General features: G+C 45.7%; 4 protein-coding genes and 2 long non-coding RNA genes across 9 annotated transcripts; 4 read left to right on the plus strand and 2 right to left on the minus strand.

Moving 5' to 3' along the window:
- Window positions 1–3,872: 3,872 nt before the first annotated feature.
- On the minus strand, window positions 3,873–69,402 carry CCNI (cyclin I). 3 transcript variants are annotated; one of them, XM_083458946.1, is made up of 8 exons: window positions 69,235–69,402; window positions 60,546–68,800; window positions 30,066–30,222; window positions 14,187–14,321; window positions 10,881–10,955; window positions 8,748–8,888; window positions 7,013–7,243; window positions 3,873–5,624 (listed from the first exon to the last, which is right to left on the minus strand). In XM_083458946.1, the coding sequence occupies exons 3-8, from the start codon at window positions 30,177–30,179 to the stop codon at window positions 5,181–5,183; spliced, it is 1,140 nt and encodes a 379-aa protein (XP_083315072.1). In that variant the 5' UTR covers window positions 30,180–30,222; window positions 60,546–68,800; window positions 69,235–69,402; the 3' UTR covers window positions 3,873–5,180. The 3 variants fall into 3 exon arrangements, with proteins under 3 accessions (XP_083315072.1, XP_083315073.1, XP_083315074.1); XM_083458947.1 differs by lacking the exons at window positions 60,546–68,800; window positions 69,235–69,402 and adding an exon at window positions 38,625–38,739; XM_083458948.1 differs by lacking the exons at window positions 30,066–30,222; window positions 69,235–69,402 and having other exon boundaries at window positions 60,546–61,124.
- On the plus strand, window positions 4,738–8,023 carry LOC310686072. The gene is made up of 3 exons (XR_014515704.1): window positions 4,738–5,728; window positions 6,325–6,396; window positions 6,756–8,023. It is a non-coding gene; the product is annotated as an uncharacterized lncRNA (long non-coding RNA).
- A 6,174-nt stretch (window positions 69,403–75,576) lies between the features above and the next one.
- LOC310686010 lies at window positions 75,577–82,839 on the minus strand. The gene is made up of 2 exons (XR_014515635.1): window positions 78,844–82,839; window positions 75,577–78,159 (listed from the first exon to the last, which is right to left on the minus strand). It is a non-coding gene; the product is annotated as an uncharacterized lncRNA (long non-coding RNA).
- A 44-nt stretch (window positions 82,840–82,883) lies between these two features.
- On the plus strand, window positions 82,884–93,655 carry CCNG2 (cyclin G2). 2 transcript variants are annotated; one of them, XM_083458965.1, is made up of 8 exons: window positions 82,884–83,318; window positions 86,671–86,799; window positions 87,751–87,888; window positions 88,456–88,706; window positions 89,326–89,404; window positions 89,849–89,947; window positions 90,695–90,900; window positions 92,160–93,655. In XM_083458965.1, exons 2-8 carry the CDS (start codon window positions 86,671–86,673, stop codon window positions 92,287–92,289), a joined length of 1,032 nt encoding a protein of 343 aa, XP_083315091.1. In that variant the 5' UTR covers window positions 82,884–83,318; the 3' UTR covers window positions 92,290–93,655. The 2 variants fall into 2 exon arrangements, with proteins under 2 accessions (XP_083315091.1, XP_083315092.1); XM_083458966.1 differs by lacking the exon at window positions 82,884–83,318 and adding an exon at window positions 85,606–85,797.
- A 3,565-nt stretch (window positions 93,656–97,220) lies between these two features.
- PIGM (phosphatidylinositol glycan anchor biosynthesis class M) lies at window positions 97,221–103,167 on the plus strand. Its single transcript, XM_083458888.1, has 2 exons — window positions 97,221–97,325; window positions 101,664–103,167. Exon 2 carries the CDS (start codon window positions 101,795–101,797, stop codon window positions 103,076–103,078), a length of 1,284 nt encoding a protein of 427 aa, XP_083315014.1. The 5' UTR covers window positions 97,221–97,325; window positions 101,664–101,794; the 3' UTR covers window positions 103,079–103,167.
- A 24,862-nt stretch (window positions 103,168–128,029) lies between these two features.
- LOC310685992 (C-X-C motif chemokine 10-like) lies at window positions 128,030–134,226 on the plus strand. The gene is made up of 4 exons (XM_083459151.1): window positions 128,030–128,253; window positions 129,817–129,940; window positions 131,498–131,580; window positions 132,357–134,226. Exons 1-4 carry the CDS (start codon window positions 128,190–128,192, stop codon window positions 132,398–132,400), a joined length of 315 nt encoding a protein of 104 aa, XP_083315277.1. The 5' UTR covers window positions 128,030–128,189; the 3' UTR covers window positions 132,401–134,226.
- The last annotated feature ends 6,491 nt before the right edge of the window (window positions 134,227–140,717 follow it).

The raw sequence follows: 140,717 nt of genomic DNA on the forward strand, positions 1-140,717 counted from the left end.
TTACTCGGTGTGAATTATTCCTGACCTGCCCCTGACAATAACTTTGCGAGATTGTATGTGTAGCCTGTGAACCCATCTTCCAGCTCAGGCCAAGGAACCCAGCCTTGTCATTCCAGGCATCGCCGTTTGTTCCACACCCCAACCCCAAATCTCTCGCTTCCTTATCTATACCATCATTCCAAAATCAGATCCCAGACACAGCCATCTCAACCGCCCCTCATTAAAGAAAGCAATCGGCCACCCAAGCTGCAAGGGGCTTGGCAAAAGTGTCTTGGGATTGCAAAAGCGATCGCCGCATTGACCTATCCAAGCAAAATTGCTATCTAAACAGCTCACTGCTCCTCCGACTGTTTTGGACCAGAGCACGCCATCAGGGATGTGGCCAAGAGAGGCTGGAGGAGCACCAGATTGTCAAAAGTTGATCTGAACCAGCACTTCAACATTTACCAGCATTAAACAAGCCTTCTGGGAAGTCGTACGCCAGCTATGAAAGCAATTGCTTCTTCCCATCCTTTGGTATCCAGAGGTACACAAATTGATAATCTCTCAGCTGAAAAACAGCCTAAGAAGGCTTTGAACAAATACACATTTCTTCCAAAGATTCTGTGATAGCAGATTTAAAAATCTACTACCTGCAACTATGCTGAATCTTAAACTACTGGCTATAACTCCCATCTTCTGCTAGTGATGAGGTAGGAGGAGTTTGTGAATGAATTGAGACACCCCAGAACTTTTCCCCAACATGGGGCTTGAACCCACAACCCTAAGGTGAAGGATCGCATGCTCTACCAACTGAGCTAACCCAGCAGAATTGACACATTCTCTCTCCCCCACCCTCCTTTTTACAAAGCTAAATTTATTTCTCTGCCTGAAATAATTAGGAAGGCAAGAGTGACTGAGGCCGAATTGCAGTAATTAAAATGAATGTATTGCCTAGAATGTTATTTTTGTTCCAGACCTTGCAGATTATTGATAAGATGGAATGTTTTAAGAGGTGGCACAAAGATATCTCGAAATTTGTCTGGCAGGGCAAAAAGCCCCGAATTAAATTTAAAATATTGACAGATGCTAAAGAAAGAGGGGGTTTTGCCCTGCCGGACCTAAAATTGTACTATGAGGCAGCAGCTTTTTGCTGGCTCAAAGAATGGATGCTCCTCGAGAACACGGACATCTTGGATCTGGAAGGTTTCAATAACGCTTTTGGTTGGCATGCATATCTTTGGTATGATAAAGTCAACAGTGCCTTTAAAAATCACATTGTCAGAAAAGCATTGTTTAATGTTTGGATAAGATATAAAGATCTATTGGAAAACAAAACCCCTAGATGGGTGTCACCAGTGGAGGCTAAAGCAGTGAAGAAACTCAATATGGAGGTCGGATGGCCGAAGTATTGGGAAATTTTAGAACAGGATGGAGATAAGTTCAAACTACAAAGTCAGGAGAAATTGAAGCATAAAGTAGAAAATTGGTTCCAATATCGTCAAATAATGGAATTTTTTAAACAGGACAGGAAAGTCGGTTTCCAGGTGAAAAAATCAAAATTAGAAACCGAACTGTTAGAACCCAATACTAAGAATTTATCTAGAATGTATAACTTGTTGTTGAAATGGAACACACAGGATGAAACAGTTAAATCGGCTATGATTAAGTGGGCTCAGGATGTTGGACATAACATCATGTCAGCTGACTGGGAATGGTTATGGAACACCGGTATAAAATTTACGGCATGTAATGCCTTAAAGGAAAACATTATGAAAATGGTATACAGGTGGTACATGACCCCAGTCAAGCTGGCAAAAATCTATCATTTGCCCGATAACAAATGTTGGAAGTGTAAAGAGACTGAAGGTACCTTTTATCACCTTTGGTGGACATGCCCGAAGATTAAGGCCTTCTGGGAAATGATCTATAATGAAATGAAAAAGGTACTTAAATGTACCTTTTCTAAAAAACCAGAGGCCTTTCTCTTGGGCATTGTCGGCCAATTGGTGACAAAGAAAGATAGAGCTTTTTTCATGTATGCCACAACAGCAGCAAGAATACTCATCGCAAAGTATTGGAAGACACAAGATTTACCCACTTTGGAAGAATGGCAGATGAAAGTGATGGACTATATGACACTGGCCGAGATGACAGGCAGAATCCGTGACCAACGAAAAGAGACGGTGGAAGAAGAATGGAGAAAATTCAAAAGTTATCTTAAGGACTACTATAAACTTAATGAATGCTAAAATGCCGTGGTTTCCAGAAACAAAGGGGTACAGGGATATAAGGTCAGATTATAAAAGAGGACTAAGATGATAGAGATTGGAAAGTAACAATTGGGAGTTGCTAGTTGAACTATGGACATTGGGATGCAGAGAGGGGGGGTATGGGGAAGTCCAAGAAAAGAGGTTTATGAAAATATGTTTGAAACTATACGTGTATGTTTGTCATTTTTAGTGTCTGTCTGTTTTTCTTAAAAATGTTGTAAAACCAATAAAAAAAATTTTTTTTTTAAAAAAAAAAAGAGTGACTGAGGCCACAGGAGGGAGCTAGAGACTACATTCAAAGCACCAGGGCCTGGGAGCGCATAGTTGGCAGTTTTAAGTTAAGGTTACCAGACATCCCCGTTTCCCGGGGGCAGTCCCCAGATTTGAAATTTGGAAATACTTTGTCACTTGTACAACTTGTATACAGTGAGATTACACGAGCACCCCCCACTCAGCTCTCTTAGTCTCAATTCCCCTCATTTACTGATGCACACCCACCAAACCCGAAAGTCAGTTGCCCTGTTGTTATCTTTTCACTCAGCAGCCTAACAGCCCACAGATAGAAGCTATTCTTTACCCTGTTGGTGCGACTAATCATGCTTCTATATCTTCTGCCTGAGGGCAGGAGATTAAGAAAGTGCCGGCCAGGGTGTGAATCATCCCTGAGAATTCTCCTCACTCTCCTGAGGCAATGTTTTTCCACTATTTCATCCAGCGGATTCACGGGACAGCCCATAATATCTTGTGCTGTATTCACCACCCTCTGTAGGCACTTCCTATCAGATGATGTCAAACCAGCGTACCACACCATGATGCAGTATGAAAGGACACTTTCTATTGTGGACCAGTAGAAGGAGATCATCAAATATCTGATCCCTTATTTACGAGGCTGCTGATCCCTTATTTTAAATCCGAACGTTGACAGCTATGCTCCAGTGAAAGTATCTCAGTGCTTCTCATTGTTTTGTGCCATAAACGATGCTGCTGATTAGCAAATCAGCGAAGATCTCTACCAGTGATCATTGTGAGCTACAGCATCATCTGGTGCACCAAGCAGCTCCTTCTGCTGCTCGTTAAGAGGTAGGAAATTAAAGAACAATAAAGCACAGACTCGGGCTTGCCAATCAGAAGGTTGGCGGTTCGAATCCCCTTGACAGGGTGAGCTCCCATTGCTCGGTCCCTGCTCCTGCCAACCTAGCAGTTCAAAAGCACGTCAAAGTGCAAGTAGATAAATAGGTACCGCTCCAGCAGGAGGGTAAATGGCGTTTCCGTGCGCTGCTGTGGTTCGCCAGAAGCGGCTTAGTCATGCTGGCCACATGACCCGGAAGCTGTACGCCGGCTCCCTCAGCCAATAAAGCGAGATGAGCACCGCAACCCCAGAGTCGTCCACGACTGGACCTAATGGTCAGGGGTCCCTTTACCTTTTAAAGCACAGAGAAACTTTGCGCTAAGAGGAGGACAAAAGCCCATGTTCTGTAGCAGGACCATTTCTTTCCGTCAGTGGCCTTGGTAGAGAACGAGGACTTGAATTTGAATTCTGATAAGCAGACAGGTGCTGCGTTGAGGACTCATTCATTCCGTCCCAACCTGTGTTGAAAACAAACGCAAGACTCGCAAAACTGAAGGACAACATGTTTTGTTTTTTTATTGCTACCAGAAGACGTTCCCCAGTATGACCGCTGAACGCAATACCTTCCAAGGGGGCTGTAAAGGGAGCTTTAAAATCGAGATCCTTACGAGAAGCTCAAGTACACTCTTTAGAGGTTTTCTTTGCTTCTCCTTCAAGGCTGAAAAGTTACATTAACATAAAAGTTGGGGAGGTGGGAGAGTGTGGGGGGGGGAGAACTCTGTGCTGATCATTTTACATATTACAAGTGAAAACTCACAATTACTAAACTGCCCCAGCGCAGACAAACAGCAGTGCCAACATCACCAAAGGTTTTTTTCCTCCCCGTTAAATTACATTTTGCATTTGATGCATTATTTCAGTCAACTTGTGTATGTATACATGTGTGCGCTTGTGTAAAAGCCCATTGAAGTGTTTGCTTTGGTCAATCTAATGGCAGCCAGAAAGATTGCTTCCGCTCTTGTGTAAAATTTAAGATGCTCATTCATCTGCCTGCGAATTGAACTATCCAAAGCAAAATACAACTGTCCAAACGCAATCTCCCATTGCGAAGATCTGGGTTTAAATTTTATTTAATGCAGGACAGTTCACAAGCACCCTTTCCTCCCCCTCCCCCTTTTCTCCACCCCCCGATTTTAAATGCAGACCTAATTTTAGATATCACATTTAAAACACCAAAGTGCTAAATGACAAAAAAACCAAGAGAGACGGATGAGGAGGAGTTTCCTGTCTTGTTTGCGGAGGGGGGATAAAAAGGCTGCCCAAGTAAAAGTGCAAAAATACAGGAAGTCACACACAAGACATCCAGAAAGCTAAAAAAAGAGGATTAGGTGAAGAGGGCGCTCTCAGAATGAAACTAACTCAGAACGAGAGGCTGCAAAGCTAGAACTTTGGAAAGGATTTTTTTGCACACTGCGTGTGAAACCTCCAACACAGTGGATGGAATTACAACACACAAAACAGCAGATTTAATAAAACAGTGGAATGGAGGACGCTAGAAAGAAACAATTTTCTGCTACTTTTTTTGTTTGCTTTTTGGGTCATTTTTAAAAGGTTTTTTTATACTTTTTGTGGTTGGTTTTTTTTTTTTAAGTACTTAAATCATAGTTGAACTATAATTAGCCACACAAGGACAGGAGAGGGTGGGGAGAGGGTGGAATCTTATTTTAAAGGATAACTTAAGCTCCCTTCTGCTTCGGCCCTGAAAGGTACGGCCTTCGCTCCTGTCAGTGCGGTAGCCGTATTGCTGCCCGAAGTACCCCCTTTCCGCCAGAGGCTGCGCCGTGCAGATGCGCAGCTAGCTACATAACGGAAACAGGCTGCAAGGGAGGGCAGGGCGACGCGGACGCCGCTTGCCGCGACGCGTCGGCCCCGCAGGCGGAGGCGGCCTTGCCCTCCAGGGCTGCTACGGCCTCGGGAGCATTCTCCTCGTTGTACAGGCGCTTGATCCCGTCGTAGAAGTCATCCACCTCCATCTCCTCCACTTTGCGCTTGGCCGTCGCCTGCTTGCACCTGCCGGGGGCTGGTCGCCGCCGCCGAGAGAGCGCAGCGGAGGTCTTGACTGGCACTTCTGGCTTGTCCTTGAAGCCTGGGTGGAATCGGAAGCCCGGTCCGGCGTGGCAGGTCACCAGGTTGTGCTTGAGGGGGCTGTAGACGTAGACCGAGTTGGGCGGCGGAGACGGCTGCAAGCTGGAAAGGTGCTGTGCTACAAGCTCCCGGCAGTGGATGAGCTGGGAGCTGTCCATCTGGATTCAGAGAGGAGAGGAAGAAGCAGAGAGAAGAGTCATCCACTTGCCAGCTCATATCGGGGAATCGAGCCGCTGCACAGCTGGCTTTGCAGGGTCCGCCAGCCAATGCGCCAAAAGCTTTCATCTCCAACCACTCACAAGTTCCGAAAAGCTCTGCTCCTGCGCATGCAAACAGCCGAGCTGTATTCCTGTGCAGTTATTCATGTGTGATGCGCACAGGCTGTGCCCAACAGTTCACGGCCTAGGACCCTTGTACCTACGGGACCGCCTCTCCCGGTATGCCCCACGGAGGACCTTAAGGTCCATAACTAGTAACACCCTAAAGGTCCCGGGCCCTGAGGAAGTCAGATTAGCCTCAACCAGGGCCAGGGCCTTCTCAACACTGGCTCCGGCCTGGTGGAATGCTCTGTTATTGATTGCCAAAAATTGGAAAAGCAGCAGAGTCCCAACTAAAACAGACTGCTTATCTAAAATGATGGAATACTTCCATATTGCCGAACTAACAGGGAGGATAAGAGGAGATACGGTACAAAATGTGAATAAGGAGTGGGCTATCTTTAAGGAATATATCAAAATTTATGTGGAAAAAGTAGAATTTCTGACTGATATTGAGTGAATCCAGAAAATGATTAGAGTGAAAGGAGAGTAAAGTTAAGATAGAAGAGATGAAAGAAGTAATGAAATGTCTTTAAGCTAGTTGGAAAAATAAAGTAGCGTAACAAGAACGGCTGGAAGTCAAATCACATGAAGGTGTCCGTGAGGGGTAAAGGTAAAGGGACCCCTGACCATTAGGTCCAGTCGTGGACGACTCTGGGGTTGCGGCGCTCATCTCGCTTTATTGGCCAAGGGAGCTTCTGAGGTACAGCTTCTGGGTCATGTGGCCAGCATGAGCCGCTTCTGGCGAACCAGAGCAGCGCACAGAAACGCCGTTTACCTTCCCGCCGGAGTGGTACCTATTTATCTACTTGCACTTTGACGTGCTTTCGAACTGCTAGGTTGGCAGGAGCAAGGACCGAACAACGGGAGCTCACCCCATCGCAGGGATTCAAACTGCCGACCTTCTGATCGGCAAGTCCTAGGCTCTGTGGTTTAACCCACAGCGCCACCCGCGTCCCCCATGTGTGGTAGGTATGTAGATATGTACAGTATAGGTAGGTATTATATAGAGTAATGTAGGTATGTTTTATGTTATGAATATAAGCTAGTGTGTTATGTACGTGTATTGTGTAATTGTGTAAATGTATATGTTTTATATGTCAATAAAATTTATTTAATAAGAAAGAAAGAAAGAAAGAAAGAAAGAAAGAAAGAAAGAAAGAAAAGGCAAGGCTTGTCATTCTCAACGAGGCCTCAGGGCTCTTGCTCCCTCATTGTGCCAGGCCTACCTGTGCCTTCTGGAGCAGCTCGATGATGAGGGCGAGCCAGTCAGGGATGAGTTTCTCCACTTCCAGGCTGACGATGGCCAAGGCCAGCATGGACCCCTTGAACTGGAGCAGCTGGTAGCAGGCCAGGCAGTGGAGCAGCTGCTTGGTGAGAAGAGCCACATGCTGAGACGGGTTCATCTTGGGCAAGGTGGTCAGCAGTTGAGGCCGGGTGGATAAGGCCACCGCGTGGAACTTGGGAGAGAAAGGGCAGCATAACTAAGACGGCTTAAGGAACGGCTACCCTGAGGGCACCAATTCAGCTTAAAACCAATTCTGCCGGAGGGAAGGCAGTTTGGGGAAGGCAGTGCCAGTTCCCTGCTAGAGATTACTAGCGCCAACACATAAAAATGGCCAACATACCTGAAGGAGCGTCTCCACCCCCATCGTTCTGCCCGGACACTGAGGTCCAGCTCCGAGGGCCTTCTGGTGGTTCCCTCCCTGCGAGAAGCCAAGTTATAGGGAACCAGGCAGAGGGCCTTCTCGGTAGTGGCGCCCTCCCACCAGATGTCAAAGAGAACAACTACCAGACTTTTAGAAGACACCTGAAGGCAGCCCTGTTTAGGGAAGCTTTTAATGTTTAATAGGTTATTGTATTTTAATATTCTGTTGGAAGCTGCCCAGAGTGGCTGGGGAAACCCAGCCAGATAGGCGGGGTATAAATTTATTATTATTATTATTATTATTATTATTATTATTATTATTATTATTATTATAAACCTGCAAGCAGGATTTGAGCACAACAGCAAAGATAGCCGCTTCCTCCACCAATTTGTCTAATGCTGTTTTAAAGCCACACAAACACACAAACACACACACACACACACACCGGTAACTCGCAGGGCTCAGAGGCTGGGGTTAAACAGCTTTGAAACCAATTTGAAGGGTATCATTCTGGAATTCCAGATTTAGAACACCCTCAGTGTTCATCCAGTGACCAAGATCTCACCACCTTTCTAGGTATAGGGCCCCAGACAGGTAAGTCCAGTCAAAAGTGACTATGGGGTTGTGGCGCTCATCTCACTTCAGGCTGAGGGAGCTGGTGTTTGTCCACAGACAGCTTTCCGGGTCATGTGGCCAGCATGAGTAAACTGCTTCTGGCGCAACGGGACACCGTAACGGAAACCAGAGCGCACAAAAACGCCATTTACCTTCCCGCCACAGCAGTACCTATTTATCTACTTGCGCCAGTGTCCTTTAAAACTGCTAGGTTGGCAGGAGCTGGGACAGAGCAACGGGAGCTCACCCCATCACAGGGATTCGAACCGCCGACCTTCTGATCGGCAAGCCCAAGAGGCTCAGTGGTTTAGACCACAGTGCCACCTGCGTCGGATGTCAGCAAATCTTCCCAGACAAACCTTCATTTTCTCACCCAGCTTTCAAAGCCTTCAGAATTAGAAAGCCTTTGAAAATGACAGCGAATTCTGTGACGCATTTGCACATGGTGGCACTGTGGGAAACACACAGAGATGGCCCCCGACTACTGATGCAATTCAAGTTTTAATTCTGATTCGCTCCATCCCAAAGGCTTGTCTTGGAAACAACAACACTTGAAAGAGTGGCCCGGCATGAAGGAATATACCTCCCCAGTTCTTGCACGCTGGATAGAGTTGTCCCTTTTTCCACCCAACACCCCCGAAAGCTTCCCATTCTTTTCTCTTTCCCCCCACCGCAAAAGGCCTTTGATTGCTGTGCTTACAATATGGAGGAAGTCCAGGGGTGTGGCTATGTGCAAATCCCAGTTCAACTTGTCCAGAATGATCTTCTCCATCCTGCGAATCTCCGCTGGGGAACAGCCACAAAAGCTGTCCCTGGCCAACGTCTTCAGTACCGGAACCCTCTGCAAAAGTCAGAGCAGAAAGAAAACAGTTGCTATGAGGCAGGCTGAAGCCGAAGGTCCAAACCTGTGCTCAGTCAAGAAGCACACCTGGTGATCTGGGAAGAGCAATCATCACCCAATTGTTGCAGGGATTGCTGGAGGACGATGATTTCGGTTTATGTCCCACTCTTTTAAAGATCCCAGGGCAGTGTACAATATTAAGAACACACTTTGCAGAGCGTAAAAACAGAAACGCAGTAAAAAGCATACTAATGGGCATGATGGATTTTTTGGGAGCGGGCCGACCCGACTGGAAGAATTCACAACCAGAAAGAAGAAGAGACACAAGAGGATTGGAAGAAATTTAAAGAATATTTAGCTAAATACTGCAATATAAGATGATTAGAAAACTCTTGAAGTAATAAATAGGCTTAGGGGTAGACTAAGAATGTGTGTTAGTAAATATTAAGGATTAGAATATGAATAAAGGAGAAGAGCTTAGTAAATGTTAGGAGTCAATATTATTAGAAATATGAATTTGGAGAACTGAAATTCAGTTAGAGGGGATGCGAGGAAGTCAGTTATTAATGTTATGAGAATTAGATATCTGAAGAAATAATTCTTTTTTGTGTTTAGTTTACTGTACTGTAAAGTGTTTTTTTCTTTGTTGTGTGTTTTGTAATGTCTTTTTTTGTCATAAATGTGGAAAACCAATAAGATGTTTGGGGGGGGGGAGCAAAGCCCCAGCTTTAACAGGCCATAGATTATTTAATAGCGAAAGGCCTGGGTAAAGAGGAATGTTTTTGCCTAAAGATATGTAATGATGTCTCCAGGTGAGCATCTCTGAGAGAAGCATTCCGCAAGTGGGGAGCTATCGCAGAAAAGGCCCGTTCCCCTCAAACCCTTTTGCTGGCAGGCATTCCGTTTTCCTGGTAGTCGGTAGAGCACGAGGCTCTTTAATCTCAAGGTCAAGGGTTCAAGTCCCACACTGAGCGAAATATTCCTGCATTTCAGGGGGCTGGACGCTTCCGAGCACAATTCAAAGTGCCGGTGCTGAGCTTTAAAGCCCTAAACAGCCTCGGCCCAGTAGACCAGAAGGAGCATCTCCACCTCCATCGTTCTACCGAGGGCCTTCTGGCAGTTCCCTCACTGTGAGAAGCCAAGTTACAGGGAATGAGGCACAGGCTCTGCGGAATGCCCTCCCATCAGATGTCAAAGAAATAAACAACTATCTGACTTTTAGAAGACATCTGAAGGCAGCTCTGTTTAGGAAAGTTTTTAATGTTTGATGTTTTATTGTGCTTTTAATCTTTGTTGGAAGCTGCCCAGAGTGGCGGGGGAGACCCAGCCAGATGGGCAGGGTACAAATAAATAATAAATTATTATTATTATTATTATTATTATTATTATTATTATTATTATTATTATTACTACTACTATTATTATTATTATTATTACTATTATTATTATTTTCTGTTGGGAGCCAGTAAGTAAATAAGTAAGTAAATAAATTATTATTATTATTATTATTATTATTATTATTATTATTATTAATGCCTCTCATGGTCCCTTCCAACTCTACAATTCTATTATTTTTGCCCTAAGACTATTGTTACTAGGTGTTGGAAGAAAGAAAGATGCACTCGTGTGTGTGATTTTGTGTGTGTGTGTGTGATTGTGTGTGTGTGTGTGTGTGTGTGTGTGTCTTTTATCAAATTCAGGAGGAAGGGGAGCACAAGAAATAACGGGTGCTTCAACCTTTATCTGCCAGGTGGCTCAGGGTGCCAACCCCACACAGCCCCACGGGGCGCAGGCAGCAGAGGCACCTGCCACCCCATCCTTATACCCACAGGGTGCCCACAACAATCAAAGCCACAGCGTTCTCACTACTGCTTTGGCAAGGCAGCCCTGACCGCAAGCCTGTCACGACAGCTTTCCGAAGCGGGTGGTGCAATGAAAAACGCGGCGGCTCTGGCCCCCCCTGCCCCCCCCCCCAAGGGGGAAAGCACTTACCTCATCTTCCTCAATGGTCTTGGCAGCGAGGAAGAAGCAGCTGATTGCAATACAGTTCAAGTACTTTGGACGGGCCTAGGAGAGAGAGGAGAGGAAGAGCTAAGGAGCGGTGTCTCCAGAGGGCCAGCTGGCAAGAGCAGCAGGGGCAGAGGCTGTGGTTCAATGGCAGGATGCCTGCCTGGCAAACAGAAGGCGCCCGGTTCAATGCCCAGCAGCATCCCTGCCTGGAACTGAGGAGCAGCTTGCCACTCTGTGCCAAGAATACTGAGCTAATGGTCTGACTCGGTATAAGGGAGCTTGCTGACCACGAGGCTAGCTGTGTTAGAGGAGATTGAGAGGAGATATGTTAGCCACCTTCAAATATCTCAAGGGATATGAGATGGAAGATGGAGGAAGCTTGTTCTCTCCTGCTCCGGAACGCAGGTCCAGTTCTAGGTGCCACAATCTAAGAAGGATGTTGACAAGCTAGAACATGTGCAGAGGAAAGCAACCAAAGGTCTGGGGAACCAAGCCTTATGAGGAATGGAAAAGAGGAGACTGAGATAGGATAACCATCTTCAAATATCTAAAGGGTTGTCAAATAGAAGATGGCGCAAGCTTGTTTTCTCCTGCTCTAGAGGGCAGGTCCAGTTCTAGGCGCCACAATCTAAGAAGGATATTGACAAGCTAGAACATGTGTAGAGGAGGGTGACCAAGATGATCAAAGGTCTGGGAACCAAGCCTAATAATAGTAAGAAGAATAAATTTTTATTTATACCTCACCCTCCCCGGTCAGAGCCGGGCTCAGGGCAGCTAACACCAGTAAAATTACAATAAAAAAATAATGGGGGAAACAATTTAAAATACACGTTAAAAATACCATTTAAAATGCAGCCTCGTTTTAATAATAGCCCATAGATCAAAACCCTAAGGGGAGGGAAACGTAAGGGTCAGACTGAGTCCAAACCAAAGGCCAGGCGGAACAGCTCTGTCTTGCAGGCCCTGCGGAAAGATGTCAAGTCCTGCAGGGCCCTAGTCTCTTGTGACAGAGCGTTCCACCAAGTCGGGGCCAGTACTGAAAAGGCCACGGCCCTAGTTGAGACCAATCTAACCACCGTGTGACTTGGGACCTCCAAAATGTTGTCATTTGTGGACCTTAAAGTCCTCTGTGGGGGCCCCGTAGGTACGCGGGTCCTAGGCGGTCCCGTAGGTACGTGGGTCCTAGGCCACATAGGGCTTTAAAGGTCAAAACCAGCACCTTAAACCTGACCCTGTAACTCCATCGGAAGCCAGTGCAGTTGGTAAAGGAACAGTTGAGGGAGCTGGGTATGTTTAGCCTGGAAAAGAGGAGACCGAGAGGAGATAGGATAGCCATCTTCAAATATCTCAAGGGCTGTCACATGGAAGACGGAACAAGCTTGTTTTCTCCCGCTCCCAAGGGCCGGTCCAGTTCTAGGTGCCACAATCTAAGAAGGATATTGACAAGGTAGAACATGTGCAGAGAAGGGCGACCAAAATGATCAAGGGTCTGGGAACCAAGCCTTATGAGGAACGGTTGAGGGAGCTGGGCAGGTTTAGCCTGGAGAAGAGGAGACTGAGATGAGATATGAGAGCCATCTTCAAATATCTCAAGGAAATATCTCAAGGGCTGCCCCATGGAAGATGGGGCAAGCCTGTTTCCTCCTACTCTGGAGGGTAGGACTCAAACCAATGGCTTCAAGTTACAAGAAAGGAGATTTCGACTAAACACCAGTAAGAGCTGTTGGACAGTGGAACGGACTCCCTTGGGAGGTGGCAGACACTCCTTCCTTGGATGTTTTTAAGCAGAGGTTGGGTGGCGGCCTGTCGTGGATGCTTCAACTGAGATCCCTGCATTATAAGCGGTTGGATTAGATTATCCTTGGGGTCCCAGCCAAATCTACAATTCTATGTTCCTAATTAGGACAGATGTTGCCCACTGCAGGTCTAATTCTGTGATAGCTGATAATCATAGAATCATAGAATAGACCACAAGGGCCATCGAGTCCAACCACCTGCCAAGCAGGAAACACCATCAGAGCACTCCTGACATATGGTTGTCAAGCCTCTGCTTAAAGACCTCCAAAGTAGGAGACTCCACCACACTCCTTGGCAGCAAATTCCACTGTCGAACAGCTCTTACTGTCAGGAAGTTCTTCCTAATGTTTAGGTGGAATCTTCTTTCTTGTAGTTTGGCTCCATTGCTCCGTGTCCGCTTCTCTGGAGCAGCAGAAAACAACCTTTCTCCCTCCTCTATGTGACATCCTTTTATATATTTGAACATGGCTATCATATCACCCCTTAACCTCCTCTTCTCCAGGCTAAACATGCCCAGCTCCCTTAGCCGTTCCTCATAAGGCATCGTTTCCAGGCCTTTGACCATTTTGGTTGCCCTCCTCTGGACACGTTCCAGTTTGTCAGTGTCCTTCTTGAATTGTGGTGCCCAGAACTGGACACAGTACTCCAGGTGAGGTCTGACCAGAACAGAATACAGTGGCACTATTACTTCCCTTGATCTAGATGCTATACTCCTAGTGATGAGGCCCAGAATTGCATTGGCTTTTTAGCTGCCGCGTCACACTGTTGGCTCATGTCAAGTTTGTGGTCAACCAAGACTCCTAGATCCTTTTCACATGTACTGCTCTCAAGCCAGGTGTCACCCATCTTGTATTTGTGCCTCTCATTTTTTTTGCCCAAGTGCAATACTTTACATTTCTCCCTGTTAAAATTCATCTTGTTTGTTTTGGCCCAGTTCTCTAATCTGTCAAGGTCGTTTTGAAGTGTGATCCTGTCCTCTGGGGTGTTAGCCACCCCTCCCAGTTTGGTGTCATCTGCAAATTTGACAATAATGTTTATTGGTTTTATGTTGCAGACATAAAAAAGGCCTGATTGCTAAAGGCTTGAAATAAAACAAACTTCTTCCTTCCACTGGTTCTCAACCTTGGGTCCCCAGATGTTTCTGACCTACAACTCCCATGATCCCTAGCTCACAGGACAAGTGGTCAGGGATGATGGGAGTTGTAGGCCAAAAACATCTGGGGACCCAAGGCTGAGAAAGGCTGCTTTACACCCAAGCTGGTTTTTATTTTTATTTTTATTTTTTGCTTCAACTTGCCCACAAAGGAGACAGGGCTGAGGGCACGGAGATCAAGGATTTGATCTTTGAGCAGAAGGAAAACAGCTGCATGAAAAGATCTCACAGGGGCCAAGTCCGGGAGATGGAAGAAGGAAAAAACAAAATTGCTTTTTGAAAACGGCCGGGTTAGGTTGAACAGATCGTTCCCAAGATCCCGATGGTCAAATATTTACCTTCACGGCAGCTAAAAACCTGTCCAAGAGACTGACAGCCAGGGCCAATGTTTCTGGGTAAAGGTGGAACTGGAATTTGAGTTTGACCATCCACTGAACCACTTCGTCCCGCTGGGTTGGAGAAATGCCCGCATCCTGTGGAGAGCAAAGAGGGGGGAAGACAGCACAAAACACCCATGAGAACATCAAAAAGCTCCCAGCACATGTACAAAGAAGGTGGAAAAAACCCCATCATAACAGAATATGAAGGCTGCCCAAGAGGCCACTTCAGACATTACAGAACTCCAGCACAGAATGGAAAAAACAGCAAACCATTCATGCAGAGATTCTCACAAGACTTTCAGGTGTTGTCTATTATATCCCTGGAAGGTTAAGGGTTTGAAACTGGACAGGGCCACAAATTGTGGAGGGTGACAGAGCTGAACTCCACTGCACTTCAAGTGCTGCTTTTACAAGTCAAAATACTGATGCCTGGCTCTTTCAAACACCGCTTGGGGGGGGGAGAGTTATGCTCCTGCCCAATTCACCCTTCAAAATCAAGGGGCTTAAATTGCTTTGGAAGGGAGTTCTCAATGGCACCAGCTCACCTATGGAAGCTCCCTGCTCCAGCGGAATCTGATCTTCTCCCCACTGCAGCAATGTTTAAGAGGAGGCCCAAGACCTTTTCATTTGCCCAGGAAATATTATTTTCTGGGTACAGTTTGATTGCTAGTAGGTTCTTATTGCACTTTTTGTGACTTTTGTCTTAAATCTTGCATGGCCCTTTTGTTTATTCTGGTCATTAGTCACCCATGTGGTCCAAATTGGAGGGGGGGGTATAAAAGTTTGATAGAAATAAAGAAGAAAGGAAATAATAATAAGAAGAATAAGAATAAGAATAATAAGAATGCTCTTTCACAGTATTTGGTTAGAGCGTCCCCGAAATCAAAACGCCATTTATTCATTTCATTTCAAAAGATTTACAGCCCACTAAGTCGTGAAACTCTCTAAGCAGTGTGCTTTAATAAAATTATCTATAAGACACAGTTAAAAAGCTCGTTTTAAAGAAACAAGTCTATGTAAGATAATTATCAGTGAAACACGGAAAAAATCAGCAAGCCTTTTGAAACTAAGAAAGATAACGAAATTATGTATCTGGGTAGGCCTGCTGACACTTGTTTTCATGTTAAGTTCATTAAAGACAAGAGATGTGCAATCTTGAGAAAATGCATTTACAGGTTTTTTGGTAAAAAAAAGAAACAGTGCTCCCATGAAAACCCGCAGAGGGACAGAGCAGCCAGCCAGCTTTCCCATAAATCTCATCTGACGGCAAGGCCGTGACCTCCTGGCTTGCATTAATTTCGGTCCAAAACCTTCCATTATTGCTATTTATCTGGGGTAACCGGAGGAGCTTCCCTTCTGAGCCAGGATTGAGAAAAGATCTGGCTGCGTCAACAGAAGAAAGGAGGAGAAAACGAGAGTTTGGATCAGCTTCGGGTGTCCCAAAGGAACTGCAGTTAAGCAGCAGGTAATTTATATGGCTGGGCTTTTCTTTGAAAGAACAACCGCTATTGCTACGAAAGTAATTCCTTGGCACATGCCTCGAGGACTCCTTGTCCCAGAGTGCGATGTCCTTTGGAGAGATTCCCAATTCCGCAGCCACCTCTGAGACAGCTCAGGTTTCCACCTCCATTACAACGGACCCCAAACCTGATGCACCAGTTATATCCTTCTTTAGCTGGTTTCTAAAATACCTTCCAGGGATGCGGGTGGCGCTGTGGGTTAAAGCACAGAGCCTAGGGCTTGCCGATCAGAAGGTCGGCAGTTCGGATCCCCATGACGGAGTGAGCTCCCATTGCTCGGTCCCTGCTCCTGCCAACCTAGCAGTTCGAAAGCACACCAGTGCAAGTAGATAAATAGGTACCACTCCAGCGGGAAGGTAAACGGTGTTTCCGTGCGCTGCTCTGGTTCGCCAAAGCGGCTTAGTCATGTTGGCCACATGACCCGGAAGCTGTACGCCGGCTCCCTTAGCCAATAAAGCGAGATGAGCTCTGCAACCCCAGAGTTGTCTGCGACTGGACCTAGTGGTCAGGGGTCCCTTTACCTTTAAAACACCTTCCTGACTTGCAAAAGGGGAACCTGCCACTGTAACTGCACGGCTGCTTGGCCCTGAAATTATTATTATGCCTTAGCTGTACGACTGTGATATTACCCACAACAGCCACCACTCGTAAACCCTGCTGTGAGTCACCGTGTTATGACTTGCCTTAAACACGTCACTACCTCAACCGTCCATTTAGGATAAAGGTAAAGGGACCCCTGACCATTAGGTGCCGTCGTGGACGACTCTGGGGTTGCGACGCTCATCTCGCTTTACTGGCCGAGGAGCCGGCGTACAGCTTCCGGGTCATGTGGCCAGAATGACTAAGCCGTTTCTGGCGAACCAGAGCAGCGCACAGAAAATCTGTTTACCTTCCCGCCACAGCGGTACCTATTTATCTACTTGCACTTTGACGTGCTTTCAAACTGCTAGGTTGGCAGGAGCAGGGACCGAGCAATGGGAACTCACCCCGTGACAGGGATTCGAACTGCCGACCTTCTGATCGGCAAGTCCTAGGCTCTGTGATTTAACCCACAGAGCCACCCGCGTCCCCCATTTAGGATAGGTGGGTATTTATTTGATTGTTTAATTTCTTAAATCTTTATACCCGCCCTTTGTACGAAGATCACAGGGCGGTTCACAATAGAGAAATGCAAAATGTAAACACCTAATGGTGTATGATGAAGGCGCCAGGAGGGCCTCCCTGGGGAGGGCATTCCACAAACAGGGTGCCACCACAGAAAAGGCCCTTTCTCGTGTAGCCGCCCTCTGGACTTCACATAGAAGCAGCACACGAAAAAGGATCTGTCCTGCCTGAATTCTTGACTTGGAAGGACAGACTAGGTGCTTCGGGAGAAATTCTCCTCTAGCTGAAGAACCACCGAAACGTTTCACTGGAAAGTTACAGCCAGGGCAGAGGGTTTGCGACGACGCGGGGAGTGGAAAATTTGAGTCCTTTACACCGTTTACACCCACACTTCCTGAAATTACACAGCGCTGCGGAAGGAGCAGAGTTTCAAGCCCATGAATGCAAGTTGTTCCCACTGTGAACATGGTCCTGTTTCTGTTTGTGCCCAGAGACTTGGCCTTCTGGAATATTTGCATTCAGCTGCCTGGCATCTGTGGAAAAGTCCTGCCCCCTCAGGTGGTTTCTAAGGAACCTGCAGAGCCAGAGTGTTAGCTGGAGCGGCCAGATGAGTGTCAAATATGCTTTACTTAACTGTCTGTGACCAAGAGATCTTGGTAGGACCAGAGAAGGAAATGCTTGAGAAGGAAGCAGCAGCCACTGTAGGGGCTGCACGGTTTTAGGGAGCAGGATTCGGCACTACAGTGGTACCTCAGGTTACATATGCTTCAGGTTACAGACTCCGCTAACCCAGAAATAGTGCTTCAGGTTAAGAACTTTGCTTCAGGATGAGAACAGAAATCGTGCTCCAGCAGCGCAGCGGCAGCAGGAGGCCCCATTAGCTAAAGTGGTGCTTCAGGTTAAGAACAGTTTCAGGTTAAGTACGGACTTCCGGAACGAATTAAGTACTTAACCTGAGGTACCACTGTATGCATCTAATGCACTACAATGCTAATTTAAAACACCCCGGGTTTCTCCCCCAAAGAACCCTGGGAGCTGTAGTTTGCTACGGGTGCTGAGAGTTGTTAGAAAACCCCCTATTTCCCCTCACAAAACTACAGTTCCCAGGACTGTGGAAGACTACGCCAATATACGATTCACTTCTACATGCACAAAGATTGAAAGACACGGCATTATCCCTATGGAAGAACGGCTGATAAAATTACTGGTCTTGGCTGAGATGGCTAAGCTGACATGTCCAATTAGACAGAAATCATTTGTTTAGGTTTGGAAATTCCTTACGGACTTTTTGTGTGAAAGGGAAAAAAGGACTTGTAATATCTGGATTTGAAGACTGAAAAAAATACTGGTTTATAGAAGACAGAATGGCTGGATCTTAAAGAAGGAGTAGAATATGTAGCTGCAGAGAGTCCTTTAATTTTACTGTTTCTTTAGTTTTTTCTTTCTTTCTTTTCTCTGGCTTTCTCCTTCCTCAGATTTCTCCTTTTCTTGTATTTTCTTCCTTCTGACTTTGTTCCTTTTTTAAGATTAAGTAGCTGTTTTATATCCGTATGTTATAAAAAAAGATGCTTTGTAATGGGTATGTATTTCTGTACATCTTTGAATTAAGTCTCAATACATAAACATCATAATAAAAAGAACAATTCCCAGGGTGGTTTTAACAATCCAGAGTTGCACAAGTGGAAGTTTTCTGCCCCAGCAGAACAGCGGTGCTGGATACGACACAGAGCTCTGTGGATTCTGGTACTGACTGCTTTCAGCCAGGGACTGTGACCTAAACAGGGTGTGCTGCACTGTCCTTAGCTCATGAATGGAGGCGAGGAAATGAACAATTAAAGAACACAGCATGTCACTCCTGCAAAGCAACCTCCAAGTCAGTTTAAAGCCTGGTCCACAGTAAGAGCTTAGGACAGAGTGTAATGTCAACTGAATACCCCCCGCAAACCATGAGATAATGTTAAGAGAATCGCATGGTTTGTGCTAGTGAACAATGGTCAGCACGCCCTGTCCTTAGAAGTACAGTCATACCTCAGGTTACAGACGCTTCAGGTTGAGTTTTTTCAGGTTACGGACCGCCGAAACCCAGAAGTACCGGAACAGGTTACTTCTGGGTTTCGGCAGTCGTGCATGCGCAGAAATGCTAAATCGCGCTTTGCTAGCAAATAGCAACCCATGCGTGAGCAGACGTGGGTTGCGAACGTGCATCCCGCACGGATCACGTTTGCAACCCGTGCGTCCACTGTACTGTTTTTTGGACCAGACACCATCCACGTAAACAAGTAGGCAGGTTTCACGAAAGTCAACATTTAAGATACCAGTGTTGGTTCGGTCACACGTTTGGGGAGATCTCCTGCCTGGTCAGAGGAAGGGATAAATGAGCTAGGATAGGAAGGGGAAATCGTTCCCTTTCAACATGGGATAGGTTAACCTGCAAAGGACCCCTGGACGGTTAAGTCCAGTCAAAAGCGACTATGGGGTTGCGGCGCTCATCTCGCTTTTCAGGGTGAGGGGGCCGGCGTTTGTCCACAGACAGCTTTCCGGATTCATGCGGCCAGCATGACTAGATCGCTTCTGGCACAATGGGACACCGTGATGGAAACCAGAGCACACAGATACGCTGTTTACCTTCCCGTCGCAGTGGTACCTCTTTATCTACTTGCCCTGGCGTGCTTTCGAACTGCTAGGTTGGCAGGAGCTGGGGCAGAGCAACGGGAGCTCACTCTGTCGCGGGGATTCGAACAGCCAACCTTCCGATCGGCAAGCCCAAGAGGCTCAGTGGTTAAGACCACAGCACCACCCGCTGCACCCAGGCATCAGCTACACCTGAGCAGGTCTAGTGGGGAGGAAGAAGGAACCTCAAGGAAGTTGCGAGAGTTAGCATGGCAGGCTTAGTCCCGACGTCTCTGCTTTCAGCTGTACCATCCACACAGATCCTCGGGGAAACGGCTTGTAGTTCAGTGGTAGAGTCTTTGTTTTGCAAGCAAAAGGTTCCAGATTTGATCCCTGGCATCTCCAGTTGGGACGTGGGACAATTCCTGCCTGGGACCCAGGAGACCTCAATGCATCCTGTATCTCCTTATCTGAACTTTTCGATGTGTAGGCTAAAATAACTGATCCTTTCAACATGGCAAACACCATAGGAACCTGATGCCTGGAACATGGCCCCCTAGAATATCATCGCAAACCCAAATGACACGGAGGGTTGCGTCTGACTAAGTCACACTCAAGAGCAAGCCCACTGAAAACAAGTTAGTCAAGTCCATTTATTACAAATGGGTCTACTCGGAGCAGGACTCGCAATGTCAGCAGGGAGGAGGAGGAGCACAGGTTGAAGAAGGCATTGGATGTGGATCACAGGAGTATTACACGCATCAGCTGTGTACCTATTATTAACTGATGTGCTGCCCAATGGCCAAGATGGCGTCCATTTACAAGTATAAAACCAATTACGAAAAATGCACACCCACCCACACGCAGCCTAACTAAAATGCACAATAACCCCCCCCCATCCAAACATTAAAATAAACCGCCAGAATTAAGATGTGCAATTAAACAAGCCCTATCCTGTCTCTCTCGCTCACACACACCCAAAAGAAATGCAGATAATGGTTAAATTTTGTTTTTTGGAGATGGGTCCATAGGAGCATTTAAAAAAACAACAACGCCTAATCATACATATATGCTCTTAGAAAACATCCTACATAATTACAGTAAGGCAAAAGAAGTTTAAGGTTGAATACTGTCCCGAAACTTGTTATTCCAGAATGTCACAAACAGACTTTGTTTCTCTGGAAGTTTGCCTGCTTTTCGTTATATGTTTCTTTAATAGCACCTGTTTTTATACCTGTCTCTCTTTTATAGCATATTAATTCGGGCAGTTGTGATATTCCAAAAAGTATTAAAGCATTCAGAGGCTGTAGGAGGACTGCTACCCCACTCCACCCATTAGCAAGTACCGTACTTTTCCGTCTATAAGACGCCCCCTATTTTGGGGGGCTCAAATTTAAGAAAATGGAGGGAGATGGCACAGAGTTGTTGAGCTTTTTGGGGGGGGGCACCCACCGTTGTTAAGAAAATTTGGGCAGTGGGGGTGCCGAACTGAATATCACTCACCCAACAGGCAAATGCTAATAATCGCAAGCGACGCAAGCCTAATTGCCGAAGCAGCAGCCAATCAAAAGCAGCCCTTGCAGCAGACACCATTCACCCACCCAATCGCTAGATCCTGCAACCAATTGTCCGTCCGTCCCCCCTCTGCACCACCCATGTATAAGACGACACTCCTCCCCATTTTTTCCTTTATTTTGTAGTAAAAAAAAAATCCTTGTATAATGCGCAGAAAAGTATGGTATACAGATCTTGGCAGAAAAGCAAGTGAACATCTGTAATTGAATTCCATAAGTAGAACCCAGTGCTGGCTCCCATCATCATGAGCATGTTGGAAAATGCCCTGATCGTGCCCCTGCAGCCCCCAAACTCCAAGCATCCTCCGGTATGCGCAGCTCTGGAAAAGGCTTCTCCCTTCTTCTCCAGTGCGCTTCAGCAACAGATATCAAATGATATATGCACACTAATCTTCTAGCACAGGGGTCAGCAACCCGCGGCTCCGGAGCCGCATGTGGCTCTTTTACACCTTTGCCGTGGCTCCGGGGCGGATACTAGTGAGGGGAGGAGGCGCATTGTGCGCCCTGACACTCCCCACTGTGGCGGGCGCTGTACTGGCTGTGACGCCGCATGGGGGCGGTGCATGCGTTAGTCACGCACCGTCCCGACGTCACCTTCCCACCCTCTGTCAGATCGCGGCTCTGGAGATATATTTGTTTTAAATGTCGCAATGGTTTTGTGGCTCCCAGTGGTTTTTTTTTCTTCGGAAATGGGTCCAAGTGGCACTTTTTGTCTTAAAGGTTGCAGACCCCTGTTCTAGCATAACACCGCAAGAAGCATGAAACATCATAGAGCTAAACTACGTATTTATTTACACACAATGTACGGACACACTAAGTCCTCTCTCTCCAGCTCCGAGAGAACACAGGACAGAGTAAAAGCAAAAGTACAGTCCAAAAGAGATGAGGCTGTCTTCCGCTCCCACGCTCTTCCCAGGCGGGCATGTGAATTACACCCATCACATCTGCTGCACCGGAGGCATAAAATGCTAACAGACCATCCAGACATTTCCCTGATTAGGTTTCTAACGCTGAACCACACAGGTCACTTGGTCAACACAGGAACGTAGGCCAGCTGCCTTAATCCAACCCACACCATTTGGTCCTTTTAGCTTAGCATTCTCGACACTGTGGCTCTGTGGTTTCAGGCAGGGGATATTCCCATCCCAACTTGGGAGATGCTGGAGGTTGAAGCTGAGACTTCAGGCAGGCAGAATAGATGCTCTACCACTGATCTATGGCCCAAGCTACAGCCTCCCCTGCTATGGTGAAGCCTATTGTACAGTGGTACCTCGGGTTAAGTACTTAATTCGTTCCGGAGGTCCGTTCTTAACCTGAAACTGTTCTTAACCTGAAGCACCACTTTAGCTAATGGGGCCTCCTGCTGCCGCCGCGCCGCCGGAGCATGATTTCTGTTCTTATCCTGAAGCAAAGTTCTTAACCTGAAGCACTATTTCTGGGTTAGCGGAGTCTGTAACCTGGAGCGTATGTAACCCGAGGTACCACTGTATTTCTATTTAAATTATAGCAATTATTTATAAATATGCACACACACACACGCTATCCCCCTTTTCTTGGAGGGGGTTATTATGCATTTCCTGTTCTTTGGCAACATGAACGCACCCACCACACCAGCCTGAGGAACAGCAGAATTTCACCCTGCATAAGATTGCGTAACTATAACCAGGTTTGTGCAGCCTGGGCTGCGGGGAGGTTAAAAGGGTTTCAAGCTGCTTAAAGGATGAGCTTGAGCATATAGCAAAGGTGGCACGGATCCAGAAACGGGACTTTGCAAAACCGTTTTTGCATTTCCAAGTGTCCCCATCTGGCTCTCAGCAAAAGCCGGGTTTGCACTAAACCAGATGGCTCAGCAGCTGCAAAAAGGAAAAAAAAGAAAAATGTTTTCAGGATCGCCCCGGGGTGAAAAGCCGCCAATCATCTTCATTGTGCATCCCCTCCACCCAAATCACCCAGTCAGCTGACACTCTTGCAGCCCAACTCTGAACCAGCTGCAGATTCTGAAACCTTTTCAAAGGCATTCCCATGTACAAGGCGCTGCAGTAATCTAGACAGGAGGCTTCCAGACCATAGGTGCTTGCACACGTGTCTGAGGTACACACAGCCAAGAGAGGGAGATGTTCTGACCGGCCGCTCCACAGCCTGGGCCCCCCACTTCTTTTTCCTGTACAGTGGTACCTCTGGATGCGAACAGGATCCGTTCCGGAGGCCCATTTGCAACCTGAAAAGAGCACAACCCGAAGCGCCGTATCTGCGCAGGTGCGCAGCTCAATCTGGCGCTTGTGCGCATGTGGCGAAACCCGGAAGTAACCCTTTCCGGTACTTCCGGGTCGCCGCAGGACACAACCTGAAAAGCCATAACCTGAAGCATCTGTAACATGAGGTATGACTGTACTAACATCCCTCTGTGTTAACTGCTACCCCATTTTTTTTTAAATGAACAATTGGAACCTGATGCAACGCTCCTGCACCTCGGGGTCATAGTTTTAACAGCTGCCTCAGAGACCCTTGGCCCTTCCTGCCACCCAGGCTCCTTCGAGCCGCACCAGCGGGGCCCGGAAATCCAGGATAATCCGTGGTATGTGTGTTATGCTGGTGGCAATCCCTGCACGCTGTCCGGACGCCAGCACACAGGAAACCTGCCTGGGCCGTGAGCCAAGGCGAGAGCTTCTTCAAGAACAGCTATGCCAAAGGGGAGAAGGCAGCTGGCTGGCTAACTAGCTCCCCATCACCCATATTCATTCTCCAGTACAGTCATACCTTGGGTTACAGACGCTTCAGGTTGCGTTTTTTCAGGCTACAGACCCGCCGAAACCCGGAAGTACGGAACGCTAAGTCACGCTTTGTCATGTGCAGAAGCACCAAATCGCAACTCACACATGCGCAGATGCAACGCTGTGGGTTGCGAACGCTGCAGGTTGCAAACGTGCAGCCCGTACAGATCACGTTCACAACCCCAGCGTCCACTGTGTCTAATGCAGGCTTGTAAATAAAAACAATACAACACAACACACCTGGTCGCCAATGGCAAGTCAAGATCTCCTCCAGGCAACCAGTTAGAATTCTCTTTCTATCTTTCTTGTTTAGGTCTTGGATTGTCCACACATACCTAATACAGTAGTAGCTTCCGTTACGTAACCCTCTGGTGACGTAAACTTCAGGATCTGAAAGCGGTAAGCCCAGAAGTATTTGACCGGGTTTCGCCACGCATGCATGCACAGAAGCGGTCCTCAGGTTGCGGAAACCCGGGGATCCGACCGGACCTCCAGAACGGATCCTGTCCGCAACCAGAGGTCCCACTGTAGAAGTATATTCTGGGGAAGCGATGTGCTTGCACTTGTGGTGCACGGGTTTCATTCAGGTGGTCCTGAACGATGTGTCTGTGGATTTGTGTTTGAAGATGGGTGGTAGCCCATCCATCGCGTTAAATATTTTGTATTGATTTTCACTTGTCTTTTTCTTGCTTTATGAACTTTTTACACTGCATTTTGTAGTATCACAAACTGAATTCTGTGGAAATGGAATTCAAACCCAAACACAACTGTTGCTGGCATCCTTCTGAAGTATTGTGCCCAGTTCTGGGTGCCACAATTTCAGAAGAAAAAAATTCCTTCCAGTAGCACCTTAAAGACCAACTAAGTTAGTTCTTGGTATGAGCTTTCATGTGCATGCACACTTCTTCAGATACACTGAAACAGAAGTTGCCAGATCCTTCTATATAGTGAGAAGGTGGGGAGGGGTATTACTCAGAAGGGTGGTGGGAATGGGTGATTGGCAGATAGCTGAAATGAGCCTGTTGACGACTCTTAACGACTGCAATAGGTCTTACAGGAAAAGGCAAGGGGTGAGAAGGTGAAAAATGGCTAGTCATGTATAATGAGATATACGGCTACCTATCTGTAACAATTTCAGAAGGATATTGACAAGCAGGAACGTGTGCAGAGGAGGGCAACCAAGTTGTTCATGAGTCTGGAAACCAGGCCTTATGAGCAATTTACTCTTTTCTGCAGAAAGCCAAGGTCTGCTTGACCTAGATACTACTTACTCTGATTGGTTAACGACCAGCACTCAACTCTGTTATCTAGGAATGCTAGCACAGTTTGGGGTTAGGTGTGTTAGGAGTAGGAGTAGAAGTGCTGTGTATGGTTATGAGAGAGAGAGAGAGAGAGAGAGAAAGAAAGGATTTATTTTGCTTTGTTTTGTATGCAGAAACTCTGCTGGTTTTATTTTTCCTTTTAATAAATCCTGTAAATAGTTATTCTGAGTCTAGCTGACTAGTCATTACCACCTCAACTAGCTTCTTCGCTGTGCAGGAAAACTCTGCTACGGTTGGGCTAAAGCCATTACAGCTATGCCTGACACTTCAAAGTTCCATGAGTTTAGCCTGGAATAGAGGAAACCGAGAGGAGATATGATAGCCATCTTCAAATATCTCAAAGGCTGTCACATGGAAGATGGAGCAAGCTTGTTTCCTCCTGCTCTGGACGGCAGGGCTTGAACCCATGGCTTCAAGTTACAAGAAAGGATATTCTTGCTCAACATCAGGAAGAACGTTTTTGACAGTGGGACGGTCTCCCTTGGGAGATGGTGGGCTCTCCGTCCTTGGAGGTTTTTAAGCAAGGGTTGGATGGCCATCTGTCAGGGATGCTTTAGCTGAGATTCCTTTCCAGTTCTATGATTCTATGACCAAATGAGCCATTGGCCTGATCCACCGGCCTAATCTTATATTCTTATGTGTATAGGATTGCCGCCCAAGACCATTACCTTCAAGTTGGTACCAGCTTTTTTATTGCAGAATTTTAAAGTCACCTTGGGCAGAGAATTTCCCTTTTACAGCAGGCACAGCCTTGCAAACGCCCTGTCAATGATCGGGACATTTGCAGCAGTAAGCACAGTGTTAACAGGACACAGTTTCCTAGTGCAATGAACTGAGAGAGTGTTAATAAATACGGTATCTTCAGATTAGTTAGTTAGGAGACTGTTGACCTTTGACTGGGAAAATAAAAAAAATCAGTATCTAGCGCTAAGCTGAAGTACCTTGTTTCAACAGAAGTCCAGAGTCCCCTGTGATATATTCTAAATGCGTGCCGTTTCCAAAACAAATGATTTTATATCGCTGCAATAAACCCAGGATTGACAAACACTCAAATATATTTCTCTGTGGTGACATATTTGGTATTTTTTTGCCTCAGGCCCCCACTGCTCCCCCCCTCAGCCCCCCATAAAATGCACTCAGAAATCCTAACCACTTTAAAACGTGTCCTTTAAAAACAAAAAAACCCCTTACATTACATATTTGGCTCAAAGCAATTTATCAGGATTTCAGCTTCTAAAAGCCCAGTCTGAATCAATGCCAAACAACTTAACGCTAACGCAGGAAAGAACCCTGATAATCCAGTGGAAACACGGTGTTAAAAATAAATGCAAGTTGCTTCCAAGCGCAGATGCTGACCTAGTGAGTAGGAGGAAGAAGACTTACTTAAGTGGAAACTTTCAGGTCCTAAGTGTCCCGTTAAAATGCTTATATAGAGATTTCTCTGTCTCTCCCCCATCCCCCCTTTTAAAGGGAGCTACAATCGACAGACACCTATCAGGCACAAAGTTCAAATCCTTGTAACTCCATGTAGTTGGCACTCTAAGAAAGTCCTCTGCATTAGATCCTGGAGAGCTATCGCTGGCGGTGCAGATGGAACATTGCCGTTCCCTTAACACGACTCAGCCCCATCTGCTATAAACACTTCAAGCAGTATTAAAGGTAAAGGGACCCCTGACCATTAGGTCCAGCCGTGGCCAACTCTGGGGTTGCGGCGCTCATCTCGCTTTATCTCGTGACGGGGTGAGCTCCCATTGCTCGGTCCCTGCTCCTGCCAACCTAGCAGTTCAAAAGCACATCAAAGTGCAAGTAGATGAATAGGTACCACTCCGGCGGGAAGGTAAATGGCATTTCCGTGCACTGATCTGGTTCATCAGAAGCGGCTTAGTCATGCTGGCCACATGACCCGGAAGCTGTACGCCGGCTCCCTTGGCCAATAAAGCGAGATGAGCGCCGCAACCCCGGAGGCAGCCACAACTGGACCTAATGGTCAGGGGTCCCTTTACCTTAGTCACACCCACATGGGTTTGGTGTTTTTTTTTATGCCTGACAGCTAGCCAACGGCAATCCCAAACTAATTGACCTGAATGCAAATATGAAACCACAAAGGATTCTGTTCTGCAAAAGGTGGGAACGAACAAGCTTGGCTCTGAGGCTTGACAATGACCGGCTCGACATAATTTTTGAAAGGGACAATCTGTCCCGGCAACAATTTAAAGTGCTTGACGCGGAACCCATGCCTGCAAAATGCCTATGGCTTGGGATGCAAGACCATAATAATTAAACCTATGTACTGCCGCTGGAACACAGATGAAAGCATCCCTCGGTTGCCGTGGATACCACGTGGGCGAATGGAAACACGCTCCTCCCATTGCAAATCTCTGACAGCTTATACAATGCAGTGGTTATGGGACTGAGCTATGCAAAGCCACAGCCACACCAGAGATTTAATATAGTGAATAATATATCATGGCATCTTAAAAAGCAGAGACATCACCTTGCTAACAAAGGTCCGTATAGTTAAAGCCACGGTTTTCCCAGTAGTGATGTATGGAAGTGAGAGCTGGACCATAAAGAAGGCTGATCGCTGAAGAATTGATGCTTTTGAATTATGGTGATGGAGGAGACTCTTGAGAGTCCCATGGACTGCAAGAAGATCAAACCTATCCGTTCTTAAGGAAATCAGCCCTGAGTGCTCACTGGAAGGACAGATCCTGAAGCTGAGGCTCCAATACTTTGGCCACTTCATGAGAAGAGAAGACTTCCTGGAAAAGACCCTGATGTTGGGAAAGATGGAGGGCACAAGGAGAAGGGGACGACAGAGGACGAGATGGTTGGACAGTGTTCTCAAAGCTACCAGCATGAGTTTGACCAAACTGCGGGAGGCAGTGGAAGACAGGAGTGCCTGGCGTGCTCTGGTCCATGGGGTCACGAAGAGGCGAACACGACTGAATGACTAAACAACACCAATCTATCATGATGCCCTTCTCCACAAGGCCTAAAGCAATGAATAGATCCGGCTGCTGGTGTTGCCAACAACACATTATTGTGCCTCGTCCTAAGTCTTCCTCCAGATGCTCTCATCAATTTTTGGCCCCTTCTGCACTATGCATTTAAAAATACATTGAACCGTCATGACTTTCCGCGAAAAAAAATATCCTGGGAACTGTAGTTTGCTGGGGGTGCTGAGACCCCCTGCTCCCCTCACACAGAACTCTGGAGGAATAGAGGTATCCTAAGAACTCCCAAGCAGCCTGAACAAACTACAGTTCCCAGCATTCATGGCGTGAAACCATGACTGTTTGGAGCAGTAGACGAGTATTTTAAATGTATGTTGCAGGTGTCTCCTGAGCCTTTGGGCAAATCTTACTAAGTCAACGGAGCCTTTGGCAAGCCATGTCCTCCCAAGATGTTTTCATGGACTCTCGTATCAGGGTAGAAAGTGGATTCATTGCGGTAGGGTCACCTTAATCCACTTTAATTGGGCAAATCTAAATTCCTCCTGTTCTGCAAAATACCAGGAGCCTTTAGGCAGCCACAGAAATCTAGCGTAAGGCATTTTCCAAAAATGTTGCCCAGCAGCGGTCAACTCCTTAAGTGTGAATTTTAGTAATCCAATAAATATGGGAGTCAACATCAATTAGACTGTTCCACATGTGTGCTCCTTGCAGGAATGTTTTAACAACTGTAGCCGTACAGCACAGCCTGTTCTTTAAAGCACTGTGCATCCGCTCCCCAAACAAAGCATTACTCATGAGGATGAATTAAACGTCACGGTCCCCCCTCAATATAAATAAATGGACCTCTTGATTGAATGGGTCGAGCTACTTGAAAAGAAGCAATATTAAAGGCCATCCCCAGTCTCTTGAAAATGTGGGTTGGCTCCTGAAAATTCCTGATATCAGGGTTTCCCAAAGTAGCTAATATTGACCCTCTCCCCCCTTATATGGGGTGAATAAAGACTAGGATTAAAAAGGGCTGTGGTGGGGAAAATGCTTCCTATGTATAGTGCGAATAATAATAATAGTAATAATAATTATAATTATAATTATACCCGGCCCATCTGGCTGGGTTTCCCCAGCCACTCTGGGTGGCTTCCAACAAAATACAGTCATACCTTGGTTGACGAACACCTTAGCAGGCAAACGTTTTGGCTCCCAAACGCTGCAAACCCGGAAGTGAGTGTTCCAGTTTGTGAACGTTATTTTGGAAGCCGAACATCTGGTGGGACTTCCGATTGGCTGAAGGAAGCTCCTGCAGCCAATCAGAAGGCGCGCCTTGGAAGTCAAACATTTTGGAAGTCGAATGGACTTCCAGAACATATTCCGTTCGGCTTCCAAGACACGACTGTATTAAAAATACAATAAAACATCAAACATTAAAAACTTCCCTAAACAGGGCTGCCTTCAGATGACTTCTAAAAGTCAGATAGTTGTTTATTTCTGTGATATCTGATGGGAGGGTGTTCCACAGGGCAGGCGTCACCACCGAGAAGGCCCTCTGCCTGGTTTCCTGTAACCTCACTTCTCGCAGTGAAGGAACCACCAGAAGGCCCTTGGAGCTGGACCTCAGTGTCCGGGCAGAACGATAGGGGTGGAGATGCTCCTTCAGGTGTAGTGTGAACAAATTAATAAGGAACTATGAGCCTCAGAAAAACAGAATGCACCTCCCCTCCCAGCAAGGAACCTCTGCATTTAATAAGATGACTCCACCGTACAACGATAGTGCGTATTTTTTACATTTTAGGATTTCTAATGGTGATCGATGATTAAGAAGTGTTGCTTATATATAAGTATTTCTTGGCTTCATTTCACTTCCAATGCCTGTGAATTCGCACTGGGATTGAGGACAACTTTGCAAGCTCATGAAGGGCGTCAGTGAACTCAATCTGTTTGGAAAACCCTGCGCTAAACCGACAAATCAACCCACTCAACTTTACCTGACTGGACTGAATTCTGCGCAGGTGCACCTTCCATATCTGAGCTTCCCTAGAGATTGCCGTCTCCAGAAGGAGACTCAACCTCTGGCTCTCCAGGGGTCCTGAAAACTTCATGGTACCCCGAGGGACTGCCGGCCACCCAACTGGATACAGCTACCTGCAAAGGAAAAAGAACATAGCAGAAAGTTACTGGTGGGCCAAAATCGTTGATCTGGTCCTACTGGTAGATTTCTGGATGACTTCCAGCAAGTCAGCAAAGGTTTCTGACTCCCAACAGTTTTAACAATATTTGAACTATTGAGAGCTGCATCTGCGAATAGTTTACTTGTGCATTTTATACCTCCTTTTATTCTACAAAGCGGCGTACAGTGGTGCCCCGCAAGACGAATGCCTCGCAAGACGGAAAACTCGCTAGACGAAAGAGTTTTCCGTTTTGCAGGTGCTTCGCAAAACGAATTTCCTATGGGCTTGCTTCGCAAGACGACAATGTCTTGCGAGTTCCTGCTGGGTTCCCCCCCCCCTTTTTCTAAGCCGCTAAGCCGCTTATCAGCTGATCTGATCAGCAGATAAGCCGCTAAAAGCCGCTAATAGCACTAATAGCGCTAATCCGTCAATGGGCTTGCTTCGCAAGACGAAAAAACCGCTAGACGAAGAGAATCACAGAATGGATTCTTTTCGTCTTGCGAGGCACCACTGTACAGGCAAATACAGAAACAAAAGGCAAGTCAGAATATCAATCAAATCTATTGTGAAATGCCAACAGGTGAGCCAGGCAATGTAAAACCATCAACACCAAATTCTGGAGCTAAAAACAGAAGGTCTGGTTGCATAAGCATGTATTGAACAGCCAACTGAAGTCATCAAATAGGGAGAAGACACATCTTTGGGTAAGCTGTCTGCAAAACCTTGAATTCTTTTAAGAGATGCAATGGGCACGGAGTTTGGGCACCCCAATAAGTAGCCAAACTTATTACAAAAGCTCTGGTTTCTGGCTCACATGCAATGCACTGCAAATTTCTGCATGCAATTTAGGCACTCTATCATTGAGACGTTATGGGACGCGGGTGGCGCTGTGGGTAAAACCTCAACGCCTAGGACTTGCTGATCATATGGTCGGCAGTTCGAATCCTCGCGGCGGGGTGCGCTCCCGTTGCTCGGTCCCAGCGCCTGCCAACCTAGCAGTTCGAAAGCACCCTCGGGTGCAAGTAGATAAATAGGGACCGCTTACTAGCGGGAAGGTAAACGGCGTTTCCGTGTGCGGCTCTGGCTCGCCAGAGTAGCTTTGTCACGCTGGCCACGTGACCCGGAAGTGTCTGCGGACAGCGCTGGCTCCCGGCCTCTAGAGTGAGATGAGCACACAACCCTAGAGTCTGTCAAGACTGGCACGTACGGGCAGGGGTACCTTTACCTTTACCTTTATCACTGAGCTATCTATGGCTCTTCCCAAGGTTTCGGTGGGGTTTTTTTTCCTTTTGTGTTTTAAAATAGTGTTTCTAAAAAACGATGCACCATTTACATTTCATTCATTGTTAACTGCATGTCAGTTGAGGTGCTTTTAAGTAGAAAAACAGCTAGCAAACACAGTAAAGTGGGGGGGGGGAGAGAATCCAGAGGATGTGACCATTCAGTAAATGCAAGAGGATACCTGGGCACTGCTGGATCTTCCATTGAAATGAATGGGGAAGCCCAGGCCGGCAAGACTCTGGGTCCTGCAAGCTCTAAATTGCTGCACACGGGTCCAAAGGAAGGCCAAGTCTTGTTTTCGCCTCTGCTTTTCTGCATTTGTCAGTGGAAAGTCCCGACATAAAGTGTGGAAGTCAGTCGACTGAAATTATGACACCTAAGTACACAATCTGCCGTGCCCAGATTTGGATTCTGCCTCGTACCTGCAGACTGGTCAGCAACAAGTGCTACGCTATACTGCTCAGGCACTGAGATTTTTCTGTGCATTTAAGAGCCCGGGCACACCTCCCTGAAAATGCCACCCCCCTTTTCAATCTGAAATTGCTAAGAGCAGCCAGCTGGAACGCAGCCTCGAATGTCAGCATGTGGAATATTCCATGAGATGAGAGAGTTGAGCTTCAGGTCTGGCCCAAAAAGGAGGATTCTAGAAGGGCAGAAAAACTGTTCAAAGGAGGAAGCTTGTTTTTCCAGAGTTTTGAGACCGGCTTGCTCCAGCTGAATGGAGTTTCTGCTCTTAAATCCCTACATGCAAAGAGGGACTTTGCCCCCGACTTAGGAAGAGGCCCAGCTCAATCCCTGTGCCAAAAATCAGCGCAACCTTCCAAATCGACAACTGGCAAATCAAGTTTTGAAGGTGTGTGTCTGCTTTCAGGTGTAGTTTCATCGGTAGTTTCTACGTTCTCGCCACACTTTATGCACCTGCTCCTGTCTCCTCCACTACGTTCCAGCATCTAGAGAGGAAACAGTGAACTGTGGTTTTTCTCTATTCAGGCATCACAACAAACCATCTGTAGCGCAAACCATGGTTTGCACACCCACTTCAAGCCACGGTTTCCGATTCCACTTTGCGAGCCCTGGAGTTTCTCAACATTGCACCAGCCTTACTCTACACTTGTTCCATCTGAAATAGGACTTTTACATCCATCACCCCTGGACATTCCTTTATAGTAACGGAAGGGGGGTGGGAGGGCATTGATACAGGATTCCTGATTTTCCACATATCTCCATCACTCCCCAAGCTAAGTGAACTTTGGACAGATATACTTTCTGGCTTAAAAACACCTTAGCAGAGTGTTTCAACAAGTCTGTGTCCTTAGGTTTTCCAACAGGGGTGGAGAACTTAAATATCACAGAAGTGGAAAGTTGGAAGGGACACCAAGGGTCATCTAATCCAACCCCCTGGAAGGCAGGAACCTTGTCCATTGTCATCCCATGGTTGGGTTTGAACCACCGGCCTTCTGGTTAACAGCCAGGCGCACTGACCCGTTGTGCCCTGTGGCCCTTTTCCGGGGATGATGGGAACTGCAGTCCAGCCACAACGGAGAGGGCACTGGCTCCCGATCGCTAATAAGTTGTATAAAACCAACTGTCTGGGTCTGTTCAGGAAGTCAAGTTAAAACTGGCCCCCAGACTCCAGGTGGTGGCGCTCACCTGACCTCCCAGCAGCCGAGTCACTGCTGCTTGCTGGGACGCAGAGGGTTGTGGGGAGCTGGGCGCAGAGCAAACACGCCGGCAGGAGTGCTGGAATGGCTCTGCCAGTGCGTCTGCACTGCACTGACCTCCCCAATGCCTCATCTGTCGCCTTCCCTATAAGCAACAGCAACTCAGCTGTCATGGAATCATGGAACTGCAGAGTGGATTTGATTTAAATCAAATCGACTCAAATCATGATTGAAATCACTAGTCAGTAAGAATTGATTTAAATCGTTGTTGTTTTTTACAGAAAGACTCATTCTTGCTGGTATAATCTTAATATTTGCAACCAGGGGAAAGTTTCACTTTTGGAATAATAAATGTTCAGAGTAGTTTTTACAGTTAAATCAAAAATTACTGATTTGGTTATACTATTAGAAATACATAGACAAGATAATTATGAAATTATTGTGAGGTTTAATAAGTTAACTGTTTATATTTGGACAACTTTTCTGCTGTACTTTATTGGAAGGAGAAAAAGAATAATTTCCTTAATAACAATTTAAACAATTTATTTAACTAAAACAATAACGCTATAGTATATGTATCCATGTTTGTTAACTAATGTGGTTACTTGGACTGAGTTTTAGCACACATGAAAAACTTTTTTAAAATCCTTATTTTCTGATGAATAGCCTTTGGACTATAATGTAACTTAAATAGAAACTATCTTCAGTAAAAAAAATTCCTCCAAAAGCATTTTATTTTAAAAATCCAATTGGAAATTTAAAAAAATCTTATTATTTGATTTTTATCCACCCTGGTTGGAAGGGATCCCAGGCGTCATCTAGTCCAACCCTGTGAAATTCAGGAATCTCAACTAAAGCATCCATGATAAGAGGGCCATCCAGATCAGATGCTTGCCCCTCGCCGTACCCCCATCCATGCCCCCCAGCAGTTGTTCACCACAGGCACTGCCTGCCTCCCTCCCCCCACTGCAATAAATATACTCTGGTTAAAAGGAACCCGTGGCTGCAGGCAGAGGTCCGTGGGAAAACACGTGAAAAGCTTCTGCCAAGTTGCCTAGGAAGTTGGCCAGCTCTTTGGTCAAGCTGCTGGCAAAGCTGGCAATTGTGAGATTTACAAATAGCCCGCGTGCACCTGTAGGATCTAAACGGCGTTCCCTCTGCCTGCTTTCAGGTAAGCACAAAATGATGAAAGTTGGTACTGGAAACAAACTAATAATAATACCAGAAGGTACCTCGGGTTACAGACGCTTCAGGTTACAGACTCCACTAACCCAGAAATAGTACCTCGGGTTAAGAACTTTGCTTCAGGATGAGAACAGAAATCGCGCGGCGGCAGCAGCAGTGGGAGGCCCCATTAGGTAAAGTTAAGGTTAAGAACAGTTTCAGGTTAAGAACAGACCTCCAGAACGAATTAAGTTCTTAACTCGAGGTACCACTGTAATAATATTATTTCTACTCCGCCAGCCACTCTGGGCGGCTTCCAACCAAAGATTAAAAATGTATTAAAACATCGGTCATTAAAAACTTCCCTAAACAGGGCTGCCTTCAGATGTCTTCTAAATATCAAACAGTTGTTTTATTTCTTTGACATCTGATGGGAGGGCTTTCCACAGGGCGGGCGCCACTACCGAAAAGGCCCTCTGCCTGGTTCTCTGTAACTTGGCTTCTCGCCGTGAGGGAACCGCCAGAAGGCCCTCGGTGCTGGACCTCAGTGTCCAGGCTGACCAATGGGGGTGGAGACGCTCCTTCAGGACCATTTAGGGCTTGAATGGTCAGCACCAACACTTTGAATTGGGCTCGACAATTCTAGCACAACAACAACATTGCAAGACAAAACTTTCAATCCCCACAAAGTTCGTTGAGAGAAATCTTTATACACCAAATTAATCTTGTAGAGACAAGCGAGTTTTTAAAATGGCCTGTCAGGGAACTGCCATCAGAGGCTAGAGGAGAGGTAAGACGCTCCAATGATGCAGGGGAGGGAACCAGCAAGGAGAGAGAGAGAGCTTCCGCTGGGGAAGGAAATCCAGGGGACACCAGGGAGGAAGGAGAGGCGGAGAGTACTGCAGAGGGGAGGCTCCGAGACTCTTCCAGTGAAATCAGCGGAGAGAGCACAGGACCTCCGCTTGGCACGCCCACGCTGCGCAGAAGGGTTCCGCGCAGAGAATCTAGGAGGAGACTGGGCGTCAAAGAATTTTTATGTTGGAGGAAGTTTAGGAGATGCCCACTCACGGATTCTGCCAGTGACTAAGACAGTCACGTTGTAAGGGCTGTCAAACCAGGGAAAGGTTTAGCTATACGACTAGCTTGGAGCAGTTTGCAGTTTACGCACAAGCAACCCCAATTCCCATTACATGGCCATAAGTCAGGGTGTGGAGGGTGTGGTCTTCCAGATGTTGCTGACCACTTGCAAGGGCAGCTGGGGTTGATGGGAGTTGGGTTTTAGCAACATCTGGAGGACAAAGGCTCCCCCCATCCCTGCCCTAAGCCACTGCAGCAAGGGACTTTTAAGATATGTATCTGCAGAAGATCTTAACAGTCCAGCAACTTCAGAAGCCAAAAACCCTGAGAACCGTTTTGCACAAAGGCCAAATTGCATATAATTAAACATGTGCCTTAAAGCTCTGAGGACCAATTTCTGGGGATCACAAATAGAAGAGAGTGCTAAATCTTGCTTGTGGGCTACCCGGTGCCATCTGGCTGGTCCCCTGAGAAAGGGATGTGGGACTAGACTTATTACACTTTTAAAAAACTGCATTTTCTTGATTGTGAGAAAACCTCAAAGCCATGGGTAGGCAAACTAAGGCCCGGGGGCCGGATCCAGCCCAATCGCCTTCTAAATCTGGCCTGCAGACAGTCTGGGAATCAGTGTGTTTTTACCTGAGTAGAATGTGTCCTTTTATTGAAAATGCACCTCTGGGTTATTTGTGGGGCCTGCCTGGTGTTTTTACATGAGCAGAATGTGTGCTTTTATTGAAAATGCATCTCTGGGTTATTTGTGGGGCATAAGAATTCACTTATATATTTTTTTCAAAATATAGTCCGGCCCCCCACAAGGTCTGAGGGACAGTGGACCGGCCCCCTGCTGAAAACGTTTGCTGACCCCTGCATCTAAGCGGTTTACGCGTGCGCAAACGCAAATAATTTAAACTATTGACTAAAAAAAAATATGACCGAATGATCCAAGAGATAACACAAATCTACAGTAGCTAAAAAGAAATAAAACAAACCCAACTTCTCTCAACATTTTAAGAGGAGGGAAGGAGTCTGCCGGGTGTGGATAACACAGGCAGTCCCAAAATATGGTGCCACCACACTCAAAGAAGGAACAAGCTTGTTTTCTCCTGCTCTGGAGGGTGGGACTTGAATTGAATTGAAAGGAGATTTCGACCAAACATCAGGAGGAACTTTCTGACAGCCAGAGCTGTTTGACGGTGGAACGGTCTCCCTCTGGAGGTTGTGGACTCCTTCCTTGGAGGTTTTTAAGCAGAAGTTGGATGGTCATCTGTCCTAGATGCTTAGGCTGAGATTCCAGCATCGCGAGGGGATTGCACTAGGATGACCCATTTTTGCAAGGCAGAATTGCACTGTAGGCTTTTTTGCAAACAAAATCTTGGACATCTGCAAGCAGGCCGTGGGCCGGCTGGGACTGCCCTAATCCCACCCCATTCCACATGTTCCAAACAGACATATGCGGAGATGGACTGGTTTCTAAGCAGGGAGTCTACTATCCAGCTGTGTTCAGACTGAAACTTCCTCTTAGCATATTGAGCTTTTTTTGGGGGGGGGAGTCAGTTTGCTGCCCCCAAAGCTGCTTTTCTAAGCAGCTAACCCAATACACTGCAATTTGGGGAGCCTGGTTGCTCAAGAGGACACTTGAGAGCAGCGCTCTAGTTCCGAATTTGAAGCATGGCAATTTGAAGCATGCTGGAGGAGACTCTTGAGAGTCCCATAGACTGCAAGAAGATCAAACCTCTCCATTCTTCAGGAAATCAGCCCTGGGTGCTCACTGGAAGGACAGATCCTGAAGCTGAGGCTCCAATACATTGGCCACCTCATGAGAAGACTCCCTGGAAAAGACCCTGATGTTGGGAAAGATGGAGGGCACAAGGAGAAGGGGACGACAGAGGACGAGATGGTGGGACAGTGTTCTTGAAGCTACCAGCATGAGTCTGACCAAACTGCGGGAGGCAGTGGAAGACAGGAGTGCCTGGCGTGCTCTGGTCCAGGGGGTCACGAAGAGTCGGACACGACTAAACGACTAAACAACAACAACAACATATGTATAATGTGGAATATTTAATGTGATTGGATTGGATTGTTAAAGTGGAAAATTTAATAAAACTGACTTTTTTTAAAAAGAGAGCACTCTAAAACTGCAAACACAGAAAGTAATGATTAAGTTTCCCTGATGATAAAACAGGGAAGAGGATTCCCTTCGGTTCATTCCATGGTGTGACTTCGGTTGGAAACAAAGGGAACTTCGAACCCTGCTGTGTTTTGTTTCGCAGCATAAAAGGAACCTGGGCTAGTTTTGCTTTTTTTCTGACCAGACTGGTTCTTTTTGGAGTTGACAGAACTCCACAAATGAAACCAGAAAAAAGCCAAAAACTCCCTGACGCCTCCATTGTGGTTTGCAAATATATCTGTCGAATGATCTAAGGCAGCCTTGCCTTCTCCTCTCCCAGCCAACGCAGCGGGAGTTGGGAATTTGTGGGTCACAGAATTGTAGCGTTGGAAGGGGACCTTTAATTCAGGGTTGCCTACACTGACCGGCAACAGCTCACCAGGCATTATTTGTTTTATTGCTGCATTTTATACCCCACTCCTTTCTTGCAAGGAACTTAAGGTGGTGTATGCAGTTCCTCTCCTACTCCTCGTTTCATCCTCACGACAACCCTTTGAGGTCCAGTATACCTGAAGGAGCGTCTCCACCTCCATCGTTCTGCCCGGACACTGAGGTCCAATGCCGAGGGCCTTCTGGCGGTTCCCTCGCTGCGAGAAGCCAAGTTACAGGGAACCAGGCAGAGGGCCTTCTCGGTAGTGGCACCCACCCTGTGGAACGCCCTCCCACCAGATGTCAAAGAGAACGACAACTACCAGACTTTTAGAAGACATCTGAAGGCAGCCCTGTTTAGGGAAGCTTTTAATGTGTAATAGGTTATTGCATTTTAGTGTTTTGTTGGAAGCTGCCCAGAGTGGCTGGGGAACCCAGCCAGATGGGCGGGGTATAAATAATGAATTATTATTATTATTATTATTATTATTATTAGAAGTAGGGCTGGGCCGAGGCTGAACAACTGGCCCACGGCCACCCAGTGAGCTTCGTGGCTCTGTTAAGGATTTGAACCCAGTCCATCGCTCTAACTGCTACACCACCCTTAAGCCACAGCCACCAGTGGCCTCACCTGTGCACCTAAGTTCTGCCCCTCACCTCAGCTTCCTGTGAACAGTAGGAGTCCATGCCTTCCTTCCTAGCGACCTTCTTGAGGCTTCTGTGGGGCTCCCCATATTTTCAAGGCCTCTGCTGCTCTGCTCTTGCCATTTTTCCAAGTCAGGGGCAATCTGGCGTTTTCGCTTTTATACAGAAGGGCAGAGAGACAGGAAGTCACTCGCAAGCAGAAGCAAGACATGAGGTGACTCACGGAGGGAGGGAGGGAGGGTAGTTCCCTGTGTCATATCACCACTCCCCACCTTGGGTCAGTTTCTGTGATGATGCAAAACATCTAGCTTCTTGCCTGCATGCATCTTGCAAAAGGAGATAGCCGCCCGTCTACTAAATACTCAGTACTGCTTCATTTACATTACACTGTAAATGATATTTTTAAGTACGCACGCACGTAATGTGTAAATGTCACAAACAAGCTTTTCTGACTCTTGGGAATCTCTTAAAAATCGTTTTATGCCAACAGGCCTTTGCAGCTGTTTACCTATCGCTTTTTCGAATGGTTAGCTGCTTTTATGACAATCTGCCTTGCTTTTACAGTGGTACCTTGGGTCACATACACTTCAGGTTACATACGCTTCAGGTTACAGACTCCACTAACCCAGAAATAGTACCTCAGGTTAAGAACTTTGCTTCAGGATGAGAACAGAAATCGTGCTCTGGTGGCGCGGCAGCAGCGGGAGGCCCCATTAGCTAAAGTGGTGCTTCAGGTTAAGAACAGTTTCAGGTTAAGAACAGACCTCCGGAACGAATTAAGTACTTAACCCGAGGTACCACTGTATGTGAAAACAAGATCCAGGGATCCTGAGGCACGCACCTCCGGATGGTGGAGACGCCAGGTGCCATCCTGGCACCTTCGCTTGGTCTCAAGTGGCAGATAGCCAGGTGCAAAATACACCTTGCGAATTTCAAACGCTGTCTCCGGGGCTTTTTTCTGAATGACCGGCAACTGCACCTGCTTGCAGCCAACCTCTCCTCCGCCCTTTTCATGCCCCTCCTGGTTCTGCGAAACCAGGAAGGAGAGAAGAGAAGAAGAAGAACAGTTTGGATTTGATATCCCGCTTTATCACTACCCGAAGGAGTCTCAAAGTGACTAACATTCTCCTTTCCCTTCCTCCCCCACAACAAACACTCTGTGAGGTGAGTGGGGCTGAGAGACTTCAGAGAAGTGTGACTAGCTCAAGGTCACCCAGCAGCTGCATGTGGAGGAGCAGAGACGCGAACCAGGTTCCCCAGATTACGAGACCACCGCTCTTAACCACTACACCACACTGGCTCTCAGCTTATCTCAGCAGAAGGGAGACCCCTCCTGTGCCTCTTTGCCAGACTGACCCATCTCTGCCTCTTGGCCTCCATCCTCTCCTGCTCCAGCTTCTGCCTCTGGACTTCTCTCTTCTGCAGACTCTCCCAGCTGACCAAGCCCTATGACCTCTTCAGCTTCCAACACCACCCCCTCTCAGTCTTCTCCCTCTGACCACTCATTGTTGTCCCACCGCCAATCCCTAGGCTCACAGCCCCTTCCTGCAGCCGGAGTACCTAGGGAAGGGCTTCTAAGGATGATCTCGGAAAGCTCACAGGGGAGAAAGCAGTCCTGAAGGTACCAGGGTGAGTCTCAAGCTGTTTAGGACTTTAAAGGTTAAAATCCAGAACTGTGTCCTTGGAAGGGACAAGGCGACAATGCAGCTGGTGGGATGTGCAGAGTCAAGCTCTTAGGGCAAAGTCCAGCAGGGATTTCTCCTGTGCAAGTTCCGTTCAAATGAAGGGGGTGTCAGAAGCAAGCCACCACTAAACCACCACTTCTTTATTAGAAGAAACAGGATGTGCTCAGGTCTGCCAGGTCTATTTGTTGTTGTTTAGTCGTGTCCGACTCTTCGTGACCCCCTGGACCAGATCACGCCAGGCACTCCTGTCTTCCACTGCCTCCCGCAGTTTGGTCAGTCTCGTGTTTGTAGCTTCGAGAACAGGCAGGTCTATAGTGCACAGAACCAGGTCTATAGTGCACAGAACCAGGTCTATAGTGCACAGAACCAGGTCTATAGTGCACAGCAACGCCTCTTCAATAGATCTGCCCCTATGAGGCAGTTGCAGAGTCTGAAGAGCCTTCCCACAGCTGCCTAAGACGACTCCTCTCCTGGGTTTTACCCAAACAATCTGAGACTATGCTGGCGTTGCCTGCCTTACCTCCTCCCTCTTCATGCCTCTTCTGGTCCTGGCAGACCAGGCAGGAGGGGAGCTGGTCACAGCAGGAGCGGGAGACCCCTGTGCTTCTTCTCAACCAGAGCCAGGGCTTTTTCAACACTGGTGGAACACTCTGCCTCATGAGACCAGGGCCCTGAAGGATCTGATTTCTTTCCGCAGGGCCTGTAAGACAGAGTTGTTCCACCTGGCCTTTGGCTTGGGAGGCAATTTGATTCCCTCCCCCTCCTTCTTGTTTCCTTTCTCCTCCTGTGATGAGGATGCGTATTAATGTTTCAATGTTGTATTTTAATCTTGTTTTCCAGTTGTATTCATTCAACTTGTTTTTATTATTGCTTGTTAGCTGCCCTGAGCCCGGCCTTGGCTGGGGAGGGCGGGGTATAAATAAATTTTATTATTATTATTATTATTATTCACCAACCTGACTCATCTCCCTTTCTTCAGCTTCAGCTTCTGGACTGCTCTCTGCCACAGACTCTCCCTGCTCACCAAGCCCTGTTGCCTCTTTAGCTTCTGACACCTCCTTTTCCCATTCATCTTCCTCTGACCACTCACAGTCGTCCTACTACCACTGCCCAGGCTCTGAGCCTTCCTCTCTTGGGGATTCCCCAGCTGGTTCCTTCCACCATTCCTCTGCGTCAAGCCAACCCGTGACGTACAACCACCATTGGGGCAACCAGGGACCAGGCAGGAGAAACATAGCGATTTCAGAAATTCCAGCAGCAGATGGAAAGCCTCAGAGCGCAAGTTAAATGTTAACGGGGAACCGAGCCAATTTGGTCCTTTACTATTTAAACACGCATGCAACCCAACACATGCTGCATTCATTACACAGCAAGAGAGAGAGGTCTGTGGGCAAAATCTCTCTTGGGTGGGGAGGACTTCAGGACACACTGGGAGGGGCAGTGGAATTATGCTGACGCAAAAAACAACAACAAGAAAATGCTGTTGCAAAAAACAGAGTTATTAAATAAACAAGATAAAATTAACTTATTCTGTAATAAAATCAGGGAGAAATAAGGGACAAACAAACACCAGTGCAAAGTACCGTCATCCCAGTAACTTTCCATTCATCTGTGAGAATCCAAGAGGCTGGGAAGAAATCTATTCCTGCTGAGCAACTGAGGTAAAAGAGCAGAGATACCTTTTTACTTCCAAAAGTAAAATTGCAAGAGAGCAGGACACTGCTCTCCCAAACCACTACAGTGGGAGTTTAAGAACACAGAACATGGCCTTATAACCAGGGAAGGAAATGTCAGGGAAACTGCTCTCTGGATTTGGCCTTTAGGCCATACACCGCCTTGTTATGTTTTAAAATGTAACCCATGAGATCGCTTTGCCCCATACATGCCCAGCCGACTCCTTAGGTCAGTGGTGGCGCATACTAGCTGCACATCTGTAAGAACTTGATTGTTTCGTGTGGCAACTTCGGAACTCCCTGCCAATTGAAAGCAGGCAGGAACCTTTGTTGCTTTCTTTTCGGCCTTTGCTGAAGCAATTCGTATTTAGACATGCCTGCCCAGATGCTCAGAAAGTTTGTACGAGCTTTGATTTTTTGTTGTTGTCATTTAAATTTGTGTATCGCTGGTCTCGGGGCGCCTACAACATAAAATCCCAATATATAAACACAAAATACATAATAAAAACGAGAAAAACCCACTAATCCTCCCCTCCCCTTTTGATTTGTTTTAGTCTATTATTTTGCAATTTTAACGTTCGAATTACAGTGGTACCTTGGTTCTCAAACTTAATCCGTTCCGGAAGTCCGTTCCAAAACCAAAGCGTTCCAAAACCAAGGCGCGCTTACCCATAGAAAGTACAGTGGACCCTCCGGATACGAATTAAATTCGTTCTGGGGGTCCGTCCACAACCCGAAAAGTACGTAGGCAGAGGCGCCGTTTCTGCACACACGAGTGCCGCGACTGAGCACTTCTGCACATGTGGCAAGACTCAGGTTTGCCGAATTCGTAACCCAAAAGTTACGTATCCAGAGCGGTACATAACTGGAGGGTCCACTGTAATGCAAAATGGATTAATCCATTCCAGACTTTTAAAAACAACCCCTAAAACAGCAATTTAACATGAATTTTACTATCTAAGAAGACCACTGATCCATAAAATGAAAGCAATAAACAATGTACCGTATTTCTCACCCTATAGGCTGCACCGGCCCATAGGGCACACCTAGGTTGCTTTTTTGGAGGGGGGAGAATAAGGGGGGGAAATTATTTTCCCCCCAGGCGCGGGGCTGGGGCGGGGGAAGCCCGAGCTTCCCCCGACCCCAACCCCCAGAGCAGGCTGCTATCCGCAAGCCTTGGGAGCTCGGCGGGAACTCCCGCCGGGCTCCCAAGGCTTGCGGATAGCTTCCTGAAGCCTGGAGAGCGAGAGGAGTCGGTGCGCACCGACCCCTATCGCTCTCCAGGCTTCAGCGAAAGCCTGCATTCGCCCCATAGGACGCACACACATTGCCCCTTCATTTTTGAAGGGGAAAAAGTGCGTCCTATAGGGCGAAAAATACGGTACTGCAGTCACACAATCAATCAATCAATCAATCAGTAGCTGAATTTGGTTCCACGCAGTCACAAAAACAAAACAAAAAAGCCACCAAAAAAAAATTTGCAAAATAAATAGCAAAAACAGACCACAGCGTTAACACTCAAAACGGAAGCACTCAAATCAGAAGCACAACACTCAAAACGGAGCACGTTCACAAACTGGAACACTGACTTCTGGGTTTGCAGTGTTTGGGTTCCAAGTTGTTTGAGTACCAAGGCATTTGAGAACCAAGGGTACCACTATGGCTGTGAATGTTTTAGCGAGTAGTTTATCGTTTCATCTTTTGGTGGGGTAATCCACCCTGAGGTTGTTGGCTTTTTTCTGCAGTCCAGCAGTACAGTATATAAAAAACCCAAACCAATCCTACACTCCCAGCTGCCATTCATTCCATGGAAGCATTTGCAAAACTGCCTAATGTTAATGAGGAGAGAGTGGTCTCCAGCCTTCCTCTCTTGGGATTAGAGGCTGATCCCAGACCCAGCTGCTTGGGGTTGGTTCCCCCCCCCCTCAAGACCTCAGCAGGTGCTCAGAAGGAGCAGATGTGCTCCAGCGATGGCGCGGGGCACCCGAAGGGCATTTTCCCACACCGCTCTTCACAGGCAAATCCCAGGCCCTTTAGAAGGGAGGGGAAGGCAGGCAGGCAGAGACCGCCAGCCCCTCCTAAAAAAAAAGATAAAATGTTAATCGTGGAGCCCGCTGCCAGTTTTCTAAATTGAACATCTGCCAAATGGAAGACACAGAGAAGGATTCGGGTCTGTATTAGGAAAGTAAATCAGCAAGAAAGGGGGGGAGGGGCCCCCCATCTATATGCAAGCACTTAAAAAGGGACATTTTCAAGTCAATGCAAAGCACAGGCTCTGTGGAGCCAAGGGTTGCCCTGGCGACTTGCCAACCTGCCCGAGGACTGCAACTAATTTCCAGATATATATATAGAGAGAGAGAGATAATAGAATATATACACCGCACGGAAACAGATTTTGATCAGACGTATGCTTTAAAAAGAAGGGGCGCGGGTGGCGCTGTGGGTTAAACCACAGAGCCTGGGACTTGCCGATCAAAAGGTCGGCGGTTCGAATGCCCGCGACGGGGTGAGCTCCCGTTGCTCGGTCCCTGCTCATGCCAACCTAGCTGTTCGAAAGCACCTCAAAGTACAAGTAGATAAATAGGTACCGCTCCGGCAGGAAGGTAAACGGCGTTTCCGTGCGCTGCTCTGGTTCGCCAGAAGCGGCTTAGTCATGCTGGCCACATGACCTGGAAGCTGTACGCCGGCTCCCTCGGCCAATAAAGCGAGATGAGCACCGCAACCCCAGAGTCGGCCACGACTGGACCTAATGGTCAGGGGTACCTTTACCTTTATGCTTTAAAAAGTAAAATTTTAAAAACAAAACAGGAATTATGTCTAGCAGTTTATAAGGCACGCATGCAAAAGGAGGGTTTGTGGCAGAGAGTAAACTTATTTTCATTTGCTTGCGATCCTAAGTGGCTTGCAAGGCTCCTGTTTCCAAAGTGCCAGTCAAAAGCGGGCGCAAAGCCTTCTCTTTGAGAGTGGGCAGCCACAGCCCAACGGCAGAGCATTTGTCCACAAGCAAAAGGTCCCAGGTTCAATCCCCAACAGCTCTGAGTAATTGTAAACCACTTTGGATATTTTGAAATATAAAGTGGTATAAAAACCCTTTTACATAGATGAAGCTAATTGAAATTACGTGACGATGTCTGCTTTGGTATGTGTCTTCATCTTAAAAGACGATTCAAGACAGTGGAAATTGAGGAGCAAAGTGTGAACGCCCCACCCATTAAATCTGTATCTCACCTTTGCTCTCGCCATTCGCTCTGTTGGCTAAAGATGGTTAGGATATAAGCAATGTAAGTTGCAAACTTATGCATGCTTACCAAGGAGCAAGAGGAGCTTACATCTAAGTAAGCATGCCGAAGTCTTTGCTCTAGCACCGCAAGCCTAGATAGGTCTACTCAGAAGTAAGTCCCACTGAATTCAGTGGGACTCACTCCCAGGTAAGCATGTGTACGACTGCAGCCATAAAGCAATACAATAAGTACAGTGGTACCTCAGGTTACATACGCTTCAGGTTATAGACGCCGCTAACCCAGAAATAGTGCTTCGGGTTAAGAACTTTGCTTCAGGATGAGAACAGAAATCGTGCTCCGGCAGCACGGCAGCAGAAGGCCCCATTAGCTAAAGTGGTGCTTCAGGTTAAGAACAGTTTCAGGTTAAGAACAGACCTCCGGAACGAATTAAGTACTGAACCTGAGGTACCACTAAGTAATTTTGAAGCCCTGATTGTGCAGAAGAAAATGATGACCCATTGTAGACATATACATTTCCCCTATTTTTTTATATTATGGACGAAGACAAGCATTATTTGCACTTGAAGAAAAGAAGAGCTATTTTACCTCTTGCAAGCTGAAAAATTCAGCCAGCGTCTTAATGGCATGCCATCGAGGTTCATGAAATAGGAAGCAATTATTTAGATTGGCACGTAAAACGTAAGCTCTTGCCATTTGTTCACGATGACTCATCCACTGGCCTGGCTCTCAAGAACACCTATGAAATGTTCTGGCAATACTTCACAACTCCTGGGCTCATTTGCATCACGCCACCAGACCTAGCCCAACTCTTACCATGCTATTCAGGGCAGCTGATCTTTGGGTGTCAACTTCCCGGTCACGAAAGGACCAGGTTCAGAGCATCTGTGAAAGGACTGGGGCACCATTTGTAGCTCGAGGGCCACATCCCCTTCTAGGCAATCTTTCTGGGGCCACATGCCAGTGGTGGGCGGGGCCAGAAGCAAAACTGGGCGGAGCAAGCGATGCAAATTTTACCTTTGTGCAGTAGGCTGCTTTCCACATGCACTCACACACACCACTGTCTAGCAGTGTTAGAAACTCAGATATAGCTCATTGGTGCCTTAAACCTGGGTTAGGGAATGTCTAGGCGCCTCTTTTTTTGCAGTGAAATGTATAAATTCCATTATTATTCATTTCGTTTCTGTCACGCTTTATGTTTTAAAGGGGGGGGGATCTCAAAGCGGTTTAAGGTAAAGGTAAAGGGACCCCTGACCATTAGGTCCAGTCGTGGCCGACTCTGGGGTTGTGGTGCTCATCTCCCTTTATTAGCTGAAGGAGCCAGCGTACAGCTTCCAGGTCATGTGGCCAGCATGACTAAGCTGCTTCTGGCGAACCAGAGCAGCACACGGAAACACTGTTTACCTTCCCGCCAGAGCGGTACCTATTTATCTACTTGCACTTTGACGTGCTTTCAAACTGCTAGGTGGGCAGGAGCAGGGACCAAGCAACGGGAGCTCACCCCGTCGCAGGGATTCAAGCCGCTGACCCTCTGATCAGCAAGTCCTAGGTTTAACCCACAGTGCCACCTGCGTCCCAGGGCCTCATAGCGGTTTACTACGCATTAAAACATCAAATAAAATAATCCAGAATAAAACAAACAGCAGCAGGAAGCTAGTGTGGTGTTGTGGTTGGGAACTGGACTAAGACCTGGGAGATCAGGGTTCAAATCCCCCCTCAGCCATGAAGCTCATTGGGTGACCTTGGAGTCAGTCACAACCTCTTAATCTACCTCACAGGCTTGTTGCAGGGATTAACTGAAGAGGGGTATGTTAACCATGTCCTCCTCAGAGAAAAAGGTGGTATATAAACTCAATAAACAAGCTTTTCTGCTTACCTGCTTAAGAAAGCCGTAGAGGGCCAGCCAGATGGGAGATGTCAGTCACCAATTTGGCATCCACTGGTCACAATCGGAACCCGTGCCAGTTGCAAAACGCACCTGGCGCCTGGCTAATTTCTAACACTGCTCTCTAGCCTCCAACCAGAGGATGTGGCACCACCAGAGTTCACTATCTAGCCACACATCTTAGCTCAGTGGTAGATTTTGCTTTTTATGAAGGACGTCCCAGCCAGCATCTCCGGGTAAAATTGGGAGATTCCTATCTGAGAAACTGGAAACCCGCTGACAATCTGTGTAGATGATATTGAACTAGATGGACCAATGGTATAAAGATCACTTCCTGGTGCAACTGGACTTCTCCGCGACCCTTCCCCTCTGCAGGGAGGTGGGACCGATTCGGATGGTCCGCCCCCGCTACTTAATGGATCCAATTGGCTTCCAGAGAGTGGTAGGGGATGTTTTATCCCAAGTTGATGGCCTTTAAGTTGATTCCCTGTTGCACGCTGGAATGCAGAGTTAATCAGGGCTATTGACTGTCTGGCTCCGAAGCGCCCTCTCCGATTGCATGGAGCCCGGACAGCCCCAGTGGTTTTCCCCGGAGCTGAGGGCGACGAGGGCGGTTCCCTCATTGCGAGAAGTGAGGTTACAGGGAACCAGACAGAGGGCCTTCTCGGTAGTGGCGCCCACCATGTGGAACACCCTCCCTTCAGGCAAGTTTTTAATATCTAATGCTGTACTGTTTTTAACATTTGATTGGGAGCCGCCCAGAGTGGCTGGGGAAACTCAGCCAGATGGGCGGGGTATGTATAAATAAATAAATAAATAAATAGGCAGTTTCCTATTAGCTCAGTCGTTGGGGCATGAAGTTCTTAATCTCAGGTTCATGGGTTTGAACCCCACGTTGGACAAAAGATTCCTGCATTGCAAGGGTTTAGACAAGATTACACTCATGGTCCCTTTCAACTCTGCAGTTCTAGGGTTCTGTAAATGAACTCAGGCTTCCATGCAGAGCAACTAAAGTCTGCTCAGCACTTTGAAAGATGAACTCCGCTCCCCTCACTGGAAACGTTCAGAGTTAACTGCCAAGGAGATTTCTTCCTTCTGTCCAGGGACCCAAGCCAATAAGCTGATGAAGAGCGTCGAATGTCAGCTGGGAAGCCCCTGGTTGAAATCCCACATCAGTCACCAATTCAATAAGGCAAACTGCTTGCCACCATTGCCTTAGCCTCACATCTCCAATACGGAGGATAAAGACTACCGAATTGCCTTATTAGGTTCTTCCAAGGATGGTTAAGAAACTCAAACAGAACAAAAAAAAAACCCCCAAAACCCCATTACATAAATGCCAGGTATGAGAGAAGAACATAAGAAGGATCAAACTACTGTAAAGACCTGTTTAATCCAGCATTCTGTTTGCAAGGGTGCCACCACCAAAAAGCCCATTTGTAGCTTCTAGCGATGGTCATTCAAAGGCAAACTCAGGGCTTTTCTTCAGCCAGAGCTCAGCTCCAGCACCCATCAAGTGGGAGCCATTGCCATTCTAAGAGAACAAGAGATAAATTCATTGTGAGCTCCAAACACCTCCTTTTCTACAAAAAATAGCACTGGGCACACTGTGCACTGAACCCAGAGGTATAACATCATAGCTAGGAGCCATCAATTGTCTCGTCCTCCATGAATTTATTGAGCTTTCTTTTAAAGCTGTCAAAGTTTACTGCCGTCGCTATAACTTGTCGTAGCAGTTTTCATGAGCTGTGTGCAGAAGTTTTTGTTTTCTGTCTGTCCAGAAACTCTCACCATCCAGATTCATTTGATGATCCCAGGTTCCCAGTATTATGAGAGATTGGGGGGGGGGGGTGAACACTTCTCTCAATCTGCTTTCTCCATGCCTAATTTTATATGCCTCTATACCCTTGAGCTGAAAAAGTCCTGCTCCTTCCTCCTCCGTGTCAACATTAAGAAAAAGAGGTAGGAATAGGAACAGCGATATATATGCCGACTGTCCCTGGATCAAGCGACTTTTCTTCTTTAAAGTTCTCAAAGTTCTTAACCTAGCGAAAGGTTGTCCTCTGAACTTAACTGATACAGTGGTGCCCCGCAAGACGAATGCCTCGCAAGACGGAAAAGCCTCTAGACGAAAGGGTTTTCCGTTTTGGAGGTGCTTCGCAAGACGATTTTCCTATGGGCTTGCTTCGCAAGACGACAATGCCTTGCGAGTTCCTGCGGGGTTTTTTTCCTTCCCCCCCTTTTTCTAAGCCGCTAAGCCGCTTATCAGCTGATCTGATCAGCAGATAAGCCGCTAAAAGCCGCTAATAGCGCTAATCCGCTAATCCGTCAATGGGTTTGCTTCGCAAGACGAAAAAACCGCTAGATGAAGAGAATCACAGAACGGATTCTTTTCGTCTTGCGAGGCACCACTGTATATATGCCGACTGTCCCTGGATCAAGTGACTTTTCTTCTTTAAAGATCTCAAAGTTCTTAACCTAGCGAAAGGTTGTCCTCTGAACTTAACTGATAATCAGTCACAGTCAGTGAAAAAGAAGACTTTAGCGCCGTCTTGCCTGAAAATGACAACTAGACATTCTGCTTTGGTAACTGTAACTCTGGTTCAAGGACCCATTTGGCACCTAGATTACATGTCTGGGCTTCTAACACTGTTCTAGAGTTAGGGGTGAGCAGTGCCAACACCTTGGTTTAAGAACAGCTTAGTTTATGAACAACTTGGATTAAGAACGCTACAAGCCCAGAAGAAGTAGGTGTTTTGGTTTGTGAACTTTGCCTTGGAATAAGAACATGTTCCGCTTCCTGTTGAGTGTATTCCATTTATACACTGAGTCCCCCGCTGCTTTGGGAAAGCACGCCTTGGTTTAAGAACGCTTTGATTTAAGAACGGACTTCCAGAATGGATTAAGTTCATAAACCAAGGTACCACTGTACTAGACTGTTGAGGGTTGTTTAAAACATAAGAAGACTGCCTGCCCTAGCGCTCTAAAGAGGACCTCTCCAAAAATGAGTATAGTGGTACCTCGGGTTACAGACGCTTCAGGTTACAGACTCCGCTAACCCAGAAATAGTACCTCGGGTTAAGAACTTTGCTTCAGGATGAGAACAGAAATCGCACAGCGGCAGCATTAGCTAAAGTGGTGCTTCAGGTTAAGAACTGTTTCAGGTTAAGAACGGACCTCCAGAATGAATTAAGTTCTTAACCCGAGGTACCACCGTTAAAATGGCAAATGGAATTCAATGTAAAACAAGTGTGATGCGATGCACGCTCCTGGGGTTTGAAATGGCGGTGACTGACCAGTAAGTAGCCGAGACCTTGGGGTCATAGTGGACAGCTCAATGAAGACGCTGGCCCTGTGGACAGTCTTTGCAAGAGGTCTTCCGAACCAGCCAGGCAACCCTAGCCAGGCAACGCCTAGCACAGGGGTCTGCAACCTGTGGCTCCGGAGCCGCATGTGGCTCTTTTACACCTTTGCCGCGGCTCCGGGGTGGATACTAGCGAGGGGAGGAGGCGCATTGTGCGCCCTGACACTCCCCACTGTGGCTGTGACGTCACATGGGGGCGGTGCGTGCGTTAGTCACCTTCCCGCCCGCTGTCAGATCGGGCATTAAGGTAAGAAACAATATATGCAGTGTTATATTTGTTTTAAATGTCGCAATGGTTTTGTGGCTCCCAGTTTTTTTTCTTCGGAAATGGGTTCAAGTGGCTCTTTTTGTCTTAAAGGTTGCAGACCCCTGGCCTAGCACAAGCACAAGTGGGGAAAGAAGGTTGTGGGGGCGGATGACCTGCCTGCCCTGAACACAAGGCAAACGGGTTAATTCTGCGCTCTGAACACCACCAGGTAATTCTGTACTCCCACCCATTAGCCATACACACACACACACACACACACACACCCCGAGGCAAAATGGCCCATTCCCAACCCTCCCCTACAATAGGCCAGTCTGTTCCGCTTCCAGCCCTGCCTGCTGGGGAAAAGGCAGCGGGGCTGACCCTCTGGTGCTTTTCAGAACATTTTGTTGCCAGATTTACAGCCGGGATTTGACAAGAGGAGTGCAAGCCGGCACGTCCTGCAGCCAAATGCCCCTGGAGTATTTTGTTATCCTGATGGTTGGGCTTTATAATGCTCCAGATTTATTGCAGGACACATGTGGGGAGGGAAACAAACAAACAGAAGGGTCTCCAGAAAAAAAACAACCCAGCAATTGCAAATGCAGGCCAGCTGACTCAGATGAAGGGATTCCTTTGCAAGGGAGAATCTGCTGGAGGGAGGGTGCTTAACCCTTTACCGTCTCAAATTAGAGGCTGACACAGGGTTGGGAATTCTGTAGATATGCTGTCCAATATCGATTTACTCTCCCGGAGTGAATACAGTGGTACCTCGGGTTAAGTACTTAATTCGTTCCGGAGGTCCGTATTTAACCTGAAACTGTTCTTAACCTGAAGCACCACTTTGGCTAATGGGGCCTCCTGCTGCTGCTGTGCCGCCGGAGCCTGATTTCTGTTCTTATCCTGAAGCCAAGTTCTTAACCTGAAGCACTATTTCTGGGTTAGTGGAGTCTGTAACCTGAAGCGTATGTAACCTGAAGCATATGTAACCTGAGGTACCACTGTATTCAGGTTTTTGAGGGTGGTTGTTGTTGTTTTTTGAAAAAAGAAGAAGTGTGCACACTTTGTATTAACCCTAATATTATTCAATTAAAATCCTCTGGGTTCCATCCCATACTAAGCAATTGACTATAAGCACGCAAGGAAATAGCTGAGACAAGACAGGGCAGGTTAACCATTAAGCGAAGAGACTCCTCCACTCCAAAGTTCAAACAAGGAGAAAATAACGTGATTTCAACAGCTTTGGAACTGGAGACGGAGGCCTGGAGAGAGGCTGCATAAACATCATAAATGTAAAGCACATTGACTTCCCTGGGAATTGTAGTTTGTTAAGGGTGTGAGAGGGTAAACTACAGTTTCCAGGATTCTTTGGGGGGCTGCATGCACTTTAAATGTGCGGTGTGCATGCGGACTGAGACTCAAATCATGGTAAGATTTCAGCAAAGGAAAGAGAGATTCTGTACTGCCTAATTTGGGTTACAATCTGCACAAGGCAGGGAGCTGAAGAGAACTCTTGTGGTGTGGTTCCCCCTCCAAACTATACACACCTTTTTGCAACACAACTTAAGGCTAGACCGATTTGTCTCCCTGGTGGACCAGTTGATTAGTCCAAGCACTGTTCACATTTATGAGACGCCACAGAACACCTGCAGGCAGGGAAAAACCCTGACACAGCAACAAAAATCCATAAGCTAAAAAAAAAAATTAAAAATCCAAGCAGCACATATGAAGACCCAGTTCATGCGCAACAATACTAAGTAGGCAACAGATGCCTGCAGGGCCAAGTGAATATGCTTTGGTGCTTGAAGTAGATAATTTGAACTGCGTTCCCATCGTTCTCACTAGTGTGGTAATAATCTATCAGGATTATCTGTCTATCCACAAAGCCTAAAGAAATGAACAGACCCAGAGCCAGCTGTTTCCCACATCACCGTATTGTGCCTTGTGGTAAATCCTCCCCCAAATGCTGCCATCAAACTTGGGCGCCTTCTGCAACATTTGCAACATTATTAACAGCCATGAGTTCCCCCAAAGATTCCTGGGAACTGTAGTTTGATAAGGGCGCTGAGACTCCTGCCCTCCTCACAGAGCTACAATTCCCAGAGGGTTTAACAATTCTGTTGTTGATGCTGCTGCTGCTTCTCTGTATATTATATTACAAGCTGACTAGTGTGGCTGGGACCATAAAGAAGTGAGAGCTGGACCATAAAGAAGGCTGATTGCCGAAGAATTGATGCTTTTGAATTATTGTGCTGGAGGAGACTCTTGAGAGTCCCATGGACTGCAAGAAGATCAAACCTCTCCATTCTGAAGGAAATCAGCCCTGAGTGCTCACTGGAAGGACAGATCCTGAAGCTGAGGCTCCAATGAGAAGAGAAGACTCCCTGGAAAAGACCCTGATGTTGGGAAAGATGGAGGGCACAAGGAGAAGGGGACGACAGAGGACGAGATGGTTGGACGGTGTTCTCGAAGCGACTAACATGAGTTTGACCAAACTGTGGGAGGCAGTGGAAGACAGGAGTGCCTGGCGTGCTCTGGTCCATGGGGTCATGAAGAGTCGGACACGACTAAACGACGAAACAACAACAAGTGTGGCTGGGGCAACCCAGTCAGCTGAGCAGTGTACAAAAAAGCAAATTATTATTATTATTATTATTATTATTATTATTATTATTATTATTATTCCACTTCCCAGGGAGCTCTAGAGAAATGCAGCTCAGTGAGGAAGAATACGAGCATAGATGCCAACGTTTCCCTTTTTTTAATGGGAAATTCCCTTATTCCGAATAAGATTTCTCGCAAGAAAAGGGAAAAGTTAACAGCTATGAATACGAGTCCCCCAACAGTTCTTAGCACTCTTAACAGACTACAGTACCCAGGATTCCTTGGGGCAAGCCATGACTGTTTAAAGTGGTATCATTGTGCTTTAAATTTGTAGTGCGGATGGGGCCTTGCAGAATCACAATTCATACATCCCTATGTAAAAGACAGCAACGAAAGCAGTACGTATGGCAGTGGGAGGCGAGGGGCTAAAATTATTTCCCACCAAGAAAACAAATAATATTTTACTGTTGGAGTGTTTGTAAAGAATCCCTTGGGAGGTACACATTTGGATCCCTCCTCAGCCACCCAGAACTCTATACTGGCTATACTTTTTTTTTTTTACACATACAAAATGCAATCATCTGGAAAGGGCCCAACACCTTAGGTTTTGGTTTTCCCCCTGAAAGCTGAAAGCCCCGGAGGCAAAATACCTTCAGATGCAAACATCAAAGGAGCAATTGCTTTCATTCCACAAAGTGCAGATTATTTTGCTGCTCCTGTTTATATATCGCCAGAGAAGATTTGGGATGTTTCGCTAAAACGCAGGGCCTCAGCTGCACCACAACCAGAGGTGATGCGGGGCACACAGCGGCCTGCCTCAGTCGAAGCAAGTTATCTCTCCCCAGCAACACAATAATATTTACTTTAAAGTTACACACATCATTTCCCCACCGGTCGATGATGTGGGGCAGCTCAGGGGAGAGATGGGCCGAACTCCAGAACATCACCAGGGGGAACACACCTGAGATAGGTGGACAAAGGCACATAAAACCAGAGCTGTACAGCTTGATGGGACCCCAAGAGTCATATATTCCAACCCCCTGCAATGCAGAGTTCTCCTCTGTCAAACCGGTCTTGTTGTCATAAAGTTATTGCCATACTTCCATAAGGCAACAGGTAAAGGGACCCTGACCGTTAGGTCAGTTGCGGACGACTCTGGGGTTGTGGCGCTCATCTTGCTTTATTGGCCGAGGGACCCGGCGTACAGCTTCCAGGTCATGTGGCCAGCATGACTAAGACGCTTTGGCAAACCAGAGCAGTGCACCGAAACACCGTTTACCTTCCCACCGGAGCAGTACCTATTTATCTACTTGCACTTCTTGCTTTCGAACTGCTAGGTTGGCAGGAGCAGGGACCGAGCAATGGGAGCTCACCCCGTCGCGGGGATTCGAACCGCCGACCTTCTGATCGGCAAGCCCTAGGCTCTGTGGTTTAACCCACAGCGCCACCCGCGTCCCTTAAGGCAACAGGTACTACAGTGTAAAACCCACCATAGAAGCCGTGACAAGGTGTACTACCAATGAACTAACGCAATGAACCCCTCATCTGAATGCAGCCCTCTGAACCCGGACTTCCAGAAATTTAGCACTAGTGTCTAAGAACATTAGCTATTTTTCTAGACCATGGGTAGGCAAACTAAGGCCCGGGGGGGCAGATCCGGCCCAATCGCCTTCTCAATCTGAAGGCAGTCCAGGAATCAACATGTTTTTTCATGAGTAGAATGTGTCCTTTTATTAGAAGTGCATCTCTGGGTTATTTGTGGGGCCTGCCTGGTGTTTTTACATGAGCAGAATGTGTGCTTTTATTTAAAACGCATCTCTGGGTTATTTGTGGGGCATAGGAATTCATTCATTTTTTCTTCTTCTTCAAAATATAGTCCAGCCCCCCCCCCCAAAGTCTGAGGGACAGAGGACCGGCCCCCTGCTGAAAAAGTTTGCTGACCCCTGTTCTAGAACTTCTGGCAAAGAGACAAAAATAAAGGTTTTTTTCCAGGACAAACTTCACACCTGACTTGGTGGCTCAGAGATTGTGTGGTTGTTTCAAGGTGCACTGCTGCATCCCTGCAGACCTTTTTCTCAACAGAAGAAAAAAAAATATTGTTACCGAGATCTGAAAGAGAATCCCTCAAGACAGCAATTAATTCTCTGCGGCTGCTTCGCGAGTTACGTTTGAGCCAGTCTCACGTTGCAAAAATATGCGCACACAAAATCCTAGCGCCCGCAGGGAGATTATAGGGGCAGAAAGGGGAACTGCTGCAATCAGCTATATCCTAAACATCCCAAACTCTCAAACAACAAAGGCATCACTACAGAAAGGGGGGGGGGGGGAGAGATGAAAGAACTTCAAAGAAAGCCTTCTATTACACCAATAGGGTTGAATGAGGTTGTTAAAAAGGGTCCCTACTGCACAGATTGCAGGCAGTTGTGACATACAGTGGTGCCTCGCAAGACGAAAAGAATCCGTTCTGTGATTCTCTTCGTCTAGCGGTTTTTTTCGTCTTGCGAAGCAAGCCCATTGAAGGATTAGCGGATTAGCGCTATTAGCGGCTTTTAGCGGCTTATCTGCTGATCGGATCAGCTGATAAGGGGCTTAGCGCTATTAGCGGCTTTTAGCAGCTTATCTGCTGATCGGATCAGCTGATAAGCGGCTTAGCGGCTTAGAAAAAGGGGGGGAGGGGAAAAAACCCCGCAGGAACTCGCAAGACATTTTCGTCTTGCGAAGCTAGCCCATAGGAGATTCGTTTTGCGAAGCACCTCCAAAACGGAAAACTCTTTCGTCTAGCGAGTTTTCCGTCTTGCGAGGCATTCGTCTTGCGGGGCACCACTGTACCACAGTTCACAGGTTGCACATCCAGAAATCACTGGCCGTACACTTTCCAAACTGTATTAACAAGACACCTTTGCAGCCACAAGGCATTTTCTATTTACAATGGTACCTTGGTTTACAACGTTCCGGAAGTCCATTCTTAAACCGAAACCGTTCTTAAATTGAGGCGTGCTTTCCCTAATGAGGGCTTGCGCTGCTGCTGCCCTTCAACCATTCGGATTCCGTTCTTAGAAAGTGGTAAAAGTCGCAAACCAGGACACTATTTCCGGTTTTGCGGACTTTGTAAACCGAATCGTTCTTAAACAGGACTGTTCTTAAACCGAGGTAAAGGGACCCCTGACCATTAAGTCCAGTCGTGACCGACTCTGGGGTTGCGGCGCTCATCTCACTTTATTGGCCGAGGGAGTCATGTGGCCAGCATGACTAAGCCGCTTCTGGCAAACCAGAGCAGCGCACGGAAACGCTGTTTACCTTCCCGCTGGAGCGTTACCTATTTATCTACTTGCATTTGACGTGCTTTCCAACTGCTAGGTTGGCAGGAGCAGGGACCGAGCAACGGGAGCTCACTCCGTCGCGGGGATTCGAACCGCCGAACTTCTGATCGGCAAGCCCTAGGCTCTGTGGTTTAACCCACAGCACCACCCGCATCCCTCTATACTGAGGTACCACTGTATTATAAAGAGCTGGAATGCTCTGATATATAATGAAATGGGGGGGGGGGAATGTTTAAAATAACTTTGTTAAAAAAACTTGTGCATGACAACAGCTGCACGAACGGTTACTAGGCCAGAGATGGAAAGAAGAGACAACCCCAACCAGAGAAGAATGGAAAACCAAGTTGATGGATTATGCCGAAATGGCAAAATTCATTGGGAAGCTCAGGAACCAAGAAGACAAGATCTTTAAAAAAAGAATGGGAAAAGTTTATAATGTCTATACAGTGGTACCTTGGGTTAAGTACCACTGTACTTAATTCGTTCCGCAGGTCCGTTCTTAACCTGAAACTGTTCTTAACCTGAAGCACCACTTTAGCTAATGGGGCTTCCTGCTGCTGCCGCGCCGCCGGAGCACGATTTCTGTTCACACCCTGAAGCAAAGTTCTTAACCCAAGGTACTATTTCTGGGTTAGCCGAGTCTGTAACCTGAAGCGTATGTAACCCGAGGTACCACTGTACAAGATTATTGCAAGCAGATTGAAACTTTGGCAGGATTTTAAACACATCTGTAATGTATGGATAACTTAGAAAGGTTAGAATTTTGGGGGGGAGAAGTAGTGATACGCAGTTGAAAATAGGATTAATAGGACCCATGGAAGGGATGGGGGGGGGGAGTCAGGAGATTCAGAGTAATCTCAGCATTTGGATTCGGAATTGGTTTTGTTGTATGTTTATGTTTTTGAAAATCAAATAAAAATTTATTTTAAAAGGAAAGAGCTGGAATGCTACAGCAGATAACTGCAATCCTGTGCACGTCTACTCAAGAGATGATCCTCTGAATTCATTGGGAGGTAGATTTGGGAATCTGGCCTGAAACACTGGACAGCTGCTGCCAGTCAGTGTAGACAATACTGAGGCAGATGGACCAACGGTCTGACTCAGTATAATGCAGCTTCCTCTGTCCCTGTTAAGGAGAAAAGCCATAATCTGTTTCAGCCCCACGCAATCTGCAGGAGCAGGGCAAAAATACCAATCTATCTTACAGGGATGGAGTGTGGATTGCAGTATGAGAAGCAGAGATCACTCGGGAAGTTTTGCAGTTGGTGTAGGTCGTATTTTAGGATCTATGGAGTGTTTTTATTGAAATACATGAATCATCAGCAAAGCAGGGTTTTTATTGAAAACATTTCCATTTGTCACTCATGAAAGCTAACCCCAAGCCAGGTTTTTTTTTGCTCCAAGCGAAGGAAAAGGTTTAACATCCTTTGCCAAAGTAAGATGAATCCTTTGAGTCAACGATGCAAGTGGAGCCAACATGCCTGGTTCAAGGAACATAACAAGTTGATTTATACAATGCCAGACCAATGGCCAAACGTGTTCAATATGCAGCAAAGCATCCTTCATAGCCCTACCTAGAGGCAACAGAGACTGAAACAGGGATTTTCTTTACACAAAGTGCTACTCAACCTCTGAGAAATACCATTCTTCTTCTTTGGATCTGCACAATATTTTCAGCAATGTTTACCATTATGCCCAATTTATTCTGGCTTTCCTAGTCGCAGGCAGCGGCAAGGACTTCTGCCAGAAACGTAACTTTTTAAAAGTTGAAAACAGATACCCAGAAAGTTTTAAGGATATGCCCAGAAGCACATTCTGTGCTTCGTTTACACGAGTGGCAGAACTGTTACATAAGCGAAACGAACACCTCGCACTGGCGCAAACTAGACACATCTATTTAAGACTATATGGTCCTCAGAGCAGGGACTCCTTTTTGCTTTTCGCTCTGCAAAGCTTACAGGCAAGAAAGAATTGCACTCTGTAAAAAACCAAAACGAAACAAAAAAATCATTTGGCACCCGGCAATCTGTTTTGGCTACAGGTCTTGGCACGCTGGGCTTTCTTTTTTTAGTTAATGCTTGCATTTGGGTGGTTGCAACATGACACCAGCGAAAGGGGATCTCTAGTCCCTGTTGGCAAGGACTGAACTCTGCGCTAAGCGTGGCCACACCCACCTCCAGCCCCTGCCACACACCTCTCCCTCTGCCCACAGCTGGCATGCAAAGTTTTTGTGTAGTGGCCCTGTCCCAAGGGAAAGATCCTGGGTATTTTACTGCAATGTTGCACTGATTAGGGCAGGGGTCAGCAAACTTTTTCAGAAGTGGGCAAGTCCACTGTCCCTCAGACCTTGTGGGGGGCCAGACTATATTTTGGAAAGAAAAAAAAAACTAATTCCTATGCCCCACCAATAACCCAGAGATGCATTTTAAATAAAAGGATACATTCTACTCATGTAAAAACACGCTGATTCCTGGACTGTCTGCGGGCCAGATTTAGAAGGCAATTGGGCCGGATCCGGCCCCCGGGTCTTAGTTTGCCTATCCATGGACTAGTGCAAGCCCCCACTCCAATTCCTTGTGCAGACCCAGGAGTTAGGCCTTTAATGCTACAACCATTCGCTTGCAAGGATTGTCACCCCCCTCCAGACAAGAGGGATGCAAAAACTCTGCAAAAAAGGGGGGTTCAGTCACCCCAGGCATCGCCCGCTGGGCTCCTGGGGCATCCCTGCTGCAGATGAGCTCGACAGGACCCAAACTGCCTTTCAAATGCAGCGGCTCCCAGACTCTGCAACGCTTCTGGCAGCCACAATGACGTAACCAGGAGACGGAGCGGTGCGGGCCGCTCGGACATAAACAAGCGCTAACCTGGAACTGAAACTACAGGCACGGCCAGGATTAGGAGCGGGGATGGAGAGAGCCACTTTTCCAAAACAGTCACTCGCTGGGGGCAGCCGAGTTTGCACCATTTAGGGTCTTTGCAGCCAAATGCACAAATTCCAGGAAACAATGCAAGGCCTCCCGCTAGGTGTTCTCTGCAGAACTGACTCCCCCCCTTCTTTCCTTGCCACTGCTGAGTGTTTTCCGTCCCCCCAGTTTTCCAAACGGAGTATGCACCACTGAACTTGCTCCAAAGGCATTCAAAAGAAGGTCAAAGCGCGCGCAAAGCAGACGCCGGATCCTAACCACGTATAAACTCAGATGCAAACCCCAGGAGTACAATGGGTCTGGCTCCCTAGAGAGCTTGCATCCGACCGCAGCTTTGACTGCTCATCGCCCGTTTCCCTTACATTGCGCCTTGCATGCAAGCCGCAGCCGTCCTGCACCGGGCGCATAAACGGTCTGCACTCCGTTGCAAACGCGCGCGCGGTTTTCTTGGAGACGCGCTCGGCGTTGCAGCAGCGCGAAAAGAGCGCGCTTGCTACACAGCAGGCCGCCCGCGGAAGGGTCCCCGCATGTATTATGTAAACAACAACACGGGCAATGGCTTAGGCACCACCTCCCTCTTAAAGCGCACACGCGGGGAGAAAAATATGGAACAATGCAGCAGGGGAGTGCGAAAAATAATAATAACGTAATCCGGCAGAATGCAAACAGGAACCGCTTTCAAAACACCAGCGTTGCGTATATTTGAAGTTGCTCAAGTCCTGCTGGGCCTACTCCGCACAAATGGTTTGTGCATGGAGGTTTGTGCAGATCAAGGGTGCAAACACAGGTCAATGCAAAGATACAGAAATGCATACAACAGGCGAACGTGGCCAGGATTCAGCCTTCGATTGCAAAAGGAGTCTTGCTTGGATTTCAGACTCTATCACGGATATCAACAAAGAGGCTTGCATCCTGATCTGCAACGGCCAATTATTATTATTATTATTATTATTATTATTATTATTATTATTATTATTATTATTAATTTGGCTCACCTCCCCTGCAAAGCCGTAGAAATCCCCTGTTGCAATTGGCCAGCATCCGGTCCATTAAAACCCCATGGTGGCAGTTCCAGGCGTGAAAGAAAGATGGTTTGCTTAGTTGCTCTTCGTTAGTTTCCTGCTCGGTCCATGGTTGATGGGGAAGAAGAGGCGGCGGCGGGGCTGCAGCTGCCTCCGGTTTTCATGCCTCCATGGTGGCGGGTGCTTCGCTTGGGGCTCTCCGTTGCGCTTTGGAGGGAAAGCAAAAAAAGGAAAAGAGAGAGAAGGGGGAGGTGAGGAAGAGAAAGAGAGAGAAAAAACTGGCCCTTTTGTTGTGGTTGGTGCAGTTGCTGCCCCCAGGGCAGAGAAAAGCGCCTTGCTTGCTTAGGAAGGGGAGGCGAAAGGAAAAGGGGAAGAAGGGGGGGAAAGAGGGAAGGGAAAGGGGGGTGGAAAATAATAATTAAAGGGGGGAAAAACAAGAAAAAGAGAGAGAGTGAAGCAGAGAGCGAGCCGCTTCCCGGGGGGAGCAGGGGAGGGAAAGAAGAGCCGGCAGCGGGCAGCTGAGCCTCCTCCCCCAGCCTCGCTGCTCCGCCTCCTGCGCGCAAAAGTCGTGCGTAAAGGAGAGGAGGAGGAAGCGGGCGGGCTTTGCGCAGGGATCCTGGGCCGCCGAAGCGCGCGCCGAGACCCGGGAAAGAGGAGGCGGAACTGGTGCCGCCGCCGACTCAGAAAGCAGAGGAAGGTGCCTTGTGTAGTTCCAGTCTCCAGCAAAGTTGTGCTCTCCCAAGCCCACGTTTCCAGCATATTTGCGTTCCTGGCTCTACGCTGGCTTGGTCATTTCCACAGAATGGAAAAGGGCAGGGTTCCACCACGGACGTGAAACCAGTTCTGTGATTGCAAGGAGTCTTGCTTGGGTTTCAGAGGTGCGCCAACTCCGTGTTGCAAGGTGCAGAGGCGTGCCTAGGCTTCCTGGCGCTCTTGGCAAGGAGATGTATTTGTGCCACGCCGCGGGGCTCCTGTGATAGTCCACACCAGAGACCGGATTTCTCCACCGAGATGCCTGGAGGAGCCAGCGCACCTCACCCAGCCGCCCAGGGAGCAGGCAGGCTTCTAGCCACTCCAAACCAAAGTGGACAGGTGTGATTTTTGCCCCTTCCTGGGTCTGTGCCCTTGGCAGGCCCAACCGGAAGGTACGCCCCATCTGATATGTCTGCAGACATGACATGAAGGCTGGCAGCGTTAACCCTACTTGATGGGAATTCCTTGCAGAAGACACACAGGCCATGTATCCACAGCAGTGAGCAGAAGAGGAGTGACAGCTAGGAGGACCATAGAGAGAAGAAAAGGCTTGAATTTGCAGTAGCACAACCGGACGCCTTCGTCTGCCCCAGCTGCAACAAAATATGTCTTTCCCGTATCGGTCTCTACAGGCACTGCAGCCTTCCAACAGTTTGACTTCACCCCCCAAGGTGTCTCCCGAGACAGACGGATGCCAACTAATCACTCTACCTAGAACAAGGCCAGCACTGCCTGGCTGAGGGCTCTCCAGGGTTTCAGACAAGCGACATTTCCAGGTCTAGCTTGGAGATGCTCTTGAGGAATGGAGCTGGGACCTTCTGCCTCCAAAGCAGAGGCTTTACGGCTCAGCTGCGACTGTCTTTCCCCCATGGGGTCGTGAGCTGCTGCAGCTCTCAGAGTTCCCGATGCAAGATTCTTCCTGTGCCTGCTTGGAGATGAGCTGGAGGCCTCTGGTGTGCAGAGCAAGATGCTCTGCTGCCAAGCTGTTTGTTGCATTTCCAGCTTGCCCGTTAGTCAGAGAAAAAGCTCCCAGATTTACTGGGGCAACCCTGTCCGATGAGCAACATATAAAAAATAAAATTATTATTACAGTCATACCTCGGGTTATAGACGCTTCGGGTTGTATGATTTCGGGTTGCGCATCGCGCCGAACCCGGAAGTACTGGGTTTTGGCGCTTGCGCATGTGCAGAAGTGCTAGATCGTGCTTTGCACATGCGCAGAAGCATTGAATCGTGACCCGCTACAGGTTGCAAACGTGCTTCCCACACGGATCACGTTTGCAACCCGAGCATCCACTGTATTATTATTATTATGAATTAGCAATAGAGCTAAATAATGCAGTCTGATCTGATTTGATTGGGTTTACTTCTACAATGAGCAGTGCTCATCATGCCTTTACAGAGCCATCAGAAGCAACTGAGGGTTGCTACTTTATGCATAGCAGAGGGAAGGACATTTCATAATACAGGTGCAACAGCAGAAAATGCTTGGTTTTGGGCCACCACTCTATGTTATTCTTCAGGATGCAGTGCCAGGAACAGAATTTACCCAGATCTAAGTTATCTTATAAGTATATCTTACAGATTTATACACTAGATGGCTATCAATACTTCTAATGATTTCAAATGACAATAGCAATCATTTGAGATAACAATGTTATATACATTATATATAATGTATTGCTGAATTAATGTCACCTCTAACACAATAGGAAATGCTACACATCATAAAGAGATCATATACATTATAAAAGCACTAACCAGAAGCGCGTGAATTTTAATCACAGGAAAAACAGGTTAGGATAAATAGGATCATTGCTTCTATGCATTGCTGAATGCCACAGAAATGATAAATAATGGTTATTAGATAATAAGAGGTTCCAAACTGGGTATGAAAGCAACCATGTGACTTTTGTTCTTATCACCGCATGTTAATTACGGTAATCTCAAAAACTTGCTTGCTATTCTGTGGCACATTGGTTGGTCTTATTTAATAAAGGTTTGGTATATTTATTGAATGAATGAAGGAAAAGGTTCTTTGGCGAGGTTGAATGGACAAGCATAATTCTTGTGTGTTCCTGTTGGCATGTTACATACCTAACAGATAAACATGGCCTGATTTGCTGCTTGCATCCATTTGACTGATTAACATGACCTCAAATTATGAGAGCCCTGCTTTTTAATCTGTTCCACACAAATCCCTTTGTGTGTGCTGTTGAGAAGGGACTTGTTCACTCATTCAAGCCTGAGCGGAAGGATCAAGTAGGTAGCAGCTGTGTGCTGAGACATGTTCCCTTCCATCCTTCCCCCCCTTCATGCTCCCAGCTCAGAGAGAGCTGAGTGCATGTTGCACGCCCAGCAAGGCAGCCGCTGTTGGCAGAGAGAGGGAGAAGAAAATGCCAGAGAATCAAAGCTGTGATAAGCTGCTGTTATGTGTGGGGAGCAACCCTGGATGTATTGAATGTGTTCATGATCTTTTTTGATGGGCCAATTGAAAGGTTAATTCTGTCCTAGGAATGGGTAAATCTGTCGTTTTCGGCTTCACTGAGGTTTTTCCAGTATTGAATTGAGTTCTCCACATTTCTGTGGGATAACCAGCCTCATACAACCAACGTGCCAGTGTATGAAGGGGTTAATGCCATAGAGTAAGCTGTCCTGCCATGTTTAGCTAGGTCACTCCCCCTCACCTTGGGAGGAAGGTAATCAAGTCTATTGTCCCCCATCTGTCTACCCAAGAAGCTCAGTGTGTAAAGAGCTCTGAGCTGGTTGTTCCAAGCTCAGTAACTAAGCCAAGTTGTACTCCCTGTGTTTTCTGACTGTTGCATGGAAAAACATATGAACCTGACCTTTGAAGAGTTTGTAAGTAAACCATTTTTAACTTACCGAAGGTGTGGTCTTTTTGTATGCTCACAGATTCTCCACTGCCGCGCGTGGGCAAGGGCTTTTGACATCACCCAAGCAGCACAGGAAGGAGCATCGCACGGTATGAATAAGGTAATGTTGGGAAGGTATGTAGCTGAGTACTAGAGCATTTGCCTTGCATGCAAAAGGCCTTGGGTTCAGTCCCAAGCATCTCTAGCGGAAGGGTCCTGCCTGAAATTCTGGGGAGTCAAAACCTCTAACAAGCCAGATGAGCCAATGGTCTGAATCAATATAAACCAGCTTCATTGAAAATCTAAGCAAATAAACAATGGTAAACACACCTTCTTAGGTTGCTTAGATGCTTGTGTTTGTTTCCAGAGCTGTTTCTTCTCAGAGACTCTTCATGTGATATTAGAGGCCTGCCCGCTAATTATACCACTGCTTAATTTCACAAAAGGCTTTGCATAAGGGTCTCCCACGGAATCCAGTGCCTCAGGAACAGTTGCTCAGAACTGCCCAGCATTCTTTGCTTTAACGCAAGCCAAACAGGCGTGGAAGCGACTGTGCAGAAGTCTGCACTGAGTTCATATTTCATCCCATTAGCATTAAGAAACCATTATGGATGAAAACTGAAGCATGACTCACGCTTTCCTGACCAGCCTTGGTAATGGACATGAAGAGGAGCCAGAGGCAACCAAAACACTGCTAGAAATGCTCACATTTTTCCAAGTATAACTAAGACAGGAGAGGTGTGTCTGCAGTCAAAGCACATTTCATCTCCAGTGAATACAGAACTCCCAGTTCTGCTTTCGATGGCAGACAAGCAACTTCCCCCCTTACATTTCTGAAGAGTGTACAGCCACCTTGTGAGACAGGTTTGGGTGCAAAAGAGTGGAAGGTCTCTTGCTGAGCTGCAAAAATGAAGTGACGATGGGAACCTGTGTCTCCCTGGCTGAAGTCAACGTTGTGTCTGCTTCACCGTAAAGGTAAAGGTACCCCTGACCATTAGGTCCAGTCGCAGACGACTCTGGGGTTGCAGCGCTCATCTCGCTTTATTGGTCGAGGGAGCTGGCGTACAGCTTCCGGGTCATGTGGCCAGCATGACTAAGCCACTTCTGGCAAACCAGAGCAGCGCACCGAAACACTGTTTACCTTCCCGCCGGAGCGGTACCTATTTATCTACTTGCACTTTGACGTGCTTTCGAACTGCTAGGTTGGCAGGAGCAGGGACCGAGCAATGGGAGCTCACCCCGTCAAGGGGATTCGAACCACCAACCTTCTGATTGGCAAGCCCTAGGCTCTGTGATTTAGACCACAGTGCCACCTGCTTCGCCATAGTGTCTCACAAATCATTCAGATGGCCAGCTAGTCTCAGCTTCTCACACACCGTGCTGAAACTGTTAATGTGGCTGCTCTTTTTGTAGACAAGCCCTGAGTAGTTACCTTTTTTCGAAGAATTGTTGGTAACAGTCAAGTCCTTGGAAGCATGAGACCCATTGTAAATGAGACAGTGGAGCCAATTTGGTGCATCACAGGTGTAGCCAAAATGGTACCCTACAGATGTTGAACTCCCAACTCCCATTAGTTTAAGTCAGCATTGCTGATGGTCAGTGGTGATGGGAGCCGCAGTCTAGCAACTTCCAGAGGGCCAAAGGCTCCAAATCTGTGGTGTATTGGCTTGTACAACTTGTGTTCCACCACCAAGCAAAAACAAGTGATCAAACCTTTGGTGACAACCATTCATGGCTGATGAGTCACAATTGGCTTCTTGGGTGTACAAGTGGTACCTTGGTTCTCAAACTTAATCCGTTCCGCAAGTCCATTCCAAAACCAAGGCACGCTTTCCCATAGAAAGTAATGCAAAGTGGATTAATCCGTTCCAGGCTTTTAAAAAACAACCCCTAAAACACCAATTTAACATGAATTTTCCTATCTAACGAGTTGATCCATAAAATGAAAGCAATAATCAATGTACTGTACTATAAAATAAATAAGACAGTATTGTAGGTTATAAAAATTAAAATTATTTTTTTTCTTACCTGCACTGATGATTGTCATTGTTTGGTTGGGGGGCTTTTATCCATTCTGCAGTCACACAATCAGTCAATCAATCAGTAGCTGAACTGGGTTCCACACAGTCACAAAAACAGATTAACCGAAAAAGCCACAAAAACGCAAATTAAATAACAAAAACAAAAGCACCAAACTTAATCCATTCCTGAAGTCCGTTGGCCTTCCGAAATGTTCAAAAACCAAGGCGCAGCTTCTGATTGGAGCACGCGCCCCAGAAACAACAGCCACATCAGACATTTGGCTTCCGAAAAATGTTCAAAATCCGGAACATTTTCTTCCGGGTTTTTGGCGTTTGAGAACCAAGGCATTTGAGAACCAAGGTATATTGGCCAAGCCAGACTAGTGACATGTACAAATACCCACATCTTAAAAGCACAACAGGGTTCCAACCCTCGAGAGATTTGGTCTTAAGGTCAACTGTGTATTGTTAGATCTATTTGATTAGTACAAAACTTGTTCACCCGTGCAAGCAGATAAACTTGGGACTGGGATAAAACAACACCCAAGGTTAAACTATGCAAGCAAGCAATGAAACAAACAGGGTCCCTGGGAAAGCATGTGTTTAAAGGCTTTTTTTGGTATGTGCATGCGCACACTTCCATAGTTTATAGCCTTTACCAGACTCAGTTTGGTTCTCAGTTTCTGGGCAAATCCTGCAGCTTGGAATGTAACATATTTCTCTTGGTTAGACAAAAGGGAAATTATTTTAACTAAGTCATCAGAATTGGTCAAACTGGCACATTTAATTATTTCTAATCACCCTTTGTCTCCATTTAGTTGCTTGTGCAGCGCTGCAGAGACTGCAAGTGGAAGCCAAATACTGGGTGCGTCAAAAGCAGTTTAGTCTCAGACAGGCAGATTCATGCCCAGTTTCCCTACAGGCTGTAGTTAAGATTCCTTCAATTACATGCATGTTCAGGAACAGTACAATTCATGACAAAAGGTGCTGCTGATGCACATGGTATATGGACCTCTGAACTTGTTTTATTGTGGCAAAAGCACACACCGGTTTTGTATACACTGTACACTGGTCAGAACTGCTGCGTGGAGATCTCTTTAAAGCACTCCTTGGCGGGGGCCATTACCATGGGATAAGCCTTTCATGAGCAGCTGATCACCATCATTTGGCTGCTTTGTACCAGGCCACAGCAAAGCTTTCAAGGCCGCTCGATACGTCTTTTATGGTACATTTCTGATTATTTGTGCCCATAATCTTATAGGGACAGTTCTACACAATCCCATTTTCAATACGAAGAAGAAGCAAAGATCACCTGTGTCGAAGCAGTGATTCTGCAGCATCAGCTTCATTGGACTGGTCATGTTGTAAAGGTAAAGGGACCCCTGACCATTAGGTCCAGTCGTGACTGACTCTGGGGTTGCGGCGCTCATCTCGCTTTATTGGCCGAGGGAGCCGGCGTACAGCTTCCAGGTCATGTGGCCAGCATGACTAAGCTGCTTCTGGCAAACCAGAGCAGCACACGGAAACGCTGTTTACCTTCCCGCCAAAGCGGTACCTATTTATCTACTTGCACTTTGAGGTGCTTTCGAACTGCTAGGTTGGCAGGAGCAGGGACCGAGCAACGGGAGCTCACCCCGTCATGGGGATTCGAACCACCGACCTTCTGATTGGCAAGTGCTAGGCTCTGTGGTTTAACCCACAGCGCCACCCATGTCCCACCTGGTCATGTTGTGAGCATGCCTAATTATCGTTTTCCAAAGCAACTACTCTATTCCGAACTTAAAAATGGAAAGCGTAATGCTGGTGGTCAACAAAAGAGGTTCAAAGACTCTCTCAAGGCAAATCTTTAAAAATGTAGTATAAACACCGACAATTTGGAAACTCTGGCCTGCAAGCTCTCCAATTGGAGAACAGCCTATACCAAAAGTGTCATGGGCTTTGAAGATGCTTGAACTTAGGATGAAAGGGAGAAACTTGCTAAGAGGAAGGCAGGTCTGGCAAACCTTCACCATGATCAACTCCTGCCCAGAAACCTGCGTCCCCACTGTGGAAGGACGTGTGGATCCAGAATTGGCCTCCACAGTCACTTACGGACTCATTATTTTAAAATGCATCTCTGGGTTATTTGTGGGGCCTGCCTGGTGTTTTTACATGAGCAGAATGTGTGCTTTTATTTAAAACGCATCTCTGGGTTATTTGTGGGGCATAGGAATTCGTTCATCCCCCCCCAAAAAAAAAATAGGCCAGCCCCCCAGAAGGTCTGAGGGACAGTGGACCAGCCCCATGCTGAAAAAGTTTGCTGACCCCTGCCCTACCCTACTGAGTCACTGAAGCTAGCTGAGACTGAAGCCACTTCGAAACCAGGTGTATCCTTGTTGGCAAAGGAAAGCAGATAAAACCCGGAGTCACAATGATTCAGTGATTTCCCACTCCTGACACTTGGAGGATGTTACTGGGTAAGGCTGGTATTTTTGCTTTGTCGTCATATGGTATTTGTTAATCATTACTGGCGAAACTGCTCTTCCAAACTGTCTGCTCAGCCCGTCATTCTTCCTTCCAGTTTTCTTGTTTACAATCATTCCTACATGAGAATAAGAAAGAGAAGTATGTGGCTTGCATTTATTTATTTTTTGTAAGTGCCAAAAAAGTACTTGTCACTATATTAAGCCCAGAGAGGCCACACGTCCCCAAAGGAAACCGAGCTGGCTGGATCTAGTCATGTTGGAGTCTTTGGGATGGTTTATGCAGAAAGGCTGGGTGGTGAATTCCTCTCCTACACACATTGGAGTCTGTTGCAAATGATTTATTTACACTGGAGTGAACAAGCCGAGCAGCTTCTTTTCATGCAGGCAGCAAGGAGGGAGGGAAGTAGGGTAGAAAGGGGGTGACATAGATAAGAGGGGTTCACTACCCACTTTTGACTCTGGCTCCACTCACTGCTATCTTCAGTCCTGTCTACTACCAGCATTTCAACCCTTCTCCCTGTCTAAACCCCCAGGCAAGAAGTTGACTCACATTGTGATAAGAGATGACGGCTATGTGTCTGACACATTGTTGGCCGAGAGATACGGTAACTACGCTCTCCAAATATTAATTCAGTAATTTTTGAGGACTGAAATAACTGAAGAAGATGCCTTTGCTGGACTTGATGCGATGAGAATGCACACTTTTATCATCCCATGGGCTCTCTGCAGGTAAATATGGAGAGCTCAAGGTTATATTTTTATCACACACACAAAACAAACAAGGTAAATTACTGTATTTTTTGCCCTATAGGACGCACCGGCCCATAGGACGCACCTAATTTGGGGGGGGGAATAAAGGGGGGGGAATTATTTTTCCCCCAGGCGCGGGGCTGGGGCAGGGGAAGCCCGAGCTTCCCCCGACCCCAGCCCCCAAAACATGCAGCTCTCCACAAGCGTGGGAGCCCAGCGCCGGGCACCCACGGCTTGCGGAGAGCTGAGCGAAGCTAAGTCTGGGTGCGCTGCGCCTCCGCGCTGTCCCCCGAGCTTGCGGGGCTGGCGGCAGGGGGAAGCGGGCTTCTCCCCGCCGCGAGCCTCCAAAACACGTCGGGAGACAGCGGGATGGCGGCGTTTCGCCTCCCCGCTGTCCCCCGAGCTTGTGGGGCTCTCCTGAAGCCTGGAGAACGAGAGGGGTCGGTGCACACCGACCCCTCTCGCTCTCCAGGCTTCAGCGAAAGCCTGCATTCGCCCCATAGGACACACACACATTTCCCCTCCATTTTTGGAGGGGAAAAAGTGCGTCCTATAGGGCGAAAAATACGGTAATGCCAAAGTGCCTTATGTCAAACTGTCTTTCTGAATTCTCTCTTGATCTGCTCAGTGGTTCAGATCCTTAATGGCTCATTATCTGTCAGGGAAAGAACAGCTAAATGGATGCTCCGTGTTAGCAAGAATACACACAAAACCAATTTGTCTCTTGGCCGGACTGTGCTTCCAAGGGCCCACCCACACAACCCAAAGGACAATCTGGAAGGCACTGCCAGAATCCTTCAAAGAAAGCAGCTGCAACAACCAGGCATGTGGGCCTTGTTCCTGCGTTGTGATGCTAAGGCCTTGCCCTGGTCATCTTTTGTGGGCTGATCCCGGAACAAAACTGGACAGAGAAACTCAGAGAGTGTCATCAGGGCCCCAGGTGTTAAGATTAGCGAGGAATGAATCTATCCTTTGCAGTTTCTCCCAGTTTTTAAATTTCCCATTCTTTAATTTAGTTTTCCACAGCAGCTTGCATTTTTTTTAAAAAAGGAATCATTATGAAAAATCAGCAAATTTTAGTGCAATTCTTTCCTAAGATACGTGTTCTGCACAACAATTTTCCAACGATAATAATTTTTTAGATATGCTGTAAGCTGCCCAGAGTGGCTGGGGAAACCCAGCCAGATGGGTGAGTATAAATAATAAAATTATTATTAATATTAATATCTCATCCTTCCTCTCAAAGGCACCCATGGCATTTTTAATTTTTCCCCAATAAAAAATGCATTTTTATGCATACTTTATGCTAATACTGTGGTACCTCGGTTTTCGAATGTCTCCGTTGATGAACATTTCGGTTTTCGAACACCGTAAACCCGGAAGTAAATGCTTCGGTTTTCGAACACGCCTTGGAAGTCGCACATGCCACGCAACTTCCGTATTTAAGCTTCCGTACTGAGTTTTCGGTTTTCAGACATTTCAGAATTCATACAGTCTTCCAGAACGGATTACATTTGAAAACCGAGGTACCACTGTATATGCATTTTTCTACACATTGCTTCGTTGGCAAATTTCACTGCAAATTTTTGAGAAGTGTGAATTTCAAAGAATACATTTCGTCTTGAGAAATGTGTGTGGGTAAGTTTGCCTTTAAATGCAAGCTGAATCGCATTTATCCCCCATCCCTCTTGATGGTTTCATCCCTTTTAAAGTATGAGGAATGGCATCCTGGGCAAGGGCTTTCCTCGTGGAAGCCCCTGAACAGTACAACTCCCTCCCCACAAAGGTGTGTTTAGTAAAGGGCCATAGTAACTCAGTGGCAGGACATCTGCTTTGCATGCAGAAGGTCTCAGGTTCAATCCCTGGCATTGAATTGGAAGGGATGGGAGAGACTTTCTGCCTGTAACCCTGGAAAGTAGCTGCCACCATAGCTGTCAAGCGTCCCTTATTTGGCGGGACAGTCCCTTATCCCAGCGCCATGTCCCGCTGCTGTCCCTTATTGATGATGTCCCTTAAATAAGCTACTGAAGGTAATGGGGCCCTTTCTATGTCCAGCTGTCCTTTGTCAACAATAAATTGTTGCTGTTTTTTGTGTTGAATATATGCTATATGGTAATTTATGGCTCTTAACAGGTATCTAAAGCCATTTGCATGCAACAAAATATGTATTTTATCAAAGTTATTGTTGATCCCTTATTTTGGCTGCTGATCCCTTATTTTCAAATCTGTAAATTGAGAGCTATGGCTGCCACTCAGGGTAGATAGGGTGTCTGGCTCAGTAAAAGCAGCTTCTTATGTACCTTCATTGTATAATTTTTACCAACTGCAGAAGAAGCACCTCTTTACCCCGGCCTTTAACAGTTAAGATACTTAAGTTTTTATGGGATCCACCTCTTTGGCTGAATTTATATTGTTCTGTTCCATTTGGAATGGTTTTATGCGTCATGGGTTTTTGTTGTTTTCATAATTGCAGGTGCTATTGTCGTAACCTGCCCTGGGACCTGACGGCGAAGGGCATGTAAGGAATCCTGCACATATATACACAAAAGAAAGAAATAACACGTGAGCAGGGATTTTTCTTGCATTATGAAATCCAGACCCGGCCCAACATTATTATTATTATTGGCCACAGATGGGCTGGTCTCTGCCTGTTGGTGCAATGCGTGCAGTGGCTGAAAGCTAGAGACAAAAAAGGAACATGCACTGCTTATTTATTAATTTCACTTATGAATGGCATCCTTGTGAATGGCTTCAAAGTGATTTCACAATGGAAGAAAAACATATATAAAACAATTGCATATATAAGAACAGTTAAAACACACAATGAGTCATGATTTAGCAGCACTTTTATGAAACAACAAGCAGATTACAAAGACGTTACTAAAATTATTCTATATTGTATTTTTAATTAGTTAATCATCGTTGTTAGGATGATTAACTATTATTAAGTATTAAGTAAGTATTATTACTATTATAAAATTACCCGGGGGGGGGGAATTATTCTAGTTGTCTGCAGTCCGATATACTTTGTTTTATTCAATAATTAAAAAAATCAAAATAAAAACTAAAAAGTTACATATATGAACACAATTTCAAATCCAATGCAGCTACTGGTTGTATTTATTATTACACATATTTTTAGGTTTATTCCTATATTTGTATGTGTTTCTATCTAGAGAAAAATAGGCTAGGTTGCTTTTCCTCTTATTTTAATCTTATAATTGCTGTAATTAAAATTGCACTGCAGAAATTTCTATTTCTGATCATGGTGTGTTCAGGAGTGTTTTGGGGTGTATGGAGTGTTAGTAGAGGGGACACGTCATGCTTCTTCTGGGGTAGTTTGTCCACCTTTGGTCTCCACCCTGCACTCAGCTCTCACCTGTGGCTCCTAGAAGCTGTCAGCATGCAACAGCGTCACATCCCGGGGAATGGCTTTGACTGGCAAGCTAAACCAGGTAAGGGTAGCCGATGGGTCTCAAACCCTCAGTGAGTTAGGCATTTCCTCTGCATGTGAAGACATCTGCCAGTAGATTGAGGGGACGAGACCAGCCGTGGATCCAATGGTAAAGAAGGTGTTTTCTGCACATGCTGTAGAAGGAAGTGAGGTGCAGATGGGGCTTGTGAACCTGGGAACGTAGCCCATCTAAGAGAAGGAAAAATGACCCTAAAGCTCTGCTGCCTTGCAGGTTGTCTTCAGGAGAAGTAAGGGCTAAGGAGTAAACCCTATGCAAATCCAGAGTGGAGTCCCTAAGGCAGTTGGATGTTGCCTTGTACACCTCCTTTCGGCAACTCCTGCAGCTAAGCTGGAGCCAAACGCATGACTCTGCTATCCTTTGGACCACATCAGCTGAAGACCTCCCTGCACACTGTCCTGGCTTCTGCAATGGGGAAGTCACTTTGGTGCTGCTAACAGTTATGTACTGAAGTTCTCACCCTGGGCCAGCAGGGGGATACTGTAGATTGTTATGCAAATAAGGGATCAGCGATTGGATAGTTTTAGAAAATTGTTGCAGTTACATTGTACTGGAGCTCTATATAAGCAGGCTGACTGAACCCTTCAGTTCAGTTCTGTCCTAGCCTGTGAATAAACAAGAGCTGTTTGAAGAATCGCTGTGTCGTCTGATATGTTCACCCACAACTTAACACTAACACGGTGATTTGACAAAAGGGGGTGGTTTTGGTGGTGGTGGTGAATCACAGCAGGGTAAGGGAGAGCTAGCTCTCTTCTCCCCAGTTGTAACCTCTTTACCCAAAATCACCACCCCCATTTTGTAGTCAATATAAAAAGCCTTCTATGTATATATTATTTCAAATAAAAGGGGGGGAAGGGGCGGGATGTTCCAGAGGCCTGTATGCAAAATTGCTAGTTGCCCTATCTTGCTCAGACACAAGCTAAGGGTTTAGTGAAACATTCAGCTCACTTTCATACAATTTAACTTGCATGGGAGGCAACTCATCACTAGGAAAGCACAAAAAGCGGATTGTTCTGGCATCTGCATTGCTGCAGTTCTGTTGACGTGAACAGAAATGGCGTGAACAATCATTTATGCCTCACCTCAGTCCTGGAGACCAGTTTTTGAATTGGTTCTGGAGGAGAAATGATACTCAGAAGTAGGGTGGTCAGGTCAGGAGCTCGGGGGAAGAGGATTTGTTCTTACACAAAAACATATTTAACAACTCTGTATATTTTGTTCAATACAACTCCCCCCCTTTAAACTAAGAATCACTTGGGCCTAAGAAGCAAAGTCCCAAACCAGATGTGACAAATGGGAAGTTTTTATTTTGAAGAAAAAACAGCCACAGGGCCCCATTCTGGAATGTGTTTCTGTTTCAGCTTGGTGTCCTGCCAAAAATCACTGAACTAGGTGCTATTTACCCCAGAAAGTCTTGTTTACTCCAAACAGTCCCTTTGAGGGCAAAGTAGCTATGGGAGGAGGTTCAGCAGAAAATTGGCACAGACCCCCAAGTTCATTCCAGATTGGGGTTCTTTCTTCAAAATAAAAGTATCCAGTTTAAGTGCATACTTCTCTTAACATGTAGTTTGGCGCTGAAATGTAAAGCCGTTGGGATAAAGATATACAGCTTAGAAGAGGCTGGGCAATAGGCTCATGTATGCAGAAGAAGTCTGAGATACTCATTAGATACACAGTTGAAGGGGAGCCTTATTCAGTGCCTGTGATATTACCCCCATATTTGGGTGGGGGATGGGGAGAGAAACCAGCACAGGTAGATCTTCAAGTAGAAGATCTTGGAGATGTAATTAAAGAAAGATTGCCTCTCGACATATGGAAATATAAACATACTGAGATTTTTCAGAAATATATTGTAAATAGTATAGAAGTGATCTTTGTGTATGCAATTCTATTAGGGATCATTGCAATCCATAGATAATTATTTGTGTTATTATTTTGTTGTACAGTTTAAATAACATCAATTTTTTAAAAAATTACTTCCTAGGTTTGCTTTGAGTTCTACATTAATATTCCTACTGGAAAAAGTACTGTATATACTTGGTCATATATTTGAAAAAAAAAAAAGGCTCAGATTTTTCACCATGTGCCATAGCTGTCAACCTTCCCTTTTTTTGCAGGAAATTCCCTTATTCCAGCGCCGTTTCCTGCTGCTTCCTGCTACTATCCCGGATTGTTAGATATCTCGTAGACTGTCTCCGGGACAGGTGAGGCTGCTGATCCCCTATTTTATTTTCAAATCTGAAAGTTGACAGCTATGCTATGTGCACATAAGTCAAGAAACCACCACTTGCATTAGATTCTCAAATTTATGTACAATGGTACCTCGGGTTAAGTACTTAATTCGTTCCGGAGGTCCATACTTAACCTGAAACTGTTCTTAACCTGAAGCACCACTTTAGCTAATGGGGCCTCCTGCTGCCACCGCACCGCCAGAGCACGATTTCTGTTCTCACCCTGAAGCAAAGTTCTTAACCTGAAGCACTATTTCTGGCTTAGTGGAATGTGTAACCTGAAGCGTATGTAACCTGAAGAGTATGTAACCAGAGGTACCACGGTACTGTACAGTATTCATAATGATATGACATATACATCGTCTTCTGAACATGTACACAGAGAGGTCTCTCGGAGGCAGAGGGACAATGCGTAAAGTAGGCCTGAAGGCCATGTCAGTGTTACATAGAAAATACTTTTATGTAGGAAAAAGCATGTAACCCATGTATAAATAATTGCATGTGAGAATTGCACACATGTACACCAAGATGCAACAACACTGTGTGGCCACAGAATACATGTACAACATGGTCACATATGACAATCCACATGAGGGCTGCCTGTTTTTTACTCCATGGCTGTGCCTTCAGCTCAAGAAGAATTAAAGCTATCTTAACTCGGCCAATTATAAGAGTCCTTCACATGGTTTTTAGATCCGTCCTTGTTTTTTAGCAAAATGGTTAATTCCCCAAATGAGTTGTAATTATTCCTTTTGTTTTCAGTTAATGGGTATTTTATCATCTTGAATTATCCCACTCTGAGTCATGCCCCTGGGTAATTTGCCCGCTTGTTAACGCATATTTGGAAACCAGACTGTTCAATCAGAATGACTACTTTGTGATCGTAAGTAACCCTTACCATAATTTATTTATTTTTCGAATGCTTGGATTATTCCAAAGACAATTGTGGCATAACTATGGTAGCACTTCTGCCATTTATGGGCATGCCTTTTATGCAGAAAAAATGGTTTGGCTTCCCATGAAATTTTTGCTAATTTCCTTTTCCTTGGTGGCCTGCGACTCTCTTATTGTACACAGAATCACACTGATGAAACCAAATCCTTTTCCTTGTAAGAACAGGCATGGTTTCCTTCTGAATCATCCCACACTAATTTTAAAAATATGCTGGGAGGGTAAACCCACACAGGTCATATCACAGCTTAAATCTTAAATCTAATTAAATATCATGTGTAGAGCTGGCATTGTTCCAAGTGAGACTAACATTATTTCTGCCACCTCCCTAAACATACCTGTCTTTCCTTACAGCAAGTCTTTGGGTTGCTCAGTCAAGTTTCTCTGACTTGAGGGAGAGTTTAATATGAATCCATTTATTTTGCTCACTAGAGGAGTGTCTTCACTTATGTTATTATCCTCAGTGATATATCAAAGGTGATAATCTTCCTATGTTGTGCTGGGTGAAGTCATAACACAGTTCATTTTGAAGCACAGACATGGCCTGTTAGACTTTACTAGTGTGAAGCACAGTCAATGACCAATGAACCCAGTTCCCATTAATGGTAATTATGTTTTTTTCAAATACAGCAGTTGCAATGCTGGAGCCATTATCTGAATCATGGGGATAATGTGTGATAGCCAAGGTAAGTCATACTCAGAGTAGACCCACTGGAATGTAAAGTATCCTGCATTTCAGTGAGTCTATTCTGACTTAGTTGGCTCTCACCTTACGTGTTCAATAAAATGGCGACATATCTGACAGCTGTCCTAAGCCTACTTACCTGTGAGTAAGACCCATTGAATTAAATGGGACTGACTTCTGAGAAGAAATGGCAAGGACTATGCTGTTAGTGTTGCTTTCATTCCAACCAGTCTCTTATCTCACTGCAATGAAGGAGAGTTCCCTTGCACACAAAATGGGATGGAGGATTTGGACTGCAATTGAGATAAGAGTCATAACTAAATGTTCAATATACACCATTAGCTAAAAATGTATATTGACGGATAACCCCAGGGTAGCATTTGCCATTGGTAAGGAAAACACATCACATTTGGTTTCGTTGGTGTTTTGTATTTTAATATTACATTTCAATCTTCTATTTATGCGAATTGCCCACATTTCGTATGCTATTGGATGTCCTACAGTAATATATTAAATAAATAATCAGTGATGCCTGGGTTTTCATTTTCCTTGATTAAGCCTCACATAGTAAGTAAGCTCCTTTTGGCTCTCACACGTGATAATGAATCGTTTGAAGTTACAGGAGTTTCCACTATAGCCGGTAGTGCTATAACATTAGGCTCTTGATTGGGCAAAGCTGTGATTGGTAACTTTGTTTGCTGGACAGCTGCCATGTCGCCAGCCAAGCAGCTTAGGAGTTGCAAGACTCCTCCAGTTATGACATTATCACCTAACTCTGGTAACCTGAAGGTTGGTGCTTGTTTTAAAAAGATGGTTGTTCACTTCAGTGCTGGCTGGTTCCCATTGGGACTAGTAGGGCAGAAGGCAGGAAGCCCAACAGTGTGCAGAGCCAAAGCCAATAACAGGCAGAGCCAACTAATTATAGTTTTCTCACCATCCTCCTCTCTGCTGAGTTGCACAAGGGACTAAGGAGGAGGAAGCCAACAGGTAGTAGCACCCCCACAATGGGTCAGTGCATCTGTCTGTTAACCAGAAGGTTAGTGGTTCACACAAACCCAGGGACGGCTGTGGGAAGGATTACAGAGGGTTGGATTAGTTGACTTTTGGGATCTCTTCCTACTCTATTATTCTAGGACTTGAAGGAAGTAGAAAGGCAGGCTGAGGTTGCTGGGGCAGTGTCCCATTCGCCCTAATCGACCAGCCTCCACTGGTACTCTTGAAATTTCCTTTTTTTCCCCAAAATTTTTTAAATCATTTTATAACACAAATGAAAAACACAGAGAAGACAAATAATACGAACAAATTCTTGTCATATCCTTATTTTTCTAAACATTGTTAAGTTGGCTTCCCCAAGTCCCACCTATCTGATTTTCATTTTACTTCATCTTAATAATAATAATAATAATAATAATAATAATAATAATCCGGGCTCAGAGCGGCTTACAAGCAATAATAAAAACAAGATGAGTGATTACAACTTAAAAACAAAAATGAAATACAACATTAAAATAATGGAACATTAAAATATTAAAATGAAGCCTCATTACAGGAGAAGGAAAAGAAAAAAGAAAGGGGGGGGGGGGAGGGAATCAAATTGGCTCCAATCCAAAGGCCAGGCGGAACAACTCTGTCTTACAGGCCCTGCGGAAAGAAATCAGATCCTGCAGGGCCCTGGTCTCATGAGGCAGAGCGTTCCACCAAGTTGGGGCCAGTGCTGAAAAGGCCCTGGCTCTGGTTGAAGCCAATCTAACTTCCTTAGGGCCTGGGACCACTAGGGTGTTGTTATTTATGGACCTTGAGGCTCTCCGTGGGGCATACCAGGCGAGGCGGTCCCGTAGGTACGAGGGTCCTAGGCCGTGAAGGGCTTTAAAGGTCAAAAGCAGCACCTTAAATCTGACCCTGTACTCCACCGGGAGCCAGTGCAGCTTGAAAAGCACTGGATGAATATGCTCCCATGGCAGAGACCCTCGCTGCAGCATTCTGTACCCGCTGGAGTTTCTGGGACAGCTTCAAGGGCAGCCCCGCGTAGAGCGAATTACAGTAGTCAAGATGACTGTCGCATGGATCACTTTAGCAGTTTACATACCGTAGATCATAATTTCTAACCATCTTTTTTTTTAATCATACTTAAAATAACTTCACATTTTATCACTTACAAATAATACTATTTTAAAATACTGTACCCTATTTTCTACTTCTAACACTACAGCCCATATCCACTTCCAAAGCTATTCTAAGGTTTAAATATTAACATATTTTTTTCAAATATTCCTTAAACTTCTTCCAGTCTTCTTCCACCGTCTCTTCTCTCTGGTCTTGGAGTCTCCCAGTCAGTTTGGCAAGTTCCATATAGTCCATCATTTTCATCAGAGTGGCTGGGGAAATCCCGCCAGATGGGCTGGGTATAAATAAATTATTATTATTTTTATTATTTATTATTATTATTATTTATTATCTGCCATTCTTCAATAGTTGGTAAATCTTGTTTCTTCCAATTCTTCGCTAACAATGTTCTCGCAGCTATTGCGGTACTCTTGAAATTTCTTACTGCCTTTTCTTTGTCTTATGTGTTTTTAATGTTTTAAAATTTATATATACTCAGTATTCAACACAGAGATACATACTTATGTTGAGATGGGGGACAAAGATTAACAAACACAATTAAAAGCAGGGATTTCCCCCAGGGGGAACTTCCAGGAACTCAGTTCCAGCACCTCTCAAGTGGCTGCCATTGCCATTCTAAGAAAACGAGGGAGGTGTTCATGGTGAGTTCCGGCATCTCTCTTTCTAGAAAAACAGCACTGACTAAAAGAAAGAAATGAGAAAAAGTATCATGCGTCTTGGTTGTTGATTACTGTGGGCTGTATTCAACTGATGAGCCCCTTGCTAGTGGAAACCCACACAAGAACTTCTGCTAGAACAGCAGGGCTTTCCCCCTGTGACCCCCACCTATTGACTAGAGGTAAAAAAAAAAAATAGGTAAAGGACCCCTGGAGGGTTAAGTCCAGTCAAAGGCGACTATGGGGTTGCAGCGTTCATCTCGCTTCAGGACGAGGGAGCCGGCGTTTGTCCACAGACAGCTTTCCGGGTCATGTGGCCAGCAGGACTAAACAGCTTCTGGCACAACGGCACACCGTGACGGAAACCAGAGCGCACGGAAACACCGTTTACCTCCCCGCCGCAGCGGTACCTATTTATCTACTTGCACTGGCGTGCTTTCAAACTACTAGGTTGGCAGAAGCTGGGAAAGAACAATGAGAGCTCACCCTGTTGCGCGGATTCAAACCGCCAACTCTGATCGGCAAGCCAAAGAGGCTCGGTGGTTAGACCACAGCGCCATGGAAGAAGAGAGGGGACATTGCCCCATCAGGCCAGGATTTCCGTATCACTGCATCAAACTCTTCCCTTATATGAGTGTTTACTCTCCGCAGTATCTGTCTAGAAAAAAAGTGGGCTAGAAATTAGTTTTACGTAACTAAATAATTGTCCATTAAAGAATCCCCACCCAGGCCCTAGATTTAAGGGCCTTCAAGGCCATTTCCCAACAGGAGAGGTATCTGCCCAAAGAGTGAGAAGCAATGCCTCTCATCATCCTGGTTTGTAGCAGCTGTTTCCACTCTTCTTGGCTCAACCCTGCACTCATGAAAAGGACACGTAGCTCCATTGCAAGCTATCCCTCTAAATGAGGTTGCTTGGCCCTCCCTAGTACCAATGTATTCCTCTGCTCTGTTCCATATTTCCATTGCTGGTACACATCAGCACCTTTGAGCTATTATTTTCATAGCTAAATATTGCTTTGATGTTTCAACTTCCAAATGCCCGCAGCAAAAAAAGGTCTTGCACCCCCAAATTATGTTAGGCTGACTTAATTAATTAGCCCAAATTATGTTAGGCTGACTTGATTAAGTGCCCCAACACCCCTGAACTGGGATTGTGTCATTGCAATCATGTTTTACAACTATTGCTGCTTTCGGTATTATGCAAAGAAAACCAGCTTGGTGACCATCGGGAACATGATACTCCTGTGGTTTCTTTTAAAATAATCCATGTAACACCAGCCTGCAATTTAGCAGCTAAACAACAACAGAAGGATTAGAGCCACCCAAAATATTCTATGTAAATACTGCGTTGCTTTGTAAAAATAACATTGTTTATCCCTAAAACACACCAAAGCCCAGAAAAACCTGTAGAAGCTCAGATTGCTAAATAGTTTCCATGAATGGTTTCCAAAACATTTACCTTTAGAACTAAAAATGTCCAGCCTTGACAGCCTTTGTTTAAAAGCATGAAGTTGCACTAGAAAATTCCATCTTGCAACTGTCCTGTGACCAAAACCTATTGTTTGTCCTCATTAAAACTGATGTTCTGTTGTAGTTTTTGACTTTGTGTGTGTTTTAAATTATGGCTGTAAAGGCTGGGCTGGATGAATCCCAAGCCGGAATCAAGATTGCCGGAAGAAATATCAACAACCTCAGATATGCAGATGAAACAACCTTGATGGCAGAAACTGAGGAGGAATTAAAGAACCTTTTAATGAGGGTGAAAGAGGAGAGCGCAAAATATGGTCTGAAGCTCAACATCCAAAAAACGAAGATCATGGCCACTGGGCCCATCACCTCCTGGCAAATAGAAGGGGAAGAAATGGAGGCAGTGAGAGATTTACTTTCTTGGGTTTCATGATCACTGCAGATGGTGACAGCAGCCACGAAATTAAAAGATGCCTGCTTCTTGGGAGAAAAGCAATGACAAACCTAGACAGCATCTTACAAAGCAGAGACATCACCTTGCCAACAAAGGTCCGTATAGTTAAAGCTATGGTTTTCCACGAAGTGATGTATGGAAGTGAGAGCTGCACCATAAAGAAGGCTGATTGCCGAAGAATGGATGCTTTTGAATTATGGTGCTGGAGGAGACTCTTGAGAGTCCCATGGACTGCAAGAAGATCAAACCTCTCCATTCTTCAGGAAATCAGCCCTGAGTGCTCACTGGAAGGACAGATCCTGAAGCTGAGGCTCCAATACTTTGGCCACCTCATGAGAAGAGAAGACTCCCTGGAAAAGACCCTGATGTTGGGAAAGATGGAGGGCACAAGGAGAAGGGGACGACAGGGGACAAGGAGAAGGGGACACTGTTCTTGAAGCTACGAACATGAGTTTGACCAAACTGTGGGAGGCAGTGGAGGACAGGAGTGCCTGGTGTGCTCTGGTCCTTGGGGTCACGAAGAGTCGGACACGACTAAACAACTCAACAAGAACAAAACAAAAAAAATTAGCAATAATTTCATAGTTTTTTCTTTCTTTGTAAACCACTGAGGTTCTCCCCACACACACTATTTTTACAAAAAGTAAATATAAATGGAGTTGGGAGTTCACCTCTGGAGACCTTGGTACCATTTAAGCAATGTTTGGGGTTGAGGAATGCCCTCTGGAGACCTTGACTCTAAAAAGGCTGCAGCTGAGCAAGGGGTGAAGCTGCGCCCCTCCATTTTCTTCTGCCCAGCCCCCACCCCCAGAAAATGACAGTTGGGAAATGGCAGTTGGGCGCTTCTCTCCCCTCCCCCACGTCATCCCCGCCTCGCCGTAGAATCAGCTGGAGGAGGAAAACAAAAAAGAGCCCCGAGGGAGGGAGAAGCCAAAGGTCTCTCTCCTCATTGGCTGATCTTGACAGCGAACTGCCGTCACCTCCCACCAGTCAGCGCCAACTCCTCTGAACCACAAAACATTCGGATGGCCGGCGCAGAAGCAACAAAAAAGAGGCCCGCCCCCCGCGTCCAATCACCGCTCTGCAGCCGCCGACCAATCAGCAAGCAGCCTTTTGGGCGGACTTTTCAAAACGAAGGTTTTCCTCCCGCCCCCACCTTTGTCCCTTTAAAAGGAGCGATGCGTCCCAAGGCATGGAGTGTCCTTCCGCCTCTCGGTTAAAAGCAAAAGGCAATCATTTGCGCGATTGATGGGAGGAAGCATTCGCGCCGTTCCCCAAATCGCCACTGGCGTTCTTTGAGGTATATTCCATTCGTGGGGGGCGGGAAGTGAAAGAAACGAGAGGGTTTATTTTTTTACGTCATTCCCCCTACTCCTACAGGACCGCATCGCCGCCGCGGCTACGAATCCCTCCGCCCAAAGCAACTCGAGGGAAACAAAACAAGGAGGAGAGCTGGGCGGGCGGTCACGTGACGGAAAGAGGGGCGGGGCCCGGGGTTCCTCGGCTCTCTTCCGAGCGGACTCCATTTTGATGTGGGTCTGAGGCGCCTCCGGCTCGGCTGCCCCGCGGAGGTCTCCGGGGCTTGGGGAGCGGGAGGCGATGGTGCCGCTGCTGCTTTCGCGCTGACGCCGGGCCGGGAAGGACGGGGGAAGGTCGGGGCTTGGAGTGGGCGGAGGGCGGCTGGATGGATCGGTGAGGACGGGGCGCCTCGGCCGTTCGCTGTTGTTGTCGCCACCGTTGAGGGGACAACCGCCCGCCGCCTCCCTTCGCTCCAGCCCCCGGCCTCCCTCCTCCGTCCCTTCCGGGGTCCCGAGAAGACGAGAAGCGGCGCCCCTGAGGAGAGGTATGTCCGGCTGAGAGATGGAAAAATGGGGGGGGGGGTGTTAAGCCTTTTGTAGCTTCCCTTTCTTCCTTTAAAAGCGTCCCCTGTAAACTGCTTCCTATTCCGAAAATCGGCTGAGCAAGGAGTGCTCCCCGAAACCCACGAAATATATATCATTAGAACAAATCTGGCATATTTACCAAAATGAACCCGCCCCCCATAAACGTTTAAAAGCTGCTGTGTCCTGCCTATTTTGATAGTACGTTCGGGGTGATTGTGCATTACACACACCCACACCCCGATCTATCGATTGTATTTGTTTTAGGTGTGTGTGTGTTTTTAAGTACATGAAAAAGACTTAACAGGCTATGTATTTATGTGTAGTGATAGTTTCAGATTCCATAGCATGCATATATATGTGTGTGTGTGTGAGAGAGAGAGAGAGAGAGAGAGAGATTGATTCATATGAACTGTCTATATGTGTGTGTGTGTGTGTGTGTGTGTGTGTGAGAGAGAGAGAGAGAGAGAGAGAGAGAGAGATTCATATGAACTGTCTGTGTGTGTGTATATATATATATATATATATATATATATATATATATATATGTATGTATATACACACATACACATCCCCCCCCCAAAAAAGGAAGAAAAAGACAGGGCCATGAAAACAATTGCAAAAGCAGGTACTGGAATAAAACGTCAGAATGCCAGGAAGAGGAAACAATTGGCCGAAGGCCTTTTTGTTTTTGTGCACCCTTGTCCTCGCCAGTTTCTTTAAACAGTACTATTGAGGGGGGTGGAGGACGCAGCTTGTTTGGAGATACATTTTTATTTAATGTGTCCTGCTGTGTTTCGGGAGGGGTGATTTGTGTGTTTACGGTTTGCTTTCTTTGTTGCGATGTGAACCACTCTCAGATTTACAAAGTTAAATCTCTGCTGGGAGGGGGAAGGGTGAGATTGAAGGAGCGTTGTGGGTGACCTGTGAAGAACGGATTTTCAGAGAGCTGAACCGATTGTTTATTTACTTATTACAATTATTTGTACCCCTTTCGGATCCAAATCTTTTCGAGGCAGCTTGCAAGTAACATGAAGATAAATGAGTAAATTGCACAGTAACAGTATCAAACTATGACAATCCACCAGTATTAAACTAAAGCAATGTACCAAGGTGATAACTGAGGTGGTCTCTGCCTGCCTGCAGCTTACTCAGTGGCTGCAAGGATATTTTCATTTTCCAAGTGCCTCTCAATCACTCTAGTAAGCCTTGGTGCAAAATAAGGCAAGCCAGTAATATCCATATGAAGGGGAGGAGCTGACAGGGAGTGGAGTGCAGTGATTTGCGGGGGGGGGGGGGGGTGAGGAGAGAGGAGACAAGGCTCATGAGGGGCGGGCCCCACTGAAAGCTTTTGTCTGTCACAGATCCCAGGAGAGCTTTAATGGGAGACTAAGTTTTAGAAAGGGTTGGGGGAGGCTGACAGTGGTGTATCTTTGCTTAAGAGGGTGAGGTGTCTTGTGGGGTGAAAGGATTTTTTGGTGATGGAAAGTGATCTGTAATTGGGAGGGCAGAGCCCCCCTGGACCTTAGGTAGGACTGCTGGCTTGGAAAGACTCTTGATGGTATGGGTTGCAAGGGATCAGTGGGAATTGAGCCAAACCCTATTGCTGTGTTAGTTCCAGGTAGGTAGCCATGTTGGTCTGCCCTAGTCGAAACAAAATAAAAAAATTCCTTCCAGTAGCACCTTGGAGACCAACTAAGTTTGTTTCTGGTATGAGCTTTCGACGAAGGCTCATACCTATTGCTGTGTGTTTGGGAAGAGTTTGCTAGAACTCTTCACTAGGGCTATGGAGGTGAACAGAGGACACCAGAAAGTATTTTGCAATAACTGTCCAGTCTTTGATAGCTGGGAGGAGGCACGTAGAGCTGGACAAGTGCGTCATGGGTTGGGGAAGGCCCCGTGTAAGTTCCCCAGAAAGGAGGAAATGGTTGCATGTGGGATAAGCAGGATGAGGTTGGGATGTGTATTTGAGGGGAATGTCTCTGGCAGTGCTGTAGGTGGGGCTTTCAAGAAAAATATCAGCGGAACAGAAATAGAGAAGTAGGGCAAAAAATGAGAACTGAGGGAGGTTTTGGCTGGTTTCACATCCAGCAAAGAGGATTAAAAGGCATCTCTTGTGTTTTGAGGTGCTCTTGTGCTAGATGCAGATTGTGCAGAGCAATCCTTGTCACCTTCTGTCTAAAGGGCATTTTCTTATCCAAACCCCAAGCTGTTGGTTGAGAGTGAAACCCTTTATGTGTTTTACAGGTTTTGTGTGTCAGGGCTTAGCTGAGGATGGCAGCAGATGATCTAGGCCTTGGGACAAATGTTTTGATAGTTCTCCGTCTGTCCCTCCCTGCCACCACCCACCCATCTCTGCTCCCCAGATTTTTGTTGTTGTTTCGAGGTTGAACAAAGATTATCCCTTTGCTTAGGGTGGAATTGAAAACAGGCTGACTCAAAGTGAGTGATTGGGTGTGTGTGTCTGACAGATTACCTATAAGGAATTTAAATTGTTATTTTTTCTTTTGTAACGGTCTAAGGACTAGAAACAAACAAATTAATTTGAGACCTAATAAGGAAAGAGTAGCAAGATACTGCAAAGCTCCCACTGTATTGGGATCACTGGAAAGCCAGATGGGTAAAAGCCAAAATTTAGCAGGTAGAATTGCAGAGTTATATGCTTAAGGGGTCAGGGGAGTTTATTAGAATGCCTTATCATTTGGGCAGCCTGATATCATTATGCCAGGTTACTCAACAGTAAGCTGTCTTTTATTGTGGTGGGTCTGCTTCCCAGGGAAATATTCAGAGTGTTGTAGCCTGATGATGTTTCTTACTGGTAAGTCTGTATGTCTATTCCGCTGCTGCCCCCTTCAGTCATTTGGAAGCTGCTTCCACTGTGTGTACGTGACAGCATTCAGCTATGCTCCACCCCCCTCACCCCCCCCCAAACTCCCTATGCACTGGCCTCTTAGTCAAGCACTGGGTGAAAGGCCCAGGTTTTCAGCTGGAGAGAGAGGAGTGTTTTTCCTCTCCCATTGCATGGTTTTAGTATGATACAGTGTAAACAGTTTAGATAGATGGGCATGTGGGCAGTTCAGAGAAATGTGTCATCTGAAATTGTCAAAGAATACTATGCTCTTTAATTGTAAGGCTTGTTATCTCCCTGGTCTCAACACAAGTTGGGTGAATTGGAAATACAGCATTAATTATTTGCTTCTGAGTGGTGATTATGTTGCTGTTGTAACACACATTTAACCTCTGAAATGGATGTGATTTTTCCCTCCTGAGAATGTTCAATTTGTCTTTCTTTCCTCCTCTCCCCTACTTTCTAAGATGAAGGACCTTGGAGTCGAAGAACAGATGAGCAGTTGGCTCTTCAGGCAGCTGAAAATCCATTTGGAGCAAGAATGGAAATACCAGCCTCGGGAAAAGGGGCTTAGCTTGATTGAGTGCACTGTTGAGGTGAGGAAAAGCTTTTCTCTGGGTCTGGGAATTAATGATTTGCATGATTGAACTTTGGTTGCATGTGAGAGATTTGATAGGGAAATGACCAAAACCATAGATTTCTCTTCATGTAGCTTATTAAATATATATTCAACATTCTCTCAAAGGAACTCAAGGTGCACTATTGATTCTCTTCCTTCCCCTTTTATCCTTACAACAACCCTCTGAAGTTATTAGCTCTAGGTCACCCAGTGAGCTTCATGGCTGAGTGAGGATTTGGCACTTCCAGGTCCTAGTCCAGCACTCTAACCCCACTGGCTAGCTTGTAGGACTGGTATTAAAAGTGCTATAGGGTGTTCAGATCACATCACATACCGTAGGCTTGATCAGATGTAGCACTCACAATGCAGAATGATCACTGTGCACTCATTCCTTTCCTTGTACGCTTGCTTTGCTGAATTTATCACGCTTTGTTCCAATGACATTATACCCAAACTACAAACTATATATTCATTTTGTGGCTTGTAGTCCAAGATTAAACCAGGACTTCTTCTGAACTGCATTTCATTTCCCCCCAAAGGTTCCTGTTCAAACTTAGGTTCAGAAGAAAAGAAATTGGCACATGCTTCATTCTATATATTGTGTTATTTTGAAAAGAGATTTTGGGTTGTATCCAGTTAATTTGTCCTGTTGGTGCAAAGACTTCCAGTGGTGCAACGGAACTCCCCACCCCCGCAAAAAAAAGCTGTTATTGACAAGCTGTTTGACGAATCAGTGACATGTTGAGCGGAAAGGCCTTCTGGCTTCTGGACAGCTTAACTATGGAGTATTTGCCTGCACTCTTCATCCCCACTCCAAATCGCCATGAGGTTGGCTATCACACCACATCAGAATGTATAGATCAGCTTCTAAGACATTTCTGTGCAGGGTTTATACATATAACACGAAGCTATTTCTCTTGCTACACAGAATGAAAACGCCTTATGTCCAAGACTGAGGAATGCAAAAGTTGAAGATCTCTGGAGTCTTACCAACTTCTTCGGGTTTGCCACAGAAACATTTGTCTTGGCAGTCAACATCCTAGACAGATTTTTGGCACTCATGAAGGTACATCTAGAAGGAGCAGCTGTATGCATTTTTGCACATATCCAGTAACAATATGTTTCTATTGTCTTTGGCATTTGTTTTTGACTTTAAGGCAATACGGTAATCTAAGATAATTGCCTTATTATAGGTGTGTGACTGAAACACAAAATAGCATTCCCACGTTTTCCTTGGCTTCCTCAGTTCCCTGTCTTTGTCTCTGACTTTTTTTGCTCCAAAGCCAAATTGCAATCATATTACACTTCTTAGTGAGGTTATCTGAATCTATGGCACCATTCCAGATGACACCTAGTGAATAATATTGCTGAATTTGTAGTAAATGCCCACTACCAGCAGGAGTACTGTTACAGGCTGAACTTACTAAACCATGTCCTAGTATTGCATAGTACGAGCCAGCTTTTTAGTATAAGGGTCTTATTGTTCTAGGCAATAAGGGCATGCAGCAGAACCCAGATAATTATGAATGGATTTTCAGTACCTTTTTTCATTATTTGCCCATTACACATTGCTGCTAGGTAGCTTACCATCCATGCTACTAGTTGTTCCCAACGTTCTTTTCCTTCTCCCTAGGTGAAACCTAAGCACTTGTCCTGCATTGGGGTCTGTTGCTTCCAGCTGGCTGCTCGAGTGGTTGAAGAGGAATGCAACATCCCATCCCTCCATGATGTCATCCGGATTAGCCAATGCAAATGCACTGTGTCCGACCTGAAGCGGATGGAGAAAATAATCTCAGAAAAGCTGCACTTTGACTTCAAAGCTACTACTGCCTTAACCTTTTTGCACTTGTACCATACTATTGTACTCTGTCATACCTCAGAAAGGTACGTGTGGGATCAGCCTTATTCCCTGTTGTTCAGTGGGTAGTTTGAAGCCCTCTTTCTGTCTGTTAGCCTTCTGGATCGTCCCTCTCCCATTGCTGCCTGTACTTTCCTGCTTGCTGTGGCTGCAGATGCTCCAGTTATTGTTTCCCAATAATATGTGCTCATGCACAGTGAGATAAGGAAATGCAGCCAAGATTGGAGAGCCCGTAGTCTACAAGATGAATGGGAGCGGTCAGGTGCATTGAGGGTTGTAGACTGGAAATGGGTAAAGGTTTAATGGTAAGGATTTGCTGAACTAACAAATCGAACTGGAATACAAAGAAGGGAGGTATGAGGAGGTCCAAGGAAATAAGTGTATGGAAGTTATGTTATTGAAAATTAATGTGTGTTTTTAACTGTTTTTTATTTTGTATGCTTATTTTTCTTTTTTCTTGTTATATTTTAAAAACTTTTAATAAATATCTTTTTTTTAAAAAAAAGAGGGTTGTAGACTGGAAAATAGGATCCGTGCACCCGCCTTACATTTTGAGTAACGCTGCAGGCATCTTAGCTGAGTTGAACTCTGCCACACTGCTAGATGACCCAGGTTTACATTTTCCCCATCTTGTCCCTTGTATAGGAAAGAATTGTTGAATCTTGACAAACTGGAAGCACAACTTAAAGCTTGCAACTGCCGACTAGTCTTTTCAAAAGCAAAAGTAAGTAAATAACAGCAAAGCATAGGAGGAGTGTGGGCAATATAATGAATGGCACAATTATATTTGGCCATTAAACTGGAGATGCTAGCAAACATTCAAAAGTGATAACAGCATGAAGAATATTAAGTTGGCTTTATAATCTCAGTAGTTTGTCTTCTTGTAGTAGGCATGAGATCAGTCTTAATTTGCCATTGCCACCTCTTTCTCATGGTACACTCTGGAATGATCCCCAGGGAAAAAAAAGGAAATATTACTATATCATTAATGTGAAATATAAAACAGTCATTTACTTGTCTCTGTACTATGGCTTTTATGTGTTGGTGGTGGTGGGAGTAATTTATTTATAAGTTAAAGCAAAAGTAAACCTGAAATGCGTAGTTGACAAGCAAAAGATGGAATCCAGTAATGTGTTACTGAGCTAGATATGTGTGTTTTTACTTTCAGCCATCCATCTTGGCCTTGTGCCTTCTGTCCCTGGAAGTGCAGGCTCTGAAATCCATTGAATTGTTCGAGATGGTTCTGTATGTTCAGAAGCACTCAAAGGTAAGAGATTCAACCATTTTTGCTTTATATCACTTGGACCCAGCAATCCTAATACAGTACAGTGTGCTCCTCTGAATATGGGAATTAGTTTCCAAATGCATGATGCAGGGAGATTGGGGAGGTCACATGGCTGAAAAGCTTTGAAATAGCTTTGCAGAGGCAAGTATCAGAAGTAAAAGTGTAATAAGAACCCAAAAATGAAAGACATTCCCATTTTACCCATCTTGCATCATATGATTCTATACAGGAGACATTTGTTGCAGTATGAGATTTCACATACTGCAACCACAAGCGTTCTATAAACTGTCATTAACTGCAGTACCTCATCAGCTCACACAGTGCCAGTGCTGGGATTTCAGTTAAATATGTAAAGTCTTTGCAGATGTGGTGTGTGGCTGAATCTGCAATTGAGACTAAGTGAGGGTCTTTTAAATTACTGTTCTTTTGTAGAATCTTAGCACAGTATGTTAGGGGAACTGTATGAGAACTAGGCCAGAAGCGAAAGTTGAGCTCAGCTGACACACAGAAAGTGTTTCAGAATGCAAACACTGCAGTGTGTTTAGGCATCCAGCTTTTCTGGTGATGAGCTTTTCAGCACATCCCTCAGACTACGATTCCAGCTGGTCTTTTTTTAAACACAAGCCCCCCACTCGGGTTATTGTGGATGAGATTACAGGCATAGTGGATTAGTAGTAGAGGTCTCTTGAATGAATACAAATAAATATGAGTGTCTGCTCTTGTTTTTAGATAAGTGACAGCGATTTGCTCTATTGGAGAGAGCTGGTTTCAAAATGCTTAGTGGATTACTCGTCTCCTGCCTGTTGCAAGCCAGACCATAAGAAACTAGTTTGGATTGTTTCAAGGCGTACTGCTCAGAATCTTCAAAACAGCTACTACAGTGTTCCTGAGTTGCCCACTATTCCAGAGGCTGGATGTATTGATGAGAGTGAGAGGTAGGTATATCCCATGGGGCTTTCTCTACTTACCTGCTCATCTTTCAAGTAATGGCATCTCAATAAATTTAATGGTAACTTTCTTTTGTGGCATGTGTGTAATTTAAGATTAGATAACCAAGTAGTATTGGTTTGTTAGCATTTCAAATATTAGAGCTACATTTACTATCTTGGTGGATTCCAGATCCCATAAAACCAAACAGCTTGTATTGCATCCGTTGTGAGGGTGTTTACATACATTAGTGGGAAGGAATCATACCTCAGAGCACACTTCCTTTTACATGTGGAAGGGCTATTGATTCTGTAAGCAAGTGGAAATCACTACTGCAATAGCAGTAGTACAATCTTAATTCTTGAACTTAACAAGTGACGAAAACATAGGTAAATGTTAATAACTTACTGCAGATTCTTTGGAGTACAGTGGTACCTCGGGTTACATACGCTTCAGGTTACAGACTCTGCTAACCCAGAAATAGTACCTCGGGTTAAGAACTTTGCTTCAGGATGAGAACAGAAATCGTGCAGCAGCGGCACAGTGGCAGCAGCGGGAGGCCCCATTAGCTAAAGTGGTGCTTCAGGTTAAGAACAGTTTCAGGTTAAGAACGGACCTCCGGAACGAATTAAGTTCTTAACTCAAGGTACCACTGTACTATAATGTGGGTCTCTCTGACAGTAAATGTTTTGAGGAGACTACAAGCACTCTGTGCTGTTTAAATTGGTTTAAAGCAATGCTGCATTTTGAATTGGCCAGTTAAGCTTTGAGGCTGCAGGAGTTAGATGCTCAGTAATGAAATACGAGACCAATGTGCAATAAGGCAGTTAGCAGCTGTGCAGACCTTGATTGACCTTATCTAAAGTGAAAGAACTTATTTGAATTATAGCAGCTGACACTGCTTAGTTTAAAATTGTAGACAGTGACGAACATTTTAATCACTTGAGAAACTGATAATCAGAGTCAAGTTCTTGTTGATTTTGCGCTGGGAATTCTGTGCATAATGTCATTAACAGAACCCTCAAACCATGAAAGCAGAATCTATTCTTAATGCAATTGGGTGCAGTGCAGACTGCTAGGGAATTTAAAATAAATAAATAAGCACTCAGATGCTGCTAAGAAATGTGATGCAAATAATGCAACCCAAAAGTAGAAAAAGACCCTCATAAACAGTGTCTATTTGGAGTGGGTTTTTAAAATACTTTTGTTTTTAAATCGTTTTTCACTTATGTGAGCTGTATATAACTCTTCATATTTTACCCCCTAGTGAGGACTCCTGTGAAGATATGAGCTGTGGAGAAGAAAGTCTTAGCAGTTCTCCACCAAGTGACCTGGAAAGCACCTTCTTCTTTGACCTCAAGCCAAAATCAACTCCGTGTGCTAGGCTGAGCTTTTAATGCATTATAGTACTACAGGCAGGAAGTATCTAAGCACCCTCTGTACCTTGACGCAAGGTCTCATGCAGTACCCAAAACATACACACCACTTACTGTGGCAAAAGTCAAATGTAGCAGGGTTGATCCAACCAACCATTTAGGTCTTTATCAAGTGAGGAGCATGAACAAGTGCACACTGTTTGTTAGCAGGCTATAAGAGAGCTGTAAAGCTTGATATGTGCTTGAACGCCTTGCTGAAATTAGAGTTTGAATATGGGGAACTATTTTTGGGATAGACTGAGTTGCAAAGAAGTGTATGCTTGTTTCTGTCTGGACTGAAGTACTTTTAACCAAAACTTTAGTTGTGCATTCTTTTTTAAGAAAGGAGTTTCTCTCTCCTTTTTTTAAAGCTTTGTTGAATTTCAGGAAGTGTATTAAATAAGGAATATGCTTGTGTTATTTAGGGATGAATAATGTCTCCTTTTAAAGTGAAAACCAGAGGGTAATCTGGTTCAATGTGCCAGGTATATTTTAGTGTTAAAACTTCTCAAGGGTCGGCTTTCCTATCCATTTTAGGAACTGAAGTGTATTCAGAAAACCTTAGTGTTAATGTGAAAAAGCAAACTATTAAATTAGAAATTTTGACATTCAATGTAAAGTCTACTTTCCCTTTTACTACTAACTCCTGTAGCTTTTTCCCAGTATTTTACATTGTCATAAATAATTTCTTAATCATAACACGTTTGCATGCTTAAGTGAAAGCTGTTAGCGGAAAGGCTATTTGATTATGCAGAAGTGTTGGTAAATGTGAAGTTGATGAAAGTGGTTGTAATGACACTTAATTGCTTGCCATTTTTCTTTTCTCTTAAAGCACAGACTTTTATGGTTGCTTTACTTAATATTTTCAAATATATGCAAAGTGAGCAAAAGAAGAAATTTACTCCGTAGTATAATAATGTAAAAGCAATGTCATGGTAGAAATGAAGGGCCTGCGTAAGTTAGGATTTTGTAGCATTGTGTGACCGACGTGTCTAGGCTGAAGTGCAGATGTGAATGGTGATGTATGGTGTGCTCTGATTTTTATAAAGGAAAAAAAAGTTTACAAAAATTGTGTAAAAATGTAAATTAAAATCTGTATAAAAACTTTAAAAAACAAAATAAGCTGAAAAATATTGTATTTTTACAGTGTGTATGTAACTTTCATGTATGTTGCATGTAGATATTAATTTATTGTATTCTGTATATGATATAAATACTGTACATTGAAGATTTGCCTTTTTGGTACTGCAAGCCAGAGTCTCAAAAGACGTTTTCTGAAAGCTATTTTCTCTCAAAGATAACTCAGATCTCTTTGCTTCAGTTCAATAAAACCAAATGCTTTTCCTAACTAAGTCTCAGCTGTGATTTTGGAAATCAGCATGGAAATATGGCTGGGAATAAGTCAGAAATTCCAGGGTGTCCTTTTTGGAATATGATAGCTTTTTATCAATTAGAATGTAAGTAATGGACACAAAAACTTTCTTAATGGGGAAATGCACTTCCCAGAATTTGGAGGCAAATTACTAGTCCCATTGGCTCCCAGGACTTGGCAAAAAAATGTGCAGGAACCGTACTAGGATTTCAGGGTTAGAAAGATTTAACTATTCTATATAGACTAAATGGAGGATATTTGGGTTGCCCCATGATCCAAGCCATATGATCTTATTGCTTTCAGATACTTGGGGGAAAAATGATTATTTACTTAACACAATGTATTACCCTAACAAATCATGGTATATTATTTTATGTAAAAATGGCTACCTTTATTACTTATATTTAATTTTAATTTTTTTTTTTAATGGTCATGCTCAATTGTCTACTATCTTGCTCACATAGAGGTTTCTAATTAACTACCGCTACAACAGAAGCAACACTTTCAATTTATAAGTTAAGTAACTGGTCAAAACATTTCAGTTCAGTCAAAGACAGCCCTGTTACCACCCAGTCTACCTAAGGCCTGCATGATTTTTCTGAAATCTTGGGGTGGCCAGGTGAACTCCATTAGGGGAAAATAAGTCTTGGTCAAAAGTTATGGGCAGGAGATGTTTTCATTCCCTGAACAGGAGGTAGGAATCTTTATTCAAAGGCCACAACGTAAATTCATGTATACTAAAAGGGTTCTGTGTGGTGGTGCCTCTCAGATATTCAACTTCCAAATAGCTTGTCAAGGAGAGCTGAAACCTGAAGAAGGGGAATTTTGGGGCATATATTAAAAGGGCATGTAGGAAATTGGATTACAGTGGTGCCCCGCAAGATGAATGCCTCGCAAGACAGAAAACTCGCTAGACGAAAGAGTTTTCCGTTTTGGAGGTGCTTCGCAAAACGAATTTCCTATGGGCTTGCTTCGCAAGACAACAATGCCTTGCGAGTTCCTGCGGGTTCCCCCCCCTTTTCTAAGCCGCTAAGCTGCTTATCAGCTGATCCGATCAGCAGATAAGCTGCTAATAGCGCTAATCCGCTAATCCGTCAATGGGCTTGCTTCGCAAGACGAAAAAACCGCTAGACGAAGAGAATCACAGAACGGAAATTTTTCGCTCTATAACACGCACCCGACCATAACACGCACGTAGTTTTTAGAGGAGGAAAATCCGTAGGCATGCCACCCGTACGCATTCCCTCCATAACACACACAGACATTTCCCCTTACTTTCTAGGAGGAAAAAAGTGTTATGGTGCAAAAAATACGGTACTTGATGCTATTTATGAATGACAACCTATGAAACTGAACTGTAACAAGGCTACCTCTGTCCAAACAGGGCTCTAGTTCCTAAATCCATAGAGCAAAACCCTCCCAAGACAGTGCTGGGTCTGGAAGAAACCCCAGACTAGAATCGTACAGTCATACCACATGTTACTTTGCTTCAGGTAGCGCGTTTTCAGGTTGCGTCCTGTGGTGACGTGGAAGTACCGGAAAGGGTTACTTCGGGGTTTCGCCACTCACGCATGTGGAGACGTGCAAAATGACATCGCACATGCGCAGAAGCGGCAAATTGCGATCCGCGCGTGTGCAGACGGGTTGCGTTCTTTTCAAGTTGCGAACGGGCCTCCAGAACGGATCCTGTTCGCAGCCAGAGGTACCACTGTAGAGTTGGAGAGGATAATCTAGTCCAGCCTTCCTCAACCTGTAGGTCCCCAGATGTTGTTGAACTACAACTCCCATCTGGGGACCCACAGGTTGAGAACCACTGATCTAGTCCAACCCCATGCTATGCAGGAAATGTTTGCCTAACATGGGGCTCGAACCTACGACCTTGAGATTTAGAGTAAGAAGAGAAGACTCCCTGGAAAAGACCCTGATGTTGGGAAAGATGGAGGGCTCAAGGAGAAGGGGACGACAGAGAACGAGATGGTTGGACAGTGTTCTCGAAGCTACCAGCATGAGATTGACCAAACGGCGGGAGGCAGTGGAAGACAGGAGGGCCTGGCATGCTCTGGTCCAGGGGGTCACAAAGAGTCGGACACGACTAAACAACTAAACAACAACAACAACAAACCTTATCCAAAACACCCACCCACCCCACTCACATCACACATGAAAACAAAGACCATCACAGCCAACCACAAATGAATAACCACACCCTAGGCCAACCCCAACCTCTCTCACCACCAAAGGAACACAAGTGAACAGCAAAGAACCTGCTCAAGCAACGCTGACACCAAACCCTACATATAGGAAGTAAAATAGAAATATCACCACCTGGCCCCACCCCACCCCATCTTTCCCCCCTCCACCACTTTCCCCCTTTTCTTCCTAATGTCTCAACAAATGAAACTGAATTGTAAAAATGTTACGGGGGGGGGGAATACGAGAGAGAGACATTGCACACACTTTTGTATATCAAGAAACTCTTTAATAATAATAATAAACCAATGGCCATCCTGCCTCCATAGCTGTGCCATTGCAATAAAAGGGGGTGGGCCGCCCCTCTTGCATTCATGCTCACCTTTTTCTGCGTTTGACTTGGCTGCAACACCAGAGCTTGATCCTACAATATGTGAATTAAAACAACACCACAGAACATGTGCCCAATAACAACAATGCTTATCTTTTTAGCTGCTTTTTTGATGTTATTATTATTTCAGATTATAAATGCTATAAAGTAAAGGTAAAGGGACCTCTGACCATTAGGTCCAGTCGTGTCTGACTCTGGGGTTGCGGCGCTCATCTCGCTTTACTGGCCCAGGGAGCCAACGTACAGCTTCTGGGTCATGTGACCAGCATGACTAAGCCGCTTCTGGTGAACCTTCTGGAGCGTTACCTATTTATCTACTTGCACTTTGACGTGCTTTTGAACTGCTAGGTTGGCAGGAGCTGGGACCGAGCAACGGGAGCTCACCCCATCGTGGGGATTCAAACCACTGACCTTCTGATCAGCAAGCCCTGGGCTCTGTGGTTTAACCCACAGCGCCACCTGCGTCCCAAAATTAAACCCAAAAGTCAAGTTGCATTGGCCGGGAATCGAACCCGGGCCTCCCGCGTGGCAGGCGAGAATTCTACCACTGAACCACCAATGCTATACATGTGACATGTTCATCACATGTGACGACTTTTACGGTCGTTGTGTTTTGCTGATTTTTAGGCTGCAACTGTTTTATGGATGATTTGTTGTTTCGGGTGATTTGGGCTGCATTTGCGATGCTCTATTACCGCATTGCTATTTATTGCTCGTGAGCGGCTTTGAGAGTCGTCTGAATGAAAAGCGGCATAGAACCACGTCCCTTCTACCCAAGAATAAAACAAACCCCTACCTTCACAGCGGTGAGCATGCGCCGTGCGGCACCATGTAGCCCTGGCGCTGCCCACACTTTGCTTCTCCTGCCCGCTTCCCATCCGCTCTCGCTCTCCTGGCGAAGCAGGACGAGGAAGGGCCTGGGGCTTCAGTTCCGCAAATGCGCATGCGCTTCCCCAAGCCGCTCCTGCTTCCTGCAAGCGAGGAGATTTGCTTTCCAAATGCTGCAAAGCAGCTTCGCGGACCTTCTTCCCCGGAGCAACCTGCGCGGCGGAGTCACCCTCACAGGTACCGTTTCCTGCAAAGGTCCTACTCCTGCCCTGCTCGCTGTTCCTCCCCATTATTTACTTCTGCTCCCTCTCCTTCCTTGAAGAAATGGTCATATCCGGGCTAAATGCACATAAATAGAAAGGTGGGCACGTGTGCACATTAAATGCACGCAGCTCAGTGGTGACTGGTGGTTGTTGTTTAGTCGTGTCCAACTCCTGGAGCAGAGCACGCCAGGCACTCCTGTCTTCCACTGCCTCCCACAGTTTGGTCAGACTCATGTTTGTAGCTTCGAGAACACTGTCCAACCATCTCGTCCTCTGTCATCCCCTTCTCCTTGTGCCCTCCATCTTTCCCAACATCAGGGTCTTTTCCAGGGAGTCTTCTCTTCTCATGAGGTGGCCAAAGTATTGGAGCCTCAGCTTCAGGATCTGTCCTTCCAGTGAGCGCTCAGGGCTGATTTCCTTAAGAACGGAGAGGTTTGATCTTCTTGCAGTCCATGGGACTCTCAAGAGTCTCCTCCAGCACCATAATTCAAAAGCATCAATTCTTCGGCGACCAGCCTTCTTTATGGTCCAGCTCTCACTTCCATACATCACTACTGGGAAAACCATAGCTTTAACTATACGGACAATTGGTATGATGCCCCTATTTTCATTGGAGAAATGTTGGAGGGTATGGAATAGGGTATGCATAGAGCCATAGAACTGTAGAATTGGAAGGGACCCCGAGAGTGCAGGAATCCATGACAGGTGACCACCGAACCTCTGCTTAAAAAAAACCTCTAATGCAGAAGTTTAGTCATCGTTAAGAGTGGGTTTCTGTCAATCATTTTTTGCGCATGATCTGCTTCTGCACAGTGACAGCCGCGGGCGGCTCCTTCCTTCCTTTCCTTGCCATCCGTTTTTTTCAAAATGCTTCCTGATTCTCTGCTCTGTGTCACTGTTGCTACTGCAACTCTGCAACAGCAGGGACAGCCCTCTAGTTATTCTCAAGCAGATCCTTCTCTTTCAGCAGCAGAGGAAGGGTCTCACCACTCCCCCTCTGCTCCCAAGTGATGAGACCCTCCTTTCTACCCCACCCTGGGCCTCGCCTCCCAATTTATTCCCACTCCCAATCCATTCAATACTCCGTCTTTCCTGTTCTTTGCTTGGGTCTTATTTTACCATTTATATAACAACAACAACAACAACAACAATTTATTATTTATACCCCGCCCATCTGGCTGGGCTTCCCCATCCACTCTGGGCGGTTTCCAACAAAATATTAAAATACAGTAATGCATCAAACATTAAAAGCTTCCCTAAACTGGGCTGCCTTCAGATGTCTTTTAAAGATAGGATAGCAGCTTATTTCCTTCACATCTGATGGGAGAGCGTTCCACAGGGCGGGCGCCACTACCGAGAAGGCCCTCTGCCTGGTTCCCTGTAACCTCACTTCTCACAATGAGGGAACCACCAGAAGGCCCTCTACGCTGGACCTCAATGTCCGGGTAGAAAGATAGGGGTGGAGACACTCCTTCAGGTATACAGGACCGAGGCCGTTGAGGGCTTTCAAGGTCAGCACCAACACTTTGAATTGTGCCTGGAAACGTACTGGGAGCCAATGTAGGTCTTTCAAGACCGGTGTTATGTGGTTTTGGGGCTGCTCCCACTCACCAGTCTAGCTGTTCTTTCCGTGCAGATTCTCCTCAGTGTATTGTGTGGCTCTGACTCTTTGTGAGTGTATGCTAAAGGTGACTTGAGAGTGTGTGTCTCCTCATTTGTTTGTGTGCATGCATGCAGGCTGTGTGTTAGAACTCTGTGTCTGATTTTTCCCCCTATGTGTGCGCACAAAAGGTGTGAGTTTGGAATGCGTACCTCATTCTCTGTGCATGCACGCATGCCCGAAGGATGTGAGTAGAATTGTGCCTCTGATTTTTTGAGTTAAAAGTGTGAGTTAGGAGTGTGTGTGTGTTGGGAATGTGCCCTGTTGTGTTCTAAGGTTATGCGTTAGAAATGTGTGCCTGATCGTGTTTATGGTTCTGCATGTCTGGTCCGGCCCGCTGTCGAAACACAGCCTCCGAGAGGTTTCCACTTAAGTAATCTGGCCCTCAGGCCGACAGAGGTTTCCCAACCTGTTCTTGCACGTAACAGGTAGGGGGAAATGGCATCCCTGCCCTGGCAGCTCACAAGACAAGACCCGCTTAGCACCACCTATCAAATTGCATTATGTACCTTCTACACCGTTCTCTCAGATTCCTAGTTTCCCTGCTTGTGGCCGTGTTTCCCAAGCGGCTTACAAAACAAGACAAGGAAGCTCCACTAATCAAAAGCCAGGCTTCTGCTTTAATTGTCAGTCATACCTAAGGTTACGGCGCAGGTGGCGCTGTGGGTTAAACCATAGAGCACAGGACTTGTCGATCAGAAGGTCGGCGGTTCGAATCCCCGCAACAGGGTGAGCTCCTGGTGCTTGGTCCCTGCTCCTGCCAACCTAGCAGTTTGAAAGCACGTCAAAGTGCAAGTAGGTAAATAGGTACCACTTTGGCGGGAAGGTAAACAGCGTTTCCGTGCGCTGCTCTGGTTCGCCAGAAGCGGCTTAGTCATGCTGGCCACATGACCCAGAAGCTGTACGCCGGCTCCCTTGGCCAGTAAAGTGAGATGAGTGCCGCAACCCCAGAGTCGGCCACGACTGGACCTAATGATCAGGGGTACCTTTACCTTTACCTCGGGTTACAGACTCTTCGGGTTGCACATTTTTGGGTTGTGCACTGCGCCGAGCCCAGTAGTACCGGAACAGGCTACTGCTGGGTTTTGGCGCTTTGCATATGCACAGAAGCGCTAAATCACGCTTTGCGCATGCGCAGAAGAGCCGAATCACAACCTGCACATGCGCAGGCATGACGCTGCGGGTTGCGAATGTGTCTCCCGTACGGATCACGTTCACAACCCGAGTGTCCACTGTACAGGCAACTCCCCACTTGCACACGATGTACTTCTGTGCGACTGCATACACATGCAGCACCGGGAACCCAGAAAGGGCAGTGGAGCCTCCGCAGAGCCCAAAGGGCCTCCTTGCGAGGCCTCTCCCAGATACTCCCCACTTCTAGGTTCCACTTCCGGGTTTCCAGCACTGTGGGGTGCTCAGTCACACGCAAACAGATTGTGTGCTAGTGGGGAGCTGCTTGTATTATTATTCTTTCAAATTTGCTTTTCACCCTTCCTTAAAAACTGTGATGTTGGTCAGCCTGGAGAAATCTGCTTTGTGGCCCAATTTTGAACCCTTGCCAATGTTTGCAAATATGTTTTGGGTAGTTTTTAATTGCTTTTAATAGGCTTTCCACCTTATTTTAAATTGTATCGTTTTGACATTTTGATGTGTGCCACTCTGGGCTACTTTGTTTTTTTTTATAATCTTCATTAATTTAAACTACATACATATACAAAGAATTTACAGTCTCATACTACAAAAAGAAAATTAAAGAAAAAAGAATTAAGAAAAAAGAAAAGAAGAAAATACAGAAAAAAGAAAGAAGAAAAAGCAGATTTACATGCATAAAAACTTAATCTTCCTAATACTTAAATAAACACTTAAATAAAAAAGACTTCTGACAAAACGAGTCTTCCAATCGTTCTCATTGTACTGTGTATACTGTAGCTGTTTTCTTCGCACATTTTTATTTTCTTTAATATTGTTCCCATCTACTCCACAAACGGTATTTGTTGTGTTTACAAGTATCACTCAAGTTTTGCTAATATGGTGCGGTTGGTACAATATGATTGTCAGGGAACTGCCATCAGAGGCAAGAGGAGAGGTAAGACTCTCCAATGATGCAGGGGAGGGAACTAGCAAGGAGAGAGAGAGCTTCCGCTGGGGAAGGAAATCCAGGGGACACCAGGGAGAAAGGGGAGGCTGAGAGTACTGCGGAGGGGAGGCTCCGAGACTCTTCCAGTGAGATCAGCGGAGAGAGCACAGGACCTCCGCTTGGCACGCCTACGCTGCGCAGAAAGCTTCCGCGCAGAGAATCTAGGAGGAGACTTGGAGTCAAGGAATTTTTATGTTGGAAGAAGTTTAGGAAATGCCCACTGACGGATTCTGCCAGTGACTGAGACAGTCGCGTTGTAAGGGCTGTCAAACCAGGGAAAGGTTTAGCTATACAACCAGCTTGGAGCAGTTTGCAGTTTACGCACAAGCAACCCCAATTCCCATTACAATGATCATATATAAACTGGACTACTTCGGGTGGGATACAAATTGAATAAACAAAGAAGCATGGCCAGCAGGCCAAAGGGTTCCCCAAGCACTGGGTAAAATAGCTAGGCCCTTGCAAAATGCTAATACCAACTGACCTTTCTCTGCCTCTTACTGTCTCTTAAACAGGGTTGTTTGCTACTTATGCAGAGCTCTTTTGATTTGATTTGCATCTGAAGAAGTCGACAGCAAGGCAGGAGTGGCCGTGAAGGATGGAATCTGCTTCTTCTTTTAACGCCCCCTCTTAAAGAGACCCAAATATGGCGCCACATCAGACATTCAGGAAACGAATCCTTTCCGGATTCCTCAGGAAAGAACTCCTATTCAGCGCTGCTTTCGCCATCAGGCTGGCTCTTGTTTTCTACGGAGTTTATCAGGACAGGACGATGCTGGTGAAATATACGGACATCGACTATCAGGTCTTCACCGACGGCGCCAAGTACGTCACGGAAGGGAAATCTCCTTACCTGAGAGCCACTTACCGTTACACCCCGCTGCTGGCCTGGATCTTGACCCCAAACATTCACTTGACTGATCTGTACGGAAAGATCCTTTTTGTTGCTGGGGATATGGTTGCCGCTTACCTCATCTACGAGATGCTGCTTCTCAGAGGCCTGGGAGACAGGGAGGCTTGTGGCTTCTGCGCTTTCTGGCTCCTCAACCCCCTGCCAATGGCCGTGTCCAGCCGGGGGAATGCGGAATCTCTCATCGCAAGCCTGGTCCTTGGCACCATGTACTACGTGGAGAAGAGGCGCTTGGTGATGGCGGCCGTCCTTTACGGCCTCTCCGTACATATGAAGATTTACCCAGCAACCTATGCGTTGCCGTTAGCCCTCCATCTGCAAAGCTGCGGGAACCCCGAGCAAAGAGAAGCAGATGTTTGGAAGCGGAAGCTCTCGCTCGCCGGCGACTTTCTGCGGCCTCTCTTAAGGCTGTTGGCCAGCCGCGACGTCCTGGTTTTCGGGACGGTGGCCGGTTCCATGTTTGCAGCCCTAGGCCTCGCGTTTTACCTCCGTTACGGCTGGGAGTTTCTGGAGCACACCTACCTCTACCACCTGACGCGCCGAGACATCCGCCACAACTTCTCGCCTTACTTTTACATGCTGTACCTGACGGCGGAAAGCAAGTGGAGTTTTCCCCTCGGACTTGCAGCCTTCCTCCCGCAGCTCCTCCTCCTGTTGGTCATATCCTTGGCTTATTACCAGGACCTTGTCTTCTGCTGCTTCCTGCAGACTGCGGTGTTTGTGAGCTTCAACAAAGTGTGCACATCCCAGTATTTCCTCTGGTACCTTTGCCTCCTTCCACCTGTGCTGCCTCGCCTGAGGATATCCTGGGTTCGGGCTGCTACGCTTCTCCTGCTGTGGCTTCTCGGACAGGGTCTGTGGTTGGCGCCAGCCTATTTTCTGGAGTTCAAAGGGCAAAACACTTTCTTGCTTATCTGGCTAGCAGGCTTGCTCTTCCTCCTTATCAACTGCGCAATCCTCGTTCAGATTATTTCTCACTATTGTACGGCGCAGGTGACCAGGAAAGCGAAGCAGCGGTGAGGCCTGACTCCTCACAAAGGAGAAATCCTACAGGTGGTTCTCTGAGAGGAGTTATTCATTGAGCAAGACTGGGTAACAACAGACATTTTTTTAAAGTTTGGGGGATCGCTTTTTCGGTATCGTTTTTGCACCGTTTTGGAAACTCTCACCCTTCGTTTTGAGACGGGTGAAGACTTTTTTTTAGGTCTGCTTCTTCTGAAACATGACTATTGATGTGTATTCATTTGTTACGTAACTGGTTCCCATTTCTTCTTTTTTTTTTAATAAATGAATTTTATTAGTATTTTCCACACAACAACAACACGAAAGATATCAAAAGATAACAATACACAACACTCAAAAATCAACATTCGAAAACTAAAAAAGACAAAAAAACCAAACAAATCCATATCTTACAAGTTAATATTATAAACACTAAAACAACAACAAGACATTGACTTCCACCAATCCCACAGCACCTCCTTTATCTCTCATTCTGTCTTCCTGTTTTCCTGTTTTCTTTATCATCTCTATCCTAACATCTAGATAGATATCCTTCTTTCATATCCTTTCACTTCACAAGGTTATTCCAGACTCAGCCAGATTTCTGCCCTCGAACTTTGGCTTTTGAGGTATTCATTTAGGCACTCCTATTCTTTTTTTTACTTCACTTTTTGGTTTTTGTCTTATTATATCTGTCAATTTGGCTAATTCTAAGTATTCTGAGAGCTTACATAGCCACTCTCTCCTAGTGGGTAACTGATTCCTTTTCCAGTACTTAGCCAGCAGGATTCTTGCTGCAGACATTGTGTATAAGAAAAAAATAGTTTTGTCTTTTGGAATATTGTCATTTAAAATTCCTAAAAGGAATGCCTCTGGCCTTTTACTATATGATATTCTTAATATTTTCTTTATTTCTTCGTGGATCATGCTCCACAATTTCCCAATTTCGGGGCATGTCCACCACATATGGTAGAAGGTTCCTTTTTGTATTTTGCATCTCCAGTACTTATTATTATATGTTTTATTCATTTTTGAATAAAATGAATAAAACTGGTTCCCATTTCTACTGCATTGCACTGTTCAGATAGTTTAACGGCACTTGATGTCAGGAGCTGGAGTCTGGAGTAGGTCAGCAATAAAAAAAACAGGTGTCAGGGAAGTTCACTCTTTATTCAAAGAAACCAAAACAGCTCAGGCCTAGTATCACAGCAACTCTTCTCTGTAGGTCTGGCCCCGAAGAAGCAGTTCTGAGGACTGGAGGTCCTCGCCTTCCCACCACTCTCTAAGACTCCTCCTCTCCCTGGTTCTTCCACAACAACAGCAAGCTGAGGCTCTGTCTAGTCTAGTCTCTGTCTAGTCTCTCTTTGCTCTGCCCTCTTCATTCCTCTATGGGAGACCAGGGAGGAGAGGAGCTGGTCGCAGCAGGAAAGGAAGACTCCATGGTTTCTTCAGCAGCCCACCTCATCTCTGTCTCCTGGTCCCCCTCCTCTCCAGCCTCTGATTCTGGACTGCTCTCTGCCACAGCCTCTTCCTGCTCACTAAACCCTGTTGCCTCTCCAGCTTCCGACACCTCCTCCTCCCAGTCTGCCTCCTCTTCTCCCTCTGACCACTCATCACCGTCTCACCACCAGTCCCCTGGCTCAGAGCCTTCTTCCCTAGCTGGTGCCTCCCACCATTCCTCTGTGTCCAGCACAGGTGTAATATGTGCAAGTCCCGGGGTAATATTATATTTGCCCCAAAGCGCCGATTGGACTTTCTGTATATGAACCAGCCCTTCTCTGTGTTTCCCACTTGTGGGAAAATGTATGGGTCTTGGTAAGGCAAGAAGGGTCTTATCAGTGTTGGCCCCCTTGCCTATGTTCTTTCTAGGGAGACACCTAGCACCATCTCTGGCAGCTTTTAGGTACCAGGCTAAACTTTTTCCTGTTTATCCAGGTCTTTTGTTAATTAATAGAATCATAGAATCATAGAGTTGGAAGAGACCACAAGGGCCATCGAGTCCAACCCCCTGCCAACCAGGAAACACCATCAGAGCACTCCTGACATATGGCTGTCAAGCCTCTGCTTAAAGACCTCCAAAGTAGGAGACTCCACCACACTCCTTGGCAGCAAATTCCACTGTCGAACAGCTCTTACTGTCAGGAAGTTCTTCCTAATGTTTAGGTGGAATCTTCTTTCTTGTAGTTTGGATCCATTGCTCCGTGTCCGCTTCTCTGGAGCAGCAGAAAACAACCTTTCTCCCTCCTCTATGTGACATCCTTTTATATATTTGAACATGGCTATCATATCACCCCTTAACCTCCTCTTGTCCAGGCTAAACATGCCCAGCTCCCTTAGCTGTTCCTCATAAGGCATCGTTTCCAGGCCTTTGACCAATTTGGTTGCCCTCCTCTGGACACAATGCTGCCTCCTATATTGGTGCTCATCTTTTAGATGGGTGGTTAGGACTAGATCCTTATTTTACTCTGCATTTGTGTATATTGTATTGTTGGTGCTTTAATTTTTCTCTCCTCTTAATTTTTTCCCCATATACTGCGTTTCATTTGTTTGTCAAGTCCCTTTGAGACTGTAAAAAGCCACCAATAAATGAGATGATGATGACAACGATGATGATGATTAATAATAGATGTTTATTCACATTTCCACCACATTCTTGACCTACTGCTCTGTAAACTGGCCAGCCATGTAGCTGGCAAGTACAAAGGTTTTGCTGTTGCTGTTGCAAGTGTTTAACCTCTGCCTGGTTGCATTGCTAAGCATGCCCAAGGAACCCCCGTAGGTCAAAGAGCCTTCTGGGTCAAAGGAGTAAATTCTCTGGAAAATTAAACTAAAGTAATTTCAGGGAGTTTCCAAGCGATTGTTCTAAGTTTCTTCATTCTCTCTCTTCTGTAGAAGTTGTTGAGTTTCCTGCATCCCACAATAGCAGCCGTTGCTGCAATAACACAATTGCTCTGGAAAGCAATTCTTTATGAGCCCCTGAGCTGAAGCTATTCTTGTGATGGTTGATTTTGAAATTGATTCCTTTTTTTGTTTGTTTTTGTAATGTATTTCTTTGTTTGTTTCTTTTTTTATAAGCCCCTTTTAGTATTTTTTTTTTTGCGTGTTGAAAAGCGGCATACCAAGAAAATTATGAATGAACACATATGTATTTAGGACTAATCTTGTTTTTATGATTGTAAATTGCTTTGCATATTTTCTAATATTCTGTTTTAATGCTGTAACCCACCCTGGGACGTTCCCTATGTGTCAGGTTGGGGACGTGTCCCACCTGTCCCTTACTGTGCAGGAAAACACTGCCGGGCATTTTCCATTTGATTTAATTTTGATTTATTATATTTCTATGCCATTTTTCATCCAAATGAACCCCAAAGCGGCTTGCAAACAATAAACAACAATAGCACAGTAGCACATAATGGAACATCACAAACACAGCCTAAATCATACAGAATGATTAACAAATTGTCGTTGAAACAATTGCAATCTATAAAACACTGTTAACGAGGCAACAAGAAGAAGCTAAGGCAAATGTCACATTATCCGATTAACAATTCGATACAGCATTTGTAATCTATAAAACAACATTAGCAGCATTAACAAAACAGAAGATAAAGTAAGCGCTATTAAGCTCATAAATAAGCCAAGTACTGTTGCCTGGTTGCATTACTGGAGTTTTTCGTGGATAAACCAATTTATCATGTGATGTAGTACTGTGTTTAGTTTTAATATCTGGGAATGCTGAACCCCCAGCTCTTACCAATTTTATAAAAAGTGTTTTGGCTGCTCTGCTTAGTCTTCCCCTTGACCAAAACAGAAACCTAACAGAAGTTTCGATGCACAGTTCCTTTCTTTCGCCACTGGGTGTCAGTGTAGGGCTACTGTCTTTGGCTAGGAGCTTCCTTGCTCTGTGGGAGAAGCGCTGCCTGTTTTGGCCAAATTTCCCAGGGGAAATGCTCTATGTCTGTTATTGCTGTTTTGTGTGTAGCTGGACATAAAATGTGAAGTTGGGAAAAATGCGTGCCTTTGGAAAGCTGATGATCTGCAGCTGAAAAAAAATGGCACATTAAGGCTATCTTGTTTATTAAGCCATTGAATGCCAAGCAATTTCAGGGACAACATGTGCACGAATGACATGATGGTAGAATGAATTCGGTTCCATACTTAAAAGACCCAAGCCATATTAAAACACCACCTTCCTTTTGGCCAGTACAGTGGTACCTTCGTTCCCAAACTTAATCTGTTTCAGAAGTCTGTTCCAAAACCAAAGCGTTCCAAAACCAAAGCGTTCCAAAACCAAGGCGCGCTTTCCCATAGAAAGTAATGCAAAACGGATTAATCCGTTCCTGACTTTTAGAAACAACCCCTAAAACAACAATTTAACATGGATTTTACTATCTAACGAGACCACTGATCCATAAAATGAAAGCAACAATCAATGTGCTGTACTGTAAAGTAAATAAGACAGTATTGTAGATGATAAAAATTAAAATTTAATTTTTTCCTTACTTGCACTGATGATAGTCATTGTTTGGCTGGGGGGCTTTTATCCATTTCTGCAGTCACACAATCAATCAATCAATCAATCAGTAGCTGAACTGGGTTCCACACAGCCACAAAAACAAATTAACCGAAAAAGCCTCAAAAACAAAAATGCAAAATAAACAGCAAAAACAAAAGCTCCAAACTTTATCTGTTCCGGATGCCTGTTTGACTTCCGAAATTTTCGAAAACCAAGGCTCAGCTTCCGATTGGTGCAGGCGCCCCGGAAACAATAGCCGACATTGGACTTTCATCTTCCGAAAAACATTCTAAAACCGGAACACTTACTTCTGGGCTTTTGGCATTTGGGAACCAGGCATTTGAGAATCAGGGTACCACTGTATTATTCTATGATTTTAACAGCTCAGATTGAGTATCAGGTGGTACATCTTCCACTTTGAAACTGAAAAGCTTCTCAAAGGGGTCTAATTTGCATTTGTAAGGTCTTTAAAACATGCACTAAACATCTCTGGTATGTTTGGACCCCCCCGCTCAGCAAGGGTAGGTGTGTCTGGCAGTGGCGTAGCGTGGGGGGTGCCAGGGGTGCCGGCCGCACCGGGCGCAACATCTGGGGGGGGGGCGAGTCCAGAGGGAAGGGACAAGCAATCGAGGCTTGTTTGGGGTGGGGGGTCGTCGTCTCCATTTGGCCGGCCCCCCTCGAGGAAGCGGGAACCTCTCCAAGGCGCAGCGCGCCGTCGGTGGAGGGAAAAGAGCCGTGCAGCAGCAGCAGCAAAGCCGGGAGGAGGAGGAGGTGGAGGCGCCGCCTGCCGCAGGATCCGATCCGAGCCTGCTAATTGCTTGCTGGGAATTAAGCGGCTCAAAGAGGCAAAGGAAGAGGTGGAGCTGCTGGCCCAGCCGGGAGGAAGCTGGAAAGAGCAGCGGGCCTGGGCGCGGCGAGGTTGGGCAGGTGCGCCCTGGCTGGTTACCCGCCTCCCGGGCTCAGTGCCTCCATGACCCCTCCAGCGGCGATGGGAGAGATGGGGGGGGGGAGTCTGGAGCAGCCCCGGCTCAAATCCACGGGTTAGGGGGCGCAAATTACTTGCCTTGCCCCGGGTGCTGACAACCCACGCTACGCCACTGGTGTCTGGAAAAGCTTTAACCATCCCATAAGCATTCATACCGTATCTATTGCGGCATTCACAGTGCATGTGATTCCTGCCCCCTTTTCTAGTTTCACATTGAGATCTGAAAGATGACCAGTGGTATCAACAAGGAAAATAAGGTAAAGGTAAAGGGACACGGGTGGCACTGTGGGTTAAATCACAGAGCCTAGGACTTGCCGATCAGCAGGTCGGCGGTTCGAATCTCTGTGTCGGGGTGAGCTCCCGTTGTTCGGTCCCTGCTCCTGCCAACCTAGCAGTTTGAAAGTACGTCAAAGTGCAAGTAGATAAATAGGTACCACTCCGGCGGGAAGGTAAATGGTGTTTCCATGCACTGCTCTGGTTCGCCAGAAGGGGCTTAGTCCTGCTGGCCACATGACCCGGAAGCTGTATGCTGGTTCCCTCGGCCAATATAGCGAGATGAGCGCCGCAACCCCAGAGTTGGTCACGACTGGACCTAATGGTCAGGGGTCCCTTTACCATTACCTTTAAAGGACCCCTGGACAGTTAAGTCCAGTCAAAGGTGACTGTGGCGTTGTGGCACTAATCTCGCTTTCAGGCCAAGGGAGCCGGCGTTTGTCCACAGATATCTTTCTAGGTCATGTGGCCAGCAGGACTAAACCACTTCTGGCGCAACCGGATACCATGGTGGAAACCAGAGTGCACGGAAACGCCATTTACCTTCCCGCCGCAGTGGTATCTATTTATCTACTCGCACTGGCGTGCTTTCGAACTGCTAGGTTGGCAGGAGCTGGGACAGAGCAACGGGAGCTCACTCTGTCATGGGGATTCGAACTGCTGACCTTCTGATCGGCAAGCCCAAGAGGCTCAGTGGTTTAGACCACAGCGCCACCCACGTCCCAACAAGGAAAGTACGGTCATTGAGCCACTGGGGAACACTCAGATTAGGTGCAGCCTTCCCTCTGGTCTCCAGGAAGTTTAACCTCCTCCCTTCCTGCTTAGAAGCACTTCTTCAATGTATCTTCCCTACCTAGTCAGCACATTTCGTTGCAGTAAACGAAATCTCCAGCTGCTGCTTCAAGGTTTTCAAAGAAGCTCTTTGAACTGGTGACCATGCAGAGCTCTGCCATTAATGAAGTATATGAATGAAACAACAGTAGAAACGGTACTTTTTCAGACCAAGAGAATATTGCAGATACTGCACAGCTTGGGGCATAAAAACCTAACTCTTTTTGGAATGAAACATTGCCCAGGCCCCTCAGTTTGATTCAAAGCTTTACTTTCTATTTCAATGTGAATTAAACAATTATAAATAGAGATGGATGCGTAGGAGATCTGAAGGTTGGGTCAGGCGGATGAGGCTCTGATTCTGGGTGTGTTCATTTCCACTCCTGGCAAGCTGGGAAATAAAATATATGGGGGGGGGAGCCCCCTCCAACACTGTGCAACTAAATAATATCCAATTATAACCACAAAAATGTAAAAACAAATACCTTAAAGCATAAAGAATAGATAAGCGGAACACTTGCATAGGAGTGGTTGGGGAAACCCAGCTAGATGGGTGGGGTATAAATTATAAATTATTATTATTATTATTATTATTATTATTATTATTAATCACCAATGGTTGTGCTCAGTGGTGTTTCAAAGTCAATGTCAAGTTCTTACATATACATATGCCAGGCTAAACCATGCCTCTTAGCCCAATATAGAAAACCACCATATAACAGGGTTGTTACTACTTTAAAACAGCTGCCACATCCATAAGAAAGAAAAGTGCTGAGAATATTTACCGTATTTTTCCGTATATAAGACTAGGTTTTTTTTCCTTTTAAAAAATGTCAAAAATTAGGGGGAGTCTTATACACGGGGCCATTTCCCCCCATTTTCTTAAATCTGAGTCCCCAAAAATAGGGGGCATCTTATACATGGGAGCGTCTTATAGACGGAAAAATACGGTACATAATTCCAAATCTGAACTGCTCTGTATGTCACCAAAACCTCAAATCCACTATTGCAGGCTTCCTCAAAGTCAGCTCTCCAGATGTTTTTGGCCTACAACTCCCATGATCCCTAACTAGCAGGACCAGTGGTCAGGGATGATGGGGATTGTAGTCTCAAAACATCTGGAGGGCCGAAATTGAGGAAGCCTGCAGATTCATGAAAGCTGGCAGAGAGCCTTCAGTAGCGAGGAAGCTTCCCCACGCGTTTCAGAAACGTTGCCTAAGCGAATCAGATAAAAATAGAGGAATCACAGGACACCCTAAGAATTCCCAGCAGACGGTTGGAGTTTTTGGAGCTAGCCGACCTGACTGGAAGAATCCGCGATCAGAAGGAAGAGGAATACCAAGAAGACTGGAAGAAATTTAAAGATTATCTAGCTAAATATAGTAATATAAGATAATTAGAAGATACTTGAAAGTATCTGATAGGCCTAGGAGTGGAATAAGAATGTTGTATAGTAATATGGATTTAAGTCAAAAAAGAAAAGAGATGAAGATAGTTAGTTGAAGGAGTTAATTGTATTAGAAAGTAGATTTTGGAGAACTGCTACAAAGGAGATACAATGAAATTCATTAAGAGGGGAATCGAGGAAGTCAGACTACAATGAAACTTAACTTGGATTTCGGAAAGTAATGACTGTTTTTACTCTTTCTTTCTTTCTTTCTTTTAGTATTGTAAGATGTTTTGTTTTGTGTTTTTTATATGTTAAATTTGTTATAAATGTGGAAAAGCAATAAAAAATTTTGCTAAAAAAAATTAATTCCCAGCAGACGACTGTACTTGGGCAAACCTATCAAAATAAATACTTCGGGTTGTGCATATGCAATATTCTCTCTGCTGGCACAAGGGCTCTGGCAATAGCAGAGGGCTGTTTCTCAAGTTGGCACAGCAGGGCCACCTAAAACCAAGGTGCTGTAGCAGAAGCTACTTGTGCAATGGGATGTTGCTAACGGAACTGCTATTGCAAAACATCCAATTCAGTGGAACAGTTTTGCTTACATTTATTCAGCATCTTCAGGCAACATTCAGGAAAGTAGAATGTTCATCATGTGCTCGTTCGTATTAGGATTCTTTATTCATAAGCAAAATGGGAAGTAAAAGCAGTCGTGGAAAAGGTGGAGTGTGTGCAGAGGAGGTCAGTCAAGATGATGATGCCTTCGCCACAGCCAGAATCACCTGTCCCTTTCCTTCCTTTTCCTTCCTCGATGCAAAGTCCTTAAGCCCTAAACGGCCTCGATCCAGTATATCTGAAGGAGCGTCTCCACCGCCATCGTTCTGCCCGGACACTGAGGTCCAGCGCCGAGGGCCTTCTGGCGGTTCCCTCATTGCGAGAAGCCAAGTTACAGGGAACCAGGCAGAGGGTCTTCTCGGTAGTGGCACCCGCCCTGTGGAACGCCCTCCCACCAGATGTCAAAGAGAAAAACAACTACCAGACTTTTAGAAGACATCTGAAGGCAGCCCTGTTTAAGGAAGCTTTTAATGTTTAACAGACCACTGTATTTTAATACTTTGTTGGAAGCCGCCCAGGGTGGCTGGGGAGACCCAGCCAGATGGGCGGGGTATAAATAATAAATTAATTATCATCTTCATCATCAATCTTTATTACGGTCCAGAGACCCAACAAATCGTTACAAAGCAATACACAATTCATACAGCCTACCTCCAGGTTAAACAAGCATTTTGTTCAGACTATAGGGATCATTGGTTCTTGCAACCACCGATAAAAACTTTGCCACTGTTAATGTTCTAGCGTTTGTCTGGTCTTCCAGTAGGAACCTGTCATAGTGAGCCTCTGATTTTCCCGGGAAAGGTACCAGCAAGGGTAATATCAGTTCAGCCCTGGCTTGCTCATATTTTGCACAGTGCAGCAAAATATGTTTTATGGAATCGATGTCTTGAGCACACGAGCAAAGTCTGTCCTGGTAGGGAACTCCTCTCAACCTGCCATCCAACACTGCAGAAGGAGAGCCAGTGTGGTGTAGTGGTTAAGAGCGGTAGTCACGTAATCTGGGGAACCGGGTTCGCGTCTCCGCTCCTCCACATGCAGCTGCTGGGTGACCTTGGGCCAGTCACACTTCTCTGAAGTCTCTCAGCCCCACTCACCTCACAGAGTGTTTGTTGTGAGGGAGGAAGGGAAAAGAGATTGTTAGCCGCTTTGAGACTCCTGAAGGGGAGTGAAAGGCGGGATATCAAATCCAAACTACTACTCCTCCTCCTCCTTCTCTTCTTCTTCTTCTTCTTCTTCTTCTTCTTCTTCTTCTTCTTCTTCTTCTTCTTCTTCTTCTATCTTCACCTAGGGATGGGTGAACTTGTCAGTCTCAGTTTCTCAGTGTTTCCAAATCTTCTGTTGTTCTCCATATTTCCACATCAGTCTGCAGTTTTTTTCTTTAGAAGGCTTCACGATAGCTCATCAGCATTTCTGGGCACACTTCTCCAAATGCACACATTCGTGCCTGATATTTTGCCTTAATATACGCATGTTTGCAAAACAAGCTCCCCCAGTGTAATGCATTTTGCATGTATCGTTATAGGGTTTTTTTGGGTGCTGCCCTCTAAACCTTAGAAATTAATAAATGGTAGGAAGGGAGAAATACAAACTGCAGAGGAATTCCTGAGCCAGCCTATGCAAAATGACCAGGCCGAGCTAGGGCTATTAAAGAAACCATTGAGGGCCATTGGCAGTGCAAGAGAACTGTCCTCACCCCTTGCCCTGAGGTGTGAACAGAGATTGGGGTTTGTAAGGCTGCCAGGGTAACTGGGTGTGAGGTGACAGGAAAAGAGAATTTTTAGCAGGGTGTTCTGGGAAGAAGAAAGACTGCGATCCATCTTGGGCAGGCTGGCTGAAGGCTGGCTGGGAGAGAGGCCTTGGACTCGAGGGCTGCAATTCTGTGGAGGACAAGCCCCTCTTGAAATGACCGTGCTGTAAGATCTGGACTCATTCCATGCAGACTGAAGGTGTAAATAGGTGAAAAAACCATATTTCTTCAAGCTATGACAGTCTCTGCCGCTTCTCAGTTCTCCAAAGGAACACACACCCTGGAACCCTCTATGATCTTGCTATTGCTCAGAAATGTGTTTCCAAATCTTCTGTTGTTCTCCATATTTCCACATCAGGCTGCAAATTTTTTCTTTAGAAGGCTTCACAAAAGTTCACCAGCATTTCTGGGCACCCAACAGCATTTTTAAAACTGATGTCTGCGTTAATATGGCACACTGTACACATTGGAGAATTTTGCATTGCAAAAATTCGGAGAAGTGTGGAATTTCAAGGATGTCTGTATCCCAATTTGTACCTTTCCCCCAGAAAGCACAAAATAAGTCTGTGCAGCTTTAAATATGAATTGAATCAAGTTTCTCTCTCTCCCATCACCAAGGCTTCCTCAGTCACTTGCTTTTCTTTTATGCATGAATCTCCTTCAGATTCTCAATCCTCAACATGGCCTCCATCTTTTCCTCCTTCTTTTCCATTCCCTCCAAAGTCAGCGGTTGCTTTGCCTCCTGGTCATTTTCACTTCTTCACTCCTGAAGTCTCTTCCCCACTTTGCAACTTTCCTTCTTGCGCCGCAGCCTCCTCCATGCTCCTTCCACACGAGACCTTGCACAATGCGATTAGCCAAGACTTCCAACCGGCACTCAGTTGCAGCAGGAAGCGTGAAACCCCTCGCTGGTGTCCTCTGAAAATGTGCTGTGCATGTGCTTCTACAGCTGGGAGCTGCCTGCACTCTCGGCCAAACATATAGATGCAGCAGTGTCCTCACTGGACCCAGACCTGCTTCATGACCTTCCAAAGGATCTGACAGCTCAGCAGAACAGCAGTCGAGTGAATCAACAGCACAGTGACCGAGACTGCGAGCCTATTGGCGCTTTTTGGTCAGAGGAACCCTCCACCTCAGCAGCAGGGGAAGATACCTACGTGAGGGAAGAGTATTCTTCCATTGAATCATCACCACCAAAGACATCTTCAGGACAAAACTGAGGCAGGCAAGCCAGCTGGATTTGGGAGAAAGTGTTGTATGGAAGTGAGAGCTGGACCATAAAGAAGGCTGATCGTCGAAGAATTGATGCTTTTGAATTCTGGTGCTGGAGGAGACTCTTGAGAGTCCCATGGACTGCAAGAAGATCAAACCTCTCCATTCTTAAGGAAATCAGCCCTGAGTGCTCACTGGAAGGACAGATCTTGAAGCTGAGGCTCCAATACTTTGGCCACCTCATGAGAAGAGAAGACTCCCTGGAAAAGACCCTGATGTTGGGAAAGATGGAGGGCACAAGGAGAAGGGGACGACAGAGGACGAGATGGTTGGATAGTGTTCATGAAGCTACCAGCATGAGTTTGACCAAATTGCGGGAGGTAGTGGAAGACAGGAGTGTCTGGCGTGCTCTGGTCCATGGGGTCATGAAGAGTCGGACACGACTAAACGACTAAACAACAACAACAAGGGCCTTAATAGACAGGTGTATTGAGTACTCTCATAAGAACATGGAAGCATAGAATTGTAGAGTTGGCCGGGGTGGGATGTCCAACCAGTAGATCGCGGTCTACCGGTAGATCCCCAGCTGATCCTGGTAGATCAAGGGATCCTTATGGTGTACAAAAAGTTATGGGGGGAAAGCCAAAAAACTCTGTGCAATCCTCATCAAAAAAGCTCAGCAACTCTGGGCACTTCCCCTCCTAATAGAAGTTCAACAATTCTGGGCAATCCACCCACCTCACCCCACGCACGCTCCTCCTCCCTCCAATGACAATGGGTAGATCACCACCAGTTTTTTTATACTGGGAGTAGATCACAGTCTCTCTCTTTTATATATATAAATATTTATTAAAGTTTTCACAATATTACATAATGAAAAAGAAAAAAGAAAAAATAGGAAATAAAAAACAGTTACAAATAATTCCATCTTTACATCACTTATCTTTCATTTACTTGTTTCCCGGACCTCCTCATACCTCCCTTTTTTGTATTCCAGTTCAATTTATTAGTTCAGCAATTCCTTTCCCTCCTTATTATCCTGATCTTTAATCTTAATATATTATAACATTAAATTTTTACCTGTTAAAAATCCAATTTTTCCATATTCTTTTAAACCATTACAGCTAGAAACCACTTAACTTCAATCCAACATCATTCTAACATTCCTTAATTTTGCAATATTTCTGTAAATAGTCTTTAAATTTCCTCCAATCTTCTTCCACTGTCTCTTCTCCCAGGTCTCGGATTCTGCCAGTCATTTCCGCCAATTCCATGTAGTCCATCACTTGCATCTGCCATTTTTCCAGAGTGGGTAAGTCTTGTGTCTTCCAATCACAGTCTCTTGGGAAGTGGATATGCCATCTCAGCTGAAGCATCCATGACAGATGGCCTTCCAACCTCTGCTTCAAATCCTCCAAGGAAGGAGTGTCCACCACCTCCCGAGGGAGACCATTCCACCATCAAACAGCTATTTCTGTCAGAAAGTTTTCCTGATGTTGAAGAATCTCCTTTCTTGTATTTTGAAGCCATTGGGTCAAGCCCTACCGTCCAGAGCAGGAGGAAACAGACCTGTTCCCTCTTCCATGGGACAGCCTTGGAGATATTTGAAGATGGCTCTCATATCTCCTCTCAGTCTCTTCTTTCCCAGGCGAAACATGCCCAGCTCCTTCAACCATTCCTCATAAGGCTTGGTTTCCAGACCCTTGATCATCTTGGTCGCCTTCTTTGGGTTCAGTCAGTCAACCATCTACAAATTTGCCTAAAAGGTATCTCATCCAGTTCATATTTTACTAGTTTCTCCACAAGAATATCATAGGGGACTTTGTCCAATGCCTTACTGAAATCAAGATACACTACATTCACAGCGTTCCCCTGATCCATATCTCCTCTCAGTCTCCTCTTTACCAGGCTAAACATACCCAGTTCCCTTGACCATTCCTCATAAGGCTTGGCCTCCAGTCCCTTGATCACCTGGGTCACCCTGCTCTGCACACGTTCCAGCTTGTCAACATCCTTCTTAAATTGTGGGGGCCACAATAAGTAGAGCTGGCTGGATGAGGCCAGTAGCCGATCTAGTCCAGCATCCTGTTCTCACTGTGGCCAACAAGATGCCTGCGGCAAAACCTGGAAGCAGGATCCGAGCACGAGAGCGACTCTCTCCTCCTGTGTTTTTCTAGCAACTGGCACTCAGAAGCAGAGCATGGCAAGATGGTGGACCAAAATGCAACTTTGGCGTGTTGGGCCCAAACTCACAAATTATACTATCCTCTTATAAATCCCTTTCTCCCCCCATTAAATATCTCTGGGTACTCTCCCTGATAATTGAACCAGGGCCGGATTAAGGCCCTAAACTACTGAAGGTAATGGGGCCCTTTATATGTCCAGCTGTCCTTTGTCAACAACAAATTGTCGCTGTTTTTTGTGTAGAATATATGCTTATATGGTCATTTATGGAACTCATAGGTATCTAAAGCCATCTGCACATAACAAAATGTGTCTTTTGTCCAAGTAATTGTTGAACTGAAATACAATCAAGAAGTCTATTAATAGCGAAATAATTATTAAGCTCTAACTTAAAATGATTTTTTATTCGTAACAAACTTAAAAAGCAAACACATTGGCGTTTGACAATAACAAAAGTTCCTTTAGAAACACAATTTACAAAGACTCATAATCTAGTCTCTAGAAACTTGCTATAACATGAAATAATAATAGCAAACCAGTGATATTTTAGGAGAAGGCTAGCAGGCGGGGCCCATTACTTACGACATAGGAGCCTACACAACGCAAAACAAAACACTGTTGCTGTATGTAGGTTTTATTTTATTTTTTTTATCTTATATTTTGGAAATTTACATCCAGTTTTTTTCTGCTTTCATTTTTTGCCCCCCCCCCCAAGAGAGTGGGGCCCTAAGCTATAGCTTGTTTAGCTTATACGTAAATCCAGCAGTGAATTGAACTATAAAGAAGTGTAAACTAAGATGGACGTTGTCAGGGCTGCCGCCCAGTCCCAGCTCACATAGGACCAAGTCAGCCAGCGTTCAGTTTCAAAGAGTCTTTATTGGATTACAGGTTCCATTTCCAAACTGCAATGTGCAGCCCTACTTCTTCTAGGTCAGAACGACGAAGACCCGTCTGAGTCTCCGCCTCTAGCGCACCAGCTTAATACCCTAGCCTTGCTCCACCTCCTGCGCCTTTCCTTCCGTCTCTGGGTCCTTCTGCCCCCCTGGGTCTCTCCCTTCCTACTCTCTTCAGACGCGGACCCCCCTGACCCTTCCGCCTCCTTGCGGCGGGCTTTGGGACCCGGCTCACTCTCTGGGCTGCTGACTGCGCCAGCTTCCGCTACATTTGAACTTGGCACGCGCGCCCAACTCTCCACTTTCCTCTTGATCGTTTCATCGCTCCCCGAGGTGGGCGTGACTACTCCTGACTCATGCCCTCCCTCTTTCTGAAAGTCTCCGGAACCTGATATCTGGTCCCCTTTCTCCCCGCTGCTCCCGGCTGGGCACGTGGGTCCCGATCTCCAACTGCTGCTTTCTGATCCCTCTCTGGACCCTTCTTCCTGGGGTGTCCCCCTGCTCTCCCCCCTTGCTCTGGCTGCTGGCGCTCCCTTCTGGGAATCCTCGGACTCGCTAGACAGGCTCGGTGATCTCGGGTCGTCATCCCCGCTCATCCTTCCTTCGTATTCCTCCCCCTCGCTCTCTGTCTCCTCCCTTCTCTGCGTCTCTGCTCCTGAACCCCTGACAGACGTATTGACAGTTATTGTATTGTTCGTGTGAGGTGAGGCGTCTCACTCTTTCTCCTTGCTTTTTAAAAATAAATTTGCAGTTAAAACACTTCTTCTGTTTTTGCATTAAAACAAGAATGAGGAGAAACACATGAAATTGTCCAAAAAGGATCTGGATGAGAGATGGATAATGCTGTGTGGACAGTGTGGAAGAGACACTTGCACTGGGTACACCAAATGAATTTTAATGTGCTGTGTGTATTCAGCCTCTGTAGGAATCTCATCAAACAGCACTGGGGGCACAGACCTTGCACATTTATCCCCACAGACTTCCTGTCTGTGCTTATCTAACATGTTTTGGAACATCTGCATCACCCTATAGACACCCTGTCAAAGCGAAACTCCTTCTTTGACCAAACCATCAACTGAAAAATTCTGATTTACATTATTATTTACGATAACCAGAGAATGTTAAGCTATAACAAGAAGACGGAAGTTTTGTGCATTCACACAAAAATGCACAGCAAAAGCAAATATGCCAACATTAAAAAAAAAAACTTAACCGAGGTCATTGTGCCAGCTTGAAAGAAAGAGGAAATAACGGGATTTGGTTCTAGGGCATGTTGGATACTAAACTTTTGTGCAACTCCTGTACAGAATTTTCAAGTCTTTCCATTATATTAGTAATACTAGACCGTCTTGAGCGAAGATCCTTGTGCACCTATGTTGGCAAAAATTCATTTACAATTTTTATTTGTTTCATTTCTTTCCGAATATGTAAACTGCTCTGCATTTAAACAGAACAGAATACAAAACACAATACAAACCATAAGATAATGTTTAAAACATGAAGCCAACAAGGATTTAAAGCTACAGAATCAAAACAAACTTAATTTGGGAAGACTTGGGGGGTGGGGAGTAGAAGAGCAGTTTTCAACGAATGTCAAAAACACAAGTATTGGGCTTGCTTCATGTCTAAGGCAAGAAAATCCCAGAGACTTGGTGTCACAATACAAAAAGCTTTGGGTTGCAGCATACTTTACCTAAGAGGTATTCAGAGATCTAAGTGTCTGGGGTGAAATGTTCCTATGTTTTCTTTATGCTCCTATGCTCCTGTTCTCTCTCTCTCTCTCTCTCTCTCTCTCTCTCTCTCTCTCTCTCTCTCTCTCTCACACACACACACACACACTACTACTACTAATTTTTATTATTTTTTTCTAAGTTACATTTCAAAATATTCATTTAAACTAAGATTACCGGATGTCCCCATTTCCCGGAGACAGTCCCCAAATTTACAAAACAGCCCCCATACAAAATCCATTGAAGTTGAAAAGTGTCCCCGGATTCATTGAAAAAAATCTGGTAACCTTAATTTAAACAACCTTAAATCAACGACTTCCCTTCTTCTCTTTCCGCGGTTCATTTTGCATACCATACATCCTTGCCTATTTTACATGAGCTAAACCATTCAGTATTCCACTGTTACATCCATCAAAACCTATTTACACTGTTGAATTTATCTTAATGCTACCAGCATTTTTAAATGAACACCCGCCCATATATTCAGTAAACATTTTCCAGTCTTTCTTTAAACGTATGGTCTTCTTGTTCTCTTATTCTATATGTTAAATCTGCAAGTGGTGTATAATCCATCAGTTAAAATTGCCATTCTTCTTCGGTTGGGACCTCGCTCGTTTTCCATTTTTGGGCTAGCAAAACACTCCTACGATCCTGTTCAAGAGTGTTTGCAGCTACTGAACATGGCTAATTGCTATAAGGTATTTCTCGCAACCTGATTGAGAGGGGGACAGTTGCAGAGCAAACACATATGCGAAAACACATATGCCCGTCTTCTGCTATTGTTGAAGATGAAACACCTCCCATGGTGCCATAAAAAATGACAGGCTGTCATGGGTTTTCACAAGCATCCTATAACTTAGGGGAGGGGGCCCTGTGGCTGTCCAGGTGTTTCTGTCCAGAAACCAAGCCTGATGAGGAACGGTTGAAGGAGCTGGGTATGTTTTGTCTGGAAAAGAGGATGTTGAAAGGAGATATAGAATCATAGAATCATAGAATCATAGAGTTGGAAGAGACCACAAGGGCCATCGAGTCCAACCCCCTGCCAAGCAGGAAACACCATCAGAGCACTCCTGACATATGGTTGTCAAGCCTCTGCTTAAAGACCTCCAAAGGAGGAGACTCCACCACACTCCTTGGCAGCAAATTCCACTGTCGAACAGCTCTTACTGTCAGGAAGTTCTTCCTAATGTTTAGGTGGAATCTTCTTTCTTGTAGTTTGGATCCATTGCTCCGTGTCCGCTTCTCTGGAGCAGCAGAAAACAACCTTTCTCCCTCCTCTATGATAGCCATCTTCAAATATCTCAAGGGCCGTCACATGAAAGATGTTTTCTCCTGTTCTGGGGCATAGGACCTGAACCGACAGCTTTAAGTTACAAGAAAGGAGATTTGGACTCAGCACTAGGAATTTCGGATGGTAGGAGCAGTTTGACAGTAAAACAGAATCTGCTTCTGAACAGGGCCAGATTTAGCTTTGAATATATGCTAAATGGTAATTTATGGACCTAATAGGTATCTAAAGCCATTTGTTCATAACAAAATATGTATTTTATCAAAGTAATTGTTGAACTTATCTTATATTTTGGAAATGTACATCCAGTGTTTTTTTTCTTCTTTTAAATTTTATGGGGGCCCCCAAGAGAGTGGGGCCCTAAACTATAGCTTGTTTAGCTTATATATAAATCTGGCACTGTTTCTGAAGATGGGTGGATGTGCGCACTGCATACATTTTCTCCTGAAGTATCCCGGATCCTGTAGGTTGTTAAGGCTGCTGGGAACTGTAGTTCTGTGAGGGGTGAACTACAGTTCCCAGGATTCTTGGGAGAAAGGTTCTTGAGAGCAGAAGCAGGAAGGCCTATAAGACCTACACAATTATTCAAGCCTGCTAATTGCTGTTTAACAACAAACTGCTAAGTCAATGTGACTCGTGACCCATCTTGGGTGATGACGCATTATCCTAATAAAAAGTAGTCAACCGATCTATGGGCTTTAGTCAGAGAGCTGTATGGATTGTGTATGGAGTAGTCTGTGGAATAGTGCTAAGGCAGACAGAGTGGCTCCAGGACTCTAGTAAATCAGTCTTAGTTCCTGTGCATCTGTGGAGTCAGACAGCTGCTATGAGCACTCTGTGTATGCTCTTTAACTATGCTGTTTCTGAACAACTTTATTTTCTCAAGAAAAAGTTTTCTTCTGTTTGTGAAGAAGACTCTTCCTTCATTAATTTACCGCTGCGCAACAGGGAGGGTGTGCTTTAAAGGGGACGCGGGTGGTGCTGTGGGTTAAACCACAGAGCCTAGGACTTGCCAATCAGAAGGTCGGCGGTTCGAATCCCCTTGACGGGGTGAGCTCCCGTTGCTCGGTCTCTGCTCCTGCCAACGTAGCAGTTTGAAAGCACACCAGGGCAAGTAGATAAAGAGGTACCCCTCCGGCGGGAAGGTAGGCGTTTCCGTGTGCTGCTCTGGTTCACCAGAAGCAGCTTAGTCATGCTGGCCACATGACCTGGAAGCTGTCTACGGACAAACGCTGGCTCCCTCGGCCTATAGAGCGAGATGAGCGCTGCAACCCCAGAGTCGGTCACGACTGGACCTAATGGTGAGGGGTCCCTTTACCTTTACCTTTATGTAAGCAGTCAGTGTCATGGTCATTGGTATTCAGGCAGCCAGCCATCATCATCAGCTATTAAGCACAGGATTTTTCTGAATTCATCAGAGACAATATATCCAGCTTCCAGCACAGATTCTGAGTTTTCTGTACCTTCTGTTCCCCACTTGAACTGTCAATAAGACATTTTTCTGCTGATTTCTTTCTATGGTGGTTGTAAATCCCCTCTCACGAACATTCTTTAGAGGCAGCAAACTTCTGAAGAGAGGGGCATTCCCAAGAAAGCCGTTATCACAACAAAGAGGAAGGGGATGAGCTCTTTTCTATTGAAGATGCCAAAATGCCCTGTTTGCGAGAATAATTAGGGTAGGAGAAAGGGAAATGGAAAAAAAGTGCTGGTTCAGTTTACAGATTAGACCCCTAACTCTGCCAATAACCATCTTAGGGGCTTTTTTTTCCAATTTCAGAATGCATGCATTCAAACCAGACCAGTAAGGAAGCAAGTTCCCCTGTCTGAATGATTGTGGGAGATCAAGAGTATGACTTCCTTTTAAACTATTGTCTTTTGTCTGAAGGTTTGTTCTGCTGTTGCACCCCACTTTTTGGGAACCTTTCCCCCCCCCCATAGATAGATAGATAGATAGATAATGCTCTGTTAACGGAAAAATCCGAGGGCTCCCTTGGACAAAAAAACAAGGACACCAGCCAGGAATACCAGAGCAAAACAGCAGCCAGTAAGCTTGGTCTTTATTGAAGACTGTCGCGACAGGACTCCCACCTGCCACCAGGTGAAACAAAATGGAAGCCCAGAACAAAAGAAGACCCCAACTTTTATTAGTTACTAATCCCCCAAACTACACCCCTAGAACTACATCACAACTACATCATGACTACATCATTGACAGATCACAAAAAGGAGGGGTTGAGGGAGGAGTTGTGGAGGTAACCAGAGTGTCCTGTCACCTGGCTGGTTCCTCCTTTCCCCCTCCCCATGAGTCACTTCCAGGAGACAAAGGGGAGCTGGCAGTTTCCTGCCACCAGAGGGAAGATCTGATCATTGCCCTTTGTTCCAGTCCATGTTGAATCCACTCCCATATGCAAGTCCTTTGTGACCTTGATGGTCTTCTGTCTGGGACCATCAAGGTTGTCATGCCAACTGGGCGGGGCTCCTGTGTATGTGCTGGTATGGTTAAGGGATTATGGCCGTCTTGTATCAAACCATCCCCCTTTGATACTCCTTCCTTCATGGAGTAAAATAGAAGTGGACAGGTGTAAATCCGATGTATGGTTGATTTACTATGAATTTATAACAGAAACGTTGCGTATGTCGTGTGTGAGTGTGAGCGTGTGTGTGTCGTGTTTGTACAAACTGAATGATTGGGGGGGGGGGGGGTTCCTGCAACAGTTCTAAACATATTTTTTTTAAAAAAAACCAGAATGAAAAATGCTCCTGCCTTTCGTCATTTGTAGCCACTGAGTCAAGTCAGAGCAGTGACTGACAAGTGAGTTGTTTAGTCATCAGACAAGAGGAATCATTGGGGTCCCTAAAGATTTGTTGTTTCCCCCTTCCCTTTAGTACACTTCTGTATCATTTCCTAGTCCTTGGGATCACTGCAGTTCGCCCTTCCTTTTCTTCTAGCAACTGGATCTTTCCTGTGGTGGTTTTCTCTGAGATCAGGTACTCTCTAGAAATTTAACAAAAAAGACGCTACACAATGAGTTTGTGTGGATGTCAAAGAACCCCCCACTCTCCCCAAATGGCGATGCAAACTGAATTCTTTGCAGAGATCCGAGATCCTTAAATGTCTTCTGCTGCAAAGGTACTCATTAAGACAGGCATGTCCAAAGTCCGATTTGGGGGTCTAATCCAGCCCACCTGTCTGTTTAACAACTTTGGGGTAAGATGATTGTTTAAAAAGCTCAGGAACCTCATGCATGTTCACTTCATCAATCTGGCTCTCTTTGAAAGAAGTCCCTGGAATACATGCAACGGTATATGTGTTTACTCGGAAGTAAGTCCTTTTGCTTGTAATGGGGCTTACCTCCAGGTAATTTTATGCAGGACTGTAGTCCTTGTGCCTTTAAGAACGGTGTGGTAGATACCTAGCAAGGGCTTGGTTTTAGGGCTGCCACTGTCTTTTTATCCCCAAAATTTTTTATTGGTTTTCACAAAATTGTAAACACACACACACACAAACAAACAAACAAAAATCATAACCTTATTAAAATTAATCTTATTAACATTGTTAAGTGACTTCCTTGCATCATCCTGGTTGAATTTCAATGCATATCCTTTTAACGGTTTTCCAAACAAAGTTCTTATAAGCTTAACTTAAACACTTAACATCATTCTATCTTACCAATTCAACATTAAACATATTGATTCATCACTTAACTTATTTAAATCCTAAGCCTATCTAGTAGGTAAAGGTAAATGGACCCCTGACCATTAGGTCCAGTTGTGACCGACTCTGGGGTTGTGGCGCTCATCTCGCTTTACTGGCCGAGGGAGCCGGCGTACAGCTTCCGGGTCATGTGGCCAGCATGACTAAGCCGCTTCTGGTGAACCAGAGCAACGCACGGAAATGCTGTTTACCTTCCCACTGGAGCAGTACCTATTTATCCACTTGCACTTTGACGTGCTTTCGAATTGCTAGGTTGGCAGGAGCAGGGACCGAACAACGGGAGCTTACCCTGTCACAGGGATTCAAACCGCGACCTTCTGATCGGCAAGTCCTAGGCTCTGTGGTTTAACCCACAGTGCCACCCGCGTCCCTAGCCAATCTAGTACTTGCAAGCTATTTCCAATTAATGTAACTTAACGTATTTAACTAAGGGGCTGCCACTGTCTTGCTCTGTGCTGCAATCTGGTGGCTTAAGATGCAACAGCAGCGCTTCTGGTCTCCTTTCCTCCTTTCTTGGCAGGATCGGGCTATAATTGTTGCCCTCGGGTAGCCAAACCATGTCTTCGGGCGAGGTAGAGGACTGTCCCCATTGCTCCTGAGGATCATGCCAGTGGCAGCAGAGAACTGCAACCCTTCTGATGTTTATGGACTGCAACTGCTCATCGGCCCTGACTATTGGCCATGTCTGCTTGGGCTGATGGGTTCTGAAGGACCACAGGGCAGCCATTCCTGGTCTACAGGCACTTTGATCCCTATTCTTCCTGCACAGCTACAGTTCCCAAAGTAGTTTAACAGGGAACTCTGGGAGTTGTCACTCTGTGAGGAACAATGATTCTTCAACATCAACTTCATTGGACTGGTCATGTTGTGTGGATGCCTGATGATCGTCTTCAAAAAAATCTACAGTGGTGCCTCGCAAGACAAAATTAATCCATTCCGCGAGTCTCTTCGTCTAGCGGTTTTTTCGTCTTGCGAAGCAATCCTATTAGCGGCTTAGCGGATTAGCGCTATTAGCGGTTTAGCGGCTATTAAAGGCTTAGCGGCTATTAAAGGTTTAGCGGATTAGCGGCTAAAAGGCTATTAGCGGCTTAGCGGCTTAGAAAAAGGGGGGGAGCGGAAAAAACCGGAACACTCGCAAGACGTTTTCGTCTTGCAAAGCAAGCCCATAGGGAAAATCGTCTTGCGAAGCAGCTCAAAAACGGAAAACCCTTTCGTCTAGCGGGTTTTCCGTCTTGCGAGGCATTCGTCTTGAGGGGCACCACTGTACTCTATTCTGAACTTAAAAATGGAAAGCGTAATGCTGGTAGTCAGCAAAAGAGGTTCAAAGACTCTCTCAAGGCAAATCTTTAAAAATGTAGTATAAACGCCAACAACTGGGAAACACTGGCCTGCAAGCGCTCCAATTGGAGAACAGCCTTTACCAAAGGTGTTGTGGGCTTTGAAGACACTCAAACTCAGGATGCAAGGGAGAAACGTGCTACGAGGAAGGCATGTTTGGCAAATCCTCACCGGATCAACTCCCACCCAGAAACCAATGTTCCCACTGTGGAAAGGCGTGTGGATCCAGAATTGGCCTCCACAGTCACTTATGAATTCACTGTTAAAACTGTGTTTATGGAAGACAATCTTACTCGGCTACGAGGGATCACCAAAGAAGATGACGACAATACTAGCAGAAGGGAGGTTTCAGACTGTTTTGCAGCCATGAGAGAGAGACAGAGAACACACAGAGGAAACTTAGAGGAAGAATCACAGGAGCTGCTTGAATTGGCTGTCATTTCCCCCTTGCTACTTGTTGTTAGAATTCCTGCTCCGTGATTGCAGTCATGGGATTTTTGTCTATCACATGACGGTGTATGTTTTGTCTCCACAGAGTGGGAAGTGACGGAGACAGGATGTTTGTGTTACTGTGTTCCGTGAAGTGGGACTATTGTCCTTTGTTCTTTTTCTCTTTCCTGTCTGATGCTAGAGAGAGAGGAGCCATGTTGCAGTGCTCTGTGTGTGTTTATATGTAGATTTATAAAGTAGATTAGCCAAAATGCTGAGTTGCTGAGGTCTGTCATGCGAAATGCGCAAACTCTGTGGATCCCTAAGTGTGCCAGTGTCTGTTGGCATCGGTTGCTGTGATATTTGGTCTGAAGAAAGCTTATGAAGCTCCTGAACATGCCAGTCGGGCATGTGTCTCTGCCAGAGTCCTACTCGAGTGTAGGCTGAACTCCTGACACTTATATGTGTTTCTTTTCTTCCAACCTCAGGTTTGGATGCTACTCACTAATCATAGAATTATAGGAATGTAGAGTTAGAAGGGACCCCCAAAGCTCATCTAGTTTAACCCCCTTCAGTGCAGAAATCACAGCCAAAAAATCCTGGACAAGACAACCATCCAACCTCTCTTTAGAAACCTCCAAGGAAGGAGAGTCCATCACTTTCTGAGGGTGTCCATTCCACTGTCGAACAGCTCAGGAAGTTCTTCCTAACGTTCAGTTGGAATCTCTTGGGCTCTGTCCACACGAGACTTTTATAAAAGCAGCCTCATGCCAGTTTAAACACTCACGGTTCTCCCCCCCCAAAGCATTATGGGAACTGCGGTTTGCTGACTGCTGTTTGGAAAACACTATCCCCCTCAAAGAGCGACAGTTCTTACGGAGGTTCCTGTGAAGAGGGATTGATTTGGGAAACCAATCTGAGTGCTGTAGCTCTGGGAGAGGACTAATAATAATAATAATAATAATAATAATAATACTAAAATTTATTTATACCCCGCCCTCCCTGGCCAGAGCTGGGCTCAGGGCGGCTAACACCAATAAAATCACAGTAAAAACATAATAGGGGGAAAAGAGAGAAAACAAAACAAAACAAAAAATTAAAACACAGGTTAAAATGCAATTTAAAATGCAGCCTCATTTTAAAGTAGCCGATAAATCAAGACCATAAGGGGAGGGAAACATAAGGGTCAGACTGAGTCCAAACCAAAGGCCAGGCGGAACAGCTCTGTCTTGCAGGTCCTGCGGAAAGATGTCAAGTCCTGCAGGGCCCTAGTCTCTTGTGACAAAGCGTTCCACCAAGTTGGGGCCAGTACTGAAAAGGCCCTGGCCCTAGTTGAGACCAATCTAACCCCCTTGAGGCTTGGGACCTCCAAAGTGTTGTCATTTGTGGACCTTAAGGTCCTCCACGGGGCATATCAGAAGAGGTGGTCCCGTAGATACAAGCATCCTAGGGGGGTCTTAACATCTCTCAGCACCCTGAACAAAATACAGTTCCCAGGATTCATGGCAGGGAAACGACGGCTGTTTAAAGGGGCAGAGTAGTGTTTCAAATGTGCAGAGGTTGCCTTCGTACCATGGGGTGCCCAGAAAAAAGAGACGACAGAAGACCAGCAGCAGCAAAATAAAGTAAATTGCTGAAGCAGAGGGAAGACAGAAGCGATGGAATCTTGGAAAAGAAGGTGGCAAGACCTGTAATGGAAAGGTAGCTTAGAAAGGAGAAGTGAAAAAGGACATCGGTTTTTTGGAAGTTTTCTGTGCTTCAAATTGCCAATTCAGCAATGCAAATTCTGAGGCAAAGGGTGGGAAGTGGACTATGATGCAACTTTGCGTATATGATTTCTAAAAATAGCCCCTTGGCTGATGATGTAGAGGCCGGCTCTATGGAATAAATAGAGCCCGTCTTGGCCACCAAAACGGCATCCCGGCAAGCGCTGAAGGCTGAGTTCTCCCTTCGCTGAGTGTGCAGCTGACAACCGAATCCAGAATGGGATCTCGCTTCCTGGCTCTGCTGTTTGCCCTGCTTCTTACCTGCCATATCAGCTACGCAGGTAAGTACCATCGTGCGGTTTTCTTCTCCTGCTTTCCCCCCTCTGATTGGTCATTCATGATTACAATCTTAAGTTTATCCCTTCGATTCGTTTAATGTATTTCTATACTGCCCAGTAACCAAGGTCCTCTGGCCAATTTACAGAATGGAGGTTAGAAACCATCAAATTTATAAACCAAACTGCTTTTGTCTTTTGTTTCTCTGCCACCCGCTCGAGTCTTTGCCTCACAACAATCCTGTGAGGGAGGGCTGGGCCTGAGAGACACCCTTTCTCTTCGAGGTGGGCAGAATTCTGAACCGGCCAGAAATGTTATTTACTTTTACATTTCTATACTGCCTTTGCTCCAGAGAGTTTGAGGTGGGACAGGGCTCCCCCCCACAATTGCTTGCTTGCTCGCTCAGAAACTAAAGACCAGACCCTATTCAGTGAGGTGAAAGGAAGCAGCAAACATTGACTGTACTATTGTGCCTCCTCTAGAGCATTTGCCCTTCTCCTGGTTTTCTCCACCCCCATCATTCTACCCAAACACTGAGGTCCAGTGCCGAGGGCCTTCTGGCGGTTCCCTCGCTGCGAGAAGCCAAGTTACAGGGAATCAGGCAGAGGGCCTTCTCGGTAGTGGCACCCGCCCTGTGGAACGCCCTCCCACCAGATGTCAAAGAGAAAAACAACTACCAGACTTTTAGAAGACATCTGAAGGCAGCCCTTTTTAGGGAAGCTTTTAATGTTTAATAGACTATTGTATTTTAATATTTTGTTGGAAGCTGCCCACATGGGTGGGGTATAAATATATTTATTATTATTATTATTATTATTATTATTATTATTATTATTATTATTATATTGGCAGCCTTTGCCTCCCTTCCCAATAAATCATTGAGAAACTGCAGTGGTACCTCAGGTTACATACGCTTCAGGTTACATACGTTTCAGGTTACATACGCTTCAGGTTACAGACTCCGCTAACCCGGAAATATTACCTTGCGTTCAGAACTTTGCTTCAGGATGAGAACATAAATCGTGTAGCGGCAGCAGGAGCCCCATTAGCTAAAGTGGTGCTTCAGGTTAAGAACAGTTTCAGGTTAAGAACAGACCTCCAGAACAAATTAAGTTCTTAACCCGAGGTAACACTGTATAGGATTAGTGCTAAACAATGTAGAGATGCTGTTCTCAAGTCCCAGGTGCTTTGAAATGCCTTTATGTCTGCCTAGAAATCTCTCAAATTCTCCCCCCCCCCCCGGGGGAAATTTACAGAATATCTGAAAAATATATGTGATGCACAGACAACGCTTGTTGGTTTTGAAGAGACTCTGTGAAATAGTAAGAAATACTGCAAAAAAGTGAGTAGGAGGAAAAGGAGTGGGGAAAGGCAATATCATGTTTAGAAATGCGTCAATAAATAGAAATTTTTCGAAAGATTGACAGAGAAACTGAGGGAAGTCAAAAATTGAAGCATGAGTGTAAAATAATTTGTTGACTGTATAAAACTTGTTTGGAAAATGAATATATATATATATATATTTTAAAAAAGAGAACTCTCTCAAATTCTCAATCTTCTGCCTGCAGCTATCTTTGATCCGACAATAGGCTGCAAATGTGCCAAAGTAAGGTCCAGATTCATCCCTCCTTCTCAATACGAAAGTGTCAGTATTTTTCCGCCCGGAAGCGCCTGCAACAAGATGGAAGTAATGTAAGTGACCTCAGTCGTGCATGACCATCATAGCAAAGATCCAAAAAAACTTCCGCATTTCCTACATAACTTAGGGTTGCCATATGTCCGGAATTCCACCCCCGCCAGCCTCTCCGAAATGCTGCAGTCGGAAGCAGTGTCCAGGCAGAAATCGCTTAAAAATGTCTGGGAAAATCTGGAGGCATGGCAACCTATGTTTTCTTAAAAAAATACATCAAACAACAAAAAAATAGCTCAATGATTTTGGGCAAAACAGTTCAACAACTTTGCCAGAAAAAGTTCAACAACTTTTCTGCCCTGATTTTCACTGTTATGGCAATCGTAACATAACTAATTACTCCCCCCCTCCATCTTTCAACTGATTTCTGTCTTCTGGTGTGGAAACAAGCCCCGTGTAAGTGTTCTGTATATAAAAAGAACACGCTAAAGTTATTTGTGGTTAAGCCCAATGGGTTAAGTTCACTGACACTTAAAAGCACAATTCTTCGCAGGTTTACCTGGAAGTAAGCCTCACTCTCTTCAGTGGGTCTTATTCCCTCATTAGCAGATTTCCTCTATTTCCTCTTTGCAGACAGGCAATTCCTGCACTGCAACGGCTCAGTCGGTAGAGCATGAGACTCTCAATCTCAAGGCTGTGGGTTTGAGCCCCATGTTGGGCAAAAGATTCCTGAATTGCAGGGGTTGGACTAAACGACCCTCGTGGTCGTTTGAGCTGGCGTACAGCTTCCGGGTCATGTGGCCAGCATGACTAAGCCGCTTCTGGTGAACCAGAGCAGCGTACGGAAACGCCATTTACCTTCCCGCTGGAGCAGTACCTATTTATCTACTTGCACTTTGACGTGCTTTCAAACTGCTAGGTTGGCAAAAGCAGGGGCCGAGCGACAGGAGCTCACCCCGTCACGGGGATTCGAACCGCCAACCTTCTGATTGGCAAGTCCTAGGCTCTGTGGTTTAACCCACAGTGCCACCCACATCCCGCTATCCGCATTACTTGCCATTAAATATCACCCTGGCATGTGCTGTATCATGCCTATGGTGGGAAACCTCTGGCCTATGTGGTCCCCATTTGGCCCATGAGGTCATTCTGGTTACAAGAGATGTTCACGCATTATGCATCACACATGTAAAGGTGCTTTATGTGAATAACATTCCTGCATCTCAGGGGGTTGGACTGGATGACCCCCGGGGTCTCTTCCAACATTCTATGGTTCTATGACTGCACAGATGCTGGTTTTCAAAGTCAAAATAGCAACTAGATGCCTGAAAAAATGTAGAGTAGCAATTGCAGGCGCTGCTGTACTTGCATTGCTGTTCCTGTGTGCAGGCTGCAAGTTGTCCTTCCTTATTATCATAGAAGGAAACACAAAACTGATTAGACAAATAGGTCGGTGACTTAGCCAGCGTTCAGCTCATAGCTTAGCAGGGGGCTGGAGATTAGTCTCTGTGGCCATCAAGCAGTCTCCTCTCAAAGGTTTCTTGATGAGGCTTCCAGTTCAGCTTGTCTGCTTTGCACAAAACTGCTAATTCCAAATTCTTTCCACTTTTCTTGTTTTACAGAATCACAATCAGGGAGAAAGGAACCAAAGTATGCGTCAATCCCGAAGTAAAATGGGTGCAGAATTTAGTGAAGATAGTTAAAGGTATGTAAATTCCAATAGACATTCCCCTCCCTGGCTGGCTTTGAGCCTGCGAACTGGTCTGTCTAGCCAGCCCAGCATTCTCTAACAGCCTGGAAGCAACATTCAACAACAACAACAACAACAACAACAATTTATTTATACCCCACCCATCTGTCTGGGCTTCCCCAGCCACTCTGGGTGGCTTCCAACAGAACACAGAACACTAAAATACAACAACCTATTAAACATTAAGAGCTTCCCTAAACAGGGCTGCCTTCAGATGTCTTCTAAAAGACTGGTAGTTGTTGTTCTCTTTGACATCTGGTGGGAGGGCGTTCCACAGGGCAGGTGCCACTACTGAGAAGGCCCTCTGCCTGTTTCCCTGTAACTTGGCTTCTCGCAGCGAGGGAACCACCAGAAGGCCCTTGGCACTGGACCTCAAGGTCAAGGCAGCGATCTTTCTCTGCTCTCCTACTTGGATATGCCCCTGCCGCCCTCCAGTGCTGATAAAGGATGCATTTTGGATAGCATGCACTTTGGCCCTAGAACGGAATTTCCCTATCTTTTAAATAAGCGGCCTGCAGAATGTGCAGGCCGCCAAGCTGACCGCAGTATTACTGGATTCTTGCCCACAGGCCTGCCACGAAAAGAAAAGAGGAAGTTTACTGATCCTCAGCCTCTCTGTTCACCTTGGCTGGGGGTCACAAGTTCCGCAGGGCCGTGTCAACACAGAAAACGCACTTTTGTGATTTTAACCATATTCCATTTCTTTTTTTAAATTTACAATTCAATTGCAGGAACTCAAAAGTCTGCTGCTGCTGCTGCGAACCGACGTCTGTGATGGCCTTGGAAGGCAAAAGGATGGATGGTGCCCTGGGCAGTCCCAAATGTGAAGCTTGACACTTTTCCTCTCTGCTTTTCAAATTCTGTCTGCCCAAGGAAATGGTGGGAGGGGGAGACCCAGGGGCGGAGGAAGGGAGGTGCAGTGGGGGTGGGCCACCCCACTGAGGGGGGGTGACAAAATGCTGGTCCCCATGTGCTGGCCCGGGGGCTAACCGAGAGGCGAGTTCCGAGTCCAGTCCGAGGTCGATGGTGTGGTATGGAGGCTGTCCGTCAAAGCTGTAGCTGGGTCCAAGGCAGGGAGTCAGGTGAGGCCACGAACTTGACAGAAGAGCATGACAGGGTGCAGGCAGGAACAGGCTAGCAACAACGTTGCTCCCACAACCTGGGACTGGGGCTGGCCGGCTTTTATCTGCCCCGGTGGCATAGGGCGGCCCCGGTCCACAGGTGACTCACCTCTCCTGGCCTGGAGGCAAGCACTCCTCCTGCGGGAACTTAGTTCCCTCTGCCTCTCTGTCCTGAGCCTCTGCAGCTTAGGAGAGGCTAGAGGGTTACTGGACCCAGAGGCAACCTCAGCTTCCCCTGACGGGGCTGAGAGTGGAGCACCTGCAGGCAATGGGTCCTCCATCACCTCAGGGGTCGGAGCAGACTCAGCTGGTGCCTGCACCTGAGGATCCTGCACAGGTGAGGACCCTTCAGGCTCAAGCCCCAGCCCCGGCTCAGCTGGTTCTGGAGGCGGGGACTCCTGTGCAGGCTGGGATTCCTCAGGTTCAGCCTCCGAGTCCGAATCCCAGGCCATCACACCCCAAACGGTCCGCCCACCTCCTCCCCCTCAGCTGTAGGGCGGTTGAGTGGGAGGAGGCAGGCAGACAGACGCCTCAGTGCCCCCCGGAGTGTCCTGCCCCGGCTGGCCCCACCCCCATGGCAGCTGGTCCTGCCCCTGGACGCATGGCACACGCACCGCCCAATCGGCTTGCTCCACCGCTGGGGAGACCCCCAATCTTGTCGGAGCCGTAAATTAGATTGGGCTTGCATTTCTGAAAATCTGCCTCTCTCTCTCTCCAGCTCTATGATTCTAACTCCACCTTCCCGCAAAATTGTAGTTTTTGGTGAGACTCAGGGAGACTTCTGCAGATCCTCAGGATATCTTAACACGGCGTTAGTATGAACTGTGCGAGATTTTCAGAAATGCAAAATTGCGATAAACTATATGGGTGGTTGCAGGGAGGTTCGCCTGAAGTTGAGAAGTGGCAACTGTTGTCCCACCGTGCGGTTGGAAGAAAATCTGATTGGGTTGGGATTGGGTCAAGCAGGAAAGTAGAGATGGAGGTTGGGTTCAGTGCCCCAGTTCTGCTTGCCTGTTCCACATGTGCCATTGTAGCCCTATATCTTTCCTCCACCCCCTCCATTTTTCTCTGTCATTCTGTGTTTTGAAATGCAGGTCTCTCCCTTCCCATAAACACAGTTCCCAAAATTCTCAGGTTTTGCCTTTTTTGGTTGAGTCTGTTTTCAGAAGCCTGACCACTTGCTTTCTAGCAGAATCGAAATATATTTAAAATACTGCTGGAGCAGGTATTGCAATAGGATTAGAACCACGGAAGAATAATGTGGCAATTCACTTGTTAGCATAAAGGAAGGCAATTTGAAAAAACAAAAACGTGCTATTATATCTTCTAGCAGACGGTTGCTGTTTCCTGTAATCTGTTGTTGTTTTTTTAATTTACAATCCCGCTAGAATGTGATCATATTTAAAGTGATTGGGTTTTGTTTTTTTGTTACTCTATGTTTAAGTACATAAAAGTCAAACAATAAAATTTATCTCGCTAAGTGATGTGTCTCCTTTTAATCGGATTTTAGAGAGTACTGGGTTTTGGCATTCACACAACAAGCATTAGGTGCCAGCTACAGAAGAGCTCAGAAGTGAAAGTCTTATATTTTGCTAGCAGGGCAATTCTATGAAAATGTCAACCTGCAGACTCTTTTATTTTCATATATAAGTCTGTATCATTCTAAAGATGATTTTTCATTAAGTTTCATTACCTGGCAATAGTTTTTCAAACAGACATTTTACTTGTGTGTAAAACAACCAAAAATATGGCATGCAATATTGACTAAGAATTTATCTGTTCCCCACCCCCTAAAGTTGTGTTAAAGAGCTCTCCAAGAGGTTAATTATCCTTAGTTTTATTGATACATTTGCCTTCTTGTCTGCTGAAATTAGGGACGCGGGTGGCGCTGTGGGTTAAACCACAGAGCCTAGGAACCACAGATCTCTATGGAAGCTCAAGTCCTTTCGAGTTTTAAAGGACTCAACTTCTCGCTGAGAAAAACAGCAAACATCTTTATCACAGGGTACATTTTCAGGAGGAGATGTAGGGAAGCAGAAATGTTCAAGTTGCGCCCCCTGTGTTGCTTTCAACCTTGTTCTCTATTTGTCTGAGGCGTCTGAGAACACTGAACTTTCCTCCATAAACACAAGGCCACACTGCGCTCTGGTGGGCAGAGAGTCCCGTTGCAATGAGTTCTTTTCAGTGACTAGCAGTTCATTTGCCAAATGTTGTGCAAATCAGCCTTGCAAGCAGTCCTCCTTTGAGCTAATGTGTAGATCTCTTCAGCTATCTGTAGACTTTGAATTCTGTGACTCAAGGGCCAGCCCACACCCAGAGTTTTCTTGCACATTTTGCTTAATCCTGACATGCAATAGTGATGCTTGCAGGCAATACTGTTCCTACTCACAACAGACCCGTCAAAGCTCTTTGTAATGGCAAACTTAAATTTATTAATTTCAGTGGTTCTGCTCCGAGTAGGGCTAGCCTTGACTCCCTTTATATCCCTTCTGAGCCAAAGGGATCTTGCGTGTCGAGGTCCCCAAGCCACCCCCCTAAATAAATCACATTTCACACAAAAAAAGTTTGTTTAAGGTTTTGGCATAATTTTGGCCACCACTTTATTAAAATACATAATGTGAGTGGTTGCTTAGGCATTGGATACGACTATCTGCCCCCGCCCAGGGACAGAACTGACTTCCGGATTCCAGCGAAAGTCAGTAAGGGAAAACAATATTGGGGAGAGAATGGAGCTGGGCACCAGACCCTCACCCCTCCCTGCATGCTCCCAGGGGCTTGCACAGCCCTAGCCCCTTGCCGGGGAGACGCACAAAAGCATGGCAAACCCCTGGAATCCTTTAACCGAATTCCCTTGCAGAAGCAGCATTGGAGGGGCAGGCACCGCCAACCCTTACCCCTCCACCAACCAAATTTTAACCAATGCCTAACTGCAACCTTACAAGGTGTGACGAATTGCTACGCAGTAGGCAAAAACCAAATGGCACCACCCAATCTGCCAAATGGACAAAATTCCTACCAGGCCCCTGCCCCAAAAGCAGACGACCCCATGACAGGCATAGCAAGGTCAAACGCAACAGCCCTAAATTAGGGAGGGTGGGCGGGCGATCCGATGCACGCAGCAAAAGAGATTGAAAAAAGCTGTGCCAAGAATATATAACCTTCGGGCCGACCCTCTAAATGGTAACATCTAAATATCCCCAACAACCCCAACTGGCCCAATCACAGTCATGGCCATCCAAATGGTCCCGCCCAGTAACCAAGAGGGGGTGTCTTGTTAGACCCCCACTGCAACACATGTTCTCCATGAAGGAGAACACGCTTTATTGATGATAGGCAAGACTGCTTGATAGTTTCTTTCTTTAGAGATGCCCTACTTCCACATTGGGACGCGGGTGGCACTGTGGGTTAAACTACAGAGCCTAGGACTTGCCGATCAGAAGGTCGGCGGTTCGAATCCGCGTGACAGGGTGAGCTCCTGTTGCTTGGTCCCTGCTCCTGCCAACCTAGCAGTTCGAAAGCACATCAAAGTGCAAGTAGATAAATAGGTACCGCTCCGGCGGAAAGGTAAACGGCATTTCCGTGTGCTGCTCTGGTTCGCCAGAAGCGGCTTAGTCATGCTGGCCACATGACCTGGAAGCTGTACACCAGCTCCCTCGGCCAGTAAAGCGAGATGAGCGCCGCAACCCCAGAGTCGGTCACGACTGGACCTAATGGTCAGGGGTCCCTTTACCTTTTTAAACTGGCAAGGAACTGGCAGGACACTGAGGGATTAGAGATTGGCTTGGAAGAGGGGTTCGGTAAACGGGGAGCTTATAACAGCCAGGAGACGAGAGACAGAAGAAGTAGCAGGCTATCCTCCAACATAGTAGCTGACTTCTAGGGGCTGTGGCGACTTTGGCCCCCACAATAAAATATTTGAGGAGGCTGGGCCATCACAAAACATAACATAATGTTTGAGGACTGGGAAAGATTGTGGAAGAAAGGGGTGAAGTTCACCGCATGTACTTTGTTAAAGGAAAATATTATGAAAATGATGTATAGATGGTATTTGACACCTGTAAAATTAGCAAAGATGTATCATAATTGTGATAATACATGTTGGAAATGTAAAGAAAAGGAAGGAACATTCTTTCATATGTGGGGGACCTGCTCCAAGGTGAAAGACTTCTGGGAAAAGATTTATAATGAATTGAAAACAAATGTTGAAATATACATTTATAAAGAAACCAGAGGCCTTTCTTCTTGGAATAACAGGTTCGGAATTGCCCAAGAAAGATGTTAATCTATTTTTGTATGCCACAACTCCGGCTCGTATTTTGTTAGCTAAAAAGTGGAAAACTCAAGAATTACCAACAGTAGAAGAATGGCAGATGAAGATGATGGATTGTATGGAGCTAGCCGATCTAACCGGAAGAGTCTGCGACCAGAAGGAGGAGGAACATCACGAAGAATGGAAGAAATTTAATGATTATTTAGTTAAATTTGTTAAGCTAAAATAACTGGAAATAGCGTCCAGATACTTAAAGGGCTTAGGATTGTATCTATGTTAACTGATAAAATAATATGTTTAATACAAGAAGGAGAAGATTTAAAGATGTTAATGTTTAATTTAAAGGATATTAAAATTGGGATTTGGAAAACCGTTAGAAGGATATGCAATGAAATTCAACTAAGGGGAAACAAGGAAGTCGTTTTACAAAGTAAATAACTGTTATTTTCAATAAGGTTATGATTTATGTTTGTTGTGTTTTGTTTGTTTTATGCTTTTGTTTGTCATTGATATTGTAAAAACTAATAACATTTTTGCAAAAAACAAACAAACCCAAAGTCAGGGATCCGAGGATCAAGAAGCAAGGAGTCACGAAGCCGAGGTTCAAGGATCAGGGAGCAAGAAGCCAAATGCAGCAAGGCAGGGAGCGTGTTGCTGTGGCAAAGAGCCGAAGGGAAATGCTGACCTTACATCCCTTCCCGCCTCTTGCCACCAGGTGCTGTGAGTTACCAATCGGCCTCACCTGTGCGGCCGCGCCTTGGCTCTTCAGAACAAACTTAGGAAGGCCCCAGTCCTGCAAAATCCTATTGGTCACAGGGCCTGGCTCCTGCATGCACACCTGACTCCTTGCGCTCTGCTCTGTTCCCTCTTTCATCCTGCCCAAGGGACCCTGTCCTTTGCCTGCCCCTCAGAGCTGGCCGTCACACAGGGCTGGGCTTCAGTGACAGCAGTTTCTCCTCCTCCTCGCCTGCTTTCCAGCCACCGCCATGAGCTGCCCAGGAGAGGAGGCCGGCAGCAGCAACAGACATGGAGAGGCAAGAGGATGCTCCCTCGCACTCAGGGCAAGCGCTGCCTCAACCTCCGCCTTGCGCTCAGTGGTGGCAGCACTGCAGGGTGGGTAGGTGGGAACCAGGGCTAGATTTAGGTTTGATGAGGCCCTAAGCTACTGAAGGTAATGGGGCCTTTATATGTCCAGCTGTGATTTGTCAACAACAAATTCTCGCTGTTTTTTTGTGTAGAATATATGCTATATGGTAATTTATCTGCCTAACAGGTTTCTAAAGCCATTTGCACATAACAAAACGCGTCTTTTATCCAAGTAATTGTTGAACTGAAATACAATTAAGGGGAAGTATATTAATAGCGAAATAATTATTAAGCTCTAACTTAAAATGATTTTTTTATTCGTAACAACTTAATAATGCGAACAAACTGGCATTTGACAATAACAAAAGTTCCTTTAGAAACACAATTTACAAAGACTCATAATCTAGTCTCTAGAAACTTGCTATAACATGAAATAATAATAGCAAACCAGTGATATTTTAGGGAGCAGGCTAGCAGGCGGGGCCCATTACTTACGACATAGGAGCCTACACAACACAAAACACTGTTGCTGTATGTAGGTTTTATGTTGTTTTTTGTCTTATATTTTGGAAATGTACATTCAAGGTTTTTTCCTTCAAATTTTTGGGGCCCTAAGCTATAGCTTGTTTAACTTATACGTAAATCTGGCACTGGTGGGAATAGGGACATTCTGGGAACAATTCAGAAGCTGGGGCGGCTTTCGTAATTCTGGGACTGTCCCTGGAAAATTGGGCCCTTGGAGGGAATGGCAAAAAGTGGGGGGCGGGGGGAGAGAGAAAGTTCCACAGCACAAGTGGAAATCCTTGCCTTGCCAAAACTCTGAATATTGGACTGCGAAATTTGCTCTGATGTTTCTTCAATTTGCACGGGTTTTGCATCATTCGCTGTTTGACTTCCACTAGTCACAGGCGAAGGGTTTTCCCACTGCACAGTTTTGCAGGCCCTGAGACCTCGGCCGGTCCTGTTGTAAAAGGTGAAGACAGAACAACGACTTCCTTTGTGGCTCTGTTTAGGTCTTGGCAAGAAACCCCCCGTTTTTGTCCTTCCCTGTTTCCTTTCTATTGCAGAACTCAAAAGGAAGAAAGGTTTTTTGCTAAGAACAAAAATAACCTGAGTTGCGTTTCTTTCTTGTCCTCCTGCGTCTCAGAGAATAGAAAATTAAAAGAGATGTTCCGTATCGCTCCCACATATTTGGCTACTCAGTCCATGGCCACTACTAGTCGTGATTGCTTTATAATTTCCAATATTAAAGACTATGCCTCTGAACACCAGTTTTGGGGGATCACAAGGGTGGGAAATGCTGTTGAGCTTGTGCCCATAAGGCACTGTGAATTTTTCAACTTTCAAATTCCAAAAATGAGAGGTGCTAAGAAGTTGTAACCTGACTTGGGAATGCAAAAGATATTTGGGTTAAATTTAAATTTAAAATTTACTTGCAGTTATACAATATACTGATGATGATGATAATTATATTATTATTATTATTATTATTATTATTTAGTTATACGCCACCCATCTGACTGGGTTTCCCCAGCCACTCTGGGTGGCTTCCAACACATAAAAAACCCACAATAAAATATCAAGCATTAATTGTAACAATCTGATCCAATATAAAAGTCACAATAACTTTAAAATAAACAGCTTATATCAAACAAAGCAATATTCAACAATCCATCAGATTCTAATACTAAGCAGTAAAATTAAACACCAGCAAATAATAATTTAACAGTTCACACTTATCAACCACAATAATTACCAGTCTATAATCAATAAAAATAACAGCAAATCACAATTCATAAAATACTACAAAACATACAAAACCATCTAAAAGGATCAAATTGAGAAACAAAAACACACAACTTACAAAGTTTTTTATTTAAAAAAATCTCTGAACGCCTCTCTTCCAGCTGCTGCTGTTCTCAAAGTTATTGTTGTTTAGCATTACCTGACATTTTCAGAAGGTAAAATTATAATTCTTTGTTTTCTGAGAACAGTTTGTGCTTTCTAATCAAACGCAACTTTACCAAGCTAAATGTTGTCCCGTCAAAAAAATAATCGCAGATTTGAATTCCTCACACCCAAAAACATACTTTTAAGATCCCTCGCTGAAGAAGTTTGCAAAAATTAATTTTCACCCCCTAAAATGAGGTGCCCTTTTGCCTTCTGCTTGTGGCACGATCTTCATTCCTCTGCAACCAGGCCTTTGGCTGTTAATGAATGTTCTCATGTTAAAGTGTGTGTGGGGAGAGTTTTTTAAATGCATTTCTTCCCTTTGGCTTTAATGAATATCCAAGTTTTGTTTTGCTTTTGCAAAGTTGCTTTCAGTTGCCTGTGCTGAGAAAAAGCATGAATAAATCTAATCATCATCACTAGCCAGTTGAAAAGTATAGTAATTAAAGCTGTTAAAAAAACAATTACAGCCATTAGATCAGGTAACAAATAAACCAACGAAAGGACTTATGGCAGGGGTCAGAAAACTTTTTCAGCAGGGGGCCAGTCCACTGTCCCTCAGACCTTGTGGGGGGCCGGACTATATTTTTTGGGGGGGGAAAGAACAAATTTCTATGCCCCACAAATAAACCAGAGATGCATTTAAAATAAAAGCACACATTCTA

This window comes from Podarcis liolepis (genome assembly GCF_965112155.1).
Source record: "Podarcis liolepis genome assembly, chromosome: 9".
Classification (NCBI taxonomy): Eukaryota; Metazoa; Chordata; class Lepidosauria; order Squamata; family Lacertidae; genus Podarcis; species Podarcis liolepis.

Bases quoted from the DNA above. Each gene is read 5' to 3' on its own strand.
- CCNI (XM_083458946.1), bottom strand. From the start codon at position 30,179: ATGAAGTTTTCAGGACCCCTGGAGAGCCAGAGGTTGAGTCTCCTTCTG. The intron at 7,244-8,747 runs GTAAGCACAGCA...TTCTCTCCCAAG, and splicing joins CCCTGGACTTCCTCCATATT to TTCCACGCGGTGGCCTTATC. The intron at 5,625-7,012 runs GTAGGCCTGGCA...CTCTGAATCCAG, and splicing joins AGCTGCTCCAGAAGGCACAG to ATGGACAGCTCCCAGCTCAT.
- CCNG2 (XM_083458965.1), top strand. From the start codon at position 86,671: ATGAAGGACCTTGGAGTCGAAGAACAGATGAGCAGTTGGCTCTTCAGG. The intron at 86,800-87,750 runs GTGAGGAAAAGC...CTTGCTACACAG, and splicing joins TGATTGAGTGCACTGTTGAG to AATGAAAACGCCTTATGTCC. The intron at 90,901-92,159 runs GTAGGTATATCC...TTTACCCCCTAG, and splicing joins TGTATTGATGAGAGTGAGAG to TGAGGACTCCTGTGAAGATA.
- PIGM (XM_083458888.1), top strand. From the start codon at position 101,795: ATGGCGCCACATCAGACATTCAGGAAACGAATCCTTTCCGGATTCCTC.
- LOC310685992 (XM_083459151.1), top strand. From the start codon at position 128,190: ATGGGATCTCGCTTCCTGGCTCTGCTGTTTGCCCTGCTTCTTACCTGC. The intron at 128,254-129,816 runs GTAAGTACCATC...TTCTGCCTGCAG, and splicing joins CTGCCATATCAGCTACGCAG to CTATCTTTGATCCGACAATA. The intron at 131,581-132,356 runs GTATGTAAATTC...ATTCAATTGCAG, and splicing joins TTTAGTGAAGATAGTTAAAG to GAACTCAAAAGTCTGCTGCT.